We start from the raw sequence: 103783 nt of genomic DNA, 5'->3' as shown, positions 1-103783 counted from the left end.
TATATATATCGTTTCATAATATGTTGCATTATATTGTATTGTATTAATGAATACAATTTTTAGATAATAGTATTGTTCTCCGTCGTTATATAATGTCACATATTCATAATTTAGATAATAAACCTATAAGAAACTAGGGTATGGATAAAATTAATATGAAAACGTAGAGTAAAAGATAAGTTAAAATAGATTTTATTAAATAATAATATTAAAATAATAACATGATCACACCAAATTAATCGTTATACAAAGTGAATCTTTTTATCGTTACGTAATAATGTTTTCAAACAACATAATATATAGAGAACATGTGAATACGATAGTACTATTATTGCAATGTACTATCATTTCATATACCCCCACCCCAACCCCCCGAGCTTCATTTTATAATAATAAGGGCAAAGGACAGAAATTATATATATTTTAAAATAAAATTATCGTTCTTATAAGTTTATAATTACATAAATCTTTCAAATTGATACACAATAATATAAGTGTTGATACATTGATATGATGCACAAGATACATTAATCGTTAAGTCAGATACATTTTATATATGATATACTAATCTAATGTATATTTTATACATGATACACTAATCTGATGTTCGGGATACATTAATCTGATGCGCTAATATATTAATATGACGCGCGAGATACATTAATTTGATAATCTAATACATTAATCTGATGCGCAAAAGTGAGGAATTTTGATAATTTATAAAACTAATAGGGGATAATGGTAATAAGAAAAACTAAAGGTGGAATTTTTGTCATTTTTTCTAATAATTAATATGTGTTAGTGTTACTTACCTTAAAATACGAAAAAACTAAAATAATTAGACAAAAAATAATATAATTATAATATATCAAAGTTATACATAATTTTAGATATGAGATTATCAAATCGATAGATGGTTAGAAAGAAAAAAAAATTGAGAAAAATATAATTGAAATGGTAAGACATGTAAAACTCGATATTCATGTCAATTCAAAATTTTCTTTGCACAAATATTAATTAATTAATTATCTAAAAACTTTACATAACCGTTTTTGTCACTCAAAGAAAAATACAAATGATTTGTAATTTAGAGGTTAAATTATTGTGTGAAATAGTTTGTTTTGTCTTTTGTAAATTAGTTGTTGTAGTTTTTTCTTTTTCGTAATAAACAAAAAATAAAATAAAATAAAATATTCTCGATGAAAAGAGTTTAAGTTTACAGTGAAAGTTTCAAAATTTAATTTTAAATATATACAATAAAGTAATTTGTTTATAATAAATAGTCATATTCTTATTTACTTAAAAAAAGAAAAGTCTACACTGATTATACATTCAAAAACTATAATATAACTTATTTATGTATGAGTTATATACGGACTATGTATGAAACACTCAAAAAATATAATATAACTTAATTATACATGGGTGTACGTCGATTATTTATAAATTTTTGTTTCAAATATTTATTCACCTAATTAAAAAAGAACAAAAAGCATGAGAAACAATTAAATAGGAAGATCGATTACCAAAAGAAGGTAATTTCAAAACAAAAAACTATTTTATTATAAATAATTTTACTTTTTCTTATTCGATCTTGATCGACTCAAAGTCTTTTCTTAACATAATCTCAAATTTTTAGTTTTAATTTTTTTCCATATTTTGAATCTTTTAATATAACATCCAACATTAGTAATTGGTTACTCCTAGGTAAAGTCTTAATATTATTTTTGCTCCAATCAGAAACCATCCTTATTAATGTATGAAAAAAGTTTGGATAGGGGTATTTTAAATTTTCATATTCGATAAATGTGAAATTATGATAATAAAATTTTCAAATCAAGATTTTTAGAGAATTTGTGATCATTTCATCTCATAATGCAAAATTAATCAAAAGATAAAATCAATTATTTAAATATTAATTTTAAAAACACCTACTTAAAATCATTAGTTCAAAGCGCAAATTTTATGACAGTTAAATTATGAAAGAAAAAATAATACTCTATTTATTTTAATATTTATTTGTTATGATTTGTACTTGGATTATTATTTATCTTTTAAAAATAAAACTTATATATGTGAAAACTATTATTGTGACAACGATAACGACAATTGATAATGGTGGAAAATGACAATAACAATGAATCGAGTAGTTACTTCATTTGTTTTAATTTAAATGAGTTAATTTGACATGACATAAAGTTTAAAAGTAAAAATAATTTTTTTAAAAAAATTTATAATCTAAATTGAACGATAAATATTTATGTAGTTGATAATTATTTTATCAAGATTAAAATAAATATTTTAAATTCAAATTATTATTAAATATAAAAATATATCTTTTATGGAGACCAACTAAAAAATTATTCATATATAATGCATAAAACTAATCAAGGTACATTCAAACTGAATCGAACCATAATTATAAAAAGGAAAAGGCTCATTTATGCCATCAATTACAAGTTTGACTTATTTATGTCATTACCATTAAAGAAAAATGCTCATTCATGCCATTATTTTTTAATAGGGGTTTTGCAATATCTTTTTTGACGTGACCAATTATAATTTGACCACGTCATCAATTTTTTAAATAAAAAAATCATAATTACAAAAAAAAATTGAATTGTTTTTTTGATTTTTTAAATTAAATAAATTGATAATTTGGCCACGTCATCAATTTTTTTATAAAAAAATTAAAATTCTAAATAAAAATTGAATTATTTTTATTAAAAAAATTAATGATGTAACCGAATTATAATAAACCATGTATCAAAAATAATTTTATAAAATCACTATTAAAAAATAATGACACGAATGAACGTCGGATAATGACATTAAACCGAACTTTTAACCAATGAGCCTTTTGTGAACATAAAACCAAAGAAAAAGGACACTGTAAACAACAATTGCAGTCCACTTGGTGTACTATTTTTATGAAAATTTTGTTTTTTTTTTGGTAAAACCATTTGATTAATTCAAGAAGTTTTGATTATTTATGCCAATTTTTTTCACACAAAAATTTGTAAAATTAGCTAAAGATACAATGGCTTCTTTACCAACTCTCACAAAACCCATCTCAGAAACTTCATTTTTTCTACCAAAATTAATCAATTTGGAATTTTCAAGATCAAAGATCAGACCTTTAACCAGATCCAATGTTTTCAAGAACTCAAATTTTTCCTCTGGTAAATCTTGAATATAATTTATTTTTATTTTGCTAAAGTTTTTTTTTTTTTTAAATAGTACTAACATGGCTAGCTGTTTTTTGTGGGGGCAGATGGACAATGTTGTCCAACCTTTGATGTTCCACTTCTTTCTTGCTCAGAGGTTTGACTTTTCTTCTCTTTAATCTTAAATGTTTGTATAAAGACTTCATTTTTCCTCTCACATGTTGTGTCAGAGCTTAAAAGGTCTGGTTTTAATTTGAGGTGGCGTTGATTTGCGTGTTTGATCTTGACTTGATGTCGAGTCGATTTGTTTATCTGATTTTAATTTGATATAGAGTTTTAAGAAAAAAATTGGCTTTTGAATGGTGTTTATTGAAGACACGAATTAAAGAATACTTAAAAAATATTCTAAATGGATTAAAATGGGAAGTCGATAATAATAACATACCTAGTGTAATCCCGTAAGAGTGTGGTCTGGAGAGTGTTACCTCTACCTTAGAGGTGGTAGAGTGGTTGTTTCTGCTAGGTACTCCACCTTACTAGTAAGGACTAAAAAGGAAAGTATAACGAGCAAATTGAAACGAAGGGAGTATATATTACCTGAAAACAGTGAGAAAGAATCAATGTAATGGAGAATAGAGTTGTCAGAACTTAAAAAGTGAACAAGGCCATCATTCACTCTATGTGGTTTGTATTCTAGTTATACAAGTGCAAGTACTGCTAATAGGAGAATTGAGCAACTGGTTCTACATTTCACCTTGTTATCTTGTTTTAAGCAGTGTTACCAAAAGCAAAAAGTTCTAAGGTCTGTTGGGGGCTTTAAGCGCAAGCAAAATATGAACTATAATGAATAAAGACGCAAATGGAGAAAAAGTATAAATATATGTTATCAGTCCAAGATTGATATATTGAGTTGTGGAAACTGTCTCTTGTAGAAATGCAAGGTAAGACTGCATATAGTAGACCCTTGTGGTCCGGCCCTTCCCTGGACCCCTCGCATAGCGGGAGCTTAATGCATCTGGCTGATCATTTACATGGTCTACTTTGTTGTCTGTCTTGATAAGCTTCATTTCTGTTTCGTAGCATCTTCTTTAGAACGGATTATCTGAAACATACACGTCCTGTATGATTACGAATCCTTGTTTTCACTAGAAATGAAGAAAATAAAAAGAAAAGAATAAACTGGTTTCTACATTGTGTATTGCTAAAAGATGATCATAACCTCAAAGTATCAATGAATAATTGATAAATTGCCTGGGATACTTCATAGAGTACATAAACCTTGTAATTGATATCGATAAAAGAGGCTTCTCAAAAGCAAATGGTCTTTGTTTTCCCTGTAAAGGTTATTGAGAGGATGAGAACAAGTCGAGAAGGTTACAAGACCAAGCAGCTTTATTTGGCAATGTACTCGAGCGTTTTTGGTGGAATCACAACAGATACAGCTGCCATGGTGATACCTATGGATGATCACATGGTTCATAGAGGGCACGGTGTCTTTGATACAGCTGCCATTATGGATGGGTTAGCATTTCTTACTATAATTGCGGCTCTTTGTCTTTTCGTTTTCAACGAAAGTTGATTTGTGAGATCGAAGCCTAAAAAGGGTCCTATATAAATTTAGCTGCATTTGATTACATTAAACACATATCCAAGTGGCCATGCTCATGCATCTACTTTGATAAAATTTGTCTTCGTATGAATTCATTGCTAAGTTCGACTTGTCAATTTATCATCCTGAAGTGTTCCATAAAATATGCTGTTTCGAGATTTCAGGTTTGTCAACATGTAAATTGTGATATAAACCCCTTTACATTCGGTGGTGTTTCATACTCGTAAGTTGAGATAATGAGGTCTGATTTTCTTGCAGATAAAACACACTGTAACTTGGCCAAATTATTGTCATTTTTTGTTCAATTAGATTGTCTAGCTACTCTTGAACCCTTATCTTATGTTCTATGTTGGGTAATCGTCGATTTCTAGCAATACATTAGATAAGCAACTCTCGAGTGTGGGATTAGTTGTAATCGACATGACTGTGAACAAGAATGAGAAGCTAAAAGATAGTTGAGATTCTTGGGTTTTGCTTTATTTGTCTTATTTCTTATCTATCGTCAGATACCTTTATGAGTTGGACCAACACCTTGATCGTTTCCTGGGATCCGCAACCATGGCCAAAATACAAATTCCTTTCGATAGGGAAAGCATAAGACAGATTCTCATCCGTACAGTAAGTGTTTCCAAGTGCAGAAAAGGTTCTTTAAGATACTGGCTTTCGGCAGGACCTGGTGATTTTCAACTATCTTCATCAGGCTGTCATCAAGCAACTCTTTATGCCATTGTAATTAAAGATCAATCACCTCCTGATCACAACGGCATTAAAGTTGTAACGTCATCCATTCCGATAAAACCCCTACAGTTTGCTGTCATGAAAAGTGTTAATTATCTTCCGAATGCACTTTCCAAGATGGAAGCAGAAGAAAATGATGCATATGCAGCAATTTGGTTAGATGGCGATGGCTTTGTTGCAGAAGGACCGAACATGAATGTGGCTTTTGTTACAAAGGAAAAGGACCTTCTGATGCCTTGTTTTGATAAAATTCTCAGTGGCTGTACAGCTAAAAGAGTCCTGGTTCTTGCAGAAAATCTAGTAAAGGAAGGTAAACTTCGAGGCATTAGAGTAGAAAATGTGTCTGTAGAGGACGCGAAAAGAGCAGATGAGATGATGCTAATTGGTAGTGGGATTCTTGTACGCTCGGTGGTGCAGTGGGATGAAGAAATCATCGGTAATGGTAAGCATTTCTCTGCTTCCATCGAAACAATATTTAACTGTTCACTTCGCCCCTTTGTTCCATTTGCTTTGGTCAAAGTATGATATTTTAAAATTCGAGCACGAAATGATCTTTCTTGATTAATAGATCCAACGTAAGTACTGCTCGACAAACTAAGCCTAGATAGACAGTGGTGAAGCCAGAAATTTCATGTAACTGCATGTGGCTACGCGACAGATATTAGCTATCAACATATGTTCACTCTTTCTAAACACACAAGTACTATCCAAAACCATGTTCTGTTGAAGCTTAGTTTTCATATAATTATGCAAGGGTGACATAAATTTACGATCGTTCGAGACGTTGCAAATGAAATTTTGGCTTCTTTACTTGATTGTATTCTGATCTCCTTTCTGTATCTTCCTCCTCATTAATGTAGGTAGAGAAGGTCCTGTGACACAAGCTCTGCTAAATCTTATCTTGGAAGATATGAAGTCAGGGCCTCCCACGGTGCGAGTTCCCGTTCCCTATTGATGAGCGGAGGCTAAACTCAGTAGCTTTTGCTCGAACAGTATATCGAGAAACACATATTTCCTTTGAAATGTTGTTTGGAGGTTCAAGATTGATCAACAGGAATTAGGAAAACAATTTTTCTAATGGCTCTTCATATGAATGAAAGTTGTATTATGGCCAAGGGTAAAAAACTGTTTGATATTATAGTTAAAATATGATTTAGATATCAATAAAATGTATAACTTTTAACAAATCATAAATATGCATATCAAAACTTACAAATTTTTTTTTTTTAGTAAAAATGTCAAAAGATTTAATTGTGTATATTTAACCTGTTTGTATAATATAATTTTTTGATAAAGTAGTGTCGCTTGATCCCCTCGAGCAAGTGTAGCTCCGCCCCTGGTGGCAGGATGGTTGAGAGTTTTTTTGTTTTTAACTAAAATCGAGTGTCGCTTAACCCCCTCAAACAAGACGGTAGTGATTTCTCCGCTTTTAACTAGAACTGGTGATCAATATGGGTTGTGGTGCACTGATGAGATTGCTTCACCACTAATCAGGGGTCTCAGGTTTAAACTTGAAATATAGAGAAAATTCTGTTCGGAGCGCCACTCTTGAATGGGTCCTACAGAACGCGTTCAGGATTTAGTCGAAACTCCGATAAGCTTCAGACATTGAATCTTAACTAAAACTTTCAAGTTTGAACTTTAGAAATGAATGACGAACCTCGTGAGTGTGAATAAATGTAAATCTAACTATTTGGGATTTAAATTTACTAAAAGTCTTAGATTATAATTTATAAGTATATGAATTTGGTCCATAATGGATTTAAAAATTTAAATAGGAGCCGATAAAAAAGAAAACTATTTTTAAAAAAATAAAAATACACGTGGTGTCTCCCCATTGGTTAAATATTTTTATTTTATTCTTGCTTATTGGAAATTTTTTTTTTAACTAATTATGATCATATAACAGAACATGAGAAAAAATGCAATCTATGGAGAGAGAAAGAGAGAATCGTATGATTTGAGACGATTATTTGATTCGTTTTTCGGAATCTCGCCGGTGATTTATTTGACGCCGGAGATCTCGAGTTCACCGGCGATCAATTTCTTGTTTGATCGGTGACGGAATTTTTTTATTTCTGGTGGTAATAGGATGGTGAATTTTTTGGTGGAACGAGCGACGAGCGATATGCTCATGGGACCTGATTGGGCAATGAATGTCGAGATCTGCGATATATGCAGTCGTGATCCAGCGTATGCTTCTTCATTTTCCTTTTTATTCTGTCGCCCTTTGCATATTTTTTTTTTTTGAATATTTGTGATAAAGCTGTAAATTTCAGTAGCAGTAGTATCTGGTTAGGTTCTGGAGTCTGTATGTCAATTTTAGTTTAGAAAAGTATTTCTTCTCCTCTGTTTTAGCGTAGAATTTTGCTTTTATCTATTTTTTCCGATTATGAGCTGATTTTTGTGAATATTTGTAAGTGAAGAAGTTTTTTGATTTATGTAGTAATTAGTAGAGATTTAGATGCTAGTATAGCAGTAGGTGTGAGATTTAAAGACCTTTTAGTTTTATAAGAAATATCTTTTCTCTATTTTTATATCTAAGATTTTGTTATTGCCTATTTGAATTAGAAGTATGATTAGGCTTTCTGGTTAGTTTGTTTGTAATTGAAAAGTTTGAACTTTTGATAGTAGTAGGTTTTAGTTAGAATTTAGATAGGGGTATGCTAGTGTAGAATTAAGTTCATTTTTAGTTTTAGAAAAAGTAACTTCTTTTCTTTTCTCTTTCTCTATTTTTGAATGTAAATTTGTTATTTATTATTTCGTTTTTGAGTTGTTTTGAACGTTTACAAATGTGATTTGTTAACTTACAGCAGAGGCTTGGCTTGTATGTCAATGTAGTTTTAAATGTGAGATTTAGAGAACTTCTGGTTTTAGGGAACCCTGAATTAGTCTAACACTTGATCTCAAGGTCGAGAGGAGTCGGGAAGAACAAGATATAAAAATATTCACCTTTTAAAAAAGAGTCTCTAAAAGAACAAGAGATTTCTCTGTTATCTGAAAAAGAAAAACATAGCCTACTTTCGATGAAGATGAAACGAAAACCATGAGAGACAAAGATTTGATTCTTGGCAGTAGTAGGTGATTTCTTCTCATTTTCCAAAGTCTAAGTGGACCGAGCCTTTTGGAACAAATAGCTAAACAGGAAAGAAAGACATAAATTGGAACAAAGGGAGTATAACACTGTCATGAAGAGAGCCTTTCTTTTGGGATTAAAAAGCTGTTAAGGAAGAGCTTAACTCCTCTCTTTTTTTGGTGGTGAAAATATACAAGTAAATAATGGAATTTATAACTGTATGAAACCTACATTCATCATTTATGGGCTGTAATCATCTTGAACATGCAAACTATACATTTCCTTTGGAAGAAGCCATATCTGAGACCACCTCATGTTGGTTTTTTCATTGAGATGTTTGACCAAAAGGAACAACGGTGCTGGTGCAGGAAAACAGGGTATTCAATCTACTGTTGGCAGATTTTTATTAGTGAAGTGGATCACTGTTCATGTGCTTACCGAACAATATATTGCCATCAAGTTCTCCAGCAAGTCGATCATTTGTGGATGATCTTAACTAATTATATGAGTTTTTTATCTAACTAAAATTAAGAACTGAGGTTCTTCTAGCCTCAATGTAATCTCCCTTTTTCTTTTGTTTTTCTATTTTAAATGTTTGGCATAATCATTGAGGTGTTTACTTTTGTTTAAAATGAAGATTGGTGAAGGTAGTTCTTATTATTTCCTTAATTTTTGTTCCCCAGGCAAGCGAAAGATGTTGTGAAAGGAATAAAAAAGCGTCTTGGCAGTAGGAGATCAAAAGTCCAGCTACTCGCCTTGACAGTAAGCTTTTGAAAATATTAAATTCCATAATACCTTGCGCAATACCTTAACTATTTCTGTCGGTGCTTGTACCTTATCAAAAAATTAAATCCTACAATTCAATACTAGCTTGAACTGAATGGATTATCAATTCCTTACCTCCATCATTTTTGTTGGTTTTCCTTTTTTTTTTTTAATGGGAGTCTTGAGCAAAGATTTCGTCTGCAGTCATTTGTACAATGTGCTACCTTTTCTCCTTCTTTTTATGTTCACAATTTCTCCTTTACTATTAGCAACAACAGAAATACCATGATCTTTATTTAATGTATGTTTTGTTGTAAAGAGTCTTCTGTTTTTAGGTAGTTGGGGTTCGTTTGGATGATCATGGTCGAGCCACAATATCAGATCATAATGTTCACCTTGGTGTATCTGCAATGAAAAATGTTTGATTAATCTTAAATTAATAAATAAATTGGGTGTTAAATATGTATTGATTTGCTTATATTACTTCATTTTTGTAAGGGTTTATGCTGTTCCTTGAGAATTATGGTATTCTCTTTGCTTGGCTTGCCAAATAGAAAATTAACTTGCCATGCGCTTAACCTGAATTTTACCATTCTTCAGCTTTTGGAAGCAATTGTGAAGAATTGTGGAGACATTGTGCATATGCACGTCGCTGAGAAAGGTCTTCTTCATCAGATGGTGAAAATGGTAAAGAAGAAGGTAATTGCAGACTCTGAACCTCCCTTGTGTTATTTTTGAATCCTTCCCCTTCATAAAGTACATGCATCAATCTTGTACTGTTTTGCAAATGCAGCCCGACTTTCATGTCAAGGAAAAGATATTAGTTTTAATTGACACTTGGCAAGAAGCTTTTGGAGGACCAAGGGCGAGATACCCTCAATATTATGGAGCCTACCAAGAGTTGTTGGTGAGAGTGAAATGCTGTTTTTTTTACTCTTCTATTATGTGTTTATTTGAAGTTATTTTTCATCGCTATTAGGGGTTGGTATTTTTTGGGTTTATGTGACAAGTCACCTGGCTCCAGCCATTGAAGTTCAGTTTCTTAACTTATCACCTGAGCAGAAACTATATAAGCAATAGGGTTTACTTGGAGAATATAAGTTCTCATTTCCTTAAGTAGGTATTCTGGAGCCTTTTATATGAATTATTTTGTAAAGTGAAGCGAGAACCTATTCAAACAATACTACTGGTTTATACCAGTTGATGTCATGTGTTGGTTGCTAAAATCCCAAAGCTAAATGCTTATTTGTACTGACTGAATATATACCAGTTCATGGAGTTTGTCCATGCCCAGTTGTTTTGATTATAATTTCTATATACTTGTTTGACACTTCAAATTTTTTTTGAAAGAGGGCTTTGATACCTCAATTTATAGAAAATGTTTGGCAAATGTATTGCTCGACTTTCAGTGCATTGGAGCAGTGAAAGTTATTTGGAGCGTAAGTTGAGCAGTAACAAAATAAGCAATAGGGACTACTTGGAGGGTAACCATTCTCTTTTCCTGAAGTAAGTTATTCTGGGCCTTGTATGAATCACCATGAAGAGAACCAAGTACCTGTCAACCCATAGTAATTGTATATACCTTTTGATAATTGGTTGCTAAATTTCCAAAGCCAAATGCTTGGTTTTACTTGCTGAACTTGGATTTTGTCCATGCCCATTGCGATGATATGCACTTTCTATATGCTTGTTTGACACCTCACTTCATAGATTTTGAAATGTATTGCTTGACTTTCAGCGCCTTGGAGCAGTATTTCCTCAGAGAACGGTACTTGCGCTCCCTCCTCCCCAAACACATCCACTGTCATCTGATCCACGTAATCTTCAGAAGTCTGAATCTGGACAGGATGCAGCAGAGTCTTCAGCAGATGCTGAGTATCCCACCTTGAGGTGACTGTTCGACTTTTAATATTATCAGGTCGTTTATGTTTTAAGGAATTTCCTACATTTTTTCTATTTCTTTAATCCGGTTATCCAGCTGTCAGCATTCAACATGAGCAGCTAGTTTAGTTGGTGAGAAAAATATGAGAATGGAGGATCAGTAAAGGAAAATGCTCTTGTTGTCCTTGCATTCACTTGTTTGATTACTGACTAGCTACTGTAAAGTTTAAACTTACCTTGACAGTTTCTCATGAATACCTTGGCAGTTTATAATGCATATCTTGACAGTTCCTCATGGACACAATTTCAGAATTTATTACTGATTAGCGTCTGGAAAGTTTAAACTTACGGGAGGTTTAGGACTACATTAATTTCTTCAATTATTGCTTATACTACTTTTTCCCTCAAAAAGTGATTAAAATCAAATAGCCTCTGAGTTTGTTTGCTAGTAAATCATCAGTTTTCCTAGCATGCAATGTCCATTAATTTGCAACCTGTATTGTTATATCTTGATCTGAGTGCTTGTTAGTTCTATGAATATTTTTAAGAATTAAAAAAGGGTAGAACTAGACTTAGACAGGTTTGAGATGTACAATTAACACCTGTCGATTTGATAACTATGTCCAATTTCATGAGTTTTTCTCTTAGGTTTTTCGTTGGCATTCAATTATGTTACAAACTGTAAGAACAATTTACTTCATAAACAAGTATGAACAGAATATACCATAAGGGATAACACATGCATGTTTATTATTTTTGTTTTTCTGCCACTCATGAAAATGTGCTATGTGTAGATTTAAAAAATGGATTTGTATGGAAAATCTCTTTTTTTGAGTTCGTTCATGAGTTTCCTTAAGAAGCTGAAAGCAGTATAAGTAGACTTCAACAGGTTTAAGATGATAACAACCTAGTGATTGTACTACCATTTCACATTTTATGAGATTATCTCTTAGGTTTCTTGTTGGTATCCAGTTGTATTACAATTACAAATGGTAAGAAAAAAATACTTCATAAACAAGTATGAATAATAATACACTATAAAGATAATGTATGCATGTTTATTGCTATGCTAATTAATTTTCTTTGATTCTTTTTTGCATGTTTCTTTTGTTAGCTTGACGGAGATCCAGAATGCACGTGGTATTATGGATGTCCTTGCTGAAATGCTGAATGCATTAGGTCCTGAAAACAAAGAGGTAAAGGCCATATGCATAATATGTCTAAAGGGATATGCTCCCTTGCTAATGTATAGAAGTATTGGGACCAAATGTTTTGATTCAACAAGTTAGATGTTTAAATTTAGATGCTAATTGGATTATTGGAGTAGAAAAATAAAATAAAATAAGGGAATGTTCACCTCTAAGATATTTTCATTCTTGTTCAGCTAACTTTTGCTGAATTATGTCCTTTATATGATGCAATATATTTTATGTTGGGTTACAGGGACTCAGACAAGATGTCATTGTTGATTTGGTGGAACAATGCCGTACCTACAAGCAGAGATTGGTACACCTTGTGAACTCGACTACGTAAGGCCTCGTCTTACTTGACCATTTCTCGTGACGTTTTTCTAGATATCTTGATGTGCTTCTTTTTCTTCTTGATCTGCTTCTTATTTCTGAAATTAATCTTTAACTCCTGTAATTACTGAATCTCCTATTTCAAGTGGAAGGAACAGTCTAAATATTTATTTGAAAGCTGAAGCTTCTTACATGTTTCACCTACGTTTGTTCTAAGCTAGACATAAAAAGTTAAAGGCCAAATATTCTTTCTCCATCTATTGTTGTTATATGTACTGTAAATTTCAAGTAATTTGAGTTAACCTTTTCTCTCAGATGGGTTTTCATTAACTTCTTGTAAAATGGAGAGACTGGCCATATTTACTATAAAAATATTGAACTTAAAAACAATTTTGAATTTGAGATCTGTCATCTATTTTCTCCCATTTTTGTCACGCACCACATGTGGTTCCTGTGAATCTTACATTTACCTGATCCAGGGACGAGTCACTGCTATGCCAAGGGCTAGCACTGAATGATGACTTGCAGCGTTTATTGGCCAAACATGAAGTTATTGCATCGGGAACTTCTGCTAAAGGGAAAACATCAAAATCTGAACCTGCCCTATCCCTTGTAGATGTTGATAGTCCTCTTATTGATACTGGAACCAGCAATGAGTCAGGCCAAGGGTACTTGAATACTTTCTTATTTCTTCTTGCCAATCTAATGTACACTTCTTTTTAGCCTTTTCTTAATAACGTGACTTTTGAAATGGACTTTGCTCGTATTAATTTTTTTTTTAAAAGGCTTTTGAGTTGGATGTATTGGTTTCAAGAAGGATATGAGAAATTTGGATAGCAGATTCTCATACCTAAAATCAGTAGACATGAATTCCCTATATTATCGAATATTTTTCGGTTCTTACATAAATAAATAAATCTCTACCTCTCTACCTTACTTTAGAGGTAGAGAAGTTGTTTCTAATAGACCCTCAACTCAAGCGTTTGTGTACACTCTACCCTCCCCAGAGCCCACTTGGTAGGATTGGACTGGGCACATTATTGTTGTTGCTTAAACATGTATCTTGTGCTATACAGATCTGCATCAAGTGCTTTAGGACTTCCTGCTCCTCCATCGGCTAATGGTCAATCAACAACTCCAACAGAAGTTGTCCCTATGATAGATCTTCTGAGTGGAATTGACTTTGGCTCACCAACAGCTGAGAATGCCCTTGCGCTTGTTCCTGTTGGAGAACCTCAGACAGCAAGTCCTTCACAGCAGAATGCCCTTGCTATTCTCGACATGTTTGCACAGCCAAGCACCACACCTACAAATTCAGTTGGTCAGGCACATCCTTCATCCCCTCAATTTCAGCAGCAACAGAATTTTCATTCTGTACAGCCATCTTCGTACCCAAATGGAAGTGTTCCTGGTGTGAGCTACCCACAAGGCTCCACTCCTGCCTGGAACGAACAGATGTCGCAGCAACAACAGCCTGCTTCTCCAGTCTACGGTGATTCCTATATTATCCTGCATGCTTTCCACTTGTATTACAGTATTAAGGACCTGCTAAAAAACAAAAATGAAGTATCTTGCAAATATGCCTATAGTGTACCTTGATAATCTGTGCTTGTGGGATGAATACTACTGCCTGGTGGATTAGTCAAGGTGCACCTAAGCTAACCCAACAAGCCAACACGACCTATTTAAAAAGAATATGTATGTTGTCTTGAAGCCTTGTTTGAATTTTGTCCTTTTGAGCTTTGTCTGCCTGGTTCATTTAGAGACCTAGTAGATAGAAGTCGCATTAGGGAAGACATTAAGAATATATGCTTCTTAAATCTTAATTGCTTGATGTTTAAAACCCTTTATAAAGTTTCAAGACACTCTCCTTGTCCAATTTCTGTGGGCTATGAATTGCTCATGTTTTAAGACCCTTGCTCATTCTGCTCATTCAATTTCTGAATAGGAACTCAAAGCACTAATCCTTTTGCCCTTCCTCCGTGGGAAATTGAGGCAGAAGACAACCAAATAATGAGCAGCCCTCATGCTCAGCCTGTGCTAAATAATCCGGCGATGCCAGGTAGCTCACAAGCTCTAGCACTGCACAATAATCAGGTGATGCCTGGTGGTTCACATGCTATGTCAATGCAAAATAATCAGCTTGTAGCAGCCAACGGCCAGCAACTAACTGGCGGTACATACCTCCACGGCATGTATGCTTCGCCAAACACTGCTGGACAGCCTGGTATGATGAACAATCAGATGGAGGGCTTGCATCCTCAACAACAATTCCAAGGTGGACAGACAGGTATGATGAACAATCAGGCCATGCAAAGCAATCAGATGGAAGGCTTACATCCTCAACAACAATTTCAAGGTGGACAACCTGCGGGTATGTATCCACAACAAATGCCACCTGGACAAATGGCTTATATGTATTCCCAGCAGATGTATGGCAACCAAATGGCGAGCTATGGTTATGGTAATGCTCAACAACAAAATACCCAATTCCTAAACCAAGGAATGTCTGGGCTCTCTATGAGTGACAATGGTGTCCACAACAGTTCTTATCAAGTTCCCACTCCTTCCTATGTGCCACCCGGAAAACCCTCAAAGCCACAAGACAAATTGTTCGGGGACCTAGTTGAACTTTCAAAATTCAAATCAACCAATGGTCCTCCCGGGAGTGCTGGTAACACGTGACCATGACTAATTTTGCACCTTTTCTTTGGGATATTAGCGTTCTATTTGATTCTTAAGCTTCTGTTGCCTCTTCTTCATTTTCAAATTTACACATCCATATGCACTTGATGGTTCTTCACGAGATGACGGGAGTTGTGTACATTTCTTGTAGAGAGAATAACTAGATCGGAAAGAAAGAAACTCGAGGAATTTCTTGTTTTTTTGCTACATTGAATATGTATAGGATATATTCATTTATTATTTTTTACAAGTTTTTTGATCTGTTAAATTCTGTGGATTTCTCATTTTGCTGCAATGAGTTTTCTCTTTTATGTCCCATTTATATAGTTGAACAGATAGAACGTACTTCTTGGAGCAATGAATGGTTCAGTTGGTTGAATCAAAGTTGACAAGTTCTTTCAACTTGTTATACAATATTACCATTTAGTAAAACACAAGAAGCAATTTATTCAAGTTATTGGCCAAGATAAAGTGAAAATGTGTATTTTGGGAGCCTTCCTATATTTGTAAATTTGTAATATGACACAAAACTAAAAGATCAAGTAGACCTTATCACTATTTCGACGACATAGAGATGTTTTTGATAGTCTCAACTTCACTATAGTAATCAAATTTTTGTTATTTCTCAAATTCTTGAAAAATTTGGAATTTAATTTCGAGTTTGATGGCCAAATAAGTTTTCTAGAGTTCATTTGAAAAAAAAAATAATAATAATTTCAGGATCACTTATGGGACTTGTGGATGGTAGAATGTATGCAAACCTTATCACTTTTTTGTGGAAGTAGAGATGTTGTTTTTGGAAGAGTCGAGACTCGACTATAACAATAAGATTTTTTTTGGCAAAAGTATTCATTACCCCCCGTACTTGAAGCTTTTTTTTTCAGTGTACACCTAAACTTTATTTTGTTTCAATTACCCCCTGAACTTGCTTATTCATCGAACACGTACACCTTTATGTCCACTCACTACGATCGTGTCCACACGCGCACGACACCTAGATAAATATTTTTGCCACCTAGTTAAATATTTTGCCACCTAGATAAATATTGTCAGCTAGATAATACCAACCTTCACAATTCACAAATCAAACTCTCTCTTAGCAGGTGAAAATCTATGTAGGTATTCACCAAAAACTGAATCTTTCAATGAAATTCTCGATATTCTTGGTTGTATGAGACGTTTGATGAACTCAACCAAGTGCTTGACGAAATGTCTAAGAGAGGAAATTTGGTTAATGAAAAAACTTATGGTAAGTCTAGAATTCAATTATGAATTGTATAGGCAAACATGTTTTCCCGAGTTCACATTCGGAAAAAAAAAAGCAAAAAAATCATAATCATATGGTTTCTTATATAACTAAACAATTTAGGAATTAGCTTTATCATTTTGTTTTTTTCAAAAACAATTTCTCGTATTTGAATTTAGTCGAAGATTTTATCTGAAGAAACTAAATAAAGTAGTCATATTTCATAAATATTTAAAACTTGGAAGGCTAACTTTAACATTTCTAAAACCTCACGAGGCCTATATTTCCATCCAAAACTTAAAAGACTGCCACGGCGAATTTTGATACTCATCGGAATCAGTGTCCGACGAACAAAAATACTAATTTCTCTTGAAGATTTTCTGTAATTTCTGCAAAAAAGGTGAAATTTTAGAGCTTATTCTATATCTTCTATGGGAATTTTGTAGTTATTTTTGTTTTTGATTGTGTTTACTATATATACTGTTGTATTTTTTTGTAGGTTCTTAAGCTTTGAAGTGTTGATTGTAGAGAAATCAATAAGGATGCAGGTTTGTAACCCTTAAAAACATTCTCTTTTAACAAATTTTTTATTAAAGAGTTGATTTTTTGATTCTTGTTTCTGTTAATTCTTAGCTTGATCTATTTAAAAAATTACTCTTTGTTCTTGATATTTATTACCCATAATTCAATTTTCCATTTTTTGTTTGTTAAATAGGTTTTGGGTTTGTGGGTTTAGGTTCTGTTATCAAATGGTTTGTGGGTTTAGGCTTTGTTATCATTTTGCTTGATCTATTAATCTGTTCTTGTTCCGCTCATGGTTGATGATCTTGATACCCAATTGTCTGTTTGTTTATTGTAATTAGGTTTTGGGTGTTCGGGTTTAAGTTCTTATATTTCTTCGTTAAGGGCTTTAGACCATAACTGCTATCATTGTTTTTTTCTTTATCATTGGCAAATTGGCAGTTGATTATTGTGGAATAGGAGATTTAGTCAGTGATTTGTTTAATATATTTAATAGGATATTGGAGTTTTAGTTAGTGATTTGTTTAATGTGTAATAGGATATTGGAGTTGTAGTCGGATATGATATCGGAGTTTGTCAGTGATTAGTTTAATGTATAATAGGATATGGGAGTTTTAGTCAGTGAGTAGTTTAATGTATAATTGGATATCGGAGTTTTAGACAGTGATTAGTTTGATGTATAATAGGATATCGGAGCTTTAGTCAGTGATGAGCTTAATGTATAAGAGAATTCAGTTTTTGTGGGATTTGTGGTCATATTGTCATGTTGTTTGTGATATAGCATGGATGGAATTTGGCAGTTAAAAGTGATCAAGTAACTTTTGAGTTGTGGTGAGAATCAATGATTAGTTAAGTAAGGAATTGTCTTGATGAAGGAGTGTTTATACGATTCATTAAAATTGGATGTTTCCCTAATATATATGTAGTCTCGTACTAGAAAGAGCTGATAGTCCAACGTATTCATAGGTAATATGCAGGGGAAACATTGGGATTTGAGATTTAGGAATACTCTAGGATGTGAGTTGCGCGAATTTCATAACCTGGTTGAGCAGTATGGGCAAAACGTACTGCTCACGATAATTTACATTTCTGCTCCGCTTTATTTGGGTTATTAGGGTGCCCAATAAGGTGTATTTCTTTATACGGTTGGCAGCTAGGGATGTGATATTGATTGTGGAAAACTAAGAAGAGGATCACCTTTGTTAGTCGGGGCTTCATGTGCAGGTGTGTGGGCGAAGAAAGTTGATCTCCTCTTGTTGAATTGAAAGTTGGCTACACTATTGTGCTCAATGGTCCTTAGTTGGTTTGAAAGGCAATGGGTAATGCAGGGGCACAAAAAAGGAGGTGTTGCATTGTTGGACCTTTAGGAGGGGGAAAGAGAAGTATTAGCCATTATGTGGGTTATATGGAAAGAGAGAAGTAGGAACATTTTTCTAATAAGTTGGAGAAATAGGAGAACATTTGAAGGGGTAGACAAAAATTTTGTAAAATTGCAAAGTAGTCGCTTGCTTTTGGTGTCCTTTTGGTGTACCCATAAGGTCCCAGTTGTATACAAGATAGGGTTTCTTGTGGAGAACCATATTTTGGTGTAGGTTTTCTACTTTTTGGTATAAGGGGCATCAAAAAAAATATTTATCTTATAAAAATGTATAACTGTAAGTTTTCATGAGATGAAAAAATACCTTTACAGCTCAAACATTTCGGTAATTTTTATTTTTGTTGGCAAACACTTCTTTGTTTTTTTTAGAACTCCTGGAAGGAAGAGGGAGTGGTATGTGTCATTCCTTGTTGTTGCTTGCTTTTAATTGTGCACATTCAATTTCATACTCCTCCAGTCATATGGTTTCTTTGTTTGCAAACTAGCACCATGCAAGCAAGATAAGTACATATGTAATTACAGTAATGTGGCATACAACTTCGACATTAGAATGCATATAGGATATACAATTTAAAATCAGATTCGTCACGAGAAGAGATTAAAAAACAATTGAAAAAGATAGAAGATTAATTTGTCATTCGAATCTATTAAAGGGATGCACTTTTTATTGACCGTGTAAACTAGTTAGAGTAAAGATGTTAGAGTGGAGAAATTAGTACTCTTATGACTTAGGTCTTTGGTCTCTCCTTTCAACAATTATAGCTGTATCTTTATAAATATTCTATTGCTGTGTACCTTTTGGAACATTTAACCCTGGTTCTATGATGATGTAGGCTTCAAGGGCAAGACTTTTCAAGGAGTACAAAGAAGTACAGAGAGAGAAAACAGCTGATCCTGATATTCAATTAGTTTGTGATGACTCTAATATCTTTAAATGGACGGCTCTTGTTAAAGTATTCTCTGCTATAATATGCTCCATTATGTTCAATTTCATGGTTTTCTTCCACACACACACACACCCTCCAAAAAGAACACAAAACAAACTTTGGTTAATGATCTAATTGACTGCTCATTCATGGTGTGCACAGGGGCCATCTGAAACTCCTTATGATGGTGGAGTTTTCCAGCTCGCTTTCTCAGTTCCAGAGCAGTATCCGTTGCAACCTCCTCAAGTGCGGTTCCTGACCAAAATATTTCACCCAAATGTTCATTTTAAGGTATCTCCTTAATAATCCTTGTGTTGCTCTTTGGTTTCTTAAATGAAATTAAACTTCGGTTAGAGTCTGATATTACTGAAGTACCGTAAGACACTAGTGGAAATGGTTATCTGTTTCCTGCTTTGTCCTTCGATAAAGCAAACTATTGTAAAGTGCTGCTTCTCTCTCTCTCTCTTTATGTAAACTTATTGAGCAAAGTTAATTACAACGAAACACTGTTTTTCTGCTCAATTGTTTGGGGCAATGTCAAACCTCTCTCCCACTTCTCTTTCCCTTAGCCCCATGCTTCATTGAGACATATTTTAGATTCACGTGCAACATTAATTTGGCCATTGTACTGCGGAATTAGTTTACCGACTACCAATCAACCAGCCAACCGATTAATTATTTTCTAATCCTAAACTCTTTAGGTCAGCTTCTGAGTCCTCAATGTCCATTACGCTCTATCCTAGGTCAGCACTCAGTGGATTCATCATACTAAGAATGTCAACCTACTGCAACCTTCATGTTTTATAGGCTAGGACCTGCTATACTTTGTGCATAAGTTGAGTTTCAGATTAGCTTTTTCTTTATAACTGATAAAGTTTGAGATTAATTGTTTACTATGTGTTGTAAATTGCATTAATTATAATATTATATGCAATTGAGTACTGAATGTAAGAAGCATGTTCTTATGTTAAAACTCATTAATTTATGTCATTAGTAATTGTGTGAACTTCTAGTGGAATACCTTTTACATCCCTCCCCCCCTCCCCCCGTCGTAGTCTTGTACTTGTATATGTAAAGGTTAATCTTTTGTTTGAACATTGTAATTATCTGGGCTCCAAAACAGGGTGGGGGTGGGGGTGGGATTTTTAATGAGACACGCCAAATCTGTATCTTCGCTCTCTTTAAATGTTTTAGAACTCAAATTTCAAATGAGACACACCAAATCTCCCAAATTGTTGCGGAGTTAATTGTTACACACTAATCAAAAATGAGTTGTTACTTACTGATCTCTCTTTTCATTTTTCATTTTTCATACTCAGACCGGAGAGATTTGCCTTGATATTTTGAAAAATGCATGGAGCCCAGCATGGACACTCCAGTCTGTTTGTCGAGCTATAATTGCTTTGATGGCTCATCCTGAAGCTGATAGCCCGCTAAACTGTGACTCAGGTATTATGTGATTTTTTCGGAGGCTGTGTTTTCTTTGATTTGATGATTGCGGATGCATCCATTTTCATTCTGAGCTCTTTGGTCCTCCCCTTGACAATTTCTTGTTAATATTCAAGAAAATGAGAACATTAGCACAATCTAGGCATCTAGAAACTTGTATTAGAGATTTAAACCATATTTGCGAAGACTTTGGTCCCACTAGAGGGGGTGTGCATCATACAGTAATCTGACCCAAAAGATTGAGAGAGCAAGTGTCAGCAAGGGAGAGAGAAGTGCAAATATGAGTGAGAAAGAAAACTTAATCCTACAGTCAGGAGAATAAAGTTAAGAAGTAAATTTGGTGTTGGCAAAATTTGTTGCGGATGTTCCCTATTGTTTACAGGCGAGAGAAGAGAACATCAAATCAAGTCAATACCAGTAAAAAGAGGTGCTTCTAACTAATTCTGTTTAAGCCTTGAGTGAACTACATTCTCTTCGATCCCTTTCCAGAACCAGTCCTAGAACTCTTTTGAAAATGTTTTCCGGGGGCTAAAAGATATTAAGGACGAGGCGAAAACAAGGTGTGGGGGTGGGAAAGGTTTTTGATGTGCTCGACTTGTTTAGATTCAAGGTAGATGATATTTTTCATCCCCGTCTCCCCATTTGAGATCGCCAAATAGACTAATTACATTAATTTTCTTCAATCACACAGGCAATCTTCTTCGATCTGGTGATATCAGAGGTTACCAGTCAATGGCAAGGATGTACACTAGGCTTGCTGCAATGCCCAAGAAGGGCTAAAAACAATGAGCTACAAACCATTTTCACACAACTTGTAGTAATGGCATTAACACAATTTCAATTCTTAAACATCTGCTTGGTGTTCTGTAGCACCTTTACATAAAAACTATTATGTACTTCTGATACAACTCATCACTTTATTAGTTGTTTTTTTGTTTGTGTGTCTCTTTAGTATAAGGTGGAATTGTATAAATCATCTTGATTCTTGTACCTTTGCTAAGTTTCTACAAGTTGTCATCAGACTATTATCCCTCTTATTGACACTTTTGTGCCCCTAATAATATTAGGTGATTTCTTTTCATCTGCTCAAGCATAGCGACGGAGTTTCACAGTATATGTATTACCGGGAGGTAGCAGGTATTTGGTGGAATTAATCCGAGGTGTGCCTCAAGCAAAATTCATAATGTCTGTTCATTTTATATTATGAATTTTTAGGGATAAGAAATTATTTTATTTTATTTTTAATAAAATCCACGTGGCAGAATGCATCCCTCACTTCTACAATTGAAAAATTAGGCTTTTTTTTGGTGGCCACTAAAGATAATAGAAAATATTAATTAGCAGCTACTTTAGCAGAAAATGTTCAAATAATCTGATCATTAATATTAATAAATCAGTTTAGTAATAAATCAGATAGATTATTATATTACAACTTTCACCGTCAAAGCATACATTCAGAATTAAATTTTCTTTTGTTATTTTTGTTTCCAATGGCACTACACCAACTTTAGTGGCAATAATCAACGTCATATCGTTAAAAATACATATTTAGTAATAATAGCTTAACTTTTATTAAAAATAATAATAATAAACGTTCTTTGTAAATATCCTTAAAGCCTATAGTAATATTAGACTAATGACAGATAATTAATATCGAAAACTTTTTGTTAATATATATTTATTAACGCTAAAAATTACGTTGTTTTTCTTGTTACGAGATTGACTTGAAAATAGGTAATTATCTATATATTGACGTTTTTGAGAATAAAGAAAACAAAAAACGAAAAAAAAACATCCTTTACATTAATATGAACCACTAAAATTCTTATGCGAAACTCATCGATAAACATATAAAGTTAGGTACGATTTTTCACTTTTCATTAAAATAATATGATAAAATATACATAATTTACTTAAGTTGTGGTGTCTAAGTGAAACGATCGATAATAATGGGTTCCACCAAATTTTCATGCATAATGAAAATGGTAAATACGTTTGGTTAGTAGTAGAAAGTTGAAATTGTACGTTAGTTAGAAAAAGAAATATTCAAAGATGGTATAATTTTATATTGTTGAAATTCACTTGAAAAATATATATATTGCATGGTTTTTTTAATTACCTATTATATATAGTTTCCAAATTTAGTTTATGATCACGTGCAATATAATTTTTGCATGTTGATATACCTATTTAATATTGTGTACTATTAATCATAAGACCTAATTCATGATTATTTTATTTTGTAAACTAATAGGTATAAATGAAAATGGTAATAATAATTAATGAAATAATCTTTTTGGACAGAATTAGATTCTCATTTAATATCTTTAATTTATTTTTTAAATAAAAATTTGATAGTTTTATTCTCGTTACGGGATGTTTTACTATCTAGTGACTATTCTTTCCTTTTTAGTTAATTTCAGAATAACACACAAATATTTTTCTATATTGATTCGTACTCTAACTTTAAACTATTGGATAATTCAAAGTCGTAATAATTTCTTTCAGCTTATTTTAGATCTATTTTCTTGAACTTCGTGCCTGACTAACTTTTTAATAATAATAATAATAATAATAATAATAATAATAATAATAATAATCCAATGTGTAGCAATTATATTGATATGTGAGAAAAACTTGTTCTAAAAAGTTATTGATATTGAAATATCAATTGAATCAGATGGAGTATATATGGTTACGTTGTATACTTTGATTTCCCACTGGATCTTGTTTCCACGTTAAGATTCGATTAAATCTGAATTTGTATCGAAAACTTTGCGTTTTCAACATATCGTAGCTTATCTTTTTTTTTGTCCAGACTAAAAGAATATATAGTACTTCTATATCTTTTAGTTATTGGGACCCTTTAAGGGATTTTGTAATACTCACACTTATTATATTTGAACTTAACGCGTTTATTTAAGAAAATAATAAAATTGACATACATAACTATTTTATTTTTGTTTCGAATTTCATTAGTATAAAAATGGAATGTAAGTAGGCGAGACCGCGGATATAGCATAATGGTTCAAGACAGTAGATTGTGAATCCACCATGCGCATGTGGGTTCGATTCACATCATTCCCTCATAATTCATAAATATTATATATTAGATAGATTAATAAATAAGAATTAGCTACAAAGAGCTTTTTTAGTGAACATATCACAAATTTACTCATATTTTTATTTTGTTACAAAGCTTTTCGTAATAAACGAAGAATTAAATTCGATTTTTTTCTTATTTTTCACAACGATGAAGAATCAATTTTTTTTTCTACTTCTTCCAAGTGCATGCAGGATGACACTAATTAATTAATATTTAATATTAGGTCTTAAAATAAAATAATTTCTATATAGAAAAAAAAATTAATCGTCTTGCAATAAATATAGTATGTCACTTCATATAATTAAAAACTAGGTCAAAGACTAAGAGCATATATATGTAGATAAAGCTTTAAAATAATTACTTTATATAGAATCTGATTCTTATTCGTGAATTAAAAATGTTTATTATTCACTTTATTTATTATCTAATTTAGAAACAATTGACTAATGTAATAAATGATATATATTAATTTCATATAGGAAATTAAATAGTAACGCAGTTTTTCTACGAAATAAAAGGAAAATTATATGTTCCAAAACCTAACGTACACGTACGCTACTACACTTACATGCACACAAAATAATATTCAGACATAAATCATATTCAGAATTTTATGTTTATGAACGATATTAAGTTAATATATAGTAATAATTAAGGTTCCGTGAACAAGAGCCAAAAACAAGAAATGAAAGTATTATGTATTATAACGGGTTCTTTTTTTATCCTTAATAAACGTTTTGAGTATAAATCTTCTAGATACCGATTAGAATTGTCTTTGTTGGGAGCACTTTACTTCAATATAGAATTTTTTGACGTGAAGTGTCGTTGTTGGTGCGTTATTCCAGAACTTCGTGACGCAAAGAATCAAGACTTAATCGCGTTATTCCAGAATTTCGTGACGCAAAGAATCAAGACTTAATCGCGTTATTCTAGAACTTCGTGACGCAAAGAATCAAGACTTAATCGAACTCTAAAATTGTCTTTGTCGGGAGAGCTTTACCTCAATGTGAAATTTCGTGACGTGAAAAATCTAGACTTAGTCGCACACTAGAACTATCTTTATTGGGAGTGTTTTACCCATCAAGGAACTTCGTGACGCGAAGAAATCAAACTCTAATACGAACATGAAATATAATATCGTGAGAGGAAAATTTCATAAATTTTTTTTATTGCAACTGGTTGACAACAATCGATCAATGCATGCACAAAAATATTTTAAAAACTTATTTTACACTGTACGTTAACAAAAAGTTTAATATTCATTGATTATATAAATGAGTTCGTTCAAATCTATTCGAAGCGTAAATATTACAGATATAAAAATACGTTTTATTTGAATATGTAAATTTTATTTAAATTACATTAGTCAGAAATCAAAAATTCATGTGATAAAATATATATATAAAGGGGTACGTATATATGGATATACTTAAAGCCTCTGATGATAAAGGTGCATAATGAATAATCATTTGATATTCATCGATCGATAGTGAAGTCTTTGGCAATTAATTAATGAAGGTAAATAAGCGTACCCCTTCACTAAAACAGATTAATCATAGAGTAAATATTCTGTTTAGCAACGTATGACAATTTAAATAGTGCGCTCTTTTACTAAAACAGGGTGGCGACAGAGTAAGTTCTCTGTTTAGCAGTGTCGGAGATAAATTAAATAGTGTGCTCCTTTACTAAAACAGGGTTGATAGCAGAGTAGGTACTCTGTTTAGCAGTGCAGGGGACAAATTAAATAGTGCGCTTCTTTACTAAAACAGGGTGACGGCAGAGTAGGTTCTCTGTTTAGCAGTGCGAGGATAAATTAAATAGTGCGTTCCTTTTACTAAAACAGGGTGGTGACAGAGTAGGTGCTCTGTTTAGCTGAGCAGGGGATAAATTAAATAGTCCACTCCTTTACTAAAACAGGGGTGACGGCTAAGTATGTGCTCTGTTTAGCCGTGCAGGGGATAAATTAAATAGTGCGCTTCTTTACTAAAATAGGGTGGTGACAGAGTAGGTGCTCTGTTTAGCTGAGCAGGGGATAAATTAAATAGTCCACTCCTTTACTAAAACAGGGGTGACGGCTAAGTATGTGCTCTGTTTAGCAGTGCAGGGGATAAATTAAATAGTGCGCTTCTTTACTAAAACAGGGTGGTGACAGAGTAGGTACTCTGTTTAGCAGTGCAGGGGATAAATTAACTAGTGCGTTCCTAAACTAAAACAGGGTGGTGGCAGAGTATGTGCTCTGTTTAGCAGTTCAGGATACAAATTAAGTAGTGCATTTCTTTACCAAAACAGGGTGACGACAGAGTAGATACTCTATTTAGCAAATGCAGGGGTTAAACTAAATAGCGAGACCCTTTACTAAAACAGGGTGGTGGAATGCATGTTTATACCTAATCTATGCAGAATACAGAGTAGGTGCTCTGTTTAACAATTCAAAATGTTTATACTTAACTACTTAAAGGTTTTATACATAATCAACTCTGTTTTTCGAGCTTTATTTTTTTTAACAACTCATTTATTTGAAGTGAGATTGTCTAATCAGACTAAGAATTACAAAATATCTAAATAGAAAAAATATACCCTATTCATGAGGCATTCAACATTGTTGTAATGACTATGAATAAGCCATGATCACCCAAAACAATAATAAAAACATTCTAAATAATCGACTCATTTTTCAAACAGAGTATTTTGAAAATCATACAATACAATACGAAGAATATAGAGAGTTATATTATTCAACATACTCCAAAACTTTGAAAGTTGAATTAATCCATCAAGTTCAACTTTGGTTTACTAATTATTTCGATATATCCAACTATTTCTTAGACTTAGGTGAACTTCTATCGCGATAAATTAAACTTCATTTCTTCGTAAACACGATCTCTTATACAAAATTTCTATATGCTAAACAAAACAAACACATGATTCACCAAAATATATAATACTATATGATAAAAAAATAATAATATATACTTCCAAACACTTAAATAATCATCTTTTTTCACACAGGGTCCCACTTCTTACATGTTCTATTTTATACCTTACGTTTATAACAAGTGGTTCCCTTTCCTATTCAATACATTATTATTATTATTATTATTATTATTATTATTATTATTATTATTATTTTTATTTTTAGTACTATCATCACTATTATTTTTATTATATCATCCTTTCGAAAAATAAAATAATAATTAAAAAAAACTTAGGGTTATCCCCACAATAATATTTAGGGTTTCTTTCATTCCTCGATTTTCCCGTCATCGACGCGCCGAACATAATCGCGTCATCACGAACCACTCAAATCATACATAAGTGCTTGCCACCTGTCTTCCGACAAGGACATCAGCAAACAATCCCACTCTCACTTTAAGTGCGTGTACAGTACTCGCTCGACTAGGGTTCATCGATTTTATTTTTTTAAAATACATATAAAAAGAAAATAATAATAATAAAAAAGAAAAGTGTTAGATACACGCAATGTGTGTGTATTTATTACAACAAGAAAAAAAATGGTTTTATTTATTAAAGAAATAAATATAAAAGCCCTCACTCTCTCTTACTACTCTTGTTCACTTTTCTCTCACTATAAATTTTTTCTCTCTCTAGGAAAAAAAAAATGTTTAATTTTCATCTTACAAACCTAAGGGTTTCGGTTTCATTTTCACAGCTCGAATTCATCGCTTTGTAATCGAAATCACTTGATGATTTTAGCAAATCTGGACTCGTTTCAGTTTGTTCTTTATAAAGATAGCTTTTCTTTCATCATCCGTCAGAGTTGAAAATCTGGGTTTTTTATTATCGATTTGGGAAAAAAGGTATGATTTTTCTTCAAATCTTGAGATTTTGCAACTTGGGTTTTGTTTTTGAGTTGATTTGTTAGATGTGTTTTGAGTTTTGGTTGTTTTTTTGTACTTTTTAGCTGGTTCTTGATTTATCATTTTGTTCAGATGTACATTTTTCAAGATTCAGTTTTTTTTTTTGTTTTTTTTCGTTTTTTTTTATTTTTGTGTTCTTGTTGGGTTTTTTGTTTGATTAATTATTTATTTTGGTGTGAATAGAGTTGTGGAGTTTTGATTTGTTTTATGTTGATGGTTTACTTAGATGTCGACGCCGAAACCCTAATTTTGTTTATGTGTGATTGATTTGTTAGATTTCTATGTGTTATGGTATATGATTTGTTGATTAATTGATAAAGATTTGATCTTTATTGATTTTGGATCAAGTTTAATGAATTGGGTATGAGGTGTGCATTTGGACAAAACCCTAATTTGTGTATTTCATGTGAATTGTGGAATTATTGATAAAGGTTTTGTCTTGATAGCTTTTGGGTTTAGTTTAGTTGTTGGTTGTTGGTTGTGAGTTGAGCATTTTTATAAAACTATAGAGGTGGATATAAATGATTTTTAACTTTATTATATGGTTTTTCACAAAAAAAAAATGGTTGATGTTGGTGTATTTTTTTTTAAATTTAGCTTAGGTGTATATGTCTGTTACTGAAATGCATTTTGATGGGAAATGATTTAATTGTTGCTGTTTTTGAGGCTAGGGTTTGGAGAATTTTGAGATTAGGGTCTTTTGGAAACAGTGTCTCTGCCTCAAGGGGATAACTGTAAGGTTTGCATATACTCTGCCCTCCCCATATCCCACTTGTGGGATTATAGTGGGGTATGTCGTTAGTTGTTTTATACACTAATAATTTAAAGAATTTTACTATGAATTTTAACCTGCTGTAGTAGGTACATTTGCTTATCTTTGCAGATTACTAATATGTCCCACTTTTTATGAACGGTTACCTGTAGTTATAAGATGGCATGGTGGTATATAACATTGTCTGTCAATATATGTATGTTGATCTCATTTGGTATAATCATGTTTGGTGCCTGACTTGAGCCTTACCTTAAGCATGGTTTGATGATAAAGTTCCAATTTTTTTAGTGTACAGAAACACTTAAAGGACATATTTTGTCCACCTGATAGCTGCTGTTTGCAATGATCCTTTTTCGTTGAGTTTATGAACTTAATTTTGCTTTTGTAGGTTTTGAGTTATTCTCCTTTTTACATGGAGAAAAGTAACAAAGCAGTGGAAGAAGATAATCACAAAAGTGATACTAATACTCCTGTGCCTAAAGCCTTGGGTTCATTCATTGAAATCGAGGCTATATCTATAGACCTTAATATTCCTATGCCGAAGAAAGAGGAAGGAAAATGTCAACATTATTTCTCTATACGGTGAGCCCCCAATCTCTATAATTTGTCTTTTGATGTTGCTTACTTAAGTTTCTCTTGCTGATATATATACTCGTTCCCTTCATGCTGTCTTCAGTCACTTGGTTTAGAAGATGATTCTTTTGTCTCGACACTTGATTGTTTGTTATTGATTCTCACCTTATGGTTACTCCTGTGTAGTATTGGATGGTCACTTGGTTTAGAAGCTGATTCTTTTGTCTTGACGCATGATTGTTGGTTATTGATTGTCACCTTATGGTTGCTCCTGTGTAGTATTGGATAGACAAATAGCCTATGCATCTGATGGCAGATATTGGTTCAATAAACGAGAACATGAATTTTTATAATACAAGTGATCTCCTTTTTCCTTTTGCATACAAAATTGACTTAAAAGCTCAAAAATGCCACACCAATAACAATCCGTGGTTGATAATTACATTACTCATATGTTGCATGAAAGGTGAGTGCGGAAAGTTTTGTGACGATGTATAGAGCTGGCTTTACTATGTTCACAGTTTTAGTTGGATGAATCATGGCACTTCACTTTAATTGTCACGTATGTAAAACTTTTGTTTTGTGGTTATAATCTTCTTAAGAAGTTCTCCTCCAGATACATTTGTGTTTCCAAGGAAAATAAGCCTTGCGAAGATCGAGTAAAATCAAGCAATGAATTGAGATGTTTTTTCTGTGTATATATATGCTGTCAAGTCTTTATAACCAATTTTATGTTCTCCATGGCTTATCATACGATTTCTCTGATCTCTTTTGGTTTGATACTCCATTTCTTATGCTGGACACAGTGGATATGTTGCTGAGAAAAGAGAAAAAGACCGGAGAATTTGTGCCCCTTTTACGTCAAGCGGTGGCCACAGTATTTCTGAGGAGCAACTTCCTCCTCCTGCTCTTGAAGTTCGGAAATTTAGGTGGTGGCGATGCAAAAATTGCATGCGTGAGATTGGCACAGAAAGTTCAGGAGAAGAGATTGAGATTCTTCCTCCAAGCTGCAGAAGTAGATTGATCTCTCCGAACATGGTTTCTTCTGGAAATGCTACAACAAATGCATTGTTAGAGATGAAGCATGATTCAACTTCACGAAAGGTTGACAAAAAGAAAGCTATTATTGTTGATGCTGCCAATACCAGTGGCTATGACTTCTTACGTAAACCTTACAAAGGAAGGTGCACTGTGGTTGCAGACAAAGTCTCAGCTGGTATTTTCTTCTGTAATTCATGTTCTATGTTTTACTTATTTTGGGTATATCTATTTTTTTAGAATGATAATAATTTCTGCCTAAGTGTTTATAATCCACATTACTTTTCAGGTAAAGGAACTGGTTCCGCAAATGTTAGAAATGAGGAGATCAGGAATCCAACTATTAAAGTAGCAATATCTAAACATTGCTCAAGCAAAGAAATAGATGGAAAGAGCGCTGGTAATTCAATTGCAATTTATGATCTCCAATTTACACGCTTTGTTTTGCTTTAAATTAACCAGAACTCTGTTGATTTTAAACAGCTGCTAATCTGTCAAACAACGTCATACGAGTTGCAGGCTCTGAATCAACTCTGTCAGATGGTAAAATTGTTCCTCATGGAAATTTCTACACAAGTGCTGATGATGTAAGTCCTGATATTGGTGCAGAGACAGCAACGGGTTCTCCAAATGACGATCAGAGGACAGTCTCAACAGCTTTTAAGCAATTTGATGTACCAAATACTACTGATAAGGCTCTTGAACGCAGTAAAACCAAACTGAGCAGGTTACCTTCTATTGAATTGAGAGACCACAATGGAATATCTTCAGGAATTGACCCATTCATGGCTAAAAATAGACAGTTTGATTCACACAATGATGTTCCAAATGATGTACCACGCCGTAAAACTCGAAAGGTGCGTCTGTTGACTGATATATTGGGTGGAAATGTCAATTTGGAGAGTAATCCTGCCAAAGCAGATCGTAATTCATTGAGTACCAACTTTGTGGTGCCTCCTGAACTAGAACCAGTTGGTATGCCAAAGGATAAGAGATGCTTTCAGAGGAAGAGGAAGATTCCTCAAGAAGTTGACAGCAATCTGTCGGGTATGGGAATACAATGCAACATTGGTAAAAGGGTCAGGTCATCTAATGGAAGAGTTGAGAGGAGTTCCATGGCAGTTGAAATTGCTGATTCACCTTCAGATGAGAAGGAATCTGGTGAAGAAGGTATAACGAATGGTAACAAAAATTTGCGAATGAAGAACAGAAATGGAGTAAATAAAAAGAAAAATAAGCAGTTTCGACCTGTCGATGGATATTCCCCTGAAATCCGCTGGCAGGATATAACCATGGAAAATGGTGGTTTTAAGGGATATGCTGCTGTTAATAGCCTCGTTCATCCAGTGCAACATTCTTCCATGGATGGGAAATTTGAACCTCACTTAAGTAGTTATCAGTCATTGGCAGGAAAAGTTGGAGGTTATGGCGTGAGTCGGCAAAGTAGCAAGTTTCCTGAAGTTGGACATGCTCCCTCAACTCTTATGCATCCTAACAATAATTTCCCGGGGGAAAGTTCGACCAGGAGGAATAATCTCATACCAGTGAGCAGTGGTATCGAAATGATGACCTTTCAGCCAGCAGGTGAATTATCTGCTAAAGTAGGGCTAGACCTGTCTTTGAACAGCTTCAGAGATTCCAACAAGCATGCAGGGAATGATATTACCCAAAGCAAAAATATGACGAACTGGCCATTCATGCACCAGAAGGGATTCAATGGTGATATTCCTCGAAGGAAAGATAATTCTAACGTCAGACAGTCGAACGTTCCTGAAACAGGTCAATCTTCAAGGAAAGAAGTGATATATGACCTCAACCAGGGAGTTCCGCAGACAGCATCAATGTGGAAAGATATCCAAAGCTCTCCGGTTCTACTTCAGAAGGGGAACCTTCAAGTTTCTGAGATAATGGTACTGGTTTATTTCTCCGTTTTACTTTGACTCTCCCTTTTGTTTGCAATGATTTGGTTTCCGCCCTTTCCTCCATTATTTTCTCTGAGGTCGAATGATCTATGTGAAATGGCTAAAAATGAATATAAAGTGAAGTTGATTTTTAGAAACATTTCTTTTCTTTGGTCGCTCGGGCTATACAGTAAAGTTGGAACATTTTGTAGTTTGCGACTGTAGTTTTTCTTTACATGTGAGGACCTGCAGAGATATTTGAAATTGCCTTCAAAATCACATTGTAGAAATTTTACCTTTCACATACCTATACTACTTTTCTTCAGATCTATATGATGGAAAAGCTATAATATTGTTGATAAATTTGCACTGATATGTAGAATAGACTTGAAATCCATATTGTAGAAAGACAATGTCTTTTATAAGCAAAAAAAAAGAAGCTGTTATTTGTCTCTTTATTTTCAGAAAAAGCTTTACCTTACAGTTCAGATTGATTACGTTGATCTGACAAATGGGAATGAGGGAGGTTGACAGATTTTTGGGAAAAGGCAGCATGATAACTTAGATCTGTTTCTGTTTGGAAAACTTCTTTGATATATCTTAGAGGACTGCCTATTCGATAATAGAACATCTTCTTCATGTGAGAAGTTGAGTTTCATTGATCGATACAGTGTGAAAAAGGTAAGAAATGATATTCACTTATGACAGCCACATCCCATTTTTCCTTTCATTTCTTTTATGTTCTTGAAAAGAAGTTACTGAAGTTACTAGCTGAACATCCACTCTGGATGTTAAGAGACATTACCATTGCATTTACTGGTATGGTTATGCTTGTTATTCAAGTCTGAGTTTGTTTGGTTGTTGTTATATATGCTTAACACTTGTGTATAGGTGTTTTGGGTGAAATGATTTCAATCAGTGGTTGTGTCACTTGTTTTTTTGAGATGTTTCATGAAATGTTGTAGAGTTAGTCATTGCAACTTACTAATGCAAGCTTAAAGGTAACTGCTTGTATTCAGTGAATTCATGAAAATTTCATTTCCCTTTGCAGGAAACGCCTCGCCAGCATAACAAAGGAAATCTTAATGAATTTCTAGAGCATTCAGATGCAATTAAGCATCGCAGGTATCAACATTCTGAGAAGACTTCTGAGAAGACTTTAGAGTCAGAAGATATACCAATGGAAATTGTGGAGTTAATGGCTAAGAACCAGTTCGAGAGACTTACTGATACCAGAACCATATGCATGAGTGAAAGGACTGCTGGTTTTGCAAGGCCATATACTGAAATACATGAGAGTGAAGTAGTGGCGTTGTCACGTCCTGGTGTACCTAGTTTCCGTCCAGCTAATGTGAACAAGAAGACTGATGTTGGAGCAAGCAGAGGAAGTTCTGTCCAAACATCTCATGTTAAGAGGAACCACCTCGGGATGGAAAGACCACCAACCAAACTCTTTGGTACTTCTCCACAAACTCAACAGAAATTTCCCAGTGGAGGGCAAGGTTCTGCTTCCGTGCACATCAGACCTGGTGAAGGAGCACAACCTGTATGGTTTCCAACTGTGCAGAACGTGCAGCCATTGAGAATTGGAATTCCACAGAAATCCATCGGTCAGCCAAATGATAAAATGATCCATGGACAGGCATCTGCCTCACTTCAGAAGGGAAGGACCATAAGTGACATTAAGTGTAGTGATGTGAGAATGCAGAATGAGCATCATCGTCTTTTGCCCAAATCTGATGTAAACGTGAAAGGTATGGGGTCTTTAGATCCTTATTCTAATGAGACAATCCCTGCTATGCAGTTACTCAGCCTTATGGACCGAAGGATGCCATCAACTCCTCCTTTCAATCTTGATGCAAACAAGCTCCTGGAGAAACCTTTTTCACCCTGCAGCTATCACCCGAGGTTTCATATCGATGGAAAGCAGAGTATTCTCAATGGCTCATACTTATCACATCATCCCTCGAAAGAGTCCCCTGGGGTACACCCTGGTGGTTACTATGCAGGTTAGCACTCAAGATAATTTTTTTTTGTTCCTTTCTGTAAGCGTCAACTTTCTAGAATATTTCATTCACTTCGTCTACTTAAATCGGTCTATCTGTTATTCCGTGTGTGAATGAAACACTCTAATAAGCTGAGTTTACAGATCAAATATCTTTCAAGCCTAGGGGACAAGAGAAATCAAGAAAATCTTATGCGCCTTCGCAATGTGGTGGAAGCAAATTACAGAGTTTTGTGTCTTCAAGTGGCCCGCTGATCATGACTCGAGATCCTTGTCTTGACAAGGACGGGCAAAAAAGAAACCAAGGCGCATCAAGTTCTCAAATGCCTCCACACCAGGATCGTAATATTTCAAAATTCTTCAACTTGGAGGGCCACACTGCTGCTGTACCTGGCAAAAGCAATTGTGAAACTTTGGTTTGCAGCCTTAATCGAAACCCTGCTGAATTTAGTGTACCAGAGGAAGGGAACCCCTTCACTAGGACCATTAAGGATACAAGAATCAGCAAGAGCTCAGCAAGAGAGAGATCTCACAATGTTGACTTGAACAATAAGAGAAAGCAGCGGAAAGTTGTAAAGGAAAGCGCTGGGAGACTACCACCATCAGGTCGTGCATTTTGAAGGCCATGTCGTGTATTGCTGTTGTTGTTGTTGTTGTGGAGACTCAGTTCTGCTGAAAGTATACCTCCTGTCTTATACTTGGTTATATCAGCTTTTTGTATGGTTACAGAGCTTCGCCAGACGCGGTTAATGCTGGTTGGTTTCCCAGCAGGATATTTTCATTTAGTATACCAGTTAGAGTACTTTTGAGGGCAAATTACTATCTATGATAATAAAAAAATGTATCAAAATGTTAAGAAAATTTTAATAGTGTTGTTATACTAGTCTGGAGACAAACTTGAATGTTACTCCACAACTTGTGTGTTTTAGTTGTTGTGCTAAAAAAAAAAAAAAAAGAATAAGCTTGAAATGTGTTATCTTTTACATGTTTCAAGCATGTTCAATAGATATAAAAACAGCTTTTTGTCCTCAATTTTCTGGTTTACATCTATACTCTTGCTGTCTGTTCATATTAGTAGTCATAGTTTATGTCTGATGATTTTTGGTATTCTCTATTGTTCTTTGTACCTCGGTTATTGTATTGCTTTGTAACTAGATGTACGTCGTTCTTTAGTATTTATATGTTGTTTCATGTGCTTCTGTTACTTCTTTATCTGGACTACTTTGAGATATTTTTCTTGAATCGACAGTATATTAGAAACAGTCTATTTCCCTCTAAGGTAGGATAAGATATACGTACAATCTAGCTTCCTCAAAATTTACTTTATGATGCTATACTTTCTATGTTGTTGTTTAGTTGAGTCCATTTAGTTCGAAATTGGTGTATAGTTGATTATACTTCAATTTTGAATCTAAGCTTGCACTCCTTTTGTCCGTTACCTTATTAGTCTGTTTCAGAATGAATGACTTAAATTTGTATTTGACGATAATATAACTTTAAGTTTTTTTTATTTTTATCTTCATTGACATAGAGTATTTTTATATAGCAACATAATATGATAGTATACTTATATTCATAAGTTTCATTAATTCTTTCTTTTCTTAAATTTCGTGTTTATCAAATAATTCATCATATAAATTGAAATGAACAAGTTGCCTTTTTTTCATCTCTTTAATTAACTAACTTGACAATCATTACTTTAATATTTTTCTCCAATTGTAAGGAATATATATATATAATATACTATTAAAGTCAATAACTAATATATAATATCTCAATAATATATATTAATGTTATACGAAAACAGAACTATCATTGGAAGTTGTAGTGAGATAGATCGATTCATTCTTGACTTAGGGGTGAATATAAATATTGAAAATAAAAAAATCAAATAAAAAAAAATAAGTTGATTCCTTGATTCGGTTTTATTTTTTCAAAAAACTTCAATATTCCATTTATTTCTCGATTTCAAGATTCTGATTGATATTCGGTTAAACAAAAAAAAACAAAGTTTAGACGACAAATACTCAAATTTCCGTGGTTTTTCATAGTTTAGTGTTTGACAATTCAAACATAACTAGGAGAGTTTTCACAATCTATCTGAATTGATCGGATCAACTCAATCAAGACACAAGGATAAAATATTTAAAAGGTGAATTTGGAATTAGTGATTTTTCATAATTTAGTATTGGACAACTCAAACTAATTAGGAGAGTTTTCCCCGTCAAATGATTATTATGTTACGAAATCTAATAAATAATCAGACTGATTCAACCAAGGCACGATGATAACACATTTCAAGGGTAATTTTGGAAATAGTAAATTTTCATAGTTAAGTCTTGGACAACTCAAAACGTAATTAGTACGTAGAGTTTTTCTCGTCCAATGATTATTACGTGACACAAATTTAAATTAATCCGATCAACTCAATCAAGACACGAAGATAACATATTTAAAGGTTAAACTTGGAATTAGTGATTTCTCATAGTTAAAACGTACTCATAATAGTTTTTCACTCATAATGATTATTATGTGACACAAATCTGAATCAGTCAGATCAACTCAATCAAAGACATGAGAATAAAACATCTAAAGGGTAAATTTGGAATTAGTGATTTTTCATAGTTTAGTATAAGACGACAACTCAAATGTAATTAGTAGAGTTTTCTTCGTCTAATGATTATTATGTGACGCAAATCTGAATCAGTCAGATCAACTCAATCAAAGACATGAGAATAAAACATCTAAAGGGTAAATTTGGAATTAGTGATTTTTCATAGTTTAGTATAAGACGACAACTCAAATGTAATTAGTAGAGTTTTCTTCGTCTAATGATTATTATGTGACACAAATCCGAATCAGTCAGATCAACTCAATCAAAGACATGAGAATAAAACATCTAAAGGGTAAATTTGGAATTAGTGATTTTTCATAGTTTAGTATAAGACGACAACTCAAATGTAATTAGTAGAGTTTTCTTCGTCTAATGATTATTATATGACGTAAATCTAAATTAATCGGATCGATTCAATCGAGAAACGAGGATAAAATATCAAAAAGGGTAAAATTGGAATTAACAAATTTTTCATAGTATAGTGTTTGGACAACTCAAATATTGTGTGGAAATCCACATCATATTTCATTTCTACGCGCGTGTGAGATTGAAAGAGCGTAGTGCTACGTGTTCTCTTATGCGACTGGGTTAATAAATTTCATTTTTTTTTATATATTTTTTATTTTTTATTTTTTATTTTTTTATTGGTTAAAAGACAACCTCAGGTTAGGGCAAACGTACGAAGTCACGAATAAAGCAAACTGAGCAAACGTACTTGCTAAATTCCATTTAATTATTCGGTATTCAAAATTTATATCGTTTAAAATTTTTATAAGAATTGAAAAGTGATTTTTACTATCGTTATAATAATTATTATTTTTAATATATTATGTTTGGAGAAAAATTCAATCGCATGAGATTTTTGAGTCTCATGCGAGATGCGTGTTTTACTTTAGAAATATTCCAGAATTAAACTAAGCATCTTGAAAGTCAATCGTATTTATATATATATTCGAGTGATATATGATTGATGAAAATAAATTTTAAAGGCGATTTTAATATTAAAATACTAAATTATCATTTACAACATATACAAATTTAATTTATGAATAAAGTTCATTAAAATTGTCATAAATAATAATAGATATGAATTCATAATTTTAATACATATAAATGGGTTCAATTTGAGAAACGTTATTATCAAAATTAAGAAATTAATAAGCGAAGTCATAACTTTTATTAAAGAAGTTCAAAATATATATATATATATATATATATATATATATAAACTTAACACAAAGAAATCAAAGTTATATATATATATATATATATATATATATATATATATCAAAAAAACCTAAAATATACGATATAATTAGTTTTCACTACAAAGACTTTAAAAAACCTCGCTCTTGGTCTCACACAACTTCGCTCGTATATAAAATTTAAATGTTAGATCCATCTCTAATAAATTATATCTATCGACCATCATCATATTATATAAGTCCGAGTTCAATTCAAAACTCAAATATCGAATTAAATTAATTAAAGATGAAGATATGTATAGCAAGTAGCAAAAAATGTTGTTCCTCTCTCTCTATATATATATGTATATATGCTGGAAATTAAGACACGTACTATAGTGTAAAAAGGAATTAATTAAGTGGAATAAAATACAAACTCCCTTCCAGTTACGTTTTCATATTGATATATAGATTGTTATATAAATTAATACAATATACTAACAAAACATACATGATCCATGCTTTTTTATACATATAAAAATACTTAATTATTGTAATATGCAGTTTTTATTCCACGCAAATGATACTGTTTGTTCAATCACAATAATCAAAACGTAGTTATATCACAATTACCCAAACTAAATATTCGATTAGTGTCTCTGTTATATTCTGTTTTCGATGAAAATAGAGTAATTTTACGAAATCTTTTCCTAATTTGAAGATTTTATTTTTGAGATCTTACTATTGCGACTTTGACCAGCATACACGATGAGACTTTTATCACCATGCAGCGGCTTTGCACAATAAGATCATTATCTTATAACTATATGTTCTGATTTCAAGTTCTAGTTCAAGACAGGTCAAAACGGAGTTCATGGGGTTTGAATAGGGGTGTGCATCGGTCGGTTCGATTTGGTTTTACATATAATCGGTTCGGTTTATCGGTTTTCGGTTTTAAAATATGCTAACCCAATAATAAATCAATAAGAAATTTTTTATCGATTTATTGGTTTTTGATGTTATCGGTTCGATTTCGGTTAACCCAATAAGAAAATGTCGATCAAATAATATATAATAGTACGTATGTTATAATTACATGTTACCAACTTACCGCCAAAACATAATAGAAAACTTTGAATGTTGATAAAATTACTAACATTCACAAACTTGCAAGAGCTATCGCCTACAATTACGAACTAGAATTAAAACTAAAATAAAATATTTCAATGATACAATCTTGAACAGTTGTTTGATCCACCAGATAATCAACAAAGTTCTCACCAATTTCCTAATCAAAAAATCACATTGTCTGAAAAGCTAATATTGAATCTATTTATGTATTAAATTATGTATATTTATTGAGGAAGGATAAAGTAGTAAATAACTATCGTCTTATTGGGTTATCGGTTTACCCAATAACCCAATAGGAAAAATCGAAACCGACCCAATAACCCAATAACCTAATAACCCAATAACAATAACCCGATAACGTTTTATCGGTTCGATTTATTGGTTGGTTCGATTTTTGCACACCCCTGCGTTTGAAGGAGCCTACTCCGAGAGAAACCTAACAAGACTAATTTAATATTTAAGTTAAAACTCGTACTTTATAGACTATGAATTGTATCAAATTAATTAAATTAAAAGCTAAAACATAGTAAGCTTCATTAGGGTTAGAAAATTATCGTCCGTCAAATTTTATTAAGAGCCACACATGATCAATCTCATAAATTATTTTATGAATATATTTTAAATTATTTTATGAATATATTTTTTAAGAAAAAAGAAAAATACACACGATCACGAACCAAATAAGAAAATATACGCAAGTACATATGGAGAACAAACCAAACATTTATATAATTCACTATCGTACTCGAATTTTTCACAATCACATTAATAATATATTCAGTATATAATATGATAAAAATAAATTTTATATCTTTACTGTAGAACTAATGTTTACGAAAATTGAAGTGTGCATAAAAACTGTATTAGTCAGAAGAAGTACAATTATAATAGCTGATTTATTCATGCTAATTTTTATAATATAATTATAATTATAAATATGACATCACGTTCATTAAGATTCTATTGACTTTAAACCCCAAATAAAATTACATTTATAACATAAAATCTACTAATTTTAGATGTTGAATTTGACTATTTTATTAAACTTTTTTTTTTTTTTTGGAAAAAAAGTGATGATGGATAATTACAAACACACAAAATAATATGTTCAGTGTAGTACTGATAATATTCACTGACTGCCTGCAATTTTATCAACACCCCCACCCCCTCACCCCACCCCACGTGAAACTGTCACAAAAATCCAACATTTTTTTTCACAAAAATCAAAATTATAAATTTCATTTGATTTAATATATCAGTATTAATTATTTATTTTCTTAAAAAAAACTTAAGTGCATATAAAATAAGATTTACAATTAATTATAATTTAAATTGAAAAAAAAAACATAATGTTTAGCAATTTCACTTCATGTCCTCACTAATATTATAAGTTACAAAAATTCTAGTAAATATGGAGAAAATAAGCACACTTGAGGGCAAATTCAAAATTTGTTCTTTTAATTTAATTTTTGTTTTCATGATACGTTGATCGATATAAACTAAGGTTTTTATTAATTATATATTGTTCGTTTTAAAAGATATCAATATAATGAATTCCTTAAAAAATGAAAAATGCAATATTCTTTTTGAAAAATCTGAATAACATAAATTACGATACATTTCCTAGAAATAAATATTTCAATTCTTACGTACGTTTATATATATATTTACATCAAACAATAAAAAAAAACTAATTAAAACAAAATTAAAAACTGAAATAAAACATTAGTACTTAATTGATTAAATTTATTTAAATAAAAAGGTTCATGATCAAACAACTCGGGGCTCCGGTTCTTCCTCCTCTCGGGTCGGGTCGGGTCGACCGTAATTTTGAAGGATCTTAAGAAGTTGTGCCCCTTTCCTCCTCCCTCTAGCACTACAACCACCTTGCAACGCCAGCATTACCGCACGCGCCACCTCCTCCGGCGGTGCCGCCAGCGGTGCACCATCACATGCGCCACCATATATCACCGCCAAGACGCTTATCGCGTATTCCTTCCCTCTACTCCCATCCATCCTCCCCATAACCTCCACCATCATCGGCACCGCCAACGCGTGGGCCCTCACCTCCTCCGCCCCTTCCGCCACCGTACACAACAATTCCAACGCCGCTAACGACCTCTCCGCCGCCGCCACATCCAAATCCGACAAAATGTCCACCACTGCCCCGACAGCTCCCACCTCAACCGCCACGTGTCGGTTATTTTCCGACAAACAAAGTGCTAATAAAACTTTACTTGCTGATTTTGCTATTCTCGTATCTTTTAAACACCCCACCACCCCTCTCAACACTGTGTCGGGACAAGCCACTAAATTTCCACCACCGTCAACCGCCGCCACCGGATTCGGAACAAGTGAATGTTCCAACAAGTACATTGCCTTAACCTTATTGAAAAATTTTAGATACAAAATCAACAATAGAAATATAATGAACAAGACTCTACTGAACGCGACGTTTCAATCTAACATGGTACATGCACGGATATTTTAACAAAAAAGCACCTAAAATCTCAAAATATATCAAATTTTATTGAAAATTTTTTAGATACAAAATCAACAATAGAAATATAATGAACAAGACTCTACTGAACGCGACGTTTCAACCAAACATGGTGTACATGCACGGATATTTTAGCGAAAAGCACCTAAAAAATCTCAAAATATATCAAATTTTAAATTCGTAATTTAAAAATATATAAATGTTCTAACATTATTTTCATGCCTAATCAACGTTTCAATATGAAGAAAGCAAATTTAACTTGGCTATACACTCTAAAAAATTATGTAAAAAAATATCACTCCTTCCATCTCATTTCATATGTCGCTTTTCATATTTTGATATTTATGCAAGTCTATTTTTAATTATAAATTTTTCATAAATTTTTTAAATATTTTGAATAATTTATATTATTTTTTACGTAATTTACTAATAAATTAATTTCATTTTAAAAAGTTAAAATTTCAAACGAAAAATATCGCATAAATTAAAAAAAAAATATGAATCTCATTATAATTAATAAACTCAAACGTATTTTAAAAGATATACTTATTTGAGTCTCTAAATATAAATAATATCCTATAAATTAAGACGTAAGAAAACATAAAAAATATCACATAAATTAAAACGAAAGAACAAGCGAGTATATATTAAACAAACCTTGTCCAAATTAGTCCCACTAGTGAGCTGTAATTCTGCCACGTGGAATAGTTCCTCCAAATTAGTGTACAAAACAGGAGGGGCAATTTTAGTAATTTGCATGGTTTCTCGAGGGTAAATGTTAGTATGTGAAATTGGGGGTGAACTTGGTAATGGAAATCTCCATTGAGTAAAACTCTGTGAATTAGTGTTAGATGAAGATGAAGATTCCGACGAACTCGCCGGAGCTGTTGCCGGCGCCGGCAAGGGTGACGGAGTTTGGTCGGAAAGTGGAATGGGGAGGGTGGGTGGGGTAGTGGTAGTCGGGCTGAGAACCGACTGAGTACAGCGGCGGAAGAAGCCGCAGGAAAATGAAGTTTTGAGCTTTGGATGGTGGTGATGGGTTTTCATGGTGGGATGATGAGAGAGAAAGAGAAAATGTAGAGAGAGAAAGTGAGATAAATGTACAATAATTGCATCGAATGGGATAGTTCATTCAATATAACAACTTTTTTGGTGAATAACGATGGAGTGTCGTGGAGTGATAAATATTTTTTATCTTTCAGAAGTTTTATGTTCGAGTTATTTTTGATATAAATTATTTTTGTTATGAAATACTTTATCTCAACTATAGGATTTTTCGACGAATCAAATTTAAATATAACATATTAAATATCGAATGAAAAAAATAATTTAATAAAAAAATAGCAATAACAATATATTTAATATAATCGATGTTTGGATAGAGTTCTTTGAGCATATAATTTTATGGGAAAAGGGTCTGATATACCCCTTAACTTTGTCATTTAGAGCTGATATACCCCTCGTTATAAAAGTGGCTCATATATGCCCTTACCGTTATACAAACGGCTCACATATACCCCTGCCGTTACAAAATGGCTCACATATATCCTTTATTTAACGGAAATTAAAAAATTAGTTTTAAATTTATATTTGTTACTTCTAATTTTTTTAAAAAAACTATTTAGGGGTATATATGATTCTTTTATCAAAGTTCAAGGTATATTTTAATTTTTTCCATACATAAATTATTTTTTGACTTCTTTTATTATAATTATTTGAGTTTCTTATTCTTATTTTGTTTTTTCTTTCATTCCTTAGTTTAAAGAAAAAAAATTAAACTATTTTTTTGTGTGTATTGTAATTTAATTTCGTATTCGAAAAAAAATTTGGTCGTCTATAATAAGTTTTACAAGAATATTAGTGAAACATAAATAAATTTGATTATCAAAATAATAATTATAAATTAGTCATTAAAACAAAAAAAAGTCAAAAAAAATATGTTTGACAAGGATTAAATTTACTCATATGGGATTATATTTTTTAGAAAAAAATAATAAAAATTTAGATTAAAATTATTATTTTTTTCATTTCCGTTAGAGAAAAAGGGTATATGTGGGCCATTTGTTTACAAATAGGGGTATATATGAGCCACTTTTATAACGAGGGGTATATCAGCTCTAAATGACAAAGTTGAGGGATATATCAAACCCTTTTTCCCTAATTTTATTCTTTGATCTCAAAAATATGGAGAAATTATTCTCACTAAAAAATAATCAAAAAATAAAATATAAAAACACTCAAAAGAAATAATCAAAAAGTAAGATATGAAAACCATATATAGTAATAAAAAAGTAGGGTGTATACATTTTTTTGTAAATATAGTGTTGTATACAAATAATATATAAAGCCCAAAAATTTAATGAGGCACACATTTTTGGGAACCATAATATTTATCAACTTATAATCAAGCATTTGATTCTTCACTAAAATGAACCAAGATATTGAACCTATTATTTATATTATAGATATTATCAGTATACTTAACAAAAAGAAAATAATATGCATTATATAATCTTTAAATAGTAATACTGATTAGGGTGAAAAAGTATAAGAATAATATTGATATTGTTAATACTATGGTTAATTATGGGATAAAAATAGTATTGAATAAAATATTTTCATACTTTTTCCTTCTCTTGCTTTCTTTTACTTATTATTATTATTTGTTATTTTTTTTTTGTTTTGCCTATCTTTTTAGTTGTTTGTATTATTGATATTTTTTATTATATCTTGTTCTGTCATGTTTTATATATTTGAATCGAAAGTCTATAAAAACTAGTGTCTCTTCCTTCATAATATAAAAATAAAATCGCATACACATTATTTTCTCCTAATCAATAAACTTTTACTTTGTTTTTATTGTTACGTATGCTAATATTCATATCAATTATATATCAGACTAAATCTGATACTCATTATTTTATCTAATACACCCTATCAAGCTACCCCATAAACTCATTAAATCAAATATAATTGTACATTGACTTTGTGTTTTGCTTATGTTATCCTTTGTATTCTTAATTTAGTAGAAAATAGAATTTAATTGAAAGTCCAATAAAACTCTTTCAAATAGTAATAATTAATAAACCTATCTTTGTCATATGATTAAGTCTTTTTTTATTTTTATTTTTATAATTTGTTAAAAAAGATAAAATTTTTATATAGTCACGTGAAGGGACATTTGCATCTTCTTGTTCTTTGCTCTCCTGTTCATTTTCTTCAAGATTTCAAAACCCCATTTCATATTTAGCAGAAATAAGGTGACCCTTTTTGTTTCAGCTCAAGATTTGCTTATCTGAAGTTGAAATCTGGTGTTCCTTGTAGTTTTGAGTAATGGATTATTGTTTTCTTGACTTATAGTTAAGATTTAATTGGTGTTGTTTTGCTCTTTATCTCATAAAGTTTTGATTTTTAGTTAACTTAGTGTGTCATTTGTTGAGTTTAGATTAATATTTTCTTGCAAGAATGTTTGGAATGGTCAGAAATTGAGATTCTGATGTGGTTGGTTGCAAAATTTTCCAAAAGAACTGATTTTTAGTGGTTTTGAGGTAGCTTTGAACATGTATTGAATGTCATTTACTGAGCACATGAACTAGTTTGGTGTATTTATGTCATGTTCTGATAATTTCAGATTATTGAGTTTTAGCTATGTATAATTTTATAAGTTATGTTGATATGGTCTAAGTATGCACCTTTTGGTAGATGCTGGTATGTATGGACCATTTTTTTTTAACGAGGGTATATCTGCTCTAAATCGCTAAGTTGAGGGGGGTATATTTGCCTCTTTTCCTTTGATTTAAGTTGGAAAGGACCTCTAGGATTAGTTGTGGTTGCCAGTTGGAGTATTGAAGGTAAAAGTTGGATAATTCTGGTAAGAGGGTGTTTTATAAGAGACGAAAGGTCCATTTGACTTGTTGTAATGGCTTCCATTAGAAGAGCATTGTCCCCAGTGCCTCGTCCGGGAGATAGAACTAATGGGGAAGCATGTTTTGTTTCCTCGCCATTGTCCAAGTCATCGTCGTGTAATCAAAGTTATACACCGCCTGAAGGGTTGATGTCTTCTTGTTTTGGTTCATTGGATTGTGCATTTTACAAAGTTCGGACATATGTACTTGGTCTTTTGTCACAACGATCATCTAGGCCCTCGGAGAAATCGAAGTTAAAGGGACAAATTTGGAGGAGAGCATTTCTCCAATTCTTTATATGCTTTGTTGTTGGAGTTCTTATTGGCCTTGCACCATTTGTTTCTCTCAATTTCTCACCCAATATAATGTCTAAACATCAAACTTTATCCTTTGAGGTCATCGGCCCTAACGAAAATGATCGTGTATTTGATGATGTGTCTAGAAATATGACATCAACTTTAAACAGTTCGGCTTTCCAGGATAATTCTATGTCTGAGCCTAACTTAGTATACGATGAAGTGAAAGATGATATTGTTGTCAAAGCCTTTGTTAACCAGTCACTTGATCAAGAATTTATATTGTCCAGAAAACTTTTGATCATTGTGACACCAACAGAAGCCCATTCATTCCAAGTGTACAATCTTAACCGTTTGGCCCACACATTAAAATTAGTCCTCCCTCCTCTGCTGTGGATAGTTGTGGAGATGGACTCTCAATCAATCGAGACAGCTGATATATTGAGGGGTACTGGAGTTATGTACAGGCATCTCGTATGCAAGAGGAACTCGACTGAAGTAAAAGATAACAGTGTGCACCTAAGGAATATGGCACTAACACACATTGAATCACATCGTCTTGATGGGATTGTTTACTTTGCAGATGATTCCAACATATACTCCCTAGATGTCTTTGAACAAATGAGACAGATCAGGTAATCTACTTATTCATTTTGCGTATAACCGTATGCTAGTAATCTTTCTTTGTTTATTTTTTCAGTGATTAGCCTGCACACTAGCAATCTTTCGGTTTTAGATTGTGATATACATAAAGTAATTCTTGCAGCAGATTATGTCAGAAGGGAATATTGAGCTTCCGCAGTTCTATTGGTGTTTGCATAATTTCTTTTGCTTTGATCTTGTGAAGTTGTTACTATCTGTATAAGTGGGAAGTAAATGCAATAGAGCAAAACTTAGTGTGACTGGTATTCGCTATTTTGGTAACAACACTTGTTCCCCTTTTTATATGCTTTGCTTCAAGCTAAACTCATAAGAGTATAGTGAAATGAAGGATCTAACAAAACAAACAATCAGTTTGATATTACACTTTTCCTAAACCCTGTACGTTAGAGTGAAATAGATAGAAAGGATCATATCTCCGACCCCAACTATTTTGATGATTGAGCCGTGGTTGATTAATTGATGATTGTACATAGAGGAAGAAACAAGCAGGGTTCAAGGTAGTAGTGGATTGGAATCTGGAGTGGAGCGGAATGGATATATATCTGATTCATTAGTCAACCACCAGTAGTTTAGGATTGACTGATTCTATCATAGTTGTAATTGTGACTAATAACATGGTTAATATTTCACGAAATAGATCTAGTTGGAAATATTTCATTCCCCTGATGAGTTCAACTTCAAATGAATATTCATTCTTTCGTTTGTTTCCTAACTTCTAACCACTTGAAAATCTTCCCATACGTGGGAGTGATCAGAAATGTTGTCATGTATATGGTCTTATAGTATTGTCAAAGGTGAAAAAGCCAAGAATTGCTGGGACTTTAATCGGAAAGTGCAGCCGAAGTTCACACTTTGATGAATGGAAAATAATATATTATTTATATATCTGTTGAAATATAACTATAACACAAACAACAATCATATAAGTTGAGTTGAAGAAATACAACTATGTGAAAAATGTCAAGTAAAAGAACATTTGATTGCTCCACTTTTGCACTTGTCTATATTCTATAGGTTTCTAGAAGAAAGTTGTCCTGCTCCTCACATATGTTTCTTAATTCCATATCTTCATTTTAAGTTGCATATTTATCAACAAAAAAAAATCTCTTTTTGGTCTTTGATCTCTCTCGGGTTGCTATTGCTTTCAAACATTTACTGGCTCACTTTGACAAAGATGATGATTTTGCTCTTATACTTTAATTTGGATTTGCCATTCTGTCTATAGGCTTTCTTGTTCTTGATAGAAAATTGTTGTATGCAGCCGGTTCGGGACATGGGTTGTGGCACGACTAGCTGAAAATAATAGGAAAGTTATCTTGCAGGGTCCAATCTGTAATGGCTCTCAGGTTATAGGTTGGCATACTGATGCAATGGCAAAAAGATTCCAAAGATTCGATGCTGAAATTTCAGGATTTGCATTCATTAGTACAGTACTTTGGGATCCAAAGAGGTGGAACCGACCAACTCTAGCGTCCATAAGGCAGCTTGATATATTTGAAGCTGGCTTCCAAGTGAGTTTCACTGCTACTATTGTAACTCTGATATCTGTGTAAACAATATTTTATTCGTTAGCTCACCTGTTTCAGCACAAATTACATGACTATTAGTCTATAAAATGATTTTCAATGATCCTAATTACAGGTGAGCACATTTATTGAACAAGTTGTGGACGATGAGAGCCAAATAGAAGTCTTTCCAATGCACTGCTCAAGAATTATGGTTTGGCAATTCAATACGGAGCTTTTGTATCCATACCCTCATGAATGGAGGTCAAAGAATTATCCAGGCACTATCGCTGCTAGCGTGTGAATGTTGACATAGAGAGGGCTTCTTCAGCGTAAACAAGGTTAGCAAGTTACGTGCATAATGTTATAGTTGGAGCTTATTAGCATTCTTTTCTTCTTAAGCAATAATATCATTTTAATTTTATCTGAGAAGCTTCTTAACATTCTTTAATAAAAAGACAGCTCGGTGCATTAAGCTCCTGTTATGTGTAGCCTGTAGGTCCGAGGAAGGGTCGGACCATTAGGAGCTTCTTAACATTCTTCACTTCTTCTTTCTTTTGTGCAAAAATATGTTTATTGCAATCCTAGCAATGGAATCGCACATTAGGTTCTGAAAGAGAAGTTGAGAGAAAATGCTACTTGATTAGTCCCTCAAGCTAGCTAGTTTAAGTAGTGTATGTACAAGTGCTAAAATACGAAAGAACCAATTTAACTAATTATGACTAATCCTAATTGATACATAATGTCATTTACAATAATCCTGAAAATACCAGTTTCAAGCTAGGAAATATATGAAAGCTCATGTCGAGTATCTTTTGGACTTGGACACGAAAGCCAAGATAGTAGAACCTCCTTGTTTCTGCATTTTTGTTGGACGTCTGTGATTCATTTCCTGCTACATAATGTTCAAACAGAACAAAAGGTGAATTTCGGATAGCCTATAGATTAAACTGCTCCTTTCTTTGTTACCTGAAACAGCAATAAACTTCCTCTGAAATAAGAGTATCTTCCCTTGTAACTGCACATTATACTAGCACAAGGGATATTGAGAAAAAAGAGTGATCTTAATATTCATGTACTCGAGCACAGAGACAATAATAAACCCACTCCTTAAGTCTCCTGGTGCTGACAAGTGATAACTTCTGCTGCATTGTCAGCCTCAGAACAAAAAGACGACACAACATATCCAGTGTATAGTCTGGGGCAGGGTTAGGAGCCACCTTGTGGTCAGGGGTTCATCAGGACCTCCTTCGGCAGAAAATTATACTATTAATGCATGGCTGATTTTTTTTTTCTGTAATATATATAGTAGATGTCTAATCCCTTTGGCTAGTTTGTGTGTCTACGTATGCAGACCTTACCCCACCTCGTAAAGATAGAAATGTTGTTTTAGATAGACCCTTGGCTCAAGTAAAGCATTAAAAAAACAGTTTGAAAAGAGAATATGGAAATGAAAACCGTAATACCAACGAAATAGAGTGCTATGGAAAGCAATACATAGCATACAGAGAAGGAACAATAACAAAAACGAACTAGTACAATAACCGAAGCACAGATGATAAGGACAATGAACGAACAAGAGTAGTGCAGATAGTACTGGTTAGAAAGTAGGAACCGATACAACCACCTATCCTACCCTGCAGGAAAATGAGAGAACATACCAGAACAAGCACTATCGAAATCTTTAGTAACATCAGCAACACAAGATAATAGGAGAATAACCTCATTTTAAATACTTCAAAGATCACAACACAGAAATTGCATCTAAACTACTACATTGATTAGTTCTAGTTGACTTCTCAATAAGTTTTGCATCTAAAACTACATTAATTGCTCTTTTCTGTTAATTGCAGGGAGAACTAGTTATGATTATGAGATTTTGTCCCACCATCAGCTCATGGTTGATTTCAGGACTATTTTCTCTGTCTGAATCCGCGTAGAAGTATCTTGTTACCGAAACAATTCTGTACAGTTGCTGAGTTCATCCCACTTTACACGTCTGGCTACGAAGTGGAAAGCCACGATTAGCCAGGTGATTTTCAAACTGATTGGTGTGCATTCATGGCCATCTACACAAATGTAGAGTTGTGCAAGTACCCAGCCATTTATTTCGGCTAAAGCTAGTCACAACCAACTTAATAGTTCAATGAAGGATTCAACCTCATTGAGCTTTCAGATTAGTTGCTAGACTTGTGCATATAGCAATGTTACTGGAAAGTAAATTCTTTATGGCTGATATTTATGCAAGTAAAATTTCATTCTTGTCAACTTCCAAAATCAATTCTTTTTTGTGTTTTGTCTCGTACATCTTACCCTTCTCAAACCCCACTTGTACAATTACACTATAGATGTTATTGTTCATGTTATTTGCTTGTGAAAGTTTTGGTTTATAGCTCTTGTTCTGTTGAAAAAAAAAACACCAAAAACACTAGTAAATGAAGGTTAAAAATTGTCACTATTTGACTATTGAAAAGTCAGAATCTTGTTTAAGATAAAACTCATTCAATACATTTACCCTTTAAAATTATACTGAAATATAGTGATGTAGGAGTGAAAATGGGGTTGTGGGAGTTAAAAACAAACATTGAAATGTATGAACATTTTTTTTATGCACATTATAACCATTTTTCATGTTTCACACACACAAAAAAATTATATTATAATATGAGAGATACATTTTACTATATTTATTATCAAAAATTTCAAATATTTTATAAAATAAAGTTAATTTCATTATGAGTACCATGTAGTCAATATGTCCGAGTGGTTAAGGAGACAGACTCGAAATCTGTTGGGCTTTGCCTGCGCAGGTTCGAATCCTGCTGTTGACGCTCCTTTTTTTTTCTTCCCGTCCACGACTCGAACTTTATGCCCTAAGTTCTTACATCGACCTCAAGTTAATATAAAATCGAGTTTATGGGCTAAGCATAAGTCCTTACATCGACCTCAAGTTAATATATAATCGAGTTTATGAGCTAAGCATAAGTCCTTACATCGAACTCAAGTTAATGTATGATCGAGTTTATGGGCGAAGTTCTTATACAGCTCTCAAGTTAATAGATAATAATCATAATAATTGAATCACGATAATACTTTTAGTGACATACACAAAGGGGCGGGAAATTATACTACTTGCATATAGTAGATAATGAACTCCGTTCGACTAGTTCATGTATTTTATTTTTTATATTTTGAACTTTTCTTGATAAAATTTTTAGCTCCGCTACTGTATGACAGTACATTATCTATAAGTTGAATGGCATAAAGACTCCATGAAATCCATATGGCACTCTATTAGGTAATAGGATTATGGCAATTGGCTCATTTTCAAAGTTTTTTGCATCGAGTATATAAACCTGCAACATAGATATATGATATATAGTCAGATTTCTATATAATATCATTTTTTTCGAATCGTTTTTAATACTATTATGAACTTACTTGAGATTGATTTGTATTTTCATTGTGTGTGAATGCCACAATCCATCCATCATCTTCATCAACACCATCAAGTTTTGGAACAAATGTTGCTCCACTACAAAATGTGTTTTTTGGGAAAATGTGATACTCAACCTTAATCAAATCTCCTTTTTTGTCATCCTAATAATTAATCAACATTTTAAATATAATATAAATTAGATAAATTAATATTACAATTTTAGAAAATGTCAAACATAATATTATTGACACAAATTTATTTAAGTAGTAATTACCTTTGAAATTTCTTCAAAATTAAGTTTGGCTAGCCCTCCAAATTTAGCAAATCCTCCTGATACATTCTTTGCTAAAAATTGAAGATAATATGTTATCATAAAGTTTAATTAGTAAACATGAAAACATAATTTACTCATTTAAAATTAAAAATATAATACTAACCTGAGTTAGAGAAAGTTTCTGAATTAATAAGTTGTTGATAACCAAATTTGTTTTTGAGACCAATGAAGTGTTCATTGATCATTGGGAGTTCCATAATAAACCGATGATCGTTCGTAGTTAGATTTTTCATCTTCACTTTACCTGTTTTCATGTTTAATCTCCATTCACAAACATTAAAAAAGAAAAATAAATCTTTTGACGATTCAATATTATCTTTACTGAAACTTGTCTCGTTCAACGTATCTGAACTCAACTCTGACTCATTTGGTCTTGGTATAATCCATCGACGAGCTCTACATGCCCTCACCACCACCTTTTACACACAAAAAAATAATAATTTAATTTTAGTAGTTTCATAATAAATTTTTTTTGTATAAAAAATAATTAAATCAAGTTAATTTTTTTTAAAAAAACAATTACCTCATCATAATCTTCAAAACAATTTATTAGGTGAAATACATAACATGGTTCAACTTCAAACCATTTAATGGAATTAGCATCACCATAACGTGGCATTATTCCAATTCTTGCATATCCATCTTCATTGTATTTTATTAATCTGCAAAATAATGATATATTAATTAAAGGATTTAATAAAAATTGTATTTTATTAAATTGTAGAATCACTAGAATTATTTTTATTTATACAAAATGTTTGAAATACTTACTCCTCTCCAATAATAAGTCTTTTTAGGTCCATAGTTAGTGGAAAATCCAAAATCACATTATACCTACATATAATTGAAATAACCATATTTTAATAACATTATCATATATAATAATTAAAATTTAAGTTCATATACACTAAATTACAAAACAAAAAAGTTAACACTATTAATACTATAATGTAACAAACTATTTTAATTTCATTTTTTCAGGTTATCATATCAAACGCACGACATGTTATTATGAATTCATTTTATCTGACACTATTAAAAAGTTATACAAAATTAATACATAAAACATAAACTTGTGAATAATAATTACCTTTTTGTAACTCCAATTTCATGGCAAAGAATACACCTATTTAATTTGAGATCCACCTTATGAATCATTTGTTTTCCATCAGCTGAAAATTTGAAGGAAATTTCTAAATATATTAGAAAAATAAATAAATAAATAAACATAAAATCAATTGAGTTTCCTAATTTTTATCTTCAAAATAGAAAAATAACATACCTGAAATGACTCCTAGCTCAAAATAAGGCTTTAGTGGATAGTTCCCATTATAACAAGTTCACCAGTATCTCGAATTTTCTATCGATCGAGATATAATATGATTAAATAATAAAAAATAATATATATTTTAATATGATATTAAATATTGCAAACGCTCTTGCTTTCAAATCTCACTCACATTCGAAAAATTAAAAAATATTTTTTTTCTAAGTTAGCTTCGTAAGAAAATTATATCCTCTACATGCGTGAGGCATGTGAGAGACACAGTATAATTAAGTAATATATACATTTTTTGACGAAGAATGTTAAACTGATTTTTCAATATTCTTTTCTAACGATTATAAATTTGTCAGTACTGCTACCAACTAAAAACTAAACATAAATTTTCACGTGCTCAACTCATGAAAAAAAAATTACCTTTGGATGGGCTGTGAATGATCGAGTCCAATCTCCATTAATAGTCCAATTTCCCAAAGTTTCTAAAGTTTGTATATTTATCTCTTGAGGTATATGATTTTCAGCAATTGAATAGTATTTCTTTGAGTGCTCAAACACATTTGTATTGCTTAGATATTTGTGAAATACACCAAATCTTAACTGCAAGATAATAATGATTAGACATAGTATATATTCAAAATATAATTTCTAGTGTCGATACGTGTGTTGCTCGAGTATTTTATTTAAAAAAAAAAATTTAAAAATAAGTGTAAATATATGATTTAAATTTTAGTTTATATATCTGAAATGATGTCAAATATTTTGGGACATCCACGTAGATAATACTAGATATTCTTCATTCATAATCAAAGTTTTCGAATTAGGTGTGTGCAAACAACATCTAAAAAATGAATTACGATATTTGATAGACTGACAACGGAAATACTATATCAAAAATGAACTTTAGCGGTAATTAATTAGCAATTGCTGCTAAATGTGTACTTTTAACGACAATTAACATTCTTTGTATATATATATGTTCCTAAAGGCTTTAGCTACATTGGATCTAATAACACTTAACTAATGCCAGTAAAGATTTTAATATTCTCTATTCATGTGTCAATTTATTGCCGCTAAAAGTTATTTTTGTTGTAGTGAAAGAACTTGACATACTCCTTTAATTTAGAATCATAGAGTTTACTTTGCTTCTCGTTAATTGACAATAAAATTATGAGTTTCATAACTCGATTAGGCGATTCGTATCTTTTTATGACCCAATAATAATAAGGATAGACAGAGTAAAACCTCGTACCCTACTTCATAGGAACTTTCTTTTCTAATAAGTCTTGCGCGATATGAATATAATATTAGTTGAAATTGTAATATAGATACAAAATATCGAATAAAAACAAAAAATTGGATGAAAGAGGTATAGTATAGTTCATGACATACCACATTTAAAAGGATAGCCATGAAAACAGCAAGAGCATCCCCTTCCATATTAGGAACAATACTTGGTTTTTTTCTATCTTTTTCTATGTTAAATGTGTCTGTTTCTACATATTTATTCTTATAAAATATATTCCATTTGTTGCCTTTTTCTTTTTCTTTTGTAAAGTATAAAGCATGAAGCATTCCTTCACCTTCAACCCATATATGACTTGATTTTCCAAATATTGACTTGGTTGATTTCAATCCTCCAAAAAGAGGATTTGCTCCTGCATTCAGAGACAGATTCGAGATTTAAATTTTATCATAAGTTCGCAGGATATGTCTTTTAACTTGTCTTTATTTTCACAATTATGTCCTTCAATATTGGATGTGCATGTTATACGAGGCGTCCTACATATTTATGTCCTACGTGTATTATGTCAATCACACAGGATTCATGTGTCTACCTGCTCAACATTATACAAGTTTAAGTATCGTCTACTAATGCACAACCAGAGTGGAAGGACGTATATGTGAAATGAGATCAAGTTAAAGGATATATTATATATAATGCTTACTAATTATGAGCGGAAAGTTTTGTATCGTTATCTTCGAGATGACCTGATAGCGTAAAATAAAAAAAAAATCAAAACATTTTTACCTACCATTTCTTATGTAAACACCCTCTGGAAAATCATTTGGAATTTTCCCTTGAATTGTAGTGACTCTTACAGCTTCTCCAATCTCTTCAACAGGTGCAAAATTACTCTATCAATTATATGTATTTGTAGGTAAATTAAAGGAGTCCAAAAAAGTTACTAAAAATATACATAAATATGTATAAATTAAAAAGTGTTATAATGGAAAAATATATAATTATATATATTTATATGTACCTGAGATGGGAGCAAAGGTTGGTCCACAAATTCAAAGGTGAAATCTACAAAATTATCCAATAATTTGAAAGAAATTTCCTTAATAACTTTTTGTACATCCAAATTTTCCAAATTTGACAAAAATGGCTGTTCCACAATAAAAAAATAAAAAAAGTTTTTAATTAGCTAAAATTTAAAATTAATATTGCACTAAATATAATTATGCAATAAGTTATAATCGATCGATCAATCAATCAACAAGTCACAAATATTTGTGTGATTACAAATATAAATAATTCACCGTCACTCAAAACAATAATTTAGTAAAAAAGAGAGTCATTCGAGATCGACTATTGCAATTTTATATATATATATATATATATATATATATATATATATATATATATATATATAAAAGCAAATACATAGTAATTCTTGAGGAAAGAAAATGTTTTACCTTGAAAGTAGATGAAACAGAAGCTCTCAAATCTTTAAATTTGGGTATAAGAGGTTTTTTCAAACAACAATAATTAACTTGACATGCATAAATATAAGTAGCCATTGATTTTCTTTACACAATTTTTTTTTAGTATTGTGAATAAGTAGAAGGGTATAAGAAAAAGACTATTTTTATAGTTAGATTGTGTGACCATAAAGTAGTGTTTTCTCTGTCTCAATTAAAGTAACGTTATTTGACTTGATAGTTGATATAATTATTTTTTTAAAAAAAGACTTTTGTAACTTCTAATTATAGTCTAAAAGACAAATAAATCGTATATTCTTGAGTGACTGTAAATCATCTCATTAAGAATAGAATGAATATTTTAAAACTAAAGTGTAACTAATATATAAAAAAATTAAAGTCTTATTCTCTTTTAAATTAATAAAAAAAAAACTCGTGTCACAGATATTGAGACAAAAAAGATGAAATACTATTCTTTTTTCCCAATCGTTAATGAATTTATTTGTCTTTTTTAAAAAATTTTTATTTTCATACCTATTTAAACTCGATTAATTCAAATATACATATATACTTCTTGTCAAAATTGAGTTTTGCTAACGTGTTATAAAATATTAATTATCTTATCTTTTAGTTTACAAATTTACTTAATTATAAGCCAACAAGTCCAATTAATTGATGTCTTATTTGACTTTTAATGTTTTATTATTTAAAGTCGATCGTAGATTGGCTGAAGGTTAGGCATAGAGCCAAACTTTTGTTATTAATATTCAGATAAGCTTTTATATTATCAAATTGAATAATAAATTGGAATAGAGAACCATTAAAAGTGTAGTTATTATAACTATAGGAATAGAAAAATTATGAAAATTTTAGTTTTCCAAAAATAGATAAGATGAATATGAAAAAGATATTAATACAAAAATAAAATTTTAATTACATTCTCATTGAATTTATTGTGTGTTCTTTCCTAAAAAAAATTTAATCTTGATGTTATTGTCCAAAAAAAATTGAGTTAATTCGTATGGGATTGTACGAGTTTAGAAACACAAATCTTGAGATTACAATGAAGTGATGTGGATTTTAAGCTATGCGGTGTAATATGAATTTTAAACTATATGTGAATGCGGGATAGATCGAAATAGCTTTTTTCTAAATTCATATTGAAAGATACGATTTACATTTACGAGTCCATTTAAATTTAAGAAAAAAATGAAAATTAATAATATTCTCGTGAATTTACCTATACTAATATACATTTAGCTTTACCGAAAATTTTATGATACTTAATATTACATGTATTACACTAAAAATTAACAACTTTATGACTTAGGGTATCAAAATAAAAGTTCAAACTTTTCGATTTTAATTGAGTTTGATATAATTATATAAAAGAAATAATAGCCCATTGAGTCTACTTTTTAAATTGTGTTTAGTAATCTCACATTAAAAAAAGAAAGAAAAAAACCCTTTTACATATGTATAATTTTTGCTTAAAAAGTTTGGATGAACACTCCCAATCGCACTTTTATTTTGTATTGTTCATATTATGCTCAATGGTTCACAAAAATTGGCACCAACTAACAATCATTGTAGGGGCTCACCAAATAGATGGTTGGAATTTCGCTATCTATTTCACGTCATCGAGTTCAAGCACATTTATATTTTATGTTATCGAGTTCAAACATATCGTATTACTAATTAGGAATATTAATATGAAGTCTAAATTGTTCTCAATTGAGTTCAAGCATATCGTATTACGTATTAGTATTTTTTTACTAATTAAGAGTTTCTTATCGAGGAAGATACATATAAATATATACTTTTTTTTAAACTTGATACATCAAAATAGAGAGAGACAAGTGTGATATATAGTCATGTGTCCTAGATACATGTGAATCACATTAGATACATATTAGATACATGTGAACTAAACCAGATACATATATAGGAGAGTGACAAGCGAAACAGGAGAGGAGTGAGCGACATTTGCTATGTATATATCCAGCTACATGCGAATCTACTTAAATACAATGTATCTACAGTAAATTACCCCTACCCATTATTCGGAAATACATATATTTGAACGTATAATCTTAATGTACCAAAATCTAATAAAATTCGTAATATTATGAATTAAAATATATATAAGTAATTCACTCCTAAACTAATGAGATCTTTATAATTTTCTTCTTTCTTTTTTTAATAAAGGAAACTAACATTTCATGAAGGCAATTAGCAGTAGATATTGAATATTACACTATTACTTAAATAAATAAATAAAAAAAAAAACAGGTCAAAAAACAGTTTATTGGTTATAGACTATAGTCTGTCGATCTTTTTATCGAATTTTAACTTTTTTTTAAGCTAGTATATCGATAATTAATTGGAGGACATAAATGCCCCATGAAATCCATATGGCACTCTACTAGGTAATATGATTATGGCAACAGCCTCACTTTCAAATTTTTTTGCATCAATTAGATAAACCTGCAAAATTGAAATAATTATATACATATTAGAATAATAAATATAAATTCCAAAACCATGTTTGAGTATAAAAAAAAAAAATCTATAAGAGGATTCAAGAAACACCACTCAAAATTAATCAATCGATCCTAAAAAATTTTTAAAAAATCGACAAAATATTTTTTTTAAAAAAAACTCTTTCTATATATTTGTCCTTTAAAAACTAACTGACTTGACTAATTTAAGTCCTCATTGTAATAGCAAATCCCTTACGAGACTATTTTATCCCTCGAACATATCTCGTATAAATACATATAAAATATTAACACGACACGTATAAATAGAGAAAAAATAATTATTATATTACGATTTAACTTACTTGTGATTGATTTGTATTTTCATTATGTGTGAATGCCACAATCCAACCATCATCTTCATCAACACCATCAAGTTTTGGAACAAATGTAGCTCCACTACAAAATGTATTTTTTGGGAAAATATGATATTCAACCTTAATCAAATCTTCTTCTTCTTTAAAATCCTAATAATTAATCAACATTTAAAAAATAAATTATCAATTAGATTAAATTAAATGAATACTACAATATTTTAGAAAATGTCAAATATAATATTATTGTCACAAATTTATTTAAGTAGTAATTACCTTTGAAATTTCTTCAAAATTAAGTTTGGCTAGCCCTCCAAATTTAGCAAATCCTCCTGATAAAGTCTTTGCTAAATTCAAGATAATATGTCATCATGAAGTTTAAATTAGTAACATGAAAATACTTATTTTATTGCTAAATAATAAATATTTATCCCTAATTCTATTTAACAACTTAATGATTAATTATATCTTAGTCCAAATAGAAATTAGAGTACTCACCAAAATAATTAGAGAAAGCTTCTGAATCAATAAGTTGTAGATAGCCAAATTTGTTTTTAAGACCAATGAAGTGTTCATTGATCATTGGGAATTCCATTATAAATCGATGATCGTTCGTAGTTACATTTTTCATCTTCACTTCACCTGTTTTCATGTTTAATCTCCATTCACAAACTTTAAAAAAAGAAAATAAATCTTCTGACGTTTTAATGTTATCTTTACTGAAACTCATCTCGTTCAACGCGTCTAAACTCAATCCAAGCTCGTCTACTATAATATCTGGTCTTGGTATAATCGATTTACGAGCTCTACATGCCCTTACTACAACCTTTTACACACAAAAAAAAATCAAATTAATTAATTTTACTAGTCTCATATATATATATATATATATATGATGATCACATAAATTTGAAATTAAATCAAGTTTTAAGAAAATGTTAAAATACCTCATCATTATCTTCAAAACAATTTATTATGTGAAATACACAACATGGTTCAATTTCAAACCATTTAATGGAATTAGCATCACCATAATGAGGCATTATTCCAATTCTTGCATGTCCATCTTTATCATATTTTATTAATCTGCAAAAATCAGAAGTATAAATATATATACATTAATTAAGGATTTAATTTAAAATATATTTTTCATTAAATTGTAGTATCACAAATTTATTTTCCCCATAATATAACATGTTTAAAATACTTACTGCTCTCCAATAATAAGTCTGTTTAGGTCAATAGTTAGTGGAAAATCGAAAATCACATTGTACCTACACATAATTAAATTTTAAAATATTAGGACAACATTAGCATATAAATAATTGGATTTAAGTTCATAAATATATTCTAAACTACCAAAAAATATTTATATTATCGATTCGTACAACGTATTTGTTTATAATGAATTTTCACTTTAATTTTCAACTGATCATATATAAAGTTTATAAAAAAAATTACATGTTATCGTTAGTTGATTTTATTTTTTATTACCATCAATCAATATATAAAACTTAAACGCGTAATAATTACCTCTTTGTAACTCCAATTTCATGGCAAATGATACACCTATTAAGTTTGACATCCACCTTGTGAACCATTTGTTTTCCATCAGCTGAAAATAGATATTAATTGAATTTAAAAATAAATTAGAAAATTAAATAAACTTTTCAAAATGGAAAATAACATACCTGAAATAATTCCTAGCTCAAGATAAGGTTTTAGTGGATTAATTCCCATTATAACAAGTTCACCCGTATCTGGTATTTTCTATCGAAACATGATATAATTAAATAATTAATTAAAAAATATAATTATTTTAATAACTTAAATTTTTAAATATAATAATCACATCTTTAACATGATAACAAAACATATAACAAATCACAATTAACTCACATGTTTATATAGTTTTGCTCACATCCCAAGAAAAAAAACATAATGATAATTTCATTCCTTATCAACTAATTTACAAAATATAATGTATATACTATATACATAATATACAATGTAATTATATAAGAAGTCTTTTTTAATATTCTGAACTTTTAGATTAAACAACCACACACTTCAAGAATTTTTACATACAAGATTCGTCGTAAAGATCTATATTGTATAGACACTTCAAAAATACTGATAGGTACATGTCGAAATTTTCAAAACTAGTATATTTGATCTTTTAGGATGTGATATAAGTTCGATAATATTTTAACAAAATTCGAGCGACATAACAAAACAAGTTTTTGTAATGAGCCATTACCTTTGGATGGGCTGTGAATGATTGACTCCAAGCCCCATTAACAGTCCAATTTCCCAAAGTTTCAAGTGTTTGTATGTTTATCTCTTGAGGCATATGATTTTCAGCTATTGAATATAATTTCTTTGAGTGCTCAAAAACATTTGTATTGCTTAGATATTTATGTAATACACCAAATCTCATCTGCAAAACAACAAGGATACATACATAAATACTTTAACATACGTCATTGTTCAGATTCTACAAAAATATTATTCTCTTATAATTATATTAGATTCTCCAAAGATTTTACTATCTTTATAGTATCTCACGTACGTCATCGACGATATTTTTGAAGAATTTAAGAAACACATGATTAACTTTGATAATACTAACATTTTCTTTGTTATGTTACAATTAAGTCTTTGAATACATCTGGCGCCTTTCAAACAGGGGTGACTCGATAGTGTTGGGGAAAAAAATACGTGCCTTAGGCCTCCAAATTTAAGGGGCCAAAACTTTAATAATAATAGGTTATAAATTATTATTTTTTTAACAAATATTGAATACTATTTATAGAAAAAGTAAACTTTTCATGAAAATGATGGAGTACTATGAAAAATAATTTAAAATAAGAATGGTTATATTATCAATTGAAAAACTAGAAGAAACCAATTATATAAAAGGTATTAACTATTCAAGTTTAAAGCCCCGTTTGATTTTTGTTTTAGACCACTAATATGCTTGAGTTGCTCCTTCCTGCTTTCAGATTAGAGCTCTGAATATGCGATAGACAATTCTATCCTTAACCAGATGTTATAGGAAGCATTTCTCCTTTTAATAAGTTTTACGTATTGATTACTCGAGACCCTATTATAGATATCAGATACGTATCGAATAAGAAATAAAAAAATAAAAATGAAAGGGATGTATAGTTCATACCACATTTAAAAGGGAAGCCACTAAAACAGCAAGAGAATCCCCTTCAATATTAGGAATAAATTTTGGTTTTTTTAGATTCTTTTCCATGTTGAATGTGTCTGTTTCTACATATTTGTTCTTGTATAATATATTCCATTTGTTGATTTTTCCTTTTTCTTTTGTAAAGTATAAAGCATGAAGCATTCCTTCACCTTCAACCCATATATGGCTTGATTTTCCAAATATTGACTTGGTTGATTTTAATCCTCCAAAGAGAGCATTTGATCCTGCAATCAGACGTAGATTCAGAATTTAAATTATATCGATTAAATTTTAGATTTTGAACATTTATATCATAGAATTATACTTTTGGATGAATTAAAAATTTAGCATATATTCATGCGCTTTGTTTAAAAAAAATATTAAATTCAGTTGAACCTATTAATTTTATATGCTACATATGCAATTTTGCCCTAAATGACACTAATTAAAGTGGGTTTCTTATGGAGAAAAATATTTTCTAAAATCTTCTTTAAAAATCAAGAAAAGAACTTTCTATTATATGAGATTATAAAGGGAAGGAAAAAGGTTTTATAAGTATTCCCTCTGTTTACTATTGTTTATCAGGTATACTAAAAATAGTTATTTAAAATTAATTGTTAATTTAAACAATTAAAAAATAACTAATCACTTTTTTTCAGTTCCGCTCTTAATGTGAAAAAATTGCTTTAAAAGTTACAAGATTAATTTAATCCGAAAAAATAATTTTTGCATTAAGAGCGAGGTTATATTACTCAAATTGTATCTTATATTATTTTTTTCTTAAAAATCGTGCATGATTTTATCCTGACAAATAATAGTGAACGATGAAAATAATATTATACATTAATGATAGGGTTAGATGTTCTATATTTGATTTTATAATTTCAAAATTTGATTTCGATCGATAATCCAATAATTGAAAAGAGATATCTATTCAAACTTTCAATATTCAGTTTGATACTAATAAATTATATTTCAACTTCCAATGTTCAATCCGATAGATATTAATAAATCAAACTTTCATATTGTAAATTTCAATACGATAATTTAATAATACCGTATTAAAATTGAAATCGACTGTTCATAAAATATATATTATTTTAAAAAATATTAATAGAATATACACATAGTAAAAAGATAGGGGCATTGGAACGCACAGAGAAATTAAGTGTGGGCAGATTGCAGAAAATCATAACACATATATTAAAATAATTTGAGTGTATAATATCAAATATTGAATAATATTAATATCTTGTATAAATTATTTAAACTTATTAATGTATTTTCTAAATTTTATTTTTGAATGTTAACAAAATAAATAAATTAATAAATATCAAATTATTAGATAATTTTTATTCGATTTGATAATTTAATTTTCGATAATTTATGTTTCTAATTGGTGGTCCCCACCCAACCTCCAAATTTTGTTAACTAACCGCCCCAATCCCGAGTTTCGTCCTATTTATTTAATGGCAGAGTTAAAAATTTTATTAAGAAAGTTTAATATATAAAAGTAAACATACAAAAAGAAATCAAAAAAATATATATAATATCTACTTTATAAACATAAAAAGAAATAAATATAAGCAACATAATTTTCTATCAAATTTTTTTTGAATAGATTCACTCGTTTTTATCTGGCTCTGCTCGAAAATCTATCACACCCCACACCCCCTTTCATCCCCACCCTCACCCTCTTCACCAACCCTTATCCCTCACCTCAACCCAATACTCACCTCCATATCATAATTGTTTAGCTACGCTCTATTTTCGTCGTTCAATTTATATATTTGATTTTTATTTGATACGAATTTTAAGAAAGTAAAAATATATTTTTGAATTTGATAGTTTAAAGTTAATGATACGTGGTATGTATCAAAATATCCTTTAATAATTATCATATTTCGATAATGTAACTATCGACAACATTTGTTACTAGCTAGTGTCACTTATTACGAACCACATGCAATTATGTTTTTCTTAGATGATCTGATAGGGTAAAAAAAAAAACGTATTTTATACACTTTCTTACCATTTCTTATGTAAACACCCTCTGGAAAATCATTTGGAATTTTCCCTTGAATTGTAGTGACTCTTACAGCTTCTCCAATCTCTTCAACAGGTGCAAAATTACTCTGTCAATTATTTAATTGTGAAAATACAAAAAGTCATGTGAAAAAATATATGTACCAAAAAATGTGATAATTAATGGACAAATTAATATATATTTATATTTATATTATATATAATTACCTGAGATGGGGATAAAGGTTGATCCACAAATTCAAAGGTCAAATCTATAAAATTGTCCAATAATTTGAAAATAACTTCCTTCAATATTACTTTTGGAACATCCATTATCAAGGGAAAATGTTCCAAATTTGTTAAAAATGGCTGTTACACAATATAAATGAAGAAAGTTATTTATAATACAAAATTCAAGAAAAAAAATTTTAAATTAATAATATGAAATGAGTGTATTTTGTGCTGATTCGTAATTTTCAATAAAACGTCTATCAGAAATTTACCTTTAAATTTGATGAGGCTGAGGCTCTCAAGTCTTTAAATTTTGGTATAACATGCCTTTGCAAACAACAATAATTAACTTGACATGTATAACTACAAACAGCCATTAAAATCAAAAAGAAAAATCTCCTTTTATTTATTTCTTCACTATTTTTTTTTTTGGATTATTGAAAATTTGAATAAGAAGATATGTTGTTTTGATGCATTAGAATGGATGAATTTATAGTTAGATTTTGTGACTAAAAAACATTATTATATTCCCCCCCCCCCCCCCTCCCAACCAAGTAGCTGCTCCCATGATATAATTTATTGCTAATTTTTTATTTTTTTATTTCCCACCTTATAAAATTTGGTATCTATATTTAAATTCGATTAATTTAGATTCATAATTAAAATTTACGTATATGTACAATGACAAAGTATAAACAGAAAAAAATCAAGAAAACTATATATAGATTAAAAAATTAATTTCAATCCTATATGTATAAATAAATTTATAGTAAAAAAAGTTCAAACAAAAAGTTATGACAACTCATGGATGGATACATAATAAATAAACAAAAAATGTTATCGCAAAAATATTCATATATTAAGCGGAATGAGATGAGAAACGTGGATTTGGAGTTGGATGTTCTTCATTATTGTTATCTCATTCCCTTTTTTTCTCTATAAAATTAAATTCAAGAATTAAAACTAAATATCATAATTAAAAGTAATAAATTGACGAATCACTAATTGAATTTGAATGATATAAAATCTAAATTAAATTAATAAACGAATTATGACTCAACCATCCAAAATTTAATTGGTTACCATGAGTAGAGTATAATTTATTTTTTTTAAAAAAAAGAGGCATGCCAATTTTTATTAAGGTAGGCACAAATTACAATAGCTAAGAAACTAAGTAATTACTAACATTAGTGGATATATACTGTTAAATATATTTTAAAAGAAGTGGAATGTTACCTGTCTCATGCTTTGAATTTTTAACTATTATCGAATGAGTTATGATAGAATAGTTCATATGTGTTTAAACATGTAATTTAGTTCTCTAATTGAAATTATGAAATAAAATCAGCGTTATGATATGAAATCTAAATATTTTTAAAAAGTTTGATTTGAAAATTTTTATATTTTTTAAATACAAAAATTGCTTTACGAGTTTATATTTTTGTAAAAATATCCACCATTCTATATCTACATATTTTCATTTACAAAAATATTAATGCAATGATGAAGTATTCACGAAACATAAATATGTTAGATATAGTAACAAACGATATTGATTGGTAAATGACTTATGTTTAACAATTGTACATTGATGAAACTCATGTTCACTTTTAATTTTTTATTGAACTAAAGTTTGATGAATACATGTCGTGTATTTTTTAGAATAACTTTGTGTAGTATGCTTTGTTATGAATTTTGCTTATTTGGTAAGATTGTATTAAGAATCGAGACTATTTTAATAGCTTTAACAACTTATGTTTTTTTTTATGTTAACAAGCAAAAAATGCAACTTGAAATTCAAATTGCAGTCCAAACAAAACTTCAATATCATCTCATATAATTTCATAGACATAATAATACATAAATATGTATTTTAACTTGGTCTCGTTTCACATTTATGTCTTTCAACTTTGGGTGTGCACAAACGGATACTTAAACTTGTATATAAAGTTGAACAAGTAGACAAATGAATCATATGACATAATACATGTAGGGCACCATGCAGAATGTCACGTAAGTAGTGTGCGTTTATTATTCAAATTTTAACTATTATCGATATAAGTTATGATGAAGTGAATAAAAATTTTCACATTCTTAATCAAAAACATTCGAGCCCTCAAAAAAAATAATCTCATGAGTGTCGCTCCTGAAAATAAACCATGCGAAGCGTGGCTTCACATTAATTATCAGACTCCAATACAGGTAAACTCAAAACCGAAAATAAAAAATGGAATTATTTTATTATTACCTTTCTACTCTTTATTCCACCACTTCACATGCCTAAAAGTTGTAAAAAAATCCTTCATGAAATATATGTTGTAACAGTTTATCTCACAGTTAAATCTATTTTTAGCAATTTTACACTTTTTTTTTTACAGTGACAAAAGGATAGTGGTAGATTAGATGATACCAATGAACCATTGAGAAGGGAAAAAAAAAACAAGAAAATTTTGTGTTGCTCTAAGATATGGCTACAGAGACTAAATCTAGTGTAGTTAAGGTGAAAGCTAACAGTAATAATCAAGTTGGGTCATCTTCAAAACCCAAAATTGATTCATCTGTTATAAAGAAAAAGGTTATTCAGATCTCAGCTAAGCCATCTGCAGATTCAAAGGGTAAATCTGCCATAAATGTAACTAAAACTGAGGTAAAGATTCTTGTTTTTGGTTTAATTGAGTTCCATCTGTGTAAAGATTGGATTTTTATGCTTTATATTTTGATGTTCTTGAAAAATTTAGGTGCCCATTGGTTAAAGATTCTTGCCTTTTTGATAAATTTTGTTCTGATTGAGATCCATTTAGTTAAAGTATTGGGAAAAGATTGGATTTTTATGCTTCATATGTTGATGTTCTTGAAAAATTGAGGTGCCCCTATGCAAGTAATTCTTGTTTTTTTGATGATTTTGTTGTAATTGAGATCCATTTAGCTAAAGTATTGGGAAAAGATTGAGTTTCTATCTGTATAAAGATTGGATTTTTATGCTTTATATGTTCATGTTCTTGAGAAATTGAGGTGCCCCTATGCAAATAATTCTTGTTTTTTTGATGATTTTGTTGTAATTGAGATCCATTTAGTTAAAGTATTGGGAAAAGTTTGAGGTTGTATCTGCAAAAAGATTGATTTTTATGCTTCATATTTGATGTTCTTGAAAAATTGAGGTGACCCTATGCAAATAATTCTTGTTTTTTGATAAATTCTGTTGTAATGGAGATCCATTTAGTTCTAGTATTGGGAAAAGATTGAGGTTACATGTGCAAAAAGATTGGATTTTTATGCTTCATATGTTGATGTTCTTGAAAAATTGAGGTGCCCCTATGCAAATAATTCTTGTTTTTTGACAAATTCTGTTGTAATGGAGATCCATTTAGTTCTAGTATTGGTAAATAATTTGTCTGCTTGGATATAAGATTGAGGTAATATCTGCTAAAAAGATCAATCTTTTTATGCTTCATGTTTTAATATTCTTGAAATATTGAGCTATTAGATGATCTTTTTGTGCTCAAATTTGATATTCTTGAAAAATTGAGGTGCCGTAAGTTCTACTCTAATTGAGATCCATTTAGTTCTAATATTGGTAAATTATTTGTCTATTGGTGAAAGCTTGAGGTTACATCTGCGAAAAAGATCATGTTTTTATGCTTCATATTTTGATATTCTTGAAGATTTGAGGTGAAACGATCATCTTTATATGCCTCAAATTTGTTGTTCTTGAAAAATTCAGGTGCCCATCTGCAAAAGATACTTGCTTTTGATAAACTCTTCTCTGATATTGATAAATAATTTGCTTATTGAGTGAAAAGATTGAGGTTACATCTGCAAAAAGATCAAATTTTTTATGCTTCATATTTTGATGTTCTTGAAACTTTTGAGGTAAAAGATCATCTTTTTGTGCTCAGATTTCGATATTCTTGAATAATTGAGGTGCCCGTGTGCAAGAAGATCATTGGGTTTTTACAGTCAATCAATTATGTCTCAATCTTAAACTAGTGTTGATCTGTAATATGGATGTTTTGTATAAAGTCTGTTCAATTCGAGATCGATTTCGTTTGTAATATTAGTTAAATAACTTGTCTGTTGGTAAAAGATTGAGGAAACATTTGCAAAAGATCATCTTTTTTGAGTTCAAATTTTGATATACTTGAAAGTTTGCGGTAACGTCTACAAAATATGATTGCTTTTTTCTTGTGCTTCAAATATTGATTTGACGGTTATGACCTGAATTAGTTCTTTGAATCCTTATTGTCCAAGTAAAGGTGAAAGGAAAAACAACCTCAACTTCATCCAAGACCGTCACAAAAACGCAAACCAAAACTAGAGTGAAGAAAGTGTATTCCTTGGCTGGTCAGAAGTTTGATGTTCCTGAAGAGGTGATATACTCCTTATAAACTTCATGGTCTGTTTAATGATTTATTTTAATGGAAATCCGGACTGGTCCGTGATTTTAATATTGTGTATTCTCTTCAACAGCGAGAACCGTTGAGGTTATTCTATGAATCATTGTCAAAACAGATACCTTCAAGTGAAATGGCAGAGTTTTGGTGAGTTTTCTTTACATTTGTGTCTGGATCTTTTCGACCTTATATCTGTTAACTACATGTATAAATACACTTGTTCGGACTCTTCAAAATGTTGCCGCACCCATGTCGGATCCTTAAAAACTGCTCTACTTTTGAAAGATTCTACACACGCTCGTCAACATTTTTGAAGAGTCCGAGCAACATAGTGTAGCAGTGTGCTTGCTTGTGTCTTCATTTCTCAATATTGTTAACTGCTCTTAGATCTACCTAAGCCACTTTCCCTGTATGAGACTCCACGACAGGATTATGTCCTACCTAGTGACTTTAAATTCTCACACTGCAGAGAAAAATCTTTCTTTTTCTTTTTTCACAAGAATAATGTCCGTGCCAACTTACGTGCACGTGACACTAATTCTATGAGGTACATGCTACCTCCCCCAGCATTGGTACCAGGTAAAAGACTAAAAGGTCCACCAAGGTTTGACAAGAGTGAAGTCTTTGTCTTGTTATCAGAATATCATGTAGAAGACATAGAGTAGAAACGAGGTTATCTTTTGAAGTGACAGAAGATTAAAATTTGTAGTAATTTTAGTATAAGAAAGGGGTTATCAGAGCTTCGGCTTAGGCTTCGATTTTACTTGTAGTTTTGGTAACAAATGCTAGAAAACACTTTCTTATGTACTAGTCTAGGGAAGACTCTAGATAAACTAGGAGCAGATACAAATTTAAGATACTAATTCAAGAAACTTCTAGATTTATGTTTTCGTAAGAGAATCAGAATATTACACTTTCTTTTGCACTAGTTCAACCTTGATGTGTTCGTGTGGTTGACATTCTGGAAGAACTAAAAATTCATCTTCGACACCTATTTTATTCGTGATCTTACATAGACACTTGATTTTCTCCCACTTCTCCAAAATGACTGTCTTTTCTGGAGTATATCCGCCCGCTGCTCATCAGTGTTGTTAAATCCGCTGAAAGTTGTTGCTAGCTGATGCTGACTCTGATGTAACGATCAGCATAGCAGACTGGATTCTTGGTTTCGCGCAATAGATTGGAAATGTAGCCCCTTCTGCTAGAAATGCAAATTTTCAAGAATTCTTCTAATCACGAGTTGATTCCATAGCCGAATTGTTCTCCAACTTAGGAAATGTAACAGTCTTTAGTTTCCTCGAACACCTAAAGACAACAGTCTTTCCGAGATACAAAATATAGCTAGATGTCCTCCTTATATCCAACTATCTAGCTTTATATTTTCCTTTTACGTTAGTCTAAGATGCTTTATTTTCCTTGAAGGTGCCGTAGAATGCATGTTTGGAACAATCAAATGAACTCTTTTTGGGTCCTTCATAAATTTAGATAGAATATCTACAGAGTGAGTCATGTCAGCCCTTGTGTGCGCGAGATTGGGGATTTTAAAAAGTATTAAGAAGCTGGAAATATTTAAACTCCGATTTGTTGTGTTAATGAGTGTTCATGAAGGTTCATGTCCTAGGCTGTCGACTTCCATTATACTATAGAGGGGTATCCACCTAATTGTTGTGGTTGAATTTGAACGAGTTGAAAATGGATTGAACAAATATCACTGGTACTGTTTTTATTGTCCTTTCATTTTGTTCGAGTTTTCAGATAGAGTTAAATGCAGGTTGATGGAGCACGGTCTGTTATCACCCGAGAGATCAAAGAAAGCGTTTGAGAAGAAACAGAGAAAGCAAAAGCAAATTCGCATGGGAACTCCTATTAAATCTCCTCCTCCGCGACCATTCATTAGCAAAGCCGAGAGCTCAAAAAAGCCACAGCAAGCATCAAAGAATGGTGATATAAAGGCGAAGAAACGATTAAAAAGTGATAGTAGTGATGACGACGATGATGAGTTCATTCTAAGTCCAAAGAGAAGAAAAGGGTAAAAAAAAATGAACTCTGCATTTGCAAGAATGATAGACTGGAGGAGACATTCTTGATTTTCTGTAATTATTGAAAATGAAAAAAAAATCAAATAAATTTTACAGTTTACCAATTTGTACAATAAACCTATAGTTGTTATAGAAACATAGTTTTCTCTTTTAAGGATTATTTTCTTTTTACCCTCCGTCGTAGAGCTCTGCTCGAACTCGCAATTTTCAGGTTAAACTCCAATTGATATTTCTAAAGGATTGATTTACCTTAGTCTCCCCCTCAATCTCTTACATTTTCAATTACTTTCCTTTAACTAAATAAGGGCATGTTTGGAAAATGAAGGAAATTGGAATTGGTTTGAATAAGGGTATGTGATATGGTATCAGGATATTGAATCATGAGATGAAATTGAGGGTTTCATCAGATTAAGTTATTATATAAAAAAAATGCATCAAAATAATACGTTCTTATAAAATTTTTACAAAATTAGAATTTGCATGTTATTTTTTTTATATTCATTATAACAATTAGAATTCTACGTGTACATGCATGTAACGAATAACAAAATGCAACAATTACAAATAAAATTATAAAATTGTGACAAAAAATCAAATGAGAAATCTTAGTTTAATGTATAAAATTTATCAACAAACTGTAAATTTAGAACTTTAAATAGTAATCAGCCAATTTGCATTATATATAGTCACAAAAGATTAACTTTAGCCTAAATAAAAATACAATTAAAACAATCAGAAATTTATGAAAAATCAAATTAAAGAAGTTTAACAGAGAGAAAACACATATACAAAATAAACAAAGAAAAAAACATGCGACAACATACACATTTTTTTGAAGGCTCTAATCATAACAATATATATATGGAAAAAGAATACAAAATCACTATATATTTTTTCAAGTTTTTGTCGACACTTCTCCCATAAACAATTATAATTCAAGAGACTTCTTCATTTAGTTAAAATATGAATTAAATAGAACAATAATGATATAAGCTGTACTATTTAAACTATAGAATGAAAAATATAACCTTGGTTAGGATACTCATGAAACAAAGAAAGATGTATATGAAATAAAAATAGGATAATTAGATGGTGTGAGTTATGCAGATGAATATATTATTCCTTATCACAATGAAAAGAAAGAATACAATAACTACAATTATTATTTAAAACAATAGTAGCAATTAAATTTGCATCAAGTAATTTATCTAAAGTATTATCTATGAAACATTGCAAATTTTTAGTGGGGATTGATTATGGTCTTTATATATTGATTTAACTCAATGGTTTTATAATAAAATAATTTTTATGTTTTAGTATAAAGAAAAATATTCAAAAAAATTGGAACTATTTTAGTCTTTAAAAAGGTAGAAATACCTAATATTTATTTATGAATATTGTCTTTCAACTTTTTGACTTTAACCAAATTTTTTAATATTTATTGTGGCATATAGAATGATTACTATTTATAAATAAATATTTTATAATATTTTGATTTAACACAGGATAAAATGATAATCCAATTTTATATTTTATTGTTTAAATTTTTTTTACCCTTCAACCAAAAACAACCTCCATAGGGGTAAAAAAGAGACAAATACAATGAGAACTTACCACACAATGTAATATAACACCAAAAAATTGAAGAGAAGACACCATATCAGAAAGAAAATTATGCACTAGGATTGTATCATATATAGCCAAAAAGAACATACACAATGAATTTAATTTTATACAATGACAGAAAATCAAAGAAATATAAAAAAATATTATGAACAACATATCTCAAAATTGTAGTCCACCTTACCTTTTTTTTTCTATTAATATACCGACATACTATTTAAATATAACAAAATATTATTTAATATAGAAGAAAGAATTACATAATTAACAAAACTAAAACGGGAAGCAACAAGAAAAAAATTGTTAGCTAAATTGTGACTCACTCTTTCAATAATACGTTCATCTAAATGTCAAAATAGCACTTTCAAATGTATTAGAACCATATTGTACCATCATATAGTTTCATGCAATAGAGAAGACTAAGAAAATTTTCGAAAAAAAGGTTGAAAATATGAATTCTTGTACTTTTGAATGCTCTTAATTTGTGTTGTTATTTTCTTTCTCCATGTCTTAAATATCTATACATTTTAATAATATGTGGAAGATGAAAATAATTCAAGTTAATTAGAAAGGCTAAAGTAACATATGAAAGTTCAAAAAGAGTGATCTTTTCATTTACCATATTCATTGTAATTAATGTAAGTTAAATAGTGCCTTCAAAATTTAAAGCTGAGAAAACCTTTCAACTTCATTAATTAAGTGATGCATGAATAAATAGGAGTAACAGACTTAAGAAAATCTCATCGTTTGTTTTACTAATTGAAAGTCATTGACTGGATAAATTAAAACTTTCTCCCTAACTTTAAATACTTAAGAAAATTAAATAGAAGGATATGATATATACATATCATTGTGTAATTAAAATATTTATATTTAATTAAACAATAAATTAAATTTTAATTTAGTAAAAGGACAAACTGGTAATTCAACTTTTCACTATAGAGTTTTCCTCTTATGATAATATACTAGTTTCAGACACGTGCGTTGCACGTGTATTCCATGTTATTTTTTTATATTCATTATAACAATTAGAATTATACATGTACATGCATGTGACAAATAACAAAATGCGACAATGACTAATAAAATTATAAAATTGTGACAAAAAATCAAATGAGAAATCTTATTTTAATGTATAAATTTATCAAAAAACTCTAAATTTAGAACTTTAGATAGTAATTAGCCAATTTGCATTATATATAGTCACAAAAGATTAACTTTAGCCTAAATAAAAATACAATTAAAACAATCATAAATTTATGGAAAATCAAATTAAAGAAGTTTAATCACAATAACATCAAATGAGAAATCTTATTTTAATGTATAAAATTTATCAACAAATCGTAAATTTAGAACTTTTGATAGTAATTAGCCAATTTACATTATATATAGTCACAAAAGATTAATTTTAGCCTAAATAAAAATACAATTAAAATAATCAGAAATTTATGGAAAATCAAATTAAAGAAGTTTAATAGAGAGAAATCACATATACTAAATAAACAAAGAAAAAAACATGCAACAACATACACATTCTTTTGAAGGCTCTAGTCATAACAATATGTATATGGAAAAAGAAATACAAAATCTATATATATTTTTTGAAATTTTTGTAGACACTTCTCCCATTAACAATTATAATTCAAGAGACTTCTTCATTTAGTTAAAGTATAAATCAAATAAAACAATGATGATATAAGTGGCACTATTTAAACTATAGAATGAAAAAAAATAACCTCAGTTAGGATACTCATGAAACAAATATAGATGTATATGGAATAAAAATAGGATAATTAGATGGTGTAAGTTATGAAGATATATATTATTCCTTATCACAATGAAAAGAAAAAATACAATAACTGCAACTATTATTCAAAATAATAGTAGTAATTAAAATTGCATCAAGTAATTTGTCAAAACTATTATCTATGAAACATTGAAAATCTTTAGTGAGCATTGATTATGGATTTTATATATTGATTTAACTCAATGGTCTCATAATAAAATAATTTATGTTTTAGTATAAAAAAAAATATTTGAAAAATTGGAACTATTTTAGTCGTTAAAGGGTAGAAATGCCTAATATTTATTTATGAATATTGTCTTTCAATTTTTTGACTTTAACCAATTTTTTAAATATTTAGTGTGGCATATAGAATGATTACTACTTATAAATAAATATTTTATAATATTTTGATTTAACACATGATAAAATGATAATCCAATTTTATACTATGTTGTTTAATTTTTTTTTTTTACCCTTCAACCAAAAAAAGCTCCATAGGAAAAAAAGGGACAAATACAATGAGATCTTATCACACAGCGTAATATAACACCAAAAGATTGAAGAGAAGATACTATATCAGAAAGAAAATTTATGCATTAGGATTTTATCATATGTAGCCAAAAAGAACATACACAATGAAATTATTTTATACAATGACAGGAAATCAAAGAAATATAAAAAATATTATGAACAACATATATCAAAATTGTAGTCCACCTTACTTTTTTTTTTCTATTAATAGACCGATATATTATTTAAATATAACAAAAAATCATTTAACATAGAAGAAAGAATAATATAATTAACAAAACTAAAACGAAAAGCAACAAGGAAAAATGTTAGCTAAATTGTGACTTACTCTTTTAATAATACGTTCATCTAAATGTCAAAATAGCACTTCCAAATGTATTAGAACCATATTGTGCCATTATATAGTTTCATGCAATAGATAAGACCAAGAAAATTTTCAAAAAAAAGGTTGGAATATGAATTCTTGTACTTTTGAATGCTCTTGATTTGTATTGTTATTTTCTTTCTCCATGTCTTAAATATCTATACATTTTAATAATATGTGGAAGATAAAAATAATTCAAGTTAATTAGAAAGGTTGAAGTAACATATGAAATGAAGTTCAAAAAAGTCATCTTTTCATTTACCATATTCATTGTAATTAATGTAAGTTAAGTAGTGTCTTCTAAATTTAAAGCTGAAAAAACCTTTCAACTTCCGTAATTAAGTGATGCATGAATAAATAGGAGTAACAAAAAGACTTTAGAAATCTCATCCTTTGTTTACTTATTGAAATTCATTGATTGGATAAATTAAAAGTTTCTCCATAATTTTAAATACTTAAGAAAATTAAATAGAAGAATATGATACATACATATCATTGTGTAATTAAAATATTTATAATTAATTAAACAATAAATTAAATTTTAATTTAATAAAAGGGCAAAATAGTAATTCAACTTTTCACTATAGAGCTTCATGCTTATAATAATACTAGTCTTCAGAACGTGCGTTGCACGTTTATTTTAAACTATTTAATATAAATTTTGTACTACAATCAATAATTTGTAAATGGTACATATATAGTATTGTACATGTTCTACACCAATAATTTTATAATATCCAAATAAGTAACATCTATTTAATTATTTAAACATAAACTTCTTTATATAAATAGAAAACATATCTAACTTAAAATGAATAAGAAGAGAAACATTATAAAAGAACATTTAAAACAATTATGAAAATAACTTTCAAAAACTGACATATTAACATACTTTAGTAAGAAGATCAGATGAGATTTCGCGCGGTATCATTATCCATTTTACAAATTCATTATTAATTTAAAAATTGATTTACTACTATGGTTTATATATGAACTAAATGCTAATTGGCTGAATTTTTTTTGAATGTTATAAAACAATAAAGAATTGTTTTATTATTCATTCATCTCCTATATTTGCGTTTATATATATATATATATATACTTTATAAATTTTTAGCATGTTAGTTTTCATATAAAGTGTGCGTAACATTCTATTTGATAACAATAGTAACATTTTATTTGGTAGAAGAAACAAAAACAATGGTAGGTAAATAGATGAGTCAAAGATATCAAAAATACTTGTGAATGATAGTGCTTTATCGACCAAGAACTCATATTTTAAATTGTTTTAAATTTTTAATAGTGTGTTTTTCAAGTTCGTTATTATTCTCTCTTAGATACTATAGTTATTGTATAATTATAACAAAAAGTACCGACATGCTCGATTTTTCTTTTTTTTGTTAACCATCTGGCATTGGAGAAAAATATACAAACCAAATAGATTTTCCCCTTTAATTGATTGTTCCTTTGTTCTTCACCAATTCTTTTATATTTTTCTTTTGCCTTAATACACTCTACAGATAGAAATGTTATTCAAACTCCACAAACAGAACAAATGAATAACTTATGAAAATTATGATAGAAACATTTGAAAAGATAATATACTTGTGGTGCTCCACTTAAACGAATGCCTAAGATCCTAATAATTGTTGCCTGCAAAAAAAAAAATATTTGGTGATGACATTCACATAAACAAATGCCTGAAATTTTAATAATATTACCTGAGATCTTTCTGTTACCTACAAAAAAAATTGAAATTTTCTGTGATGATATTCACTTAAATGAATGTCTGAGATCCTAATAATTTTACCTGAGATATTTTTATTGCCTGCACAAAATATGAAATTTTCAGTGATAATATTCACTTAAATGAATGCCCAAGATCTTAATCATTTTACCTGAAATCTTTCTGTTATCTGAAAAAAATAACATTTTGAATGATGATATTTGGATATCGATAATGATCCGTAACTGCATATAATCTCAAAACAATTATGATTAAAAAAAATTATCACAACGCAAACATGATTGAGTTTGTTGATGTTGTATAGACTTGGGGAGAAGGGTCAATTTTATTTATAAATATTGGGGAAATGCAATAGATGACCAATTTGCATAACAAATTTGTGATGAGACTTTTGCATAAAGTAACTATATCGGTTCTAATATTGCTTCAAATTATGAGTTTTAAGTGCATATTAAAGCGGTTATAATAGTCATTTAAGGTGAAATTAATGATGGCTTGTTATTGCAACGTTTATTTATATTTTATTTATGAGTCCTTTAAATACATTTATTAGTAGCGATGAAACAAAAAGAATAAAGGTAAAGGTGCAAATGATCGTTCACATATTACACAAATTAAAATTAAGGAAAAGTACAAAAAATAATAAAAAAGATAATTAATAATCCTAGCTTTTGAGAGGTGCCACATCAACAATCTTATATCCAGATTTATATAGATATATAGATTTTCATTTTTAGGTGACTTTAAATAGGAAAATTTTAGGTGAGGGGAGATGAAAGGAAAAAATAAAAGAGACCTATCAGTTTTCTAATAATTTTGTAACCTTTAGTCTTCACCTTTAATTCATTGAACAATATCATTAGAAGTCTTTTTGTCTTCTTGATAATAATTGTTTCTAACAATTTAATATTAATTAACCATCACATAAATAAATTGTAACCGGAAGAATTTGATAAATTTGATATTGCTTAATGTTTAATCCTCCCTTATATTAATTAAAATTTACTATTTAATATTTAGTTAACAATTATTAGACGATTAATATTTTTATATGATATAGGGACAAAATGTAATCTAATTTTTGCCTAATATTCCTTCCATGTTTAGTATATTATTATTATTATATTATTATTATTATTATGATGCTTATTATATGATATGATAGAGATTAAATTAAATATACATATAGATAATAAATGATAAATATTATTAAATTAGATATTTTAATTAGAAATTAATCTAAGGAAGTACAAAAGTTATTAATATTTTTATTATTAAAATGAGACAATTTAATATTTAAATAACTAATTAAATGTTAAATAATTAATCAAATTTCAATTTAGTACAAGGTCAAAATGGTAATTCAACTTCACTTTAGAGTTAAGCATATTTAATATTTAATTAATTAGATATTTTATTACTTTTTAATTTAATATAGGGACAAAATAGTAATTCAACTTTACACTTTAGAGCTTCATGCTTATAATAATATATGATTGTAGTGTTCTGCATGCTGAATCCTCTACTATTCTATGTTCTTTCGAAAGTGTGTTAATTATTATATTGTGCGAAGTTGAGTATTTTCTATTCGCTGGAAAAAAACCTTCCTCTGCGGAGGCCTTGTCCTACATCTTATCTTTTAAATTGATTATACTTTATATCTCACACAAAATGACAATAAGAACTTTTGGACATCAACTCTCAAATAAACGAATAGAAGATACATACAATTATTCCCCCTTCTTTTTCATTCTCTTCGCAATTAATTTTTTATTTTATTTCTCAATCGATATTAATTGATACTTTAAAATTAGATTAATCTAAATTTACCTGAAAAAATCACTTTGAGAGATGAAATATTTTGTTTTATTAGAGACTCTCTATATTCACAATACGACTTTATATATAGCTAGAACACTTACAACTCAAACCATCAATATAAAAAAAATTCTGCTTGAAGCTCCACCCAAAAATGAATAGTGCACGATTTAAAAACGTTTTTTAATAAAAACGACTTTATATTTAAAAAGAGTATTTATCAGTTTATCGCGATTGTTGAAATATAATAATAGTGCACTTTGAATTATTAGTTAATTCTGCACCAAACACTGAAAAACAGAGGAAATTTTTTGAAAAGGACCATTCCCCAATTCACATTAAAGAAAACAGAGTCATCACAGTAGGCGGCAGCTTTAAATCAACGCAACTTCTAGAAAAACCCATCAATTTATCTCCATTTTTTCACAGATCTTGAACCAAACTTAGTAGCAGCAGCAGCAGCAGCGGAAGCAGAAGAAGAAGAAGAAGAAGATGTCGTGGCAAACGTATGTTGATGATCATTTGATGTGTGAAATTGAAGGTAATCATCTCACTTCTGCTGCTATCATCGGTCAGGATGGTTCCGTTTGGGCTCAATCTGCTAATTTTCCTCAGGTCAAAGGTTTAATTTTTACGGGGTGTATTAGCTCTTACGGGGACCGTAGTCATTAATCCAAATAGTCAAGGTCAGAGTGTCCCCAACAGGCTTCTCAGTTGATGCAGTTTGATGTCAGCGTGTAGCGGTAGAAGTTCCACATTGGTCCCTGTAATAGCTTGGTAGAAGTTGATATCTTCATCTAAAGACAGTACAAGAAGTTGATATCTCCCCGTATGACTTGTCTTTATGCAAAACTGGTATTTTTGCCACAGTCAATAAATAGGAAAACTACTGATTTAGCATGAGTTGGCAATCGAATTGTTGTATATACTTGTAGAAAAAAACCTGAATATTGTTATTTCTTAAGCTTTTCAGTTGTGCTTGTGTTTAAATTGCATGATAAAAATTGGATTTTTAATTATGAAGTTGATAGTTTGGTGGATGTATGAGGTCGTTTGGTGTTAGTATCTTTTTTCATGGTTCATACTAAGTTAATAAATTTCTTCATTTACTAAACTATTCAATGTCATTCCTGTGTGCGAAGGCTTGTTGGAAGCAATGTAGAGTTTGCACTGACAAGAAACTAACTTGGTGAGCTTGTCATTGATGGTGTTCTTTTTTTGGCAGTTTAAACCAGAAGAAATAACAGCCATAATGAATGACTTTGCTGAACCTGGAACACTTGCTCCAACTGGTTTACATCTTGGGGGAACAAAGTGTATGGTGATTCAAGGGGAGGCAGGAGCTGTTATACGAGGCAAGAAGGTACGAGACCCTGGTTTCCTACTATTGCCTTGCAAGTAGTCTTCTTGTGAAGTAATGAGTATCTTTAATCTAAACACGGCACAAGTCTCAGGTTTGAACCCCGAGAATAAAAAAAGTTTACTATCCTTGTCCAAAAAAAAGTTGTCATAAACTCTCACTTGAACCTTTCGAGATGCTAAAATAAGCTTAACTTTTGTGGCATTTATGCTAATGTTGTTGGTACAAAAACACTTTTTTTCTTTTTATTATTACCTCTCTCCATAAGATGATCCACTCGTTTCAACTTAGATCTGTGAAGACCAATTCAAATAAATATTGTTGAATTGTGTGACCATCTTATTAAGTGGCTAGACTTTTATTTACATAATTATGTCTCAGCACACACCCCTCATGTGTGTATCTGATCCTTTTTCATAGCTCAAACACATGGAAATGCTTCTCGTCAATGAGTGACAGTATTTGAACTTACGACCTCTGCCGGTGCGGATACCATGTTGGAATTGTGTGACCATCTAATATAAAGTTTGAATTGTTAGAGAACACACTTTTGTTTTCTTAATTATTTCTGAACAAAGACCATTGAAGTGTCAATCTTCTCTGCTGTAATCCATGAAAGTAGATTACACGATGCGTAAACGAGATACTGGAATTTAGCTCAGATTATATGATGAAGCCCCCTCATGACAACACTTACCTTCTAAAATTTTTCATCCTGACTAGGTCCTGCATATTTTCAGGGTGCCGGTGGTATCACTGTTAAGAAGACTAACCAGGCGTTGATCATTGGAATATATGACGAGCTGATGACTCCTGGCCAGTGTAATATGATTGTTGAAAGGCTGGGTGACTATATCATTGAACAGGGTCTCTAGGCATGTTGGTAAGTTGACCTCTTAACCTCCTTTTCATCCTTGGTACCTTTTGTGAAGAATTAACCCAAGTAGTGGTCCATTCAATCGCTTAAACTAAAAATAGTCGGCGGATGTATAATATGTATCTAACCATGTATAATCGACATATACCGGCTCAGAAAAGTAAACAGTGAATCCGACCAGCTATTCTCTCCTTATACCTTGCTTCATTTCTTTGGTGCTTTTTTACCAAGCTTATACTAAGTTAATTTCTTTTTTGCAGTGTATTCTTATCATACATAATTGAGGCCATGAAGAAGTGTTGTGTGCTGTAAAGGGGAGAATATCAATCTCTTCTGTGTATCATCTATGCTGTCATTATAACATTTTTCTCTGTGTTTCCTTTTGAGCTTTTGTCATTGACTTACTGGTTGGTTATAACTTATATATAATGGAATGGCTTGTATTTGGATATTTGATCTTTGATTTAGATTGACATTTTTGGTAATCTACAGAAAATGAATACACAGTATAATATACGGGTTCAACAGAATCCAGTAGTTTGCTCCGTATATATGTTAAGAATCTACAATGTATACACATATGTTTAATGTCAATGGACTTGGCAACAGTTTGAATTCATAAAGTTGAATCTTAAACACTTCTACCCCTTTTATAAAATGGGCAAAATATGGGAGCTTTTGGCAAAATAAAAACTTACCTCTAGTTGAATTTTACCATACAAAACTTCCAATCATATGATTAAGTGATAGTTTTATAAATTCAAATATAAATCATATAAAATCATATATTTATTGATTTGATGTATAGATTTAATGCAAATAATATTTTACCATCAACTTTTGCTCGTGATAAAATTCACAAAAACAATAAGTTCATGACATTTTAGTTCTTAGGAAATCATATTAATAATAGCTAGAGATACAAATAAATAAATAAAACAAAAACAAACAAGGTAGTAGAATATTAATTTGTTGGAGATAAACGAATTCATGTATATGGGGTGTTAAATAAATATACATTATTGTTGTTTGATATTCATTTTGAAGCTCGACTAATTCAGATTCACATTATGAAGTCACTCATGAGAAATGTTTTATATTAGTCTCATTAGACCATACATCTATTTTTGCTATATTCAGTCTCCAAATAATGTAAGGACTTAAATTGAATTATTACATTAAATTATTAGCGCCGCATAAAATTATTCCCCTTTTAGAGTGGTTATTAATGTGTAAAAGAAAAACTCTGTTATAGCTATTTATGTATTCATAGAGTTGGATATAGTAAAATAAGAAATTAAAAGATTTCGTTGAAATTGTCCGTTAAATTTTTTTCGAAAAAGCTAATAAAAGTTCTTCTCTCTATCGCAATAATATTCATGTTTACTATCAACGAATATTTCATCCTAAAAAAATCGGAGAAAAAGCAATGGTGAAACTCCACCATACTACTTCAAAATGAAGCAAATATTTATTATAAGTATAATTAATTAATATACAAAACCATCATAAAGGGAAAACATTTTAAAAATAATTTGATTAATAAAAGAACTTTTCATTTTTATAAATAAAATTAAAAATATAAAAAAAGTCAAATTAGTTTCAATTAATTGATCTTTTCGCCCCTATATTATATATATATATATATATGAAAGACCAACAAAGAATAAAGCTGTGATTCCAGTCCAAAACGGTTCTACGGCGGCATTTTCTCTCATTCTCCCGCCACAGTCACCGCTGCTTCTCATCTCCGATCCTCCGCGTAACGACGGCAAGTTCTTCATCTCTGCCGTGCTAAGGTGAATGTGAAACAGTTTACTGATCGACTCGTTTTCTCCACTCACATTTGCCGCTTTTCTCCTGAATTCTGTCCATTTCATAATATTATACACACAGATGTAACAGTACATTTCTTCTCTCTGTAAGTGTAATCGTTTCTGTTTTCGCTGTAGATTACTAGAACTAGATGTGTTATTTATGCTTTAATTTGTATTTTTGCTCTAGTTTACTAGATTTTTGGATGTTGTTTTGGTAATAGAGTAATGTAGCACTCAAATTGTTCTGAAGTTCATAATACGCACTCATATAGCTATTGATATTTTTTTCTTCGAATTTTTCGGTGTATATTAGTGATATAAATGTAGCTATACATTATGTTTTTTGTTTCTATTTTGGCGTAGATTACTAGATTTGAGGCTGTGATTGATCTTCTCTGTTACTCGTTTTAGTGATGGAATAAATTTAGTACTCAATTTTCATAATATGCACTCATATAGCTATTGATATTTCTTTTCTTTGAATTTTCGGTGTATACAAGGACTGTATATGTTGCTGTATGTTTTTTGTTTTTATTTTCGCTGTAGTTTACTAGATTTGAGGCTGTGATTGATCTTCGTTGTTACTTGTTTTGGTGATGGAGTAATGTAGCATTCAATTTCTTCTGAAGTTCATAATACGCACTCATATAGGTATTGATATTTTCTTCTTCACAATTTTCGGTGTATATTACTTCTATATATGTAGCTGTACAGTATGTTTTTTGTTTTTATTTTCACTGTCGATTACTAGATTTGAGGTTGTGCTTGATCTTTTCTGTTACTCACTATAGTGATGTAATAATGTAGCACTCAATTTCTTATGAAGTTCATAATATGCACTCATATAGTTGTTGATATTTTTTTTCTTTCAATTTTAGGTGTATATTATGACTATTTATGTAGCGGTACATTATGTTTTTTTTTGGCTGTAGATACTAGATTTGAGGCTGTGCTTGATCTTCTCTGGTACTCGTTTTGGTCATGGAATAATGTAGCACTGAATTTTTTCTGAAGTTCATGACACACACATATGGTTATTGATATTTTTTGTTCATCTTTTCCCTGTATACTAGACATGTAGCTGTAAATATCTTTGTGTGTTTCTGTGTGTGATTATTTATGTTTTTTTTCCTATTCTTTGGTGTAGATTACTAGATTTGGATGTGGTTGGTCTTCTCTATTCCTTGTTTTGGTGATGGAATAGTGTAGCATTCCATTTCTTCCGAACTTCCTGTTACACACACACACATAGTTATTGATACTTTTTCCTCACTTTTTTGCTATATGTTTCTAGAGATGTAGCTTTGATTTGGTTTGTAAGCTCAGTGTTGTGGTGATGGAATAATTCAGCGCTTCATTTCTTCTGAAGTATGTCTATGGTTGTATTCATTTGCTGACGTTTAGGTCAAGATATGTTGCCTTTTAATGTTAATTTTTGAACGCTTCGAGTATTTTCTTGATTTGTTGTTTATGCTGATTCCATTTTTACTGAATTTTGGTGTTGTTAGAGCTGACAGCATGTTGGTTAATCGGAGATTTCTGCTTTGATTTCTTATGTGTATTACTGTGGTTTTGGTTTTGTAAACTTAGTGATGTGACCTTTGAAAAGAATAGTTAGGTCCAAAGTCCATTTGACATGGACCTTGGGCCATGTACCTTGCTCACGCTTACATTGACGTGAAAATATGCGCTATGTTAATAGGTGCTCTGTATTCTCCGCCATATTACTTTTACATGTTTGGTTTTCGCTATCCAATCCCAAGTCGGAACCTCTGCTTTTGTGATTCTGTTCCATATAAGCCCCGCGTAGGTGCAGTTTCATTTTTATGCAGGAAAGGTGTCTAGTTAAGACCGCTCTGATCTTTTCAGTGTTCCTTGTACATAGTTGTTGACATTCTATTTTAGTCCACTTCCTTGGCGATAGTGGAATCCCCGACTAGGAAACTTGCCTAGCTCAAAGCCCGTTAACTCCAATAGTCTCTGCCTCATTTCATCCTTCACTCCTGCTAGGTTATATGCTGTTGTTGACATTCTATTTTCATCATATACTGCATTTTATTGTGTTTGATATCACTATTAGCTGCTGCCTTGTCAAACTCATAACTTTTGTTACATTGCTTTTATTGGTAACTAATAGATTTCATTGATTACCGAGTGACAGATATTACAATTTCAGCATTACTATCTATAACAGTCTGTTTTTCTTTCATTTTACAAATGCAGTACAATTGATAGCCTTGTATATCTTTCCTCAAGTGAAGAACTGTTTAATTGCTTCTGTAACCTCATGATTAGTAATCTGCCAGTTCTTTTTGAAGAATAGGGCATTATATTCATCAACTCCCGGGGTTTTATCATCTCCAATTGAGTTTAATGATCTCTTTGTCTGAGACTGACTCTTTTAGCAAGAGTTGTATTGTCTTGTTGAGCATGATTCAGTTTTGGACCTTCCTTCGTAACTTTCTTGTTCACTGCTACTACACTTGGAAGAGCAGTTCCCATGAGTGATCTATAGAAAGCAATGATTTCCTTCTTGATATCCTCAACATCTACCAACTTTCCTCCTGCAATTGCATTTATCTCTTTGATTTGTTTTTGTTGTCTCCTTTTTTTCGTAACAGCTTATAAGTAACTAGTATTGGAATCTCCAAGCTTTATCCAGGTAGCTCTTGCTTTTTTTTAATTATGCTTTCTTCAATTAGACTTCATTTCTCTCCAGTTGTTGGATAGTATCGCTTTTCAGTGTAGCTAGGATATCTGAGTAATTTGGCGCTGCTCTTGCTTTGAATTTCTTTCAGATTAGTGTAAGATTTCTTTAGGATCATCCCATTGATTTAAATCTAGCTACATAATACCCATCTTCATGTAAAAGATGTCAGGCTCAGAGACTTTATTTCGGTTTTGGGCTATGTATTTAGACTTGTAATTATACCCTGGAGTATCACCCACAACGTACACAATAAGGTCAGCTTTCCACTTGTTGGTTTCCTTTTCCGTTTCCCTCTTCACAAGTTTAACCCAGCTCAGTTAGGATCTGTCTGGATTATCTTCAACATCAGGGATCGGAACAGTGTGTGCATGCTACTGTTTCATTGATGGGATCTGAGTTTGTATCATCTGCGGTTTCAATTATATGTTTAGTTATGAGTTACTGTTTGCAATATGAATTGAAGCATTCTGTTTCTTTCTTTTACCAACATGAACATACTTTTTTAATTTTAGAATGGCCAAAGATTGACTAGTTTGTATCCTTCCATCTTTTTTTTTCCTTTTCTAGATTCTCTATGGACCAATTGAAGTTTCAAATAGATGAAATACTAAATAAACTAAAAGAAAGAAGTACCGGTCAATCTGACCTTTTCGAAATGATCAGTAAATTGGAGCAAGCAAAATCTTGTTTGCTTGTTGAAGGTAAAACATCACTCTTAGTTTAAGTGTTTTTTACTTGTCAATACAGTCTTTATTAATATCTTTGATTTTTATAGCTATGGTGGCTGGTAAGGTGGCTCTGCAGGTGGCTGGTGGGGTGGCTGATGACCAGCATGTGGCTGGTGGGGTGGCTCTGCAGGTGGCTGGTGGGATGGCTGATGTTCTGCAGATGGCTGGTGGGATGGCTGATGTTCTGCAGGTGGCTGGTGGGATGGCTGATGACCAGCAGATGGCTGGTGGGATGGCTGATGTTCTGCAGGTGGCTGGTGGGATGGCTGATGACCAGCAGATGGCTGGTGGGATGGCTGATGTTCTGCAGGTGGCTGGTGGGATGGCTGATGACCAGCAGATGGCTGGTGGGATGGCTGATGTTTTGCAGGTGGCTGGTGGGATGGCTGATGACCAGCAGGTGGCTGGTGGGATGGCTGATGACCAGCAGGTGGCTGGTGGGATGGCTGATGTTCTGCAGGTGGCTGGTGGGATGGCTGATGACCAGCAGATGGCTGGTGGGATGGGTGATGTTCTGCAGGTGGCTGGTGGGATGGCTAATGACCAGCAGATGGCTGGTGGGATGGCTGATGTTTTGCAGGTGGCTGGTGGGATGGCTGATGTTCTGCAGGTGGCTGGTGGGATGGCTGATGTTCTGCAGGTGGCTGGTGGGATGGCTGATGTTCTGCAGGTGGCTGGTGGGATGGCTGATGTTTTGCAGGTGGCTGGTGGGATGGCTGATGACCAGCAGGTGGCTGGTGGGATGGCTGATGACCAGCAGGTGGCTGGTGGGATGGCTGATGTTCTGCAGGTGGCTGGTGGGATGGCTGATGACCAGCAGGTGGCTGGTTGGGTGGATAATGATTTAAGATGGATGTATTCATGGGACTTGTGTGATGATGAGACATTTGTTTGGATGAGCCCTGCCCCCATCCCTTGGTTTACCAAAGATCTGGTTAAAGACATTGAACATGATTCTCTAGATATCAATCTTACTCTAGGTACCATCTTACTGAATGCGAGTCCTCCTACGTGCTTCTTAAAGTCGCCAAAATTCTCTTCGGTAGGCATGCCAGTCACTTTGACAAGTTCAAAGTTAACTGACATTGTCACCTGTCCAGCGGTGCTTATGATTGCTGGGGAAGGAACCAGATATTCCATACATTGGCCAGTATTAGGGCACAAGTTTGTACGTCATTCTACGATTCGTTTGTGGTATCAGTGGAAATCATTTCCATTTGGCTGGAAGCACAAGCTTTTTATTACCATTGAGTCAGGTGTGTATTGTTTAGTTTATGAATGAATATGTTCTAAATTTCATAATTTCACTCTTAACTAAAATTTTATTTCTATGTCTGCAGTGTCTGCAGAAGCAGGTCCTTCTAATCAAACCACTGGGAGAAAGAGAAGTAATATGCAGTAATTGAGAATGAAATTGGGATCTTCTTATTATCCTCTTGTGGGAAGACTGATATACCCTGATGGGGTTTATAATAGTAAAACAAATGACTGTCAATTTTAGTTTGATATGTAATGGTTAAAACACTTATGACTTGCCATTACAATCTCATGTTCAATTTCACAAAAAATTTAGAAACTAGACTAGGGGTTCAAATTTATCAATCTTGCAAATGCACAGCACTTTTCTCTTTCTTTGCACACTGGAAATTCACAAATGGTATAGATAGATATAAAGCTATGCTGCTTACATTATAAAACACACTTACTTGGAAGACCAACGACAAATTTAAAGAGTCTAGGACGTAACAGAAGGGTTCAAAAGTGGCGGGGGGCGATGGGAAAGAGACACCAAACTTGGTACATAAGGGATAAAAAATTTAAAGAGTCTAGGACGTAACAGAAGGGTTCAAAAGTGGCGGGGGGCGATGGGAAAGAGACACCAAACTTGGTACATAAGGGATAAAAAATTTAAAGAGTCTAGGACGTAACAGAAGGGTTCAAAAGTGGCGGGGGGCGATGGGAAAGAGACACCAAACTTGGTACATAAGGGATAAAACCTGCAGAGGTACTCTTCAGATAATAGCTACTCAACATCATTCCAGTTGGTACATCAATAAAGATTAGATGATCCATCGTGAACATTCTTCGAATCACCAACATGTCATCAGTAACTATGGAGACGGACCACGCATTTTTTATGCTTATATTGTAAGCCATATTAGGAGCAGTCACATTGAACTCATTCTTCCAAGAACTGAAGCTACTCAAATCAGTACTAGTGTCCGCGATATATACCTTGATCAAGAGGGAGCAAATAGGACCATAACTTAAGCTTACCAAACAAAGGTTCCCTCCCTTTTGTGCTATCCTAGATTCATATCCTTCTCTGATATCAAGTTCAGCTGGAACCATAGTCGTAACAACTTCTTCTTTAGATACATTGAAACATATGAGGGATGTAATGATCTCATTACTCCCACAACGTGGCCGAGTACAACTATCCATGTACCAATACAATACCCCATTCACATATACACCCTTCTCAAATCTCGTATCAAATTTTATATCAGGTATTGCTTTCAGAGACCTCCACGAACGGTCAGTTCCAACAGTAAAAACTAATGGTTTAATCTCAAATCCTTCGCCATCTTCTTGAAGAACAACCACCTTGTATTCATAGGAAAGCTGGCAAAACCCGAACCCAATTGCAGCAAGACAGGGGGGTGTAACAGAACGAATTTCATACGTATATGGTGGAGTAGTGAAATGCTCTTCAGTCAGAGGATTCAAGACATGGACACGAGCATTGCGACTCCAAAAACAAACAAAACCATTCACAGAATTCACTGTTATCATTCGTGGTACTTGGAATTGCAATACATCGTCTATTGTATACATGTATTTAGTCTCTAAATCTTCATCAGGATAGTTTGGGAAAGGCCTACTCTGCCATTCCAACGCAGAAACTGAAATGGAGCGTGTATTATCAATCTGATCAAAAACAACTGCTTCATATTGTGAGAAAAATGATGATGATTTTAATATTCCGCACTCAACGTGTGAGTAGGCAAAACTTCCACTATAGATAATTGAACACCACTGCATACATACTTTCTTTAAAGTTTCAAACAACTCTTCGCAAGGTACTCTTCGTAATATCTCAACAACAACTTCTTTAGGTATCGAAATGTTGTTGACATGTTGCTTTTTCCTCGTCCTTGCGACCTGCATTTCTTTGAAATCATAATAGTTAGCCTACATACAATGAATTTTGAACATGTTGCATTTCTTTTGAGTTAGAGGGTACGTACACATTAAAGCCGCACGCTAACACTATGGCTGCAGGATGGGGATGAAGGTCGAGTGGGGGCGTGTGCAATAGTATTCTTACTTTCTCTCGATCACTTCAATCACTGGCCGAGCCAATGTTAGGACTTTAGGGGTTCTAAATCAAGTTTGATTGAGGGTTCACATGTAAATATACATATATTTGTTTGATTTTCTAATATAAATATATGGTCTACGGAAAAGCTAGTGGGTTCGTCCGAACCCATGAACCCCCACCTAGCTCCGCCTCTGACTTCAATGCCTATAATTTGAGAGATAGGAGAAAAGCCCTCTCTCTTATTCAAAGATGGGTGAGAAATGGTTCCATCGTGCCAATAAACTCTCCAGCCTTCGATTAACCTTATACTCATAAAGGGTCTTACGATCAGGAGAATTACCTAAGTAAAGAAAAATAGTCTTCTTTCTAAGAGTCGGTAAGTGACTTTTACTCCTACTTGAAACTACTATGTGGCTATTCAGAGCTTTTCACGGCCAAAGTCAAAGGTTTGTTGGTGGCAAGATCAACAACCGCACCTGAACTATTCAGAAACAATCTCTCTGTTACGCAAATATTACTTGTTTTTTTAATAATAAAGAGACCTATATGATCCTTGTCATCGTGCCTTTTAAGTTTCTTTTGAGTCGAGGATCTACCAGAAACAAAGAACATAATAATCAACAGTCCATCCGATTAATTTGGTATAGAATGATTTTTACAAAAAAAAAAAATTCTAATTGAAGATATGGTATAATTAAAACATGTATCAAAGTTAAAAGGGCGGTATAAAATAACGAGAGGATGACAACAACAAAATAATGTGAATTGAAGCAAAGAAAACAACGAATATTGATAAGTGAACTAGACAACATTCGACTACCTACTAATTACCTTCCATCCTTATCATCGACCTCCAACCATGTTGCGGTAAAAAAACAAGTGAGTGAGATCTTACTTTTAATAGAGAAAATAAAGCTAGAATCTCTCAAAATTTTGTTTTTTTTTCCAATTGACTAGTTCTTTCATTTGATTTTTTCTATTTTAATTGGGGTTTAATTAAAATAAATTGAAATGAACTAGTCAATCGAATAAAAAAACAAAATAAGAGAGAGTCTAGCTTAATTTTCTCTACTTAGATCTCACTCACTTGTTTGTTTCTTAACTTTCATCAAATCAGTTTCTTGATAATAGTACACTTGATGATTACAAATCTTGGGGGTATTGATGATGATTAAGGTGAGCTGCTTCCTCTTCGGAGGTCGAGGATTAAGGTAGAATTTAATTAGTAGATAGTCGAACATTGTCTAGTTCATTTATTATCATATTTGTTGTTTAGTTTGCTTCAATTCACATATTATATTGTTGTTGTTGCTGCTACCTGATCTCCTATTAATTAGTTGTTTTCACCATGACTTCTTGCTTTTGTATTTTCTTTAGTGAAAATGCACAAGTAGCCTTAACCTATGCCCAAAATCTCAGAGACACTTATACTATACTAAGGTCCTATTAACTCCTTAACGTATTTTATAAATAATTTTCTACCCTTTTCCAGCTTACGTGACACTATCTTCTGGGCCTAGCGTGTATTGATATTTTTTTTCAAGCTAGTGTCACATAAGTCGAAATAGGGTAGAAAATTATTTATAAAATGCGTTCAAGGGGGTAATGGGACCTTAATATAGTAAAAGTGTATCTCTGACTTTTTGGACATAGATCGTGGGTACTTATACATTTTCCCTTTTTCTTTACATGTCAATTGTCATCTTGATCTTTTTATATGTTTACTTGAACTGAGAGTCTATTGGGAAGAGTCTCTCTACTTTCATAAAGGTAGGTGTAAGACTACGTATAGTACACGCTACCATCCTCAGATCTCACTAGAGTCTATTGGAAAGAGTCTCTCTACTTTTATAAAGATAGGGGTAAGACTACGTATAGTACACACGAGTTTCTCTACTTTCATAAAGATACGGGTAAGACTACGTATAGTACACACTACCATCCTCAGATTTCACTAGTGAAATTAGACTACGTATGTTATTGCTTTTCTGACTTGATACTTGTTTTAAACAAACATAGCATGCACATATATATATCTTCAATTAGAAAGAAAGAAAAATACTTTCTTCAATGTAATAGGAGAACATTTTCTTCAACATTCATTCATTATATGTAGGCTACAATTATGAATAATATTGAAATAACAATATATATACTAATATGTAATGAAAGCAATAATATTTAGATGACTAGTTTATTGACCTAGTTTCGGAAAGATAAAACTTTCCGTATAAGCAATACCATCGTTTGCATCACCATCTACGGGCCATATTTGATTGCTTAATCCAAATGATCCAACAGATATGATCCTATATCCTCCGAATCTTAACGTTGTTGAATCTAATTGAAGACAGAGTAACATTTGATGATCTGAAAACGTATATGTTGGTATGACTCTATCAATTCCGTAGCTTGGTATAGTGAACAATTTCATCCAAGAAGTATCGCGAGGTTTGTCTTGCATTACCCATAAATTAAAAAAACTTTCGTCTTTATAATAAAGACCAAGCATTCCATTCACCATTGATACGCCCACATCAACTTCAATTTCAATGAGCTCGGACCCGTACCTAAATATAATGAGATAACACACGATCTCTGGCAATGGTATGTCTGTATACACAAATATTAAACGAAACTACACTCGACTTTGATGAGATACCAAGCCAATGAAATGCACCATTAACAAATGGCAAAAATTCACCACCATAATACATAGAACAATCCATTCTATCTAATGAAGTGTTTTCTTCGATAATTTTCCATGAATTGTTTTTCAGTGAGAAAATTTCGTTTTTGTTTTGGCCATTTTTGGTCATGACAAACCTAAAGACTTTATAGTCATCACTAATCGAGTCATAACCCAATCCATAAGAACATCGAAATTCATCAGATCCGTTGAATTTTGAATGGGTAAGTACTATAGATTCTCTTGTAGACGGATTCCATATCAAAACTGAAAACTGAGTACCGAACCGAAAACTGAAAAACCGAAACCGAAATACTAAAAAAATTCAGTTCGGTACGATGTTTCGGTTTTCCGATGTTTATGCCCAGCCCTACACGTGAGTCCCAGGAATATATATATATATATATATATATAATCTGAACACGTGTTTTGCACGTGTGTTTTAGATTAAATCTGTGCACTTATTGTGTATATATATACACACACGTTTTACACTATGATAAAAATAATTTTTAGCAATATTAAATACATGTATTGACATTAATAAAGAGTGTTAAAATTATTATCGATATTAGTTAAGTTTTATTAAAACCAATGTCGCTAAAGGTTTATTAATATTTTAGTACACCTTCATTCGTGATACATAAATCTTTTTTTTCTGTTTATGTAGAATGATGGAATATAATCACTGTGAGGATTATATCAAGTGAAAAGAAATAATGAACATGAATAAAAATTAAATATCTAAAGTACTTAAATAATGAAGAAGAAAAATGGTTGATGTCTCAAATGTAATATATAATGCAACAAAATATTTATTATTTTGGTTGATTAAATGGAGTCCATAAGATTATTACGAAATCAATTGAAACAAAGCCAAGAACCATTGATATATATATATATATATATATATATATATATATATATATATATATATATATATATATATATATATTTAAAAAAAAAAAGTTAGTAATGAAGAGTCATTTCATTTTAAGAAATTATAAAAATAATGACGGCACTTGAATTAGGGTTCATTTTGTTATTGTATTTGAATGGATATAAAAATGTTTTGTATTAATAATAATAAAATCATCAACGAAGAATATGAATAGATGAAGAAAGGAATAAAATAAATGGCAATAATATAATAAGAAAAGAAATACAATATTTATTTCCTATTAAAAAAATCGAAAGTAAGAAAAGGAAGAGGGAGGAGTTTTAAAAAAATAAAATAATGTCAATAATTATTAAAAAGAAGAAAATATAAAAATGGAGTAAAAAAAACAAAAAAGAGCCAAGAACACAAGGAAAAAAATATATAAATAAAATAGACATACAACACCCCAATTTGAATTAAATTTCGGTGGAGAAAATCTCTGTTGTTCCAGCAATTTTGCCGTTTTGATTAATATAAAATTTTATATACTGTTTAAAAAAATTTATTAATATTTTATATCTTGAGGCTCCGAACTCTAATATAATGTTAATAATTGTTATTATGGTTGTTGTTTAGTGTATTATGTATGTACTATACGTACATAAATTTTTAGTTTTTTTTCTTTATAAATATAACCTTGTATCGCGTGTTACGTTAGAATAGATAAGATCTCGTCATTCTTAGGAAAATGTAATATCTACTAAAAAGAAAAATGGCCTCCTGATTTAATATTTCTATTTGTCAAAAAGATTGAATAATCATTAGCTATCCAATAATAAAAAGAAAAATACACAAATAATTATAAAATTAGCACATAACCAATAAACACTAAGAAATCATAATTAAATTGAAAAATAAAACTATATAGCTCAAATTCTTTAAAAGTATCGCCTTATGATTGTTAATGCTAGATCCTCCAAAAACGCATTATTTTTAGAGAATTCAAGTTTTCAACATATATATTCTTAACGATATTTTTGAAAGGTCTGCATAACAAATCGAAAAAAAGATAAATCAATTTACAATCATTCTTGATTATATCCTTCTTTGAACTTGTGAACCTCTATATATCAATCTCTACAACGATTCTGATGATTTTCACTCGTATCATTTTCGACATTACTAATAATATATGGGGATAAATTTAAATACTTATCTCCCTCTAATTCATTTCTCACATCTCTCCATCTTGCACGACAAAGCACACAACTAATTGATTTTCTTCTATTATTACTTCTCTTCCATGCCATCAAACATTCTTCATGAATAGGGTTTCTACATGTAACACAAGCTGCTATTTTTTCTTCTTCATTCATCTCTTCCAAACATACCGGACACGTCGTCCCGTTTTCGACCTATCATAAAAAAGGTTCTAGACGTGAAATCAACTTTTGTTAAAGAGATATATAGCTCGTATACAGAAAAAAACTATTATGATGATGTGGATCAAAAAAAAAAAAATTTATAGCAACTTAATTATTTGACCATATAAAATAAATTACATTACCAAGTCACCAAAATTAAGAATATTTATACGTAAGATTTCTTAAAATATAAGATTTGTAATCTTTGTATAAACCCTAGTATAAATTAAAGGTGAATGATGATATACAAATTCTTTGAACTTAAGTAATATATATAGAATTTAAGTTAAAGTCTTCAAATATATATGTATATATTTACGAGTTTAAGTTATATATAATCGTCGTGGTATAAAAAACAAAATCAAATTAATCAAATGATCCAAATGATATACATATATATACACATGCATGTAATTAGCCTCCCAAAAAAAATTAGATTCTCTTAAAAATAAGTCAGATTATCTATGTGTTAACTGTTATATGAACATGTAATTAAAGATAACTTGTTACCTTGGTGCAAAATAAAATATATAACTTAACCTCTGACAAAATAATATTCATATTATTAAAAATTAGCCAAGCACTAAGTATGCGATACAATCAGTAAAGATAATCTTATGATGTAAAAAAAGAACTGTATACCAACAATGTATACAACTCAAATTCTATATGTAATAATTTGATATTATTTATTGGGAAAAAAGATAAATATATTCTCGAATTATGTAAGTGGTATGCAGATACCTTCCGTCATATTTTTTGGACATTGGTACCCTAACCGTGCTAAAACTAGAGCATATATACCCTTTATACTAACGGATATACATGTGTCGTAATCTTATCTATCGATCCGACATTTATTAAATATCGAATAGACGGATACGATTGTTTCACGTGTTTCTATTTAGTTTTATGTTAGAATGAGAGCATATATGCTCTGGTTTTTAGACGACAATGACAAAAATGTCCCAAAAATATGACGGAAGATATCTACATATTATTTACGATAGTTTAAGGGTATATTAGTCATTTTTCCCGTATTTATTTATATTTAGAAAAACTATAGACTAACCTTTATTATTACTGGTGAACTCCTCTTCGGTTGTTGAGAAAACAATTGATGAAACATTTCACGTACTTCTGAAGTAGCTAATACTTCTGTTGAAATTGGTAAATTAAGAAGACGTTGAAGATGACGTGGCCGTAGACGCCGTCGATAGAGACACGTGTCATCAATCGATACGCCCAATACCCTAGCAATAAATAATATGAATCAACAACAACAAATTCAGTATAATTGCATATATAAAAAAATACCCTAATAAAATAATCACACGTGTCATCAATTTATACGCTCACACCCTTGTAAATAATAATAATAATAATAATAATAATTATGATTATTATATATATATATATATATATATATATATATATATATATATATAGGTATTAATCTTCTCTAAAATATTAAAACTTATAATATAAAATGATGAGTTAGAAATCATAATTTATGGTTTTGATTCACAAAGTTTTTGTGTTTACAAAGGTTTAGTTTAGAAAAATTAGCTTTTAAAATATTATTTTACACTGCAATTTTTTTTTTTTAAAAAAAAGTTCTTATTTATCATTGTTATATACATGTTTTAAGTTTTAACATTTTAACATGTTATAGCAAAGGATGTGTTTTATTTTCATGTTAATAATTAATGTCGTTAATTATCTTTTAGGTTATCTGATAATATCAATAGTTAAAATCCAATTTTTCATAATTAAAAAAAATTGGAAAATTTACCTAATGAGCACAAATAATATGTGTTTGCATGGGGTGGTACGATCAGGGCAACTGCATGAAGGGGTGGTGGAGATAGTCACAGTGTAAACATTACACGTGGCACCTAACACGTAAAAAGTCGTGTCGCGACGGTGGAGGAGGAGGAGGTGGTGGCTGAGTGCTCGGAATATTCGATCTGCGAGGGGTTGAGTTGGCGTTAAACGACGATAACGATGGTGATGATGGTTGTGATGATTAGAAGAACCGGAGGGAAGGGATTCCATAATTTTTGGAAATTAGGATAAGAATATTATGATGACATATTGTTAATTTTAATTTTAATTTTATATATATATATATACATATATATATATATATGTAGATATTAAAAAAAAAAGAATGGAGGAGATTCTTTGTAGAGTATGAAGGGATACGTGAGGGATAATTTAAGGTTTAACTAACATCAAATTAAAGGATACCTTTTAATTTGGTTTTTTTCTTTCTATACAATAACAAAAAAATAATACTAATAAAAGTTTATTTTAACCTTAAAGGCACGTTATATGGAAGTTCAAAATTTGATTCACGGTTCGATATGGATAGTGTTGCTTCTTTCTTAATGAGAGATTTTAAATTTGAATTTTAGATGTGAAAAAGAGCGAGGGGGGGAAGGTTCAAAGTAGATTCTACGCGGCGCGAATATGAATTAATTGTGTGCTCCAATTTATTGAACAACAAAAATAAAAACAAAAATCCAAAATTTGATTAAAAGAAAATTGTGCCTAATTTCTCGTTAATTAATTATATAAGGGAAGGACGGAGGCAGGTAGGATTGAGGAGATTCATACGGAACTTTCTTGGTGAAAAATATATTGTTTATATATTGTAGATGTTGAATTTTTTTCTTTTCGATTTTGAAAAATTTGTATATAATTGCAAATTAAATGTTATAAATGTAGTTTGCTTAATTGTGCCCCAGCAAACATGTTGTCATTCATCTCTCTCCGTTAAACTCTCGTACATCACTCTCCCCCTCACCCTCTCACTTTATACAAACAAAAATGTATAAATTGTGTTTTTGTTTGTATAAAGCGAAAGAAAACTATATATACACATGCAAATACATATATCTTTATCTTATACACTTATGATTATACCATTACAAATATTTCTCGGCCCAGATTTCTTTTGCTTTTCTTTATTTATTATATAGCTATAAATCAAAAACAAATAATAAAAGTCGATAAGACTTCGAGATATAATCCAACTAGCTGCATTCAGAGGTACCATTTTATTCAGAACACACGTATTATTAACAAGAGAAATAATATAGTTCTTACGCTTACATCAAACCAATAAATACATAACACGTCACACAACGTTACCACTAATCCATAGTTGATCAACACATCCTCATCTCAACTTATCATTTAGCTATGGTAAAATTAACGTAGTTTGGTGTAAACATCAAGTGTGTGTAAACATTTACCATCTCGACCACCATAGCTTCTATATGGAGGAACTCCTAATGGTGAAGTCGAAAATGATCTTCATAGTAGTAGAAGATACTCTCCCAGAAGCTTTAGTTAACTTGGTACAATAACAAAAGCAACATAGCCACTAAAGTTTTTATTTATATCGCGTGGAATATCAAGATTAAAGCGGAAACTTTAAAGTATTGATCTGCAAAAGGATATCTAACGAGGTAGTGGCGAGACACTGGGCTTTAAGCTGAATATGGTATGCGCAGCGCCATCCTCTGACACAGCCAAGGGCTTTGTTGATCAGGATCAATGAAGCCATGCATGACAAATTGTTCTGCTTCTTCATCCATCAATTCTCTGGCCCAGGTGACACGTTTTGACGGGCAACTACCCGGTCCATAACACCTGCAATAGTTTCAACAATAAGATAACTGCCTCCGAGATGGTATCTTAATGTTGGCTTCTTTCATAAATCAACTCACACACTTCTTATCGAGATTTGTCCCTAGAGAGGATTTAAGACGGATCAGAATTCCTACCTTAATCTAAAGTATGCAGTATATGAGTAAAATGTTCTACGAAATAGAAGTTAGTATGATCATTAGAATCTTGTTGTAAATTAACGATTTCAGATGACTAACCGGTACTCATAGAAGCAAGCAGTTCTCTCATTTTCTGTTTTACCCCAGTTGTTCCAACCGACATGCTTAATACAGTGATCCATATAACAATAGGCAAAAACCACCCTCCCAAAAGGCCCCCATGGGCGTCCAAGATGTGTATATGAGGTCGCTCCGCTACCAGTGATCACACATCTGCATAGGAAAAAATGTTTCAAAAGAATGACAAAATTCAACATGAAAAATGGAAATTGAAGAGAAAAAGTCTCTAAATATTAATCTACACATTGAATTCTTTAGTGAACCAGACACCAGTGTGAGGTACAAGTACAACCTCAATATTCTGCAGCTGAGGTAAGCTCAATATTAGGCTTATCAACCAAGATGACGCTCTATATTAAAAGTTTCTATTTATCTTTCACAATAAAGCTGATTGAAAGATGAGTTTAATTTAAACTGATCACTCACTAAGTGAAACTTCAACAAGATTGAGGATGTGGCGTCATCATAACCTAAAAAGAGCTTTTTAATGGGAGAATTTCAAGAATAATTTACATTGAATGAACAATGGACAGAGATCGTAATGATGCCTTGACACAAGCAAGAGTAATAAAATCAAATTATATTTTCTATAACACCCCATACGGCCATACCTAAAGCTACAATTTATCTAATTGAGGCATGGTGGAAAAGGGTAAACCTCTCTTAAGCAGCAAGTTACTACAGTTCTAAGACATATTTTGACTGAGAACACAGAACAGAAGAGCAGTCCAGGTCAAAAATCATCAAGACACGAAGCTCTTTCACCCTACTCAAGAACAGAGTTTTCCTCGACAGATGAGACAGAAAAATGTGTCAACCCTTCAAGTTTCCAGGAAACATCACAGAAAACTCCCATCTATAATATCGAAGTATGATTTTCAGAAGTTATGCTTGCTACATTCTTTATCCAAAAAAAGAAGTTATGTTTGCAACACCTAAACTTTCATTCCACACCTAAAATGTTCTAGCTATAAAAGCTTCGTCCCTGAGGATAAAATGAAAAGTTCACGTTAAATAGTTCTCAAATTTAAAAAGCTGTCATTCTTTCTGGATCAAATTTAAAAAGAAATGCTGCCATATAAACTGGATAGAGGGAGTTGTAGTTATACCTTTTTCTTGGGGAAACGTTGTACCGAGTGACAGTACCTAACTAAGGTTACTAAGTAGTTCTGGACTTGTGTATGAGTAGCTTCTTACTTCAAATCAAAGTTAATTACTCAACTTGTTTTGAAAAGAAAGACAATATACAAAAAAATATATTGTTCTGCACCTGTTATAGATTAGTTAGAGAACCAAGCATAGTTTCTGAAACTAATACTCATCTTGCAAATGCTTATAAGCTAAAACCAATCTACTAGATCAGCTAACTAAAGCACTTCGAGATATATATGAAATAGATTTATCTCCTTCTTAGAGAAGTCAACTCCAGTCCCTTTGTTGAAAAAAAAAAATCAGCCCCTTTACACAGTCAAGGAAATGAAAAGCTGAAGCACCGCATGAGATGCTATACATTATCCTCAGATAGCGGAACTAGGTATTGCATTCCCAAGATTGGGGGTGCAAGAATCATTTCTGAGGTGAAAAGGGAATAAAAGACACTAACAATTTCAATGTTCACCAACATATGATTAAGAGCACTTCTTTAGATTCAATCATAGTGTCAATGTTACAACACACATGTGAGCGCGCGCGCACACACAGACACCTATACATATGCATGTTTATGGTTGCATCGTCCTGTTTGGATATGCAACTTGATTTCGAAAACAGTATTTAATACCTATTTTAAAAAAAAAAGCTATACATCTTAGAAGTATATGTTTCTTATTATTTCAAATGTAAGTTGGTTTCGACTTTCGAGAAGAACTTATTCAACCTTTTAAATAATCTGTTGAGGCTTCCAAATGAGGTATCCCAGGATTTATGCGTTCAACCAGTTACTTTGTGCATCTCTTCCCATTATCAACTAAATTGATGTAACAGGAATGTTCATAGACAAACTAAACTAAGTACCATTACTAGGCAACTAGCATAGAAAAATCTGAAACAAGGTGCGATTTATACATATGAAATCAAATGGAAGATCAATGTGAAATAATGTAATGAAACCAACAAGAAATCAAACAAGCATATCTTTTACAGAAAGTTCATGCATAACTTTCTTTTTCTCAAGGGTTTAGACAGATACAAACAACAACAACATACCAAGTATAAATTAAAAATTTAGACCATGTTTCGATTTGAGTGTGTCATCTTGCACATGGGAAGTTTAGGCGGAGATAGTACGACCATCAGATCAGAGAAAGGGCAATATAACCATGAAATAGGAATTAAAACCAATATCCCATGAATTAGGTAATTCAATCGGCCAGAACTAGATTAATGTCAAGCAATTAAAGTTTCTTAACAGAGCCGATATTTTTAGATGTCAAAAAATTTATTATAGCCTATCCAATTTAATGAAAGCCTCGGATCTGCACAAATTAGACCAAGACGCCAAGAAATTTCTTATAGCCTATCAGTATAATAGTAACTTCGAATCTGCACAAATTTACCCAAAGGGCAAAGAAAATATTGGGTGACAAACATAAGAACCAGTCTGATCACAAAAATTAAGTGGTTTATTTTCTAAATAATTGGAGCTTTGAATGATAACCAAATTCAACTACTTACAAACCTCAGAAACACATAACCAGTTGTCTCTTGAGAAGATTTCCTGCTTTGTGCAGTAATGAATCCTGCCGATTTGCAGTGTATGTGACAATGCTCTAAGAGAGCAGTACTATTACCAAAAATAAAATCTACACTTCCTTCGATATAGCAATCTTTCAAATATTGCTTCCCGTAGTGCAAATACAACGTATCCTGGAAAATTAAGTTACTTTCTTTAAAAGACCAGTTAAAACCCTCTAGGTAGACAATCATAGACACAACAAAAAGAGAGAGTATGTTAAGCAACAATATTCAAATGTGCTATACACATCTAGAAGGGAGACAAAAATTGGGGAATTAATAAAGGCATTTGTACTTTTTAGAGCATGGAAAGAAAATTGAACGGAATCCAGAAATGATCCAAAAACATATGAAATCACTCTTGGGGGGAAACCAGAGCACATATATAAGCTACAAAGTTTCTTCTTTGACATGGAGTCCTTGCACTTACTGAACTAGGAACCGACTAACAAGTTCGTTTCGCCACAAGGTATATACTGCTTCTACTATAGGCATGAAGTTCGAAAGTTCAGGTAAACTGTAAAATTTGACAGACATAAAATATTTAGTATTGCACCTGCCAACCAAGAAATCTGCAATTATAAAATGCACAACGATCAGCTGTAACTCTGATTGCCACTGCCTGTCCTGATCCCTGTTGCAGAAAACCAAAAAGAAAGGAGCAAGATGAATTTACATGCACCATTTGGAAGGGCAAAGAGGAAAAGAAAATATACAGTACCTCAGGAGCAGAGTTTTCAAAGGTGATGTTCTCAGCAATAAAATCCTCTCCTTCCACTATTGTACTCCCACACCCAAATGTACCAGTACCAATTAACCTTGCTGCCTAATTATCAGATAAAATGAACACAAAGAACCTAATTACACAATAATACACATATGGAGGAAAGATGACGTTGAAGAGTGTTTGAATGTTTCATCTAAAATCTTAAACCGTTAAAAATTAAACTTTCTACTTAATTATGTTTTACACCGTCTATCACTATTTAACGGCCAATTCTTCTGTTTCATTTAAAGCTACAACTTTATACATACTTATGTCTTCAACACGTCCATCACGTGTATAACATGCACAGATGGAATAAATCATTTCATCTAAAAGCTCAAATTATAAAGATAGACACTTCTCTTAATTTTTTGACAACTGTGATGTCCGGACCGAGCTATTTTGTCAATTCGAGCCTGAGACATCATGATGTTCAACCCACTTTATTTACCACTAGACCACACCCTTGGGCGTCAGCCGCCAAGATAGACACTTATTTAACCTAGCTATCTCTCTAACATATCCCTGAGTTAAATTGCTCTATTCAACCAAAAGCTAAAACAGTTAAAGATCGACACTTTTATGAATTTCTTTATGCATTTCATCATGACCCTGTATGCTATTAAAAATTGATACCTCTACTACTTTTTTGTTTCCCACTGTCCAGTACGATCAATTGGTGTCTGGATAGATCCGGATTCATGCCATGAAGTTTAGCACTCCCTAACAAAGTGACTCCATAGCCGAGGCTCCAACCACAGATTTCTAGTTATGAATGAAGGAGTACTTACCGCTCCAATACTCCGCTACAACCCCTGCTGGTTTCATTATGTACTCACTAGTCACTACATCTATCACGTATATAATACTCCACCAAAAATGCCATACAAAAAAAAAACATTTTTTTATGACGGTGAGAGTTAAACCCAAACAATTAAGCATAAATCTTCGTTCTCTAAAAATTTAAAACATAAAAAGAAGCAAAAAAGCAGAAAAATGTACCTGATGGTGATCAATTTTAGTGGCAGTATTATTCCAGGTGAGAACAGTAGCTTCAGGACTAAGCCCAACAAGTGTAATGTAATTTTTCGTCTTCGGGACATAAATTGGCTGCTTATAAACACCAGGCGCTACACGAATCACAGTGCGACACTTATTTGATAGTGGAACGGCGTCTATGGCTTCTTGCACAGTCCTGTAATCACCAGTTCCGTCTTGTGAAACTGTTACCGACACCCTCGATGACATTTTCGGTAGACTTCCCGGTAAAAATTCGCCCCGCCGGCGAGAATATTACGCTTGCGGCGGTGTAAGGGCTGTGATGGTGGCAATTCCGATCGGGTCACGGCGGAGATGAATAATTTTAAAAAAGGAAACAAGAGAATACTGTATTTATAGTGTCACAATTTTCAAGGTGATTTATCTTTTAGAAAAATGAAATTGTATTAATATATTTGAGGGGAATTTTATCACCATTAATTCTAACCATGTTTGGAGAATTAAATAATATAATTACACTTTTTAAGTTCATACTTAATTAAAAATAATAATGGACAAGACAAAAATGTTATTTGTAATATTGTATAATTACATTCCGTTAAAAATATAATAATATTACTAATCAATTTCTAGATTAATTTCCAAATAGATAGTCAATAAGTTCACTAAATTAATACTCGATAAATTGAAAATTTCTCTAAAATAATATTATTTTTTTTCGATTTTGATTTGGCTCAATGAAAAAAATCATCAATTTCGATAAGATAATATATTTTGAGAAAGAATTTGCATAAATATATTAGTGAAATATGATTGAATTGTGTTCTATTTTTTCTTAAAATTTAAATACAGTTGAAGTTCATCTCTAACTTTTCTTATTACATTCAAGAGTTATGGTATTGTGTTTTTCGAATTGCACTAGAAAATTATGAAAAGTTATAGATACAATAAGTGTTTCTTATGCATAACTCAGTTTAACCCAGCTCAGTTAGGATCTGTCTGGATTATCTTCAACATCAGGGATCGGAACAGTGTGTGCATGCTACTGTTTCATTGATGGGATCTGAGTTTGTATCAGCTGCGGTTTCAATTATATGTTTAGTTATGAGTTACTGTTTGCAATATGAATTGAAGCATTCTGTTTCTTTCTTTT

At 31.3% G+C, this 103783-nt stretch overlaps 14 protein-coding genes, 1 long non-coding RNA gene and 1 other non-coding gene across 19 annotated transcripts; 9 read left to right on the top strand and 7 right to left on the bottom strand.

Moving 5' to 3' along the window:
- Positions 1 to 2924: 2924 nt before the first annotated feature.
- LOC778238 (4-amino-4-deoxychorismate lyase) lies at positions 2925 to 6704 on the top strand. The gene is given in 5 exon segments (NM_001247949.2): positions 2925 to 3182; positions 3275 to 3324; positions 4510 to 4688; positions 5283 to 5956; positions 6375 to 6704. Coding segments are annotated over 5 exon segments (1188 nt in total). The 5' UTR covers positions 2925 to 2992; the 3' UTR covers positions 6470 to 6704.
- Positions 6705 to 7398: 694 nt separating this feature from the next.
- LOC101245325 (TOM1-like protein 9) lies at positions 7399 to 15709 on the top strand. Its single transcript, XM_004251124.4, has 10 exons — positions 7399 to 7707; positions 9274 to 9352; positions 9956 to 10054; positions 10149 to 10262; positions 11094 to 11245; positions 12351 to 12432; positions 12680 to 12765; positions 13236 to 13424; positions 13833 to 14248; positions 14705 to 15709. The coding sequence occupies exons 1-10, from the start codon at positions 7607 to 7609 to the stop codon at positions 15439 to 15441; spliced, it is 2055 nt and encodes a 684-aa protein (XP_004251172.2). The 5' UTR covers positions 7399 to 7606; the 3' UTR covers positions 15442 to 15709.
- Positions 15710 to 16718: 1009 nt separating this feature from the next.
- On the top strand, positions 16719 to 22043 carry LOC101250080 (protein PEROXIN-4). The gene is made up of 6 exons (XM_010315153.4): positions 16719 to 17087; positions 17187 to 17235; positions 19421 to 19540; positions 19676 to 19804; positions 20833 to 20962; positions 21654 to 22043. The coding sequence occupies exons 2-6, from the start codon at positions 17230 to 17232 to the stop codon at positions 21740 to 21742; spliced, it is 474 nt and encodes a 157-aa protein (XP_010313455.2). The 5' UTR covers positions 16719 to 17087; positions 17187 to 17229; the 3' UTR covers positions 21743 to 22043.
- Positions 22044 to 27588: 5545 nt separating this feature from the next.
- LOC101255661 (protein EMBRYONIC FLOWER 1) lies at positions 27589 to 35267 on the top strand. Of its 3 annotated transcripts, none has more exons than XM_004251372.5 (7): positions 27589 to 27886; positions 29107 to 29300; positions 30098 to 30507; positions 30619 to 30729; positions 30813 to 32239; positions 33282 to 34239; positions 34380 to 35267. In XM_004251372.5, the coding sequence occupies exons 2-7, from the start codon at positions 29131 to 29133 to the stop codon at positions 34853 to 34855; spliced, it is 3552 nt and encodes a 1183-aa protein (XP_004251420.2). In that variant the 5' UTR covers positions 27589 to 27886; positions 29107 to 29130; the 3' UTR covers positions 34856 to 35267. The 3 variants fall into 3 exon arrangements, with proteins under 3 accessions (XP_004251420.2, XP_010313454.2, XP_010313453.2); XM_010315152.4 differs by having other exon boundaries at positions 27593 to 27886; positions 30849 to 32239; XM_010315151.4 differs by having other exon boundaries at positions 27593 to 27886; positions 30843 to 32239.
- Positions 35268 to 40744: 5477 nt separating this feature from the next.
- On the bottom strand, positions 40745 to 42787 carry LOC101247885 (U-box domain-containing protein 26). Its single transcript, XM_004251133.5, has 2 exons — positions 42322 to 42787; positions 40745 to 41549 (listed from the first exon to the last, which is right to left on the bottom strand). Exons 1-2 carry the CDS (start codon positions 42709 to 42711, stop codon positions 40935 to 40937), a joined length of 1005 nt encoding a protein of 334 aa, XP_004251181.2. The 5' UTR covers positions 42712 to 42787; the 3' UTR covers positions 40745 to 40934.
- Positions 42788 to 44822: 2035 nt separating this feature from the next.
- LOC101247584 (probable beta-1,4-xylosyltransferase IRX9H) lies at positions 44823 to 50310 on the top strand. Its single transcript, XM_004251132.5, has 4 exons — positions 44823 to 46500; positions 47790 to 48039; positions 48170 to 48374; positions 49887 to 50310. Exons 1-3 carry the CDS (start codon positions 45584 to 45586, stop codon positions 48335 to 48337), a joined length of 1335 nt encoding a protein of 444 aa, XP_004251180.2. The 5' UTR covers positions 44823 to 45583; the 3' UTR covers positions 48338 to 48374; positions 49887 to 50310.
- Positions 50311 to 50782: 472 nt separating this feature from the next.
- TRNAS-CGA (transfer RNA serine (anticodon CGA)) lies at positions 50783 to 50864 on the top strand. Its single transcript has one exon. It is a non-coding gene; the product is annotated as a tRNA-Ser (tRNA).
- Positions 50865 to 50866: 2 nt separating this feature from the next.
- On the bottom strand, positions 50867 to 52995 carry LOC101255364 (carotenoid 9,10(9',10')-cleavage dioxygenase-like). The gene is made up of 7 exons (XM_069291750.1): positions 52897 to 52995; positions 52578 to 52640; positions 52330 to 52468; positions 51910 to 52222; positions 51747 to 51817; positions 51475 to 51633; positions 50867 to 51389 (listed from the first exon to the last, which is right to left on the bottom strand). Exons 1-7 carry the CDS (start codon positions 52962 to 52964, stop codon positions 51279 to 51281), a joined length of 924 nt encoding a protein of 307 aa, XP_069147851.1. The 5' UTR covers positions 52965 to 52995; the 3' UTR covers positions 50867 to 51278.
- Positions 52996 to 52997: 2 nt separating this feature from the next.
- LOC138339724 (9-cis-epoxycarotenoid dioxygenase NCED1, chloroplastic-like) lies at positions 52998 to 55926 on the bottom strand. The gene is made up of 4 exons (XM_069291751.1): positions 55789 to 55926; positions 55353 to 55478; positions 55122 to 55224; positions 52998 to 54743 (listed from the first exon to the last, which is right to left on the bottom strand). Exons 1-4 carry the CDS (start codon positions 55891 to 55893, stop codon positions 54274 to 54276), a joined length of 804 nt encoding a protein of 267 aa, XP_069147852.1. The 5' UTR covers positions 55894 to 55926; the 3' UTR covers positions 52998 to 54273.
- A 3675-nt stretch (positions 55927 to 59601) lies between these two features.
- On the bottom strand, positions 59602 to 60257 carry LOC101255063 (uncharacterized). The gene is made up of 3 exons (XR_011212599.1): positions 60182 to 60257; positions 59860 to 59922; positions 59602 to 59734 (listed from the first exon to the last, which is right to left on the bottom strand). It is a non-coding gene; the product is annotated as an uncharacterized lncRNA (long non-coding RNA).
- A 6122-nt stretch (positions 60258 to 66379) lies between these two features.
- Positions 66380 to 70687, top strand: LOC101249523 (uncharacterized). The gene is made up of 4 exons (XM_004251139.5): positions 66380 to 66750; positions 68357 to 68470; positions 68571 to 68641; positions 70266 to 70687. The coding sequence occupies exons 1-4, from the start codon at positions 66571 to 66573 to the stop codon at positions 70525 to 70527; spliced, it is 627 nt and encodes a 208-aa protein (XP_004251187.1). The 5' UTR covers positions 66380 to 66570; the 3' UTR covers positions 70528 to 70687.
- An 8055-nt stretch (positions 70688 to 78742) lies between these two features.
- Positions 78743 to 81090, top strand: LOC101250660 (profilin-like). Its single transcript, XM_069290775.1, has 4 exons — positions 78743 to 79017; positions 79628 to 79765; positions 80503 to 80645; positions 80900 to 81090. The coding sequence occupies exons 1-3, from the start codon at positions 78895 to 78897 to the stop codon at positions 80635 to 80637; spliced, it is 396 nt and encodes a 131-aa protein (XP_069146876.1). The 5' UTR covers positions 78743 to 78894; the 3' UTR covers positions 80638 to 80645; positions 80900 to 81090.
- Positions 81091 to 82280: 1190 nt separating this feature from the next.
- LOC101254761 (uncharacterized) lies at positions 82281 to 87492 on the top strand. Its single transcript, XM_004251369.5, has 4 exons — positions 82281 to 82438; positions 85734 to 85867; positions 85942 to 87150; positions 87235 to 87492. The coding sequence occupies exons 2-4, from the start codon at positions 85741 to 85743 to the stop codon at positions 87294 to 87296; spliced, it is 1398 nt and encodes a 465-aa protein (XP_004251417.3). The 5' UTR covers positions 82281 to 82438; positions 85734 to 85740; the 3' UTR covers positions 87297 to 87492.
- Positions 87493 to 87541: 49 nt separating this feature from the next.
- On the bottom strand, positions 87542 to 90088 carry LOC138339570 (F-box protein At3g57590-like). 2 transcript variants are annotated; one of them, XM_069291381.1, is made up of 2 exons: positions 90051 to 90088; positions 87542 to 89059 (listed from the first exon to the last, which is right to left on the bottom strand). In XM_069291381.1, exon 2 carries the CDS (start codon positions 88937 to 88939, stop codon positions 87812 to 87814), a length of 1128 nt encoding a protein of 375 aa, XP_069147482.1. In that variant the 5' UTR covers positions 88940 to 89059; positions 90051 to 90088; the 3' UTR covers positions 87542 to 87811. The 2 variants fall into 2 exon arrangements, with proteins under 2 accessions (XP_069147482.1, XP_069147481.1); XM_069291380.1 differs by having other exon boundaries at positions 87542 to 89067; positions 90051 to 90071.
- Positions 90089 to 93775: 3687 nt separating this feature from the next.
- On the bottom strand, positions 93776 to 96306 carry LOC104644781 (uncharacterized). Its single transcript, XM_010315149.4, has 3 exons — positions 96008 to 96306; positions 95285 to 95465; positions 93776 to 94203 (listed from the first exon to the last, which is right to left on the bottom strand). The coding sequence occupies exons 1-3, from the start codon at positions 96268 to 96270 to the stop codon at positions 93919 to 93921; spliced, it is 729 nt and encodes a 242-aa protein (XP_010313451.2). The 5' UTR covers positions 96271 to 96306; the 3' UTR covers positions 93776 to 93918.
- A 969-nt stretch (positions 96307 to 97275) lies between these two features.
- LOC138339193 (pectinesterase 31-like) lies at positions 97276 to 103132 on the bottom strand. The gene is made up of 6 exons (XM_069290774.1): positions 102634 to 103132; positions 101587 to 101691; positions 101422 to 101499; positions 100810 to 100997; positions 98112 to 98285; positions 97276 to 97875 (listed from the first exon to the last, which is right to left on the bottom strand). Exons 1-6 carry the CDS (start codon positions 102877 to 102879, stop codon positions 97713 to 97715), a joined length of 954 nt encoding a protein of 317 aa, XP_069146875.1. The 5' UTR covers positions 102880 to 103132; the 3' UTR covers positions 97276 to 97712.
- Positions 103133 to 103783: the final 651 nt, after the last annotated feature.

This window comes from Solanum lycopersicum, chromosome 11, assembly GCF_036512215.1.
Source record: "Solanum lycopersicum chromosome 11, SLM_r2.1".
In the NCBI taxonomy this organism is placed as follows: Eukaryota; Viridiplantae; Streptophyta; class Magnoliopsida; order Solanales; family Solanaceae; genus Solanum; species Solanum lycopersicum.
Note: the sequence above shows the minus strand (reverse complement) of the source record. Positions and strands in the feature narration are given on the sequence as shown.

Excerpts from the sequence above, each read along its gene's own strand:
- LOC101245325 (XM_004251124.4), top strand. The coding sequence starts at position 7,607 with ATGGTGAATTTTTTGGTGGAACGAGCGACGAGCGATATGCTCATGGGA. Across the intron at positions 9,353-9,955 it reads TCCAGCTACTCGCCTTGACA|CTTTTGGAAGCAATTGTGAA; the intron begins GTAAGCTTTTGA and ends ACCATTCTTCAG. Across the intron at positions 13,425-13,832 it reads AGCAATGAGTCAGGCCAAGG|ATCTGCATCAAGTGCTTTAG; the intron begins GTACTTGAATAC and ends TGTGCTATACAG.
- LOC101250080 (XM_010315153.4), top strand. Across the intron at positions 19,541-19,675 it reads AATGGACGGCTCTTGTTAAA|GGGCCATCTGAAACTCCTTA; the intron begins GTATTCTCTGCT and ends TGGTGTGCACAG. Across the intron at positions 19,805-20,832 it reads ACCCAAATGTTCATTTTAAG|ACCGGAGAGATTTGCCTTGA; the intron begins GTATCTCCTTAA and ends TTTCATACTCAG.
- LOC101255661 (XM_004251372.5), top strand. The coding sequence starts at position 29,131 with ATGGAGAAAAGTAACAAAGCAGTGGAAGAAGATAATCACAAAAGTGAT. Across the intron at positions 29,301-30,097 it reads CAACATTATTTCTCTATACG|TGGATATGTTGCTGAGAAAA; the intron begins GTGAGCCCCCAA and ends TGCTGGACACAG. Across the intron at positions 30,508-30,618 it reads TGCAGACAAAGTCTCAGCTG|GTAAAGGAACTGGTTCCGCA; the intron begins GTATTTTCTTCT and ends ATTACTTTTCAG.
- LOC101247885 (XM_004251133.5), bottom strand. The coding sequence starts at position 42,711 with ATGAAAACCCATCACCACCATCCAAAGCTCAAAACTTCATTTTCCTGC. Across the intron at positions 41,550-42,321 it reads GTGGGACTAATTTGGACAAG|GTTAAGGCAATGTACTTGTT; the intron begins GTTTGTTTAATA and ends TTTTTCAATAAG.
- LOC101247584 (XM_004251132.5), top strand. The coding sequence starts at position 45,584 with ATGGCTTCCATTAGAAGAGCATTGTCCCCAGTGCCTCGTCCGGGAGAT. Across the intron at positions 46,501-47,789 it reads GAACAAATGAGACAGATCAG|CCGGTTCGGGACATGGGTTG; the intron begins GTAATCTACTTA and ends TGTTGTATGCAG. Across the intron at positions 48,040-48,169 it reads TATTTGAAGCTGGCTTCCAA|GTGAGCACATTTATTGAACA; the intron begins GTGAGTTTCACT and ends TCCTAATTACAG.
- LOC101255364 (XM_069291750.1), bottom strand. The coding sequence starts at position 52,964 with ATGATTCATAAGGTGGATCTCAAATTAAATAGGTGTATTCTTTGCCAT. Across the intron at positions 52,469-52,577 it reads AGACTTATTATTGGAGAGGA|ATTAATAAAATACAATGAAG; the intron begins GTAAGTATTTCA and ends ATTATTTTGCAG. Across the intron at positions 52,223-52,329 it reads GTTTTGAAGATTATGATGAG|GTGGTGGTGAGGGCATGTAG; the intron begins GTAATTGTTTTT and ends TGTGTGTAAAAG.
- LOC138339724 (XM_069291751.1), bottom strand. The coding sequence starts at position 55,893 with ATGGCTACTTATATTTATGCATGTCAAGTTAATTATTGTTGTTTGAAA. Across the intron at positions 55,225-55,352 it reads AACCTTTGCTCCCATCTCAG|AGTAATTTTGCACCTGTTGA; the intron begins GTACATATAAAT and ends TATAATTGATAG. Across the intron at positions 54,744-55,121 it reads GGGTGTTTACATAAGAAATG|GAGCAAATCCTCTTTTTGGA; the intron begins GTAGGTAAAAAT and ends CTCTGAATGCAG.
- LOC101249523 (XM_004251139.5), top strand. The coding sequence starts at position 66,571 with ATGGCTACAGAGACTAAATCTAGTGTAGTTAAGGTGAAAGCTAACAGT. Across the intron at positions 68,471-68,570 it reads AGTTTGATGTTCCTGAAGAG|CGAGAACCGTTGAGGTTATT; the intron begins GTGATATACTCC and ends TCTCTTCAACAG. Across the intron at positions 68,642-70,265 it reads AGTGAAATGGCAGAGTTTTG|GTTGATGGAGCACGGTCTGT; the intron begins GTGAGTTTTCTT and ends AGTTAAATGCAG.
- LOC101250660 (XM_069290775.1), top strand. The coding sequence starts at position 78,895 with ATGTCGTGGCAAACGTATGTTGATGATCATTTGATGTGTGAAATTGAA. Across the intron at positions 79,018-79,627 it reads AATCTGCTAATTTTCCTCAG|TTTAAACCAGAAGAAATAAC; the intron begins GTCAAAGGTTTA and ends TTTTTTTGGCAG. Across the intron at positions 79,766-80,502 it reads CTGTTATACGAGGCAAGAAG|GGTGCCGGTGGTATCACTGT; the intron begins GTACGAGACCCT and ends GCATATTTTCAG.
- LOC101254761 (XM_004251369.5), top strand. The coding sequence starts at position 85,741 with ATGGACCAATTGAAGTTTCAAATAGATGAAATACTAAATAAACTAAAA. Across the intron at positions 85,868-85,941 it reads ATCTTGTTTGCTTGTTGAAG|CTATGGTGGCTGGTAAGGTG; the intron begins GTAAAACATCAC and ends TGATTTTTATAG. Across the intron at positions 87,151-87,234 it reads TTTTATTACCATTGAGTCAG|TGTCTGCAGAAGCAGGTCCT; the intron begins GTGTGTATTGTT and ends CTATGTCTGCAG.
- LOC104644781 (XM_010315149.4), bottom strand. The coding sequence starts at position 96,270 with ATGGAATCCCTTCCCTCCGGTTCTTCTAATCATCACAACCATCATCAC. Across the intron at positions 95,466-96,007 it reads ATATTATTTGTGCTCATTAG|GGTATTGGGCGTATCGATTG; the intron begins GTAAATTTTCCA and ends ATTTATTGCTAG. Across the intron at positions 94,204-95,284 it reads GTTCACCAGTAATAATAAAG|GTCGAAAACGGGACGACGTG; the intron begins GTTAGTCTATAG and ends TTTTTATGATAG.
- LOC138339193 (XM_069290774.1), bottom strand. The coding sequence starts at position 102,879 with ATGTCATCGAGGGTGTCGGTAACAGTTTCACAAGACGGAACTGGTGAT. Across the intron at positions 101,692-102,633 it reads CTAAAATTGATCACCATCAG|GCAGCAAGGTTAATTGGTAC; the intron begins GTACATTTTTCT and ends TCTGATAATTAG. Across the intron at positions 100,998-101,421 it reads GCAGATTTCTTGGTTGGCAG|GATACGTTGTATTTGCACTA; the intron begins GTGCAATACTAA and ends TTAATTTTCCAG.